Here is a 118,440-nt window from a genome sequence, read left to right as displayed (position 1 = left end):
GAGTGGTGGTGGTGTAGTGGACTAAACCACTGAACTGGTAAGTGGAAGGTTGTTGGTTCAATCCCCGCAACCTCCACCATTGTGTCCTTAAGCAAGGCACTTAACTCCAGGTTGCTCCAGGGGGATTGTCCCTGTAATAAGGGCAGTGTAAGTCACTTTGGATAAAAGTGTCTGCCAAATGCATAAATGTAAATGTAGAAGAAAAAAAGAACTATTTGCCAAAGGGGTACAAAATTAAACTGAATTCAAGATGTGCTCTCTGAAAATAGCTCTTATATTGCACACATCTCCATCTCTTGTTTTAAGCATGTTTAAGTTTATTTTACTGGAAAAAAGTCAATTATTTACAGTGAATAACTATATTGTGAAAATGCTGTAATGAAAACACAGCAAATGTAGTAGAACGTTTGTAATAAAGGAATTTCAGCAGCATTGTATTCAAATATGCTTAATCTACTAAAATTTGCAGTTTCCTAATAGATATGTCACCATTGCACCAGAAAACTGACTTGCATGTTTGATGACTGACACTAACACACCCTCAACCAGTGGACTAAAAACAGAAACACTTTGTTTCATTTTAGCCCAGCTCCATGGCATTATTGGTTGTTTATTAATGTAAGCTAGTGTTATTTATGTCAGCCCTGTGTCAGACGTGCAATTATTCGGAACGCATTTGATTGAACCGTTGATATGTGGATGTGCAATCAGCATTATTCTAAAACAGCGCCACTTCCAGTAAGGGCAGAGAGACTGAGAGCGAGTGACATGAATATGGGGGTTGGAGTTGTTTTGATGAAGAAAAGAAAGTAAAGATACTGTGACTGACTCAGTCTCTCCCCTCCCATTTTTGCTTTGTTTTTTTACTCCTATCTCAGTGTGTCTTCCTGTATCAGTATGAAGTAACAATACCTAGTCCATGCCACATTTTTATTATGCAAAGTCAGTACTTTAAAAAAACAACTCACTCAATTTGATGCTTCTACATCAATCAGTACCTTCCTTTCTATGGGTCGGCCCAGACACTTTGGACACTTTGGACACTTAGGCCACACATACAATGCATGCATTTCATTGTACTGAATTACAAAATATCAAACCAAGTGACAAAAATGATGCAAAAAAATTTTTTTTACCCCTTATTAAAAGAGTTATTAATAATAATAATAATAAAATATATAATTTCTAATATGCTAAAATGAGATCTTTCCTGAACCATGACTTATTAAAAAAAAAAAAAATAATAATAATAATCTTTTAGATGTAATTATATATATATATATATATCTTATTTATTAGATAAATTAGATAAAACCACATTTTAGTTGGTTTATAAGTATTTTTTAATAATTGTTATTTATTTTATGTATTTTTTCCTTCACCTGTGCCTCTTGTTTTTATGACTCAGTGATTGGTCAATCACTTACACTTTACAATGGTTGATCTATCAAATTTTGTACATCTTATTGAACATTTAAATGTAACAGTTTTAGCCCAAAGTGTGGACTTTTCAGATGGTCCCTAACCACACCCATGGAGTTATTGGTTGTTATTAACACAGTATTAGCACGTTTTAGCACAATGTGTGGACATTTCAGACAATCCCTTACCCACCACAGGCAAAAATTTCCAACTTACATCAATGTTAAAAATAGCGATCTGGAACGATTTCACTGTGATGCCAAATAACCAGCTTAAATACAGGACGATCCTCTATTTTATGGGACGGATGGCAACCCTAAATGTAGTTCAGCATATTAACGTTAGACATGTTCCACAAACATTTGACAACCAGAAAGTGTCAAATAGCAACATGATCACATAGGAAATCAACATGTTGCTTCATGTACTCTGAAATCGACCCATTCTGCCAAATTACTGACAAGGCCATCCTCCATCAGACATTTTTACCTCGATTCAAATGTGTTTACCTATACCTGTATATGATAGTGTGTTGCATGAGCAACCTCAGAGACACAGGTTCTAGGCCCATGTAAACCTGGAAGCAATACCATTCACATAAACCATTGAGCTTAATTCGGAGGTAGTATTTTTGCTCTAAAATTACAACTCACTTTTGGTGCCCCCCTGTGGACATTTTACCAGTGGCCAATTCATCAACAACACATCTAGTTTCGGCCTCTGGGGGCAGTGACCTCCTGTCGCCAAATTCATTTTAAACATAATATCTATTGTTTACGATTTATAAACAAAAAAACTTCTTTTTGAGTAAAATTTTGCTTGAAAGGTGTGCTTGTGCTGTCTTATCTTTAAAATAATTTTGGTCTGATATTTTGCTGTGTAATTACATTTATTGATTTTTGGGCAGCATGTCCCTGCTCAACCAGGCCTTTCTGTTCAGAGTTTGCATGTTCTCCCCATGTTCACATGGGTTTCCTCCAGGTGCTCTGGTTTCCCCCTCCAAAAACATGCAGATTTAGTGAATTGGAGACTCTAAATTGCCCTGTAGGTGTGAGTGAGAGTCCCCCAGCCACTGGGGGTTGCGTCAGGGAGGGCATCTGGTGTAAAACCTGTGCCAAATATGTCAAATATGCGGATCACGGATGGTCCACTGTGGCGACCCCTAATAGGAGCAGCCGAAAGAAGAAGAATTACATTTATTTATTTTTAAGTGAGGCTTTAGCGTCTAAATACTTTTTGTGGCCGCTTTACATCATTCAGCAATCATTTCTGTATTCCAGATATAAATTAGTAATGTTAAGCTGTATTAGACAAGTGGAAATAGTAAGCCGTCTATTGAATATGTACATATGCAAAAAGCTGGATCCGTGGGAAAGGAAACATGTAGGTATATCTTCATGAGGTATAGTATGGGAGGAAAACCACAGATCTTGAAATGCTTTCATCCTAAGAATTTTTAGTTTCTCATCATTTCCTTTGAGTGATCTTTTTATTATTATTATTATTATTGTTCCTTTTGACATTCTGTGAGGTCTAGTTTGATTATATGCTCCCATATATATATATATATATACACACTATATATGACAGAAGTCTATAATGTGTGTGTGTGTGTGTGTGTGTGTGTGTGTGTGTATGTGTGTGTGTAAATGTTGTATACATATACTGATCAGCCACAACATTAAAACACTGACAGGTGAAGTGAATAACATTTATTATCTTGTTACAATGGCACCTGTCAAGGGGTGGGATATATTAGGCAGCAAGTGAACAGTCAGTTCTTGAATTTCATGTGTTGGAAGCAGGAAAAATGGGCAAGAGTAAGGATCTGAGCGACTCTGACAAGAGCCAGATTGTGACGGCTAGACGACTGGGTCAGAGCATCTCCAAAATGTAGGTCTTTTGGGGTGTCCCCGGTATGCAGTGGTTAGTACCTACCAAAAGTGGTCCAAGGAAGGACAACCTGTGAACCGGTGACATGTGCCCCCAAGGCTCATTGATGCGTGTGGGAAGCGAAGGCTAGGCTGTCTGGTCCAATCTCACAGAAGAGCTACTGTATCACAAACTGCTGAAAAACTTAATGCTGGCCATGATAGAAAGGTGTTAGGAAACACAGTGCATCGCAGCTTGTTGCATATGGGGCTGCGTAGCCGGAGACCGGTCAGAGTGCCCATGCTGACCCCTGTCCACCGCCGAAAGCGCCTACAATTGGCACGTGAGTGTCAGAACTGGACCATGGCGCAATGGAAGAAGGTGGCCTAGTCTGATGAATCACGTTTTCTTTTAGATCATGTGGATGGCTGGGTGCGTGTGCATTGTTTACCTGGGGAAGAGATGGCTGCAGGATGCATCATGGGAAGAAGTTAAGCCTATGGAGGCAGTGTGTTGCTCTGGGCAATGTTCTGCCGGGAAACCTCGGGTATATATATATATATATATATATATATATATATATATATATATATATATATATATATATATATATATATATATATACAACAGTTAGTTCGAGTCCTCGAATCTGATTGGACAAAAGACGTTTCATGAGTACTGATGGTCTCACACCATCAGCACTCTGACGCTTCACTGTGTGTTTCACTCCACTTGTGTTCGTGCCATTCTAAACTAAAGTGTAAAAGTAGTGCAGATGTGTTAAGAGCCATCTGTCTCTTTACCTTTAATTTTGTGACATTACATATTTTAGCCAGCAGGTGGAGGCAAAAGACCATTTTTGTGTGTAATATGAGCCAGTTGGTGACGTGAAGTAAGTCACTGTCAGTCAGTGTTTATATTCAACAGCACTCCGTGATCGCTCGTATTACTACTACACTACTAAAGCTAGGAAATAGCTTTAAACGGCTTTAAACGTACAACTTTAGCATTAAGGCTCATCACAGCTGAGAGACACAACAGACTGATTAATTACACAACTCAAAGCGCTTACCTCTTACTGGAGTTTCCATATTGGAGAGAAAATACTGTTCAAAATGGCAGAGATTGAGGTTTCTATAGTGAAAGTCTCTTGCGCACCGGCTACCGTGAAATAGGGAGGAATACCCCCGCTTGGACATCTATTTTCCACTGAGAAAATAGGATGAATTTCACCAAAATGATATTATCTTCAGAAAGCTGAATCAACAGGTGATCGCACACACTCCATCTCTCTCTCTCTCACACACATACATCCTTGTTTCTCCAATAACATGTTAGAAACAGCCCAAGATGTGATACAAGTAGTTCTAAAGTGATGTTTTTGAGAGGCTTGGATGCATCATTTTGAACCAGCAACAGCAGATTCTGATCCGTCGTGTAAGAAAGTAGTTCCATGCACAAATGTGTTTTTTATGACCGTACTCAATTTTTCCAAATGATGTAGGTAATCACAGCAGTGCTGATGTAGGGCCATTTCAAATGATTACGAGTGTGATAATGCTTATATACAACAGTGCCAACCCGCATCTCAGAATAGTATTCTGAGCATTCTTTGTACAATTGTACAAAGTGGTTATCTGAGTTATCGTAGACTTCGTCAGTTTGAACCAGTCTAGCCATTCTCCATTGACCTCTCTCATCACCTCTCTGGATGTTTTTTTGGTTTTGGCCCCATTCTGAGTAAATTCTAGAGACTTTTGTGCATGAAAATCCCAGGAGATCAGCAGTTACAGAAATACTCAAACCAGCCCATCTGGCACCAACAATTATGCCACGGTCCAAATCACTGAGATCACATTTTTTCCCCATTCTGATGGTTGATGTGAACATTAACTGAAGCTCCTGACCCGTATCTGCATGATTTTATGCACTGCACTGCTGCCATATGATTGGCTGTTTAGATAATCACATGGATGATTGTTGGTGCCAGACAGGCTGGTTTGAGTATTTCTGTAACTGCTGATCTCCTGGGATTTTCACACACAAAAGTCTCTAGAATTTACTCAGAATGGGGCCAAAAACAAAAAACATCCAGTGAGCGGCAGTTCTGCAGATGGAAATGCCTTGTTGATGAGAGAGGTCAACAGAGAATGGCCAGACTGGTTCAAACTGACGAAGTCTACGATAACTCAGAAAACCACTCTGTACAATCGTAGTGAGAATAATATCATCTCAGAATACTATTCTATAAATATATATATATATACACACACACTACCGGTCAAAAGTTTTGAAACACTTACTCATTCTTCATTATAATTTTTTTTCTTCACATTTCAGAATAATAGTAAAGTCATCAAAACTATGGAATAACATAAATGGAACTATGGGAATTATGTTGTGACTAAACAAAATCCAAAATAAATCAAAACTGTGTTATATTTTAGCATCTTCAAAGTAGTCACCCTTTGCCTAGATTTTGCAGACATGTACTCTTGACATTTTCTCAACCAACTTCTTGAGGTATCACCCTGGGATGCTTTTTAAACAGTATTGAAGGAGTTCCCATCTATGTTGGGCACTTATTGGCTGCTTTTCTTTATTATTTGGTCCAAGTCATCAATTTCAAAAACTTTTTTTTTAATTATTATTATTAAATTTTAGTTTTATAATGAAATAAATGTAATATGGTGGCACAATTATATTTTTGTCTACAAAACTAATTTCAAACATTTAAGCATACGCCTTCAGATCAAAAGATTTTTAAGATCATGAGAAACATTTCAGTCAAGTGTTTCAAAACTTTTGACCAGTAGTGTATATATACTCACTGTATATTCTATATATATGCATAATATGCAGTGGCCCCAATGTGTAAAGGACACTTAAGCCTAATATCAAACAAAGTGGGAAGTGTTATTTATTTATTTATTTTTTAAGAAATATAGCATGAACACTTTTTAAGCAAAATTTTTCACAAAGAGAAGTTGGTTAGGTTAATTTGAACAAATATATATATAAACAGGGTTGGGAGGGTTACTTTAGAAATGTATTCCACTACAGATTACAGAATACATGCTGTAAAATGTCATTTGTAACATATTCTGTTAGATTACTCAAGGTCAGTAACATATTCTAAATACTTTGGATTACTTCTTCAGCACTGGTAGATTTTTTCAATTGTTTTGACTATAAAAACTCTGCCAGTACAGTAAGACAAAATACACATGTTAAAAATACATTCTCTGAAAAACCTAAATATCTTATGCAGTGTTGTTTCTAAAACAAGATCAATCTAATTGATCTTGTTTTAAGGATTTTTAGATATTTTTACAGGAAAACAATACAAAAATGATTATCAAGAATTAGATTTTTGCCCTAATATCACAAGGTCTTACTAGAAAAAAGAAATTATGATCCAACGTGAATTTTCTTGATACAAAAATATGGTCGTGCCTTGTAACATGTGCATGTAAAATGGCTAGAAATAGCATTTTATCTTAGCGTAAAGCTGACAATTTACACAAGGTTTATTTCTATTTCTTCTGCTCTAAACTTACTTCAAACTTACTTCTCTGTCTGCTCATATGAATGTAACACATCATAAGAAAGTGTTTCACCGCTGTTCAAATGCACTTTGGATCACATCATTTATATGTATAAATGTTTTCCATCTGAAAGGACTAAATATTAAATGAAACAAATGACAATAAAATGCAAAGTAATCTCTTCAGTAATCAAAATAAATTTTGAATGTAACTGTATTCTAATTACCAATTGATTTAAATTGTAACTGTAGTGGAATACAGTTACTTATATTTTGTATTTTATTTACGTAATCCCATTACATGTATTCTGTTACTCCCCAACCCTATATATATATATATAATTATTATTATTAATTATTAATATAGTTATTGTATATTTTGCTATTTTTGCTATTAGCTATTTTGTTCAGAATAAAGACAAAATAAGTATTTGGCTATTTTCTGGTTGTCAAACATTAGTGAAACTTGTCCATAGTGAATGTGAGGTACTACATTTTATACTGTACGTTCACATAAAATCACATTGAGACCGGTTGGTTAAAACTAAGTGCAAAAATTATTGAAAAGTTAAGATAATTCTGCAGATTCCAATTGGTTTGATAATAATTATTATTATTTTAATACAATGAAATTCATTCATTTATAAATGTGACTTAAGTGTCCAAATACTTTTGGGGGCCACTGTATATCTACCAGCTGGGGTTCAAAACCCACTAATACCTTTTATTCCGAATGTAATTCAAAATGTGATTTGTACAAATTTAAGTTATTCAGCTCATTACATCTTATTCCCTTCAAGTGACCATTTAGTTCCATTTAACTTAGTGGTGGGACGACAGAAATTTGTGTCAGATGAAACTTTTCACCACACATCGTTTCTCTGTTGAAATGAGTCAAAACATGAAGCGTTTTATAAATAGAATAGACAAACATTACCTGGGCATACATACTCTGTCAGCAGTTTTTGTGTGCCATTTACTGTTTTTTACATCATGGCATAGATCTTTCATTTAGAGTTTTGTCCTTATATAGCAAAAGTGATCCACCCAAGATACGCCTTAAATTAATGGCACTCCTAAACGTCATTTCTCAGTGGACTTTACAGTGCATGAGAATCTGTCATCCACAAGGTCTTCTGACTGCCTAATTTAAACCTCCATTTAGAAAGTGTGCAGAAATTGAAATGGCCTATGTGAAAATGCAGACATTAATATTCATTATTTTAGCATCACACCATCACATGTGGCTGAAACCGCTCCTAACTGCAAATTTAGTCTAGCCTCTTGTGTACTGGAAATAAAAACCACAGATTTGACATCAAAGGCAGTTAGTTTCTGAAAAGGGTTTACTCACCAGTACCAATACTTCTTTGAATAACTGCCAAGCGCTTGAAATTAATGCTTGTTTTCAGTGTTTCCACTGTACACATTTCAGTTGACGCTTCACCTGTTATTCAGCTAAATGAATCAATGTATAAAATGACAATGTTGAATTTCACTAAATGATTATCTGTAAATGGGTAATTGACATTTCAAGCTGAGATGATGACATACTATACTATACTTCATTAAAAACAGCATTTTTCTAATTCTCCTACAAATGTTATGCATGCAGCTTTTGTGACCTCATGAAGAGACTTAAGTTTTTACTTAATAATAATTTTAAATTTTAATAATTTTAAAGCCACAGGACTATTTAAGTGAACTTCAAAAAGCTAAATGATTAAAATTGTGAAAAAATGGTTACAGCAGCTAAAACATACACTTTCTTCATAATTGATGTAAAAAAAAAAAATGATTGATTGACATCAAGAATTCAAATGCTGTTCAGAGTTACTAAAACAATTTATTAGAGCAAAGAAAATCTATTTTTCTCTGATGTTTATGGTTGGAGTCCCAAAAACAGGTTGCATTCCCAAAACTTTTTAAATTGTACCCATTAAAAAATATAATGAATGCATCAATTGTCTATTTTAAAACAATTCAGACAAGTTTGTCTTGTGCAAACATGTGCAAAAACAAAGTGGAAAATTCCATCAAAGGTCAATTAAGGTTAGCTAATTTTTTCTATGACGTAAAGTTATTTTAACTTTCTTTTAACTCTATATATTTCATTGTTAGTGATGTTGAGATAGATTAATTCTGAAACTGTATTGGAAATATGTACGTCTGCACATGTACCTATAGTTGTACACAATTCACATTCATAATTGACATTGGGTTGCATTTTCCACTTGATGTGGGGAAGTCAGTCATTTCTGTGCTTCAAGTGCATGTGGGGTGACATAATTTTGCAGTAATGGGGTTATAAAAACAAAGCTAGAATAACTTTCGCAAATCAATATTAGTATTTTTAGCAACCATTCATTTGCTATCAATTTCCACAACTGAAAATCTTTAAATTCTGATCTTAGAAAACTGATTAATTGCATGTGTTAAAAGCAAAACAAGAATACAATTAGGTCCACATACTAAAGAAGAATAGAGCCAAAGAGAAATATCAACAAGGTCTATTCCCTTAGAAGCTCTGATGGATTCAAATCAAGAAAAAGCATCAAGGGATTTGTATTTTGAATATTATCCAATCTTTATTTGCATTACAATATTGAATACAAAAGACAGACATTTAGTTCTTGTAGCCTCGGCTGGCTCTGCGACCACGGGCGCGCTCGAACTTCCTGCCTTTGGAACGCACATAGGGCCTAAGGAGGTGGAAAGAGATGATTGAGTTAAACTGTAAAACAAATAACCAACATCTTTCTCCATCAGCTCAAGATGGCTTGAAATTAAAGCACATGTTGTTGTCTTACTTGGTGTGGCTGTGGGGAGTCCCAGGAGCTTTACCAAAATGCCTGTACACCTCTCTGGCCTTACGGGGTCCTGCATACAAACAGAACATGGTGATTAACAACCTTGCTTAAAAATACCTCTAAATACAAACAAATAATTTATGGACAATTTAATAACTGAAAAATAACAATGTAAAATACATGTTTAAATGTTTATTAAATGGTTGTTTTGTGACCATGAGATTGTATGAGCATGTTGCATATTTAGATTAAGCTAAACATGATCTGATAAATATTCATTTGTTTAAATTATGAAGTAATTAAATGCTTTAAAACATTTTCAGATACCTTCATGCTAACATTGCTTCCACTTCAGTACTTCATGCACACACACTTACCTGACAACAGAACAGTGCCTTGTCCTCTAGGGGCAGTGAGGGCCAGCTGGTCAAAGGTCATGATCTGACCACCAGCCTTCAAGATCCTGCGGCGAGCACCAGCAGTCACCTTCAGCGCACACACCTGCAAGAGTGAAACACTTATTCACAAAACTACACAAGTAGTTTTAAGTACACATACTGTTTCACCCATCAAGGAGTATACAAAGCCAAGGTATTTTGCAGTTCTGCACAAAACACCATTAGGCCCCATTTACACCTTGCTTTAACATGCATTTTCAGTGATTGGATCGTTATCGAATTGCACATTACCACATTAAATGTCAGGTGTACAGTTGCAATCGAAATTATTCAACCCCCCCAAGACAGTAAGGATTTACAAAGGTAAGCTTTTCTGATGACCCATAATTTTTTAACTTTGACACAAAGTCATAGTATGAATATATAACCTAATATTTCCAAATAACAGGATATTTTTTTTTTTTTTTTTTTTATAAATACAGCCATGTCTTAATTATTCAACCCCTACTGCATTTAGCTGTTTCTTAAATATGTAAGGCTACACAAGTAATTGTTTTAAAACAAAATTAAGTCATCAATCTGCAATGGCACTTATTTAAGTTTTAAAATTTAAGTTTAGCATTGTAAGCAAAAATGTATTTCTATGCAAAAAATGCAATTAAAAATAAGCTGTCTCAAAAGCTAATAGAGGAGATTATTTCATTACACAAGAAAGGTCATGGCTAAAAGTACATTTCCAAGGCACTTCAATTTCCAATAGACAAAGTTGGCAGCATTATTCATACATTTTTTAAATATGGTACAACAGCAACCTTCTTGGGGTGTGGAAGAAAGCAAAACTTCACCAAGGGAAATGTTGACTTGAATATTCAAGAAGTAATTAGGAAAGACCTGTGGAGTCCTGGAAGAAGGTTTTAGAGACGTATGGCACTAAACTGAAAATGAGTTTTAGACCCCTGAGTCAGCAGTACGTCTGGAGTAAGATGACAAGGTGATGACAAGAACGACACCATCCCCACAGTCAAGCATGGAGGTGGGTCAGTCCTGTTATGGGGGTGTTTTGCGGCTGCAGGAAACGGCTATCCTGACTATGTGACTGACACCATGGATTCTTTCAGGTATCAGGCCATTTTTGAATGAAAAATGTGATGCCTTCAGTGTCTTAATTGAAGCTCGGTGATCACTGGACTTTCCAACAAGACAATAACACCAAGGATACATCCAAGTTGTCCAAAATCTGCTTCAGGGATAGGTCGTGGAATGTTCGTAAATGGCCCTTTCAGTCCATCATTAAAATCCCATTGCAAACCTTTGTTGTGATTTCAGGAAGCCGTGGCAGCACAGAAACCAAAGAATGTCAATGAGCTGGAAGCTTTTGCTCATGAGAAATGTGTACAAATTCTAATAGAGAGGTGTCCGAAGCCTGAGAACACTTACCTGAAACATTTATTTGCTGTTATTAAGGATAAAGGATGCTCCACAAATGATTGACTTTGGGGGTTGAATATTTTTGACATGACATTTGTGGAGAGAATTAGTTATTTTTTATTTTAGAATTTGGGTAAACTGAACTCTTTGTTCTCAAATTCACTCAAATGTGTATTAAAAACTTTGTTTACTGAGGTTTTAGTGGATGTGTTTTAATTCACATCATCAGAATGTATTGTTGGTCAGGGGGGTTGAATAATTTTGATTGCAACTGTATATGCACCCAAGATGCATTGTGATTGGTTCATTAGAACCACATTCCGATGTGGTCAGGAATGGATTCTGACCACATTCAAAAGGTGAAAATTCACATGCATTTTCGTTTTCCGGGTACAACTACACAAGTAATTAATTATTTGATGAGGTTACGCTACAGTCATCCGTTGTTAAAGCACAGTGTTGTGTGTTCTTGCCTTTTTCTGTTAATTCAGCCATCGCAATGTGAAGAAAACAACAGACACTGCTGTCTTGCAATCTTGCAATCACCCGAACAATGGACAATTTTCCTTGAATTATTCCATTAGAATAAACTTGGAATATTGTCTCTCTCCTCAAATCCCTACCTACTCGCGTCTCTCCTGTTTTCTAATCATGCGCAACGCGTGAAACCAGGCTTCACTCACACATTTCAGATGAGAAGCATATCCAAAGCGCTGAACGCAAGATGAATCATTAGATTTGCTTCTGCGACATAAAATTTCGCTTTGATAGCCACCAGAAAATGAAGGAAAAACCCTGACTGCTAAAGTGATGGAAAGCATTTGAATTATCCATCAATGTTTTTAAAATTTGCTAAAAGAGTTTCAGTTACTTCAGTCTCTGATGTAATATGCAAGTAGTGTTTTACATTTTGCGCAGATAACTTTGATCGGATCTCTATCCGATCACAGTGGAGATGCGTTTGACTGCAAGGTGTAAATGCAATCCAGCTATGGAATATCCATATACTATCCGGATATGAATTGCATGTGAATGCAAGGTGTAAATGGGCCCTTAGGGAGCCCAAAAGCACTCAACATGGTTATTATAATGGTGTTTACTGTTATAAAAAAATCTACATCATAATCGCTTTAAATACATAAGAATCACATAAAGTGGAATTTCCCATTTGGTAAACAATGCAAGTTTATTTTTAAGGAACTGCCTCTCCATGACACACAGAACAACTTTAATTTGACTTATTAGCTCTACTCTTCATGCACACACATAATACAAACAATGAGAAAACAATTGGTATTTTTGATCATAAGACAACAAATCCGTGTCAAACATTTAGCTCTTGATCACAACATTTTCACACAAATAATGTCAGAATCAGATGCAAGGTGGATGCAGGCTGCAAAACTTAGATCATGTAACCACAAAACCAGTTGGAAACACCTTGACAGCTTTTCCAAATTACACACGAGCATTGAACACTTCTGAGGACTATTCTTACCTTCAGTTTAGGGACATCCTGAATCCTGATATCATCAGTAATGGTTCCCACAACAACAGCGATCTGGTTGTCACGGCCTGGAAGCTTCATCTTACGGATCTACAGAGCCAAAACAAAGGAAACTCTGCATGAGACCTCAAGAAATAGCAATAGTATAAAAAAGCAGCTTTGTGCTGCTTTCTGATTAGTTAATTACATGATATACTGATCAATCAATCACATCAATATTTACAGAGAAAACCTCCAAATGAAGAATTTTAAACATTTCAATATTGTGGAAGATGAATAGCCTAAATCAGAGGTGTCCAAACTTTTTTTTTATTGGGGGCCAAATGCAGAAAAAGTGTTGCGGCCACATAGCTTTAATTATATATATATATATATATATATATATATATATATATATATATATATATATATATATATATATATATAAATGCTACTAGACTGCCACTATTGCATCATCTTTATATTGTACACTTAATATGAGTTTTAAAATCACACTTTGTGCTCAACGGTATGCTATTTTTTCAGATAGAAACAGGGCTGCTCAGTTTGTGCAGTTGCACCAGTTTCACAGAAACTGATTAATGAAAACTTGGCGTCACTTTGTTCAATCTTTAAGTACCAAAGTTTTGTTACTTTGACTACCATCTCCTGTGCTGCTTCAACTCATCCTGTGTGATTGTGACTGGCTTCAGTAAATGGTATATCGCCCTCTTTCGGTCTCAAACGCCATCACGCCAGACTGTTCAACAGGTTAACTGAGTCTTTTGGAAAGCACACAAATAGGGCTTCTAATTTAAATGTCAGCTAATTTTAATATATTGCTGCCTCAAATATCTCAATAAAATAATGTGCCAATCAATATATCTATATTTTATGACATCCCTAGGTCATAGGACTATTTATACAATTTTTATACGAAATATTAACTCACTTTTCTTAAACTCATTCACATTTTTATCTTTTTGATGTCCAATCGTTATCACTGCAAAGCACATATAGAGTAGGAATGTGCGAGAATAGTCGACTAAACGGTTCTGATGCTGCTAGTCAAAAATGGAATTACTAGTCGGTCAATAAACCTTTCAACATTTTTACACATTTATATATGGCTTTCTATTTTTAAAAAGGCTGTGCTTAAATTACAGTCATGTTAGTGTTACATTTTAAATATAATGACAACAATATCCAGAGCAATGTATTCAAAGTTTAATTTCACCTCAGGCTGCGCTTGCTTCCCTCTCTCACTTGCGGCATGCACAGAAAAATGTTCTCTTGTTAGACGAGTAAAGAATCATGACGTTAATTTTGCTCATCAAAAATGAATGCTCCAAGTTAGTAGACAAGAGAATGACTATTTTTGTCTAGGAAAGCAAATTATTTTTACCCTGCTGATCAAGGCGGCTATTTTCAATGATGTGCCAACTGCTTAACCCCTTCTATTCTGTTTGCATGTCATGTTCAGAATAATACATTAGGTTTATTGTTTGTGAAACATGCAATTTTTTACTCTCTCAGATTTGGCTTACCTGTTAATTATTTTCAACAATGTCCTGACTGTTTTAATGTCAAGTAACTTTTGGTGAATTCCATTTAGAACAGTCTATTAAGGTTGCTCTATTGGTCCTGCAATATTCTTTCATTGTTTTCAATAAATATGCCTGTATTCACCAACATTGATTCAATGAATGAGTGCCATCCTTTATATATATTTATCCCCTTTTCTCCCAATTTGGAATGCCCAATTCCCACTACTTAGTAGGTCCTCGTGGTGGCGTGATTACTGCTGTTGCCTCCACTTCTGAAACTGTCAATCCGCGCATCTTTTCGCGTGGCTCATTGTGCATGACACTGCGGAGACTCCGCATGTTGAGGCTCATGCTACTCTCTGCGGTCCATGCACAACTTACCACGTGCCCCAGTGAGAGCGAGAACCACTAATTGCGACCACGAGGAGGTTACCCCATGTGACTCTACCCTCCCTAGTTACTGGGCCAAATTGGTTGCTTAGGAGACCTGGCTGAAGTCACTTAGCACACCCTAGATTCAAACTCGCGACTCCAGGGGTGGTAGTCAGCGTCAATACTCGCCGAGATACCCAGGTCCCTGCCATGTTTTATATTTAATGTACAATGATCGTAACGCAAGCACATTGCAGATAAATGCCCCTTTTCAGCACAATTTAGTGTTGGATTTGGCTGTTGTTGGTATACAATAAGGATTTATTATGTAGATGCACAACTGTGAATTATTTGTCATGTTTCAATGAAACATCAGAACGAACCAATTCACTACAATTAAACATCCCAAGCGTTAGAGGACATTCCAGGAGAGTGTGCTTGGCTTGCGCCTCTGTGCACACTCAAACTTGCACAACCGCAGCTCTGCTCAGTTGTATGATGTGTGGTATCAGGACATTAAGGTCTGCATGAGCAAAGTATCTGATCTGATACCAGTCCCAACAAATGCATCATTCTTTATACCGTGGCTCTTTATCCGTGGAAATCTGGAGTTTTCCACACTCCTGTTGAACTCTTCCGGTGGATGAAGCTGGAGACGACTGTGAAAAGAATGCACTAGTGGAAACGAGGCACAGTGAAATGCGGTGGTATGCGAGATCGTCATCCAGTGTTTAGAATATTAATTTGATGTAATTTCTTAATAGTGGGTCAGATTCTGTTCTATTCCTAAAACCTCTCACTGGCCGCACCAGCACAGTCGGCAGGACTTAGTTTGGACACCCCTGGTTTAAATAATAGAATAGACATTACAGAAAGTGAAATTTGAAGTAAATACATTGTTCATTTTTATATTATCGAATATAAGCTTATCACTGACCTACAGTACACAATCTATTTTGCACGTTGTCAATCTGATCAAGGCAGACTTGGGGGAAGTTCACTCAGAACTTGTTCTTGCATTCAGAGCTATTTTTAAATTATTGGTCTATGTATGCATGTAGGCATACATTGCCGATTCGTTCCAAGCAAAAAAGAGAAAAGGAAAAAAAAGCCCCAAAAATGCTGTTTGTGGGGTTAAAATACTCTAGTCCCTTTCACACAGAAATCATGGGATTTAAAGTCGTTCCAGCAACTGTTCTGCGACAGAACAATTTGTTCATTCACACTGCAAGAGCTTTCTTGTCATCTGTGCTTGCATTCACACACATCCCGGGACAATCATAAAGACCAAAGTGACATCACGATGTGACGTCTAATGTAAAGCGTCGAGTTTACTGATGGCCGCGTCTTTTCTGGTCATTTCTAGAAGGGATCCCTCTCTGGTTAAATTCTTACGCTTGCGCATTCTGCTATGATGCTTTCGCCTGTGACTGTTACGCTCGCATATCAGCGTATTAACGATGGAGAGCATTAAAAAGTTCAATAATATCAATAACATTATCACTGAGTGCCTATTTGCACTAGGTGTAAATACCTGCCACACAGTGCGGATATTTGCACTGAAATAGTCCATGCGGATGACCTGGGTTCTAACCCACCTTTTGACCCAGTTTTCCCCATCCTGTTTCATGTCTCAACTCAATATTTTTCTTTAATACTACTTATAATAATAAATAAAATTAATTTAAAGGTTGATTTCCTTGACCAGTGATTTGGTCAAGATGAAGGTCATGGAGTTGAAAGAAAGTTGTGATCCAGGTAAAATTAACCATGGTTTTACTAAAGTAATATTGTAGTAACCATGTTTGTTTGGTGGAAGCCATAGTTTTAATACAATTAACCATATTTGTTACTACAGTAATACGGTGTTAACATAGTAGCCATGTTTTAGTGGTTACTATAAATTATCATGGTGATACTATAGTTACTGTATTAAAACCATGGTTATTTTTTGTAAGAGAAGGTTAGGATTAGGATTAAGGGTAGAGGTTGGTGTAGGGTGGGACTATAAACACGCTGCAGTGATGCCCTATTAGTATTTAATTAGGGGTGCAAATAGTATCTGCCTTATTATTAATAAATCCTGTTGTCTACTTGAAATTTCATATTGCATATTCATATATATTTGTAAAGAAGTTCATGTTAAGGCACATATTACTTTAAATCTTACATTGTTATGACTTAATTATTTGACATTAATAGTCATTTATGAACTAAAAGGTGTTTGTTTCGAGAAAAATAAATAAATAGCTGCAGTTGAACTGCAAAAAAAATAATGCAAACAAATGTGTACCCACTCAAGATATATATATCCACTGAAGTGCAGATGCAATCTTTGTTAATTTAAATATAATAGCATTTGAGCGGATTAGAATCCGGGACCTTTTACACAAGGGGCGAATTAATTACCTCTAGACCACTCAGTCAGACTCATAATTACAAAGCTGATTGATGTATTTTTCCAGTGACCAACTATATCTCATGACTGAAAGTAGCAGATGTAGAGTTGAAGTTATCATATTTATTATGTGAAATAATTATTTTAGAGCTTGAATTGATCATCAAATCTGACTGTTCATCAAAACAATTTAAAATATTTTTTTACGAGCGCTCCTCGTTGCTGTTCGACTTCAAATTAATGGTGTGTAAGAATCTCGCGAGATTGACGAGAGAGGGATCCTTTTAGACATGACTGTCTTTTCTCTCGAGAAGCCCGCTCTTATTATCTTATAAACAAATAAACTGTGTACGGTACAACTAAACTGACAGTTAATTTAATCGTCTTAGTGGATGGCGAGCATCTCCCTGGTCCCTGTTTGAGATTTGCCAATTTTACTGATTTTATTTCAACAGTTAGGCCTACTCGTAAGATCATTTTTGTTTTGTTTGATGTTAATTGTTTGTGTTATTGGCTACTGTCTACCAACTGAAATGCCTCCCAAGGACAATAAAGACTGAAAGAGAAAGTGATGGGCCAACTGTCAAAAAAAGAAAAAAAAAAGAAAAAAAACAAAAAAAACAACTAACACCACAATCACAGTATGAAGGTGCACTGCAATATTATTAATATTAAATAATAGCAAAAATATATTTAAAGTTGTACATTCGATTCAGTAATCACATTTGTAATATATTTTGATTCTCATCAGGCCTACCTTCCTTGCTGACACTGACAAGGTAAAACTATACTTTTTTCTTCAGACATTAGCATTTATTACAATGATTTTTAATTTGCCATTTATTTGTTGCCGTTTTACTTTTGACTAGCACTGCCATTTTAAACTTTACAAATAAAATGTATTAGTAATATACACATTATATGCTAACTGTTGCAGTGCAATTAAGCATTGAGAAGTATCGAGGCAAATGTCATCTTTTCAATCATGATTTCTACAAGCTGTAAAATTGATTTTGGAAATTGGAAATTTTCTTGAAAAATAGCAATACATTTATTTTCTGTTTCGTAATGTTCTTGCCCTTTATAGGGTTAAGAAAATAAATGTATGAACAAACAGTTGGCCTGTTGTAAGGTTGCAAGCGCTGTGGACCGATGTTCACGGAGGTTGTGGGGGAGAGCGGGGCACAAACTAACACTTTTTGGTTTTCTTAAGTTTGTGTAAATACACTTGGGGTTCGAAGTATTTCTTTTTTCACATTATTTTTTACACATGTCTGGTACAAATATGTGGTCTTGTTTTATGAATACAGTGTGTACTTTTTCCCCGTCTGCCTGGAAAAAAGGAAAGTGAAATGTTACAACTTGCCCCACCTACGGGGCACATTGTAACATGTGCGGGACACATTGTAACATGACCATATAACAGCGTAAAATCCCCCTCTAACATGTATCTGATCCAATTAAATTATATAGAAGATAAACTAAAATATTATGTCAATAAGAGTCATTTATTTACTGTCATGTATAATATAGCAGTAATTCTGACACTTGACAATGAATACACAAAGCCACAGCTCTCCCTACTTCAGGTTTGGAGTGTTCTCTGCATGATGACAATTTTTTGTCACAATTGAGTAAACATTTTTATTTGTTTTCAAGGACTATGCTCGAGATGTCATTAAAACTAATTCTTTATTTGTTCATTTTAAATAAAAGTATTTTATTCATTCAGTTAATTTATTTTTATAAAACACCACTTATTACAAGTACAACATATCTCAATGTGTATCTTTAACTACATATTCTCACAAACTACATCTCCATCCAAGGAATTTTTGCGAAAATTTTTAGCGCATCAAAATTAAGCTGATGGAAACGCAAATTATTGCTAAAATTTCACAAGTGTCGACATAATATTTTTCCATTTAACTCTAGCACATAAACTATGTCGATACATGAAATGCCGCGACAAACTGGTTCAGAAACACTTTTTGTCGAGAAAATTGGCATTAATGCAAAAATGTAGTGTCACATGACAGAATTTACCTCAATCGTTAGCCTGTGTTAATAATGACGACAAGGTATACATCCATAAAAGCCAATTTATTGTACGTGATTATGGATTGATCTGAACGGCATAAAGATCCGATCACTGCAAACCAGACACTTCCAGGAGTGCCAACACAAATATCTCGTATCATGCACAAGGACAAGTGCACGGAGAACAAATTAATCGCCACTGTTTGTGATTAATTTAATCGTGTTAGACATCCATTTATTTATTAAAGTTGCTTTTATACACCATACAAAATAATAGACAGCAGTCACGGAATTAGCCTATAATACAAAAAAACAATTTCTGTGTGCAAAGATGTTTGAAATTAAAAAAATAAAAACAGAATACTAGAAGAAAAGCTTCAGTGTGCTTTTTTGGAACACTAACATATAGCCCAATTCTATAAAATTATTGTTTAGCTTTTGAAAAATTTTGGCAAAATTCCCTATATTAAATTACCAAATGAAAAAATGCATTAAATAAAAAAAAAAAAAATAAAAAATAAATACAAAAAATTACCAAACGAAATATATATATATATTTTTAGACCTATAAATGCCTTTTCTTCACACACATTTAAATTAGCCGTACCCTGTTCTGTAGACAAATAAAGTCAGCTGAATGACAATTTCTACACTTCAAGACAATAAACTATCAGAACTATTTGTCCAATGCTGTTGATGAATGAAGCAAGTTAACACTAACACTGAGGGTTAAATGGGTTACATCACATTTTGAGGGTTCAATGGGATACAACAAAATATTCTTGTGAAAATATTAGTTAAAATGTAAATTAATAACTTTTTAACATGCTGGGAAAAATCACTATATGCATATTTAATAGGAATGTAACGGTTCTAGGTAAAATAATTAATAAATGAACCACGGTTCAGAAGCATTGGCACTGCGGTCGGTTCACCTCAAGTTTAATGATGCATCTGAAGCACAAGTTTTGCTCAAGAAAACAAAAGCGTCAAACAGACAGGCACAGTTACAACCTCCGCTAATGCCCGTTGCACCTGAATGGATCTGTTGATGGATACGGTCCGCCTGTGTTTCACGTGGGTCAACTTGATATTACAGTTCTGCACACGTTGTGTGTAGTTGAAAATGGCAAGCGGAGAAAACGAGCCGCTGATAGAGAAGCCCCCTGCATTTCTCCTTTCTGGGAACATTTTCTTTTTGCAGTCAATTACAACAGCGATGGTCAAAAAACATTTACAAAACAGGCATTGTATGCAGACATCGCTCGGCGCGAGTGCTGTATACTGGTAATATATGTCAATAATGCATGTGAGGGTTTAAAACGCGCACGTGAGTTCTTCCTGTTTCCTCGCGTGGCTGTAATCTATCGCGAGCATCAATAATGCGCATTATAATGCCGTTATAGTAATACACTGATACATGATTAATCTTTTATGCCGACATCACCCAGGGAAAGAGACGCAGGTGAGCCGAAACTGCACACACTCCCTTCCATTTTTAAGTAGGCACTCAGTGCTAATTCAGACAGACATGAAACAATAACTTGGGGTGTTTATGTGGGATTTCCACGCATGATTAAAATACTCGCAGCATTATCACAACATCCCTTCTCATATGCATTCTAATAGCAAGGTTATTCCTATTATAGTGATGTACAGCTTCCAAATATTAAATATATGTTGAGATGAATTTGAAGTGCTCTTTATGTCAATGCATGTAGCGTATTTGTGCAGGTATTAAGTTAAAATGTTGATTTAGTAATTAGAGAAAAATCTTTTAAAGGACCATGACAAAAATTAACCATGGTTTTACTATAGTAATACTGTAGTAACCATGACTGCTGTCGCCATGGTTTTCTTAGTAGAAATCATGGTTTTGATACAATTAGCCGTGGTTTTATAACAGTAATACTGTAGTTTCTATATAGTAACCATGATTTTACTATATATTGTAACCATGACAGTAACCATGTTTATATTTTGGTTACTATGATTTTACTACAAACACCATGGTTAAAATATGGATACTGTTGAAAACAATGATTGTTATTTAAGGGCAAACCCGTTGAAGTGTTTACCAAATAGATAATTCTGTGGATTTGGCAGTAATATTTTTTATGAACAAAGCAAATACTGAAAACGTGACAAACCAAACCGTGAGAAATTTGAACAATTACACCCCTAATATTTAAGCCTCTGAACTTTGACCTTAAAAATTATTTTCCACAAATTTTTGTATTAAAAAAAAAATGTTAAAACATAACAAAAATGTTTTAACATTGATAACACCAATGCCATGAAATCAAGGGACAAACATTATTTAAATTATAATAATAACTTTTCTTTGCTTTTTTGTACACTTGTTCAGCCTTGCACTAATGCTTTTATTAAAAACAAGTACAAAATAAATACACAAATAACTTTACATGTCATAGATGTGGTGTACCAGATGAAGGGGACAAGGATTTTTTTCAGTCAAATGACAATTTCAAATATATTTTCTAAAATATTTGCAAAACAGAGTCAAGCCATTTCATATCATTAAAGGTTAGGTTATAAAATAATACCTTAAAAAAAATAAAAATAAAAATAAAAAACACTATTTGAAAGCTTTTTCATGACTAAAGTCAAGGGACACAACATATTTTGATATTGACCCAAATGTTATCAGAAATACCCTATTTTCTTAGACACAAAGCTTTCTTTACACATGGTGGCGCTAGACGGCTCACAACACTGAATCCTCCATTGATCTGCATTCAAATCTCAGAACGTTTTACATCTCATAATGTTTTCATTCTGGAGAGTAATTTTTAATTAAAACTGATAGTTGCAAGGATTCATACTTGTTAAATCCGCTACAGCAGTATCTGTAAAATATTTTTTTAAATCCTTTAGTAACAACTGATTGTGATTGGCCCATTCTGAACAGCGCTGCCAAAAGTAACAGGTGCCACGTGACAGTGCCGTCTATGCGCTGCCTGCTTCAGCAGTGGTCTAGCCGTCGTGTTTTTCAGAGAATAAATACATTTATTAAATGTTTTAAGCAACATATTTTAAAATTTTCTATAATACTTAAGCACCTCTTGGCAAAAATTTCTATTTTCAAGGGTTTTCCAAAACTTACATTTGAAAAAGCCAAATTCAAGTACTTCAAGCACCTTGTATGAACTCTGGGTTTATGACAGCCGTATGTTTTTAAACCGTGGTACACCGTGAAACTGTTGAATCTTTATTCTGCACACAAACTTTGTCCCTCGCATGATAAATATGTCATCACTAGGACACACACCATTCACGATATCGGCTCTGCTTTTGTTCACACAGACAAGTCACGGGATTGACCCCGGCAATGTTACTAGGGTCTGATCCCGGCAGTGGAGAATTCTCAGGTCCAGCAAAGCCTTCTCTGCTGGCCTAACATGCCAAATAATAAATTATTTTCATCCTTTCATTCTCAATCACCTTTTTGCCTATGTATTTTTAATCGTTTTAATTAAAATAAAGAAAAACAAAAAGTTTATCCAGTCAGAATTTTTTTCTTGATGCTTACAAGCATAGTGTGACAACTGTTTCACAAATCGCATGCCCGAAGCAGCATGTGAGTCTGAACTCCATCCCGTCAGGCCTTCAGAATCTCCACAGAATCCCTCAACAGTGCAAATGAATGAGCAACTAAAGTCAGATTGTCAGATTCATCAGCCAATCAGATTGATTTATTTGTTTTTGGTGGGTGTGATCTTTAGGATATGTTCTAGCTGGCCTTGAGTGACGCAATCACGCTTTAAGTGATGTAATTTGAAAGTGAAGAGCGCGAGATCTTGCTGACGAGATGGCTGTCGCTGCTGGTATTGCCATTGAGAAAGAGATCCTTATGTGTTTAAAAACACGAGATGTTCTGCATGACTGTGTGATTGCTTAATTTATTAAACAGGAAAGGAGGGCTGATTTTCACTTCAAGTAAATTGGTAAGTGCTTTTTGCATTGTTATAGCAACATCGGGAGTTTTCTAAGTGTAAATTAGGCTGCTTGAGCATTCAGTGTCGGATCAAGTTTCGAAAAGTAGTGCTGCATTCCATTCAACTCGCAAAGTCGGATTTTACAACTTCTGACTACGAAAAGTGTAATGGAATGCATCTTGAAGTCAGAATGACAACTTGTAGGCTTGTGCAGAAACTCTCAACTCCGATTTTGCCGAGATGCAGGGGCATTATGTCACACAAACATGTCGACACTCAGGGAGATATAGAAAGTCATAAACATTCACTTTATTAAGTGATATAGATAAATGAGTTAGTTTCCACATTACATGATATTAAAGCTTGTTTAACAAATGCCTTCAGAAACAGGTGTATAAAACATTATAATCTCTTTTGATAATCATACACCTGAAGCACAAATGCTAGTGCTGCAGTCTTGTTTAACAGTTGGGTTGCTAGGAGACATCTCTAATGAGAGTCAAACCTCTGCTAAGCTAACGGGAGCGTTGCAGTTCCGAATATCGGGGAATGGAATGCATTTATGGTCGGAGATATCAAGTAAGAATATCCCACATCCAACTTGAATGGAACGCAGCATAACCGTGTACCCTGATGAAATGAAATTTATTGCAAGCTACATTTAAATCGCAATTATTATTAGATAAATTTTTCCAGGTATTATAGTCCTCCTTGGTAGATTCATATGAAAAATTGTGATTTCTGAATGTCTGTGCAGGAGACATTTCACAAAACAGTCATGCTGCAGTTAAAATTAGGCTTGCTTGAGCATTAAGTGTCGTTTCAAGTTCTGGCTTTCGTGCATGGACGTGTTTTTAAAATGTCAGTTGGTATTATTAGTTAGCTGCGACATAATATATAATACCCAAAGGCATAGGGTGTCTTATTCATTGTGAAACTGTGTTTTCTTAATGGCATCACAATGAAGACTTAAAAATGCACGGCCTGCCACTGGATCAAATTTTCGGGCATTCTGGCACCGGCTTGCTTACACATAGCATGGCTCCCCGGCATTGATCCCGCCAATATCCCGGGATCAGAGCCCAGTGTGAGAGAGGTTTCTGTTTCCATGAGATTAGAGATTTGGGTTTCTTTACATTTTCATTAGGATAAAAGGATAAAAAATTAAGTGATTTTTCTTTTAATCAGAGAAACCATAATTTCATCCAAACAGCCTTTGTAGCAAGTAGATTCAATATTTTAAAGTCACTGAATACAAATCTATTTAAAAATAATGAAGGTATGTTTCTCCACAGTTTTTCACTAAATGAACACAAGGGAGAATTAGATTTAATAATTTGCATTGATATGCACTTTATTTATTTACAATATACGATGCATAGATTAATACAAATAAAAGCATTATTCACATTCATAAACTTTTACTAAAACATTTGTGAATGAACAAAGTGTGCAAAAACACTTTACCTCACTTATTTTTTGAAACCAGTTAAATATTGAATACAAAATTATTACTATGGGACCCAGTCAAGTTTATCAAATAAAGTAATACTGAATTATCATTATTTTGAGATTATTTTATTTACAAGTAATCTGTCCTGTTTACTTCAGTTTTACCTGGAGCTTTTATTTTCACACTGAAATTGCTGTGTGTGTGTATTTGACAGTTTACAATGTTCGGCATCTGGTAAAACACTGTCATCTCCTTTTCTGTTATACTGTGCTGTGTTTGTAGTTTCATATAATAACTTACTAATGCTTGAAATTGGGCGAATGCTTAAACCTGCAGTACTTTTTCACAATCCATGCAAACTGCTCCAAAAGCCCTAAACACAAGCCCACAAGTCCCACACGTGCACACAACAGCGCATTACCGGTTTATTCTGAAGCGAACACAGACCATGTTTATCTACTACCCATATGCATACCTAAAAAACGCACTGTTTTAGCATCTGAGAAGTGCATCCATCAAATACAGTAAATACTGTGGCAGTACGCAGTTTCAGACACTGCAAATGTTTATCCATCTTTAATCACAGCCATTTGCAGTTTAATAATCACATATGACCAGAACCCGTGCTGTGTGAATCCCTTATTACAGAATTTACATACGGGTCAGCCGCATGATTAGATACGTTTTTAATATATATATATATTTTTAATCCAATTAATTTATTAAATTCACAGCCCTACTTAACATATAAAGAAAAAGAGGAAAGCAAACCGGTCCAATATCAGCAAGAGATGTAGGCCTATGCAAAAACAATGTTGGGGTGCAGACTCACCAGACGGGACAGGGCCAGAGGGGGGCGGTTAGTCTTGCTCATAAAGAGTCTCCTCAGAATGACCTTGTTGAAGGGAGCATCAGAACGACGAGCCAGAAATCTGAACAACTACATCCACACACACAAAAACATTGCATTAATATTATACAATGAAGGTTAAGGGATGGATAGACAACACTAGATGCAGTCTGCCACAAAAGTTTAGAAGTGTTTAGTGAAACTAATCATTATGATTCTTACCTTGACCAGGAGCCTCAGGTAAATATCCTGACTTTTGGGCTCCTTCCTGTGAACCTTGCGGTCCTTGTTGTGTCTGATGTCAACTCCCTGGTAAGATCACACACACAGAAGATAATAAATCAACACACCCCTACTAAAGTATAACTACAAACCAGTGAAAGAATCAAGTGTCATTATTAGCACTTACTCCATACATTGCATTAGCAAAGAGAAAACATTAATGGGCTACACACACTCTTGGCCACGTTTACAAATATTTGAGCAGCAATGGCTAAAATACACAACGTGAATGGAAAGTATATTATTTAAAACCATTTTTATTTCTAATCTCTGATTGTAGCTCATATGGCTCAATACAGCTAGAACTAATGCAGCTGGCTTGGCCGACACTAGTCTGTGTAATACTCGTACTTCTGCCCAGACGACTACATTAAATGGCACCCTACTTTTGTATCTATATTGTGATGTTCAAAAACTAAGAAAAAGACTACATGAGGCCATTCAGCCATTCCTCCGGCTTTTTCACACATGACACACAAATGGAAGTTTCGTCCGATGTGCGTTCGCTTGCATCTACTTATCAAATACACAAAAAACCCACCACAATACACACATTTATCCACTCGTAACGCTATTTAATGTTTCTAAATATTATCCGCGGCAGAATTACAGCAGATACAATTGAGGATGGAGGTAGATTTTGCCACTGATACATTCGATAAAAACTCAAACCACCTACCATCTTGAACTCAGAGTGAAAAGGGAAATGGAAAGCTCGCGAGAGGACGTATAGCGAGATTACGGGACGCTTTGAGTCATGTGACTGTAAAGATGCGAGCTGATTAGTTGGTCTTACGAGGGTTTGGATTTCCCGTCGCTCAAAAACACTCACGTTGTAGTGTACACTGTAGTGTGCTTCTAGTGACGTGTTAGATGCTGCTACAAGATAACTATAGTTACAGCAAGAGTAGGCCTACTGAGTTTGTCATGCAGAGATTTTAAAACACACTTAAACACTTCTTTTTATTGACTGTCATCCTAACCGGATTTTTGATTCAAGCAAGTAGCCTAAATTATGAACATGTTTCACACCAAGTAAATGCAATAACCTATAAAAGAGTTTCATTACGGAGTAAATTTTTGAAAGACCTTAAAATTTGTTTTTTGAATAGGTATAATCATTGTGATATTATATTTGCTATATTAGTTAAGTGTGACTTTTTGATATAGGAAAATGTGATTACATTTGCAGGAAAGCTTAAAGGGATAGTTCACCTAAAAATTAATCTCTCATCATTTACTCACCCTCACGCCTTCCCAGATGCGTCTGATTTTCTTTCTTCTGCTGAACACAAACAAAGATTTTTGGAAATATATTTCAGCTCTGTAGGTCCATACAATGCAAGTGTGTGGTGGGGAGAACTTTGAAGGTCCACAAATCACATAAAAGTAGCACAAAAGTAATCCACATGACTCCAGTGGTTTAATCCATATCTTCTAGGGTGACCATATGTCCTCTTTTTCCCAGACATGTCCTCTTTTTCGGACCTTAAGAAAGTGTCCGGCCGGGATTACTAAATTTGACACCTTTAACCCCTCTTTGTAAGTCCCACCTTCTTGCACACCAGTTGGTCGATTATAAGAGGCTTGCAGCAACTATTGGCCAAATTCCTGCCTGTCAAATCTCTCCGCGAACGCACAAAGCACTGTTGTGTTCGCCATCAAACAGTTGCTTGACAGTAGCAGCAAATGACAGCTGAGTGGAAACAATTCCCAAACGAAAGTGCAAATTTACAGAAGATTTGCACAGAAATTCCCATGCTTTCGTCCAGGTCGAGATCCGTGGGAACAGAATGTATGACATGTAAAGCTGGCACTTATGTCTCAGTTGCTAATAAAGGTGCAAGTGATTTAGAAGCACACATTAAAAGGTGAAAGTTCATCAGGTAAATTAACGGACTACTTTTTGCGACCAGGTAAAATTGTTATTACATTGCTTCATTTTCCATGACCATTCAAAATAATAGTAATAGTAAATGAAGGTACACTCATGGCATCAAATATTTTATTTTAGTACATGCACATTCAAAAGAATGTTGGAAATTTTTATTTATTTATATATATTTATGTTATGCTAATAGAGTGTCTTTTTGCATTCATAGTAACACTGTTTTGAACCCTATTATTTATATTAAAAAAGGACTTAAGTATTGATCTGTTTCTTACCTACACCTATCATATTGCCTCAGAAGATATGGATTAAACCACTGGGGTCTTATGGATTACTTTTATGCTAATTTTCTTGCCACCATACACTTACAGTGCTGAAATATTCTTCTAAAAATCTTTGTTTGTGTTCAGCAAAAGAAAAAGTCAAACACATCTGGGATGGCATGAAATGAGAAGTAAATGAGAATTTTGAATGAGAATCCTTTAAGGGCAGCAAAGGTGATTGTAAAATGCTTAGATTTAATAGATAATGCATAAAACCCGAGTTCAGGGACAAATGTATGTTTATTGAGTGAATGTGAAAATGTGCATTTTTGAAACCATCTAAAAGATGGATTTATTTGTACTTTACTTTCTCCAAATGAATGAAGATAAAGAAAAAGATTAGTTCAAATCTCTTAGAGTAGTTTGAAATATCAGCCAGTTCTGCATATGTGTAATATTTGTACATGCATATCCATTTGTCCTTTTGCATGTTAAGAAGTTAGCAAGTCCATGTTTTGATTAACATATATGGCAGGCAGTTGTATAAAGCCTAACTCAGAGAGTTACTCCTCTGCTGCCTGAAATGACACAGGAAGACAGTCCATGCAAGAGCGACTCCTCCAACATAGACCGTACGAGCCACAGGTGGGACCAGAGAGAAATTCACAGCCTGAGAGGTAAAGAATAAAAAATGGGGATAAAATTAGAAAACATCTTAGAAACAGGTAGGCCTAATAGATGGATGGATAGACAGATGAATGGAATAATATGGCCCTACCTGCATAGTTGACCAGTACACCACTCCAGTCTAACAGAGATTGAAACAAAGACTTAATTAATTATGCATCAAAAATAATTTCAGACCTTTAATATACATGCTAAATTACACCAATAGCTGTTGTTCTTACCTTATAAGAAGTCCAGAATTTATTCCTCCAGTCTTCAAAGGGATCTTCTGCACCCTCTAATGTGCTCAGCCCTTTTTGATAAATGCTTTGTTAAAAGTTTTTGCCAATCATTCATATGTTTCACTTTTTTATCTTTTCTTAAATTATATACATTCATTAGTTATTCAACTCTGTGTGCATATTCTAAAAATATGTTAATGGCATGCTGACAAATCCTGCTGCAATCCTGATTCTCACCAATGTAGAAAGCACTTATTGTTGTGGGGGCTGCAATTAATTGGTCCAGAAACACTTTAAGTGATACTCTCTTGGTCCCTCCACCTGGAAATATCCTTTCCAAACCCCGTGGCCAATGGTAATTGAAGTTGGCATGGAAACAGAACCCAACCAGTGCCACCCGAGCAGTCTGGGCCCAGTCAATGCCGTGAAGCCGTGAAACACGTTGTACTGGAGCCAATGTTTCCTTTTCTTCAAAATCCTTTTTATTGCCTTCTGAGTCACTTATGTCTATATTATACAGTGTCAGAATATCTGTCTCTGCTTCTCCTGCCTCAGTAAATCCTTCATTAGAGGTCTTAGACGTATCCCCTCCCACCTCACCTAGCTTGTGCACAGTCCCTTTGTCCAGTGCTGTTCCCATAATGCTTTGCTGAATGAGGTCTGCTGTGGCAAACAGCGTTGTGTATCCCACTATATTGCAGATGTATGGATGGGATTTGAACATAGCCCAGACTCTGCTCATGATGACTGCTGGACTGGGATGAGAAAGCAAATAAATTCAATTTTATTAAACTGAGTTATGCACATTTGTACGGCTTGATGTTGACAAATGTCAATTAAAGTGTATATATAATATACATTATAGGCTATATATTTTCACTGATCTGTAGTTGGCTGACAAATCACAAGGTTCACTTCCTTTGGTTTCTGATTGATTCTTGAAAAAATAAACAAGGCTGATTGGTCAAACATAGACCAATCAAAGCCATTTGTTCTGTGGTACAAAGTTCCATGGAGCAAGAATGAGTGTTTATGATAGCATTTATCAGTCAATGCATGAACTTGAGAAAAGAATACATGGTTAGAACCAGAGAATATATGAGGTAATGTATAAGTTAGAGAAAAGAAAGAAAAGTGTTTGGCTAATAAAGGGTATACAAGATTATTCTGCTGTACTCCAAAATATTCAAGTTCCAAGTGAAATACAGCTTTTTGTTGAAATCAATCACAAGAAAATCAAATGAAATGCAAACATAAGAAATGTGTATTTCTGAAAGGTATACATGTAACCTCTATTATTGAAATATTGCCCTAAACATGAAGTATGAGACTCACAGATATTATACTCAAGAGAAGAACACAGAGTTGTATTTGCTACCACACACTTGAACTTACACACACATCCAATTGTATGGCGCCTTGGGCGAAACCTGCTTCAACATGCCCCCAAAGTTGTTGACCGGGGGGATGGGGGTCTGTGTGGGTGCCTCGTGCCGCCCCCCACAAGATGCTGCCCTGGGCAACTGCCCATGTCGCCCATGCCTAAATCCGCCACTGATCTTTAACTGAACACTGATTCTCTTTTCTGATTGGTATGTACCATGACATAACCCTCCTTACATCCTTGTAATTTCTGAAAATTCATGAAGGGATTTTTGATGACATACCTAATAATTCTGTGTGTGTTGACAGTTCTCATTTTGGATATATGCAGTAGCTACCAGACCCATATTTGCACTTGACTTTACCAGTTGTCATGTGAAGAAGGCCTTGCTTAAAATTACAAAGTACTAACCATATGAAGTACTGTATAGTTACTGCTGTGTTTCATATTAGGTTCTATGTAAGATCCATCCAACTTCCAAAGCATGTACCATGAGGACATGTACTTACTAATATATCTATAATTTTTTAAGTATTGGTAAGTACCGTAATGTTTCACATTAGTTAACATGCAGTGTTGGGTAGTAACGGATTACATATAATCTGTATTACGTAATCAGATTACAAAAATCAAGTACTTGCAATGGGATTAAATTGCACTTTAAAATACTTGTAATCGAACTACAGTTACTTTTTTATAGATTACATGATTACATATGAACAAGGTAACGGCAGTAATTAATAATTTATTGATCATTTTCATATCAATATCATCATATTTTTATCCGAAGCGCAATAGTCTCACAAATGAATATTTTGAGCATGTGACCTTTTACATTACAACAGTAAGAAATTCACCTCAGCTAAGGAATATGTGGTGACTATTACTAAGTAGTAAGGGTTAAAGTAAGTGTGTCAGAGTTTTGAGCTGTTAGCTGTGACCCAGCGATGTCATTGTTGTTTCAATTAAAAACAAATATTATTTCTTAATACCTCTCCAGGGGTGTGCAGCTCACACATTGAAATTAATTGCTTCAAAGGATCTAGTGGATGCCATCCCTAAGGGTCCTGCCTGCAGGGTACACAATAGTTCAACTGCAAAATATGCAGTAATATGGAACAAAGCCCATCTCTCTAGTGTATGAGTCCACTGCCAGAATCTTGACATAAAACTTGACACAATTGTTCCTTGTGTGACTCAGTGGAACTCTACTGTTTTAAAATATTCTGCTCTTTTAGATTATTCTTGCTGTTCAAAATATAATATGTACTGTATCTTGCACCTCAGCTTTGGAATACGTGATGGACAATCAGTAAGCACTAAGGATTAAAAGTGTTTCAGTGTTTTTAGATGAAAGCTTTGACCTTGGCAACTTCATTGCTGTTGATTTCATGGTCATTCATTTTTGTACAATTTATGATCATTTTAAGTTGAGTTTATGGTCATTAATGTTCGTAATGCTGTTATTGTTTTATGCACTTAAAGGTGGAGCATGCGATTCCTGAGAAAGACTGTTGATATTTGAATTCAACAGCCAAACAAACACACCCCTCCCTTCAGTGCTCCTTCAGAAGCTGCGTCCCCCAAATTCATGCACATTGCCAATGCTGTGTGATTGCAACAGTGTTGCGTGGATCGGTCCGATCCACTTTGTTTATTTTCCCATTTACAGAGCCAGGGCTGTGTACAAACACCACATTTTTTCTTAGCGCACACACAGAACAGACAGCTAGCGGACTGTGAAGAGATATTCACGTAATTGGCAAAAAGTGTATTGATTAAAATTACACACCACCTTTAAAATGAACTTGACATCTCAGTGTTTTGAATTATAAACTTTGGCCATGCACAGTCATTGCTTTTAGATTTAATGTTAATTTCATTCATGTAATGTTGAATGCACCTTTTAAAAATGGAGCTCTTTTTGTGAGGCTCATTTTGTTAGTAATAAAGAATGAGATACATTTTCTTCCTCTTTGTACATTAATGTTAAAATGATTATCCTACTCAAATGCATGTGACAAAATAAAAAAGAATTAGGTTGGAAGTAATCTGAAAGTAATCCAAAAGTCATCGGATTAGATTACCTCAAAAATGTAATCTATGTTACCGATTGCGTTTTTTTGTCTTCCACCCAGTACTGTTAACATGTATGTACACTATAAATAAGTGCTTGTTGTTACCCCACACTTGTCTGTAAGTACTACATATTTACCATGTGTGTAGCACTGAAATGTACTCTAAAGTTTCATTTTAGTTACCATGTATGTACACTTTAGATAAGTATGTATTGTTACGCCACAACTGTCTGTAGGTACAACATATTTACCATGCACCATTGGTAAGTACAGTAATGTTTCATTTAAGTTACCATTTACGAACACTTCAGGTAAGTACATCTTACCACCACACATTTGTCTGTAAGTGCAACATATTCACCATATATGTACCATGAAATGACACATACTGTAAAATAAAGTGCTACTAAAAAGCCTGCCCTGAGAAATATGCACAGAGTAAAAAGTGTGAAAGCTAGCCCCGGTCTCCCTATATATTTATACATACACCCACACATATCCACACATATGCTATACTCAATTGTAAACAGCATTTTACTAATTCTTTTATATTGTGTATTAATATTATGCATGCTGTTGTTTTTACCATATTATCTGAGATACTGCATGGAATATTGGACCATGCAGGACCATTAAAATGAACTAGTGAAGACAAAAGGGTGATTAAACGGTGGAAACTTAAGAGAAATGGTACAGTCACAGCACCTTAAATACACACTTTTCTTACTAGAACACAAACAATAAACTAAAATCTTGGTGTTGATTTGAAAAATAAATGTTAATGGACATGTTATGCATCAACTAGCCTACATATATATATATATATATATTTTATATTAAAGTCATTAACCATTTAAATTTATAGTTATATATGCTTCTTGCTCTGAATCACATTATGACTTTTCTTTCTGGACCATGTTCTATTATGTTGAACGCCCCCATATGTGAAAACAACACTTTGTCTGACGGCTGAAATGTAAAAGCAATTTGTCTGTGGCAACCAGCAGATCTCTCAGACAGGAGAATGTGTTAATGAGGATCAGAGATTAAAGAGATCAATTAAAGGCCCGTTTAGCACTTAACTGGTGCGCCTGTTTGCTACACTTAACAAGTGCTGTTTTTGACTATGCTCAAGGAGACCACACGGCCAGAACCAGTTGACTTTTTGGTAATTGCTTTTCTTTCTTGCTCTGAGGACTGCCCTTCTCTGTCCTCTTTCATGGTGCTGTCCTTTATCAAAGAGGACAAAGAATCGGTCTTCCTGTGGCATCATCATTGAATCAACGCCACCCTCACCTGACTCATTCATTCTGTCTTTCAGGTAGTGAGGGTGCATGTATATCCTTGTGTATGACGGGACACCTGTGCACAGCCCTCTGCTTCTTTCGGTGTATCTTTTTGAAGTGAACTCTTTATGAGTGGCAGAAGGTAAGTGGAGAGTACTACTGTTTTCATGTAGAAAGATGTAATGTGGTGACCATATTAGGTTAGTAGAGACCTAAATCTTTATATAAGTGTCCTGCATATACTGTTTTTTTTTTTTTTTATGTCATGTTGATGGCTGTATTGTACTGTACTGTTTCTGGTGTGATATTAGATTTTTTTTGTTTTGTTTTGTTTTTTGTTTTTATACAAAAACACATATTTTTTGCTTGGTCTTATCTTATCTTATCCCCTTAGCTATGCGTCCATCCAGTATTGTGACCTTTGAACCAGAGTTTGAGCATGGAGTGCCATGGGGCCATGATCTTTTTACCTTTGTAACCTCAGCAGCCGGTCATATGATGATGACTTTGCAAAGACCACACAAAAATAAGCCATCAAAACGTCAAGTCAATCATCGCAGGTTTCTGCACAACATGATACAGAGGTAGGTTTTTAGATATATCCCATTGTCAAATCATGTACAGTTAAGGGAAAAGCTATGAAGATTTGTAATTATTGTTTTGAATTAATAATAATTCACATACCTCTGCCTCCACACAGGAAATTTGCTGAAATAGAGGCAGCCAACCATCAGCTCGCCTCTGCTTTATTTTCAACAGAGAAAACCCAAAATCATCTGCCAGAAGAAGCATCTGAAATTGCAACAGAAGTCGTAGACAAATCACCAAATGCTTCGAAAAAAGGTAAAAAAATAAAAAAGAAAAAATAAAAAGAAAAACGGTAAAAAACTAATTACATAAAATTGATATTTCCAAAAGTGGATTTAAGTGTTATAAAATAAAAATACTAAGCATCCTGACAACAATATAAATTTACTTAATAAACAAAACTGCACAAGAAAATATGACTTGAGTTTACAAATCATATCTCATTGGCAATTTTGTTTTTCTTTTATAAACCTCACCAAAGTTTGTTGGATTTATGCTTAAAACAAGAAAATAAAAATTTTGGCCTGTCCTCTGAAAACAAGTCTTAATTTTATATGCAATTTCGGGTAGCACTTTACAATAAGGTTCCATTCATTAACATTAGTTAATGCATTAGGTATCATGAACTAACAACAATGAGCAATATATTTTTACAGCATTTACTAATCTTTGTTAATGTTAGTTAATACAAGAACTATCATTGTTAGTTCATGTTACTTAATTGTGCATTAACTAATGTTAACAAATACAACTTATGTTCTTAAAATGTTTTACTATATGTTGAGATTAACATTAACTAAGATTAATAAATGTGTAATAAGTATTGTTCATTGTTAGTTTACGTTAACTAATGTTGTTAACTAATATTAACAAATGGAACCTTATTGTAAAGTGTTACCAATTTTGTAATAAAAAAGTTAATTTATCTTGTTTAAAGGATGTTTGGATACTTGTAATGGAAAACGTGACATGCTGTTTAAAAAATAATTTATTCTATTTTATTTTTTATTTTCATTACATTCTATTATTTTTGCAGTGTTTTAATATTCTGGTCCTAAATTGAGAATAAAAATGGAGGTAGTTTGCGCACATCAAAAACAATTAAGGACAGGTGCACAATTAAAAAAGGTAACCGTTAATAGTGTAAAAGAGACCGGCACACTGCTACATATGCTCCCATACAATTTAATAGATTAGACAAAGTTTCAACCACTAAGGTCTTGGTCACATTTGTATTGGAGCCTAAATTGAGAATACCAGTGTACTGATGATTGATCTATCTTTCTGCAGTTATTGACACTTCTATAAATGCTGACAAAACTGGAGCACGTCTTGAAGAGCAAGTGAATGTGTGTGACCTCTGGACATTGGAAAGTCTTATGGAGACCCAAGTGACTGATAAAAGTTTCCTACAGTGCAAGCTACTAAATAGTAGAGACTCAAATCTGAGAACTGAAAAAGACCACAAGTCTTTGAAAAACAGGAATCAATTGGAACACAACCCCGGAGGCTCACCGAAGATTAACACTGACTTCAGCTTTGAAAGGCAACCAGCATCCACTGATTTACAGAGCTTGACACAAATGACCAGCAATTTCTTAGAGGACAGCATGTCCACCTGGTTTGGAAGCATTGAAAGAATGAGAACAAATTCAAAACCATGCAACACCAAATACTCTGACATGAAGCTTCACCAGGCAGAGGTTGAAGATCCAGACCTGTCACCCCCTTCTCCAGTGATTTCACTATTGTCTATGGATTTGTGTGATTTCGAGGTTCAGTTGCTCATAGATGCTGACCACAGCGCCCAAACACAAGACGCAGAAGGTCTGCAAATGGATATGGTGGACAGCTTTGACCTATTAGATTGCTTTGAAAATCAAGAAGATCTGAAGATCCATGTTCAAGGTGAAGAGGCTCAGAGCTGCGTACAGAATTGCAACACATTTCCAAGCTCTATTGAATCAGGATATGACATGGACAACCTGACAAGTTCTGATGGTGGGACAAGCACTAGAGAGTTTGAGAATGGCTCACTAATTGTTTCATTGCTAGGAAACTCAATGTCCAATTTTAGTCGAAAAGGTCAAGAATTTAGTGCTAATGTTCTCTTCAATCAAGAGCCACTTGGGCGTAGTTTCCATCACAAACAAATAAACTATTCTACGAGCCACAATAACATACTAGAAGAACACTTTAGTCAGCTTGAACCAAGCTTGATGACAAATGGGAAGGAGGCTTGTTATTCAGCTACAGGTTCGTCTGTGAGCAACCAAACTGTCTCGGATTGTATTGTTTCAAGCCATACCCTTGACCACCACATATTCCCAGAGCTTGAGAATCAGTTGGACTCTCAATCAAAAAGGATTCTATTTGACACATACAAAAACTATTCGCAAATTCAAGAAACAGATCGGTATCTTATGTTGCAAGAAACAGATATCAGAAATACTGACAAAAATATTGTACAAGTTGCGAATCACAACATGACTGAATCAGGTCTCCAGTGCCCAATAATGCATTGCTCTTGCTATGAAGGCTTTTGCTTTCATAAAGGAGAGTCTTGTTCTTACTCTATATTTAGTGGGAATCAGAGGAGTCACAACTTTGAGGGTGTGGCTAGATCTTTCCCTGCTACACTTCATGAGGTCCACCCCACTCCAATTCCAACTCCACCAATAGACGATGATTGGTTGTTCAGTAATATTGTGGCAGAGGAAGAGGTAAATAGCATGACTAACCCATATTTAAAGTAGGCTGCTGACAGGGGTGTAGCAACCATTATAACTGAGGGGGACGTGTCCCCCTCACTTTTAGAAACAACTAAAACTTTTTGAGAAATAATAATTACAATAATTACATAATTATTTATTTAATTTAACTGTCATACTGTGAAGAGTGGCTGATGAGATAAACAAACCCCCCCCCCCCCAGATCATTCCTATGCCCCTCTCTGCTGATAAATGGACAGCTCTGTAGTTGATAACTGCATTAATAAATGTTGTTATATTTGTTTTGTTTTTATTCTTATGCTTTCTGAAAGACCATGGTGTAATTGTTTTTTTTAAATAATTTCTGTGAAATGTTCTTGTATGTGTTGTGAAATATTTATTTTAATTAATATTTAATTCAAGTTAAATGGAGAGTCTGAGATGGAAAAAATTTTAAGAGTAAAGTTTTGTAACATCTATATCAGAATTTGAGCATTCACTGTGTTGAATTTGATCGTGTGTAGGCCTTTGCATTTTAAGCGATTAAAAATAAACCAGACTGACTTCAAAACCAATGGTACTGTATATTAAAATTCACCCCAGTCTCATTTTATCATTATAGCAAAGTAAACCAAAAGATCAAATAAACAACATGGTTAAAAATTCAAGTTCAACAGATGCAAAAAGCAAACAATCGTCTTCAGAAATACATTAAATACATACAAGTATCTCTGGGGTTTTGATTCCTTTCCATACATGCTCCTGTTATACTTGTCAAAGCTGTATTATAAAGCACAGGCTGAGTATAACAAGGCTCATTCATTAAAATGGAATTTAGAATTCTGAGAAATATGAGTGGTTTTTGAATATGAATGCCCTCCAAATGGATTCTTTGTTGATGGTTTGAACAGTTCTGCAAATGCATCTATTAAATGTACAAATCAATTACAATTAAATGTCTTTGTACATTTGGCAGTGACAAAAAAAAAAAAAGAAAGAAAAAAGAAAAGAGAAAAGAATTAGCAGCAATATTGAGTCACTTTAAAGGCAAAGAGTCAGAGAAATCAGAAAAATTATAGGCTGAAAATGTTCTAACATGGACAAATAAGTAGAATCAAAAATCTGTTTTACAAGGCTCAGGAGAGTCTTTTGGCTTCTGTGTGCAATTATTTCTAATCTGTTTGTCTTTAACAGCATCATTTCTTCCCTTTCAGTCAACATTTTACAATTGTATAACAATGTCTTAATTTAAGAGAATGGTAAATAAAAACACACCAAATTTAAAACCAAAGATTATTGGGGCAAGTCAAACAATTCAAGTATCAAAGTGCTATCTACATACGTACAGTGGAATCTGATCAAGTGATAATAAACCCTGCTTACCGATTTATGTAAAAAAAGGTGTAATAATCATGTAATAAACCTTTCAATACATCAGTGAACCAGTGAACCTTGTTATTTCACAGAGAATCAGCACAAAAAAGATTTTTCATAATGTGTTTGTGGCTAAACAAGATGTCAACAAATCCATTATTTCCTAATACATTTTGAAGATCAGTGGCTGGCAAAGCAGGCCTGAAATTTGTTCTGATTCTAGAATGGTGACACAATTATTATTCACAGTTTAACACTGTTTAATATATAAGGAAATGCAATCACGTTAAAGACTAGCCTGTAAGTCAGAGCAATATATCAAAATGATTATCACCATACAATATATATTAAATTAAATATTAGAGACAAACATACAGCGAAGGAAAACTTTCACTTGACATGGACAAGAATTTTAAAGAAAAGATTTCCGAATATATGTTGTATGTTTTTAAGCCAGACCATTACTCTCCTGTAACAACTGCTGAAACATCGAGCCTTGTTTTAGCCATTCAACAACTACTGATTTTTAAAACCATTCTGTTCAAATGCCATCTAAAATGCATTACATTATTCTCCATATGAAAACATGATCAATGAGAAGGAAGTCTTTAGGGAGACCTAAATTTGCAATATATTTATCAGATTTCAAATCTCCTAGTTATTTCATTAGGCCCTACTCACTGTAGGAACTAAAGTCCATTTTAGGTACTTTTACTCAGAACTGCTACTTTTCATTGGTTTTACACATGAGGAACTATAGTTCCTCTTAGTTATTTAGAGACTTTTTTAGCTCCTACTTTGGGGTACTTTTTGGAGAAGAGGTACTGTGGGAGGTGTTGCAACCTGTGATTGGTCAAACACGTATGACGCACAAAGCAATGAGAAACTCAAAGTGTCGGCAGCTGCCATGTGTAAACAAACTTGAAGCTGCTAGCCTGCTACTCAGAGGATTTCACTATTTTTACAATTCCATTAACAGAAATAACATAAACCAACAAAGTACCCAAAGAGTATCACCTGTTTTACATAGTATGAGTATACGAGGGGTGAGCAAAGCTGCTGCATGACTTCAACGGGAGACGCGGTTTGAGTTTTCATCACATCTGTACTGTGTGACTGTTTTTCCTGGGATAACGGACATAAATTATAAGATGTTTTAGAGTGGGTAATTGAAATATATTTTAAACTTTACCATCATGAAATCTAATTTACATTAGGAAAGTGTTGCGTTCCTGTTACTGTATGGTTAACTTGCATCAACACCTATTTCTTTCAGTTAATGGGTGAGTATTTCAGTACAGTATTTTATGTTGAGTCATAAAAGCATTTATTGTAAAAGATTGTGTTGATAAATAGCTTTATATTGCATTTTCAACATGTATTCCACTGAGTTAAGCATGTGCTGCATGATTAAAATATGCCGGGTGCCCTTTCCTCTCCTCTCACCATGGGCTTCAGGGATGCAGCACCGCACGCACGGCTCACGCGCCCAGTGAAAAAACTGTTACCTTAAGACACAGGTTGTGTAATACAGCCCTAACAAAAGTGTAGCTCCGCTCCTGGCATCCACAATCAGTGCTGTTGTTGCTATTGAATAGCGTGTGCAAACATTGTCAGATGTACTATAATGACAGGGGTTCCTTTTTGTGTGCGAATGCAAGAGAGGGAAAAGTCTCCCGTTCCTCTTAATAGTTATCATCTAGAAAGTTCAAGGGGGAAGTACCGGGACTGTATGTTGGAAATGGGCTATTGGTTTTCAATGGACTCCATTGGAATTTTTTACAGGTATGTCCTCCCTTTTCACCAGTCTAAACTACATGCACTGTTGACATGCATACAACTAAAATAATGTCCCTTTAGTCATCCATATGCCCCAGACTGTATTCAACATAAAAGCTCTGTTCCATAAATATTTACCACTTTCAAAAAAAAAAAAAAGAAAAAAAAAAAGAAAAGAAAAAAGAAGAACACAATTTCATTTGGCAGAAAACAATGTTACATTGATACAGTTGAGTTAATTAAGGAGTAAAGTAACTAGCCGCCTTCAACCCCTGTAATGTAATAAGTGTAATAAGAATGTTTACGCCATTCACACCATGACAAAGAAACTCTCTGTAATCTAAATACAGATGTCTTACTCTATACTTGTGTTTCCATTGTCTCAAAACTGTCTCTGATTTTCAGTATATGCAGCTTTTGGTGAAAATGTTTAGTTTTCTGTCCAGTGTTCTTGACTAAAACTACCCTATTAAGGTATAAACCCATCCTTACCCTTTGTTTTCCTTGAACTTAGTCCTGTTTTCATCGGAATACTATACAACAACCATAACATATCTGTGTGCAGACAAAAAAAAAAAGACAAAAAAAAAGAATACAAAACAAAATAGACTGCATACTGGAATTTTCTGATTTGATAGAAGTCAGTAGTCTGAAACTGGAGCCGATGTGTTAAGACATAAATTTAGAAATCCTAACTGCCTATATCACTACCAACAAAAGCCTTCCCTTTAGAGCTATCTAGGTAACAATCAAAGCACATTATCTAAGAATGTAAGAATACCCTGAACTTAAAAGTTCACTCAGTACTTTTTTCCTCATTTAAAAAGTTTTACTTCTAAAGAAATGAACAGTCATTTTGAAACATATGTATAAAATCATGACCACTCATGTGAGATGAAGAGGTCAGTCATATCAGTAATCTTATAAAAGCTCTTTTATTCTACATGGGGCAGGGGCGCATCATGGGGGCAGCCATGTTAGAATCACATGACCATCTGAATAATACTCGCTTAATCTCAGTAAGTGCCCTGTTATTGGACAATTTCATTCATAGATTAAATGAATCCTGGCTTACTGTACATAATGAATTTTTACAATAGCATTAGTAACTGAAAACTACTGTGTTTGAATGAACTAGGTGCCACTAGGTGTCAGTGTAAGCCAATGTAAGCCACTTCGACATCTTAAAAAAAAACTGAGTGCACCTTTAATAGGGAGTTGAACTGAATAATACTAATGTTTTAACGAGATTAGAGCAGGTCAATTGAAAATATCTAAGAATCGTTACTGCTAAGTCTACATGTAAGTGAAATATGTCAGCGTTGGCAGTTTCTCTTTACTTTCTGCAATAAATCCAGGAATCGTTGGTTTACTATTGTGTGTTTTACCTTATATTTATATTTTAGTTTCTATATCTCCATTCTTTTGTTATGACCTCTGATATCAGTTTATGGCCAAAATGTAAAAGCTAGCATGGATAGCTCAAATTTGTAGCATATTATCTAATATCTAATAGAAAATCATTTCTCTCTTTCTCACTTATGTTTTATACAATCAAAGCTTGGTGTACATTAGCATCATCTCTGCCAAATCATGTTTGATAAAAAGCAACGTTCTATTAATCAGAAGTAGTGCTATAACTTTTAAAAATTTAAAACACAGATATTTTAAAATAACAAAGAGATAATCTTGTACCTGTTCAATTCTCAATTTCTTAAAACATGATTTTAGGAGTGAGAGAGAGAAAGTTTCTCAGAGCTTTGAAGGTTCAATGGCTTGTGCTGGCACAGCTGATTAATTTTAGCCCAATCATGAAACTTTTGATATGGATCATCTGTGCAATACCTGATGACCTTTTCCATTTGATTACCATTAACATGCAAATTTCCCTTAAACAAATGGCTTATTATTGATTGATAGACAGCTTGATGTGGCCATTACAATTGTGCCACAACAAGCTTGATATACAATATACTGCACTGATATGAGGCTAGGCCAATACACAGTACTTCTATTTCTTAAAGAGTGCTGGGAAATGTAGTTTTATTCTGCCCCATTAAAAAAACAAACAAAAAAAAAAACAGTGTTTACTCATTGCTTGGTTGGTTTAAGTAGAAAGAGTACTGAATCTGATTTTCTCCATCTTGAATGCTTATTCATTTGTTCATTAAACATTGATAAATCACTAATTAGTTTCATTAACTAGTTTCATTAACTAGTTTCAAGTTCTGTTGTTGTCTGTGACTGCACGGATGCTCTGCAGCATTGTGTGTACAATTGCAAAGCTATGAGATTAAATTTGGCCATCTTTCACACTCTCCCCTTCTTATTTAGTGTCTGTAAGGCTGTAGGGGGGTGGGCGGCCCAGGGCGTTGTCTGAGGGTGTAGGGGTCCCCATCAGGCCGCTGGACGAGGTGGGAGAAGCTCTTGGATCCTCCGAATCAGAGTTCTCCTGAGAGAGATCATCCACCAGAGCCCTGCGGGCAGCACGCAAGGAAATAGGGAGTGGAGCTCGCCTAAGAATGTGACAGGGAGAGAATATATATTGATATGCAATTCTTAGACAAGATATACTGTATAAAATATACATACCCCCAGTGGGATCCCAAAGTCTAAGACCACATTTAAAAAAAAAAAATAATAATTATTATTTACTTTTTACCTGAAAAGAAAAAAAGAAAAATGTAAAACATTGAAAAGTAATGATGTAAAATAAAGATTCTGCATAAATTCTAGGTCACTTATTATGCTGGATAACATGGATCCATACCAGCTCCAGTGCATGCTGTTATTAAAGCAAAAGGGAAACATATAATTCTTTTTTTTTTTTTTTTACTCAAATTGTTATTTTGCTAGAATAAGTTATAATGAAAACATTGATTCAATTATAAATATATAATAGCATTTTCACTAGTGGTCTCAAGACTTTTGGACCCCACTGTATATATTTATGAACTGCAAGAAATAGGAAACTGAAGGAGAAAAATATGTGATTGGAGGAAGAGACAAACTGTTATTCATAACACTGTTTATAAACATGAGATGATCAAAATCCAATCTAGATTACATGAATCAGCTGCAAAGAACAAAGAAACAGTCTCTAATCTTAGAGGGCACCTCTAAACACCACCAGAATCAAGACAGGACAAGAATTGCTCAGAGAAGACCATACAACACACCATCTGAGCACTTTATATCACACAAAACACCTACTGTTCTGACTTCTGCCGTTCTGTCACGCTGAATGGGTGTAGGAGACAAACAAACAAACAAACATGGATGCACATACAAAACAGACACATTGAGTCAATGGGTGAATGAAACATGCATTTACAATACAACAAGAAATGATGTTCACATGCAAATGTATTTATGTACGAGCAATGAGATAACAGCACATATATGAAAGCGTGGCTCTAACTCACTGTGAATCCTATATACAGCATGGCAAACTGCATAAAATACAGTCATAACCAGCTCACGCTCTTTCTCTATGTATTTACCTGAGTTGTGAACGTAGAGTGTTGAGCTCACGGTTCATGATTTGCATACTGTCACTCATTTCTTCCAGTTCTCGCTGTAGTTTCCTGCGCTGAGCGTTGGAGCGGGAGTTCTCCTCCTCCACCTCTTCTAATTGTCTCTTCAGCTGATGGAGTCGGCCCATAGACTTATTCACCTACAGACAGAGAGAAGAAATGTAAAAGTTGTGGTTAATTGGTGAAATTCTGTTGAAGTACTACAGTACCCGAAATCCTCAAGTCGCTATTACCATGGAAATGGGCTCCCACTCATGGCCATCCAATCACAATGGATTATTTTCAAATATCACTAAGAAGCCAGTGTTTTTTTTTTTTCTTTTTAAATAATACACTGGCGGCCAAAAGTTTGGAATAATGTACAGATTTTGCTGTTTCAGAAGAAACTTAAATTTCACCAAAGTGTCATTCAACTGATCACAAAGTATAATCAGGACATTACTGATGTAAAAAACAGCACCATCACTATTTGAAAAAAGTCATTTTTGATCAAATCTAGACAGACCCCATTTCCAGCAGCCATCACTCCAACACCTTATTCTTGAGTAATCATGCTAAATTGCTAATTTGGTTCTAGAAAATCACTTGCCATTATATCAAACACAGTTGAAAGCTATTGAGTTTGTTAAATGAAACTTAACATTGTCTTTGTGTTTGTTTTTGAGTTGCCACAGTATGCAATAGACTGGCATGTCTTAAGGTCGGGGGGGGGGGGGGGGGGGGTGTTATGTCATGATTCACTGTTGTTTTGCCCCTGTCATCTGTTTCCCCCAGACTACACTTCCCATAATTCCCTACCCTCATCACTGCCAGCTGTTCCCTATTGTTCACTCATTAACCCCTGTGTATATAATGCCCTGATTTCTACTCAGTCATTGTCAGTTGTTATGTGTTTCTCTCCAGTTCAGTTATACCGAGTTCCAATTGTGAATGTTTGTTTGTTCCTGAGTTTTCTGTTAATTTATACCACACTTTGTTTCTTTATTAAACTTCTTAGCTGCACCTAGATCCTGCTCTTGTGTTTCTCTTCGAAACATTACAACTTCCATTGTAAGTGCCTCACTGGAACACAGAATTGTGCTTTTTTTTTTTTTTTTTTTTAAAAGAGGGATGAGTCAAAATAAATTTGTGGTAATCAACATTATGACTTCAAATCAAAATGTTGTAATGTGATTCATCTCCGAGCTGGGCTGCATTTCCCAAAAACATTGCAAGTTTAAGCTGATCGTAGAGACCATTGGCGCCAATGGTTTCTGCGGTCTACTTAGACTATGATGCTTTTGGGAAACGCAGCCCTGGTTGATTTGTTTCAAACTTTTAAACTCTTTATTGAGAAACTACATGAGTATAAATGCTTTACTGAAATACTTTTGCAGAGAATAAATGGAAAATATAGTTCCAAAACCTAGGATAATAACTGTTAAGCTCTATCGAAGGAGAAGCATTGGAGATGTTGAGGGATGAAGGATGTGGAGGAGTACCTGCTCTCGGTACTGATCTGCATGTCTCCTTTCATCATCCACCTGAATCAGAACCTCTTTCAGTTTCTTCTCTGTTTTCCTCACCAGCTTATTAGCCATGGTGTGCTCTCTGCAGAGGGACAGAGGGAAGAGTGTGAGATCAGACTCAACTTAAAGACACAAAAAAACAATCAGATGGTTTGTGGATCCTTACAGTGAAAGTAGAGCCTTAAAATCCAGTCTTAGTACAGCTCTCTAGAATACTTGACTCTTTCTGTAGTCAAACATTCTTGTATAATGTCTGCACAATTGCAATTGATCCTTGACCCAGACAACTTATTTTGATACAAAGATTTACTAGCTTCATGTCTCATCTTACTCCGCAGTCTCATTCTTCTCACAAAATAAAATAATTTAAACTCAAATCAATATTTCATGCCTATTTATTTATTTGGTTAGTAGCTGTGTATAAAAGAGGGATAATGTACAGTCAGCTGATTATTAACGCAAAACAAACCCCTACTGATAATGACCAGTTGACTTTACATTATCCCTTACATGTCATCCATCCATTTCACCTCTGTTGTTTTTCTAAGCACCCCCCACTCTCCCTGTTTCCTCACTGTCTCTCTTGCTCCAGTTGTTCCTCCATAGATTCTATCTTGGCCTCCAGGGCAGCGATGCTGAGACGATTTTTGCCCTTCACAGAGCCCTCCAGCTCACTGAGACGAGTCTTCAGCTCTTTATTCTGCCTATCGAGGATCTCGCGTGCGCTCTCACTCTTCTGTGCCAGCGTTCTCTCTCCGGACAACTGGACTGTAAGTGTCTCAACCTAACAGAGAGAGAGACAAGGTGCTCTATTGGTATATCTCTTTTATTTGTGTGTGTGTGTGTGTGTGTGTGTGTGTGTTTGCGTGTGTGTGGTGTTATGTATTACCTGTAAGGTGCTCTTCCTCTGTCTCTCAGCCAGTAGTTCAGCATTACTCTGTTCCTCCTCTAATTCTTCCTCCAGTTGAGTGATTCTGGCCTCCAGACGCCGTTTTTCCTCAAACAGAGCAGATCTGCAGGGGAAACATGGTAAAGTCAACAACATGAAATAAAAACTGACTCTAACTCTCTTCTAAAGTCTAAATGTCATCAGTGGCAGTGTGATACTGCAGATATTGTTGACCTTTGCACGACTAATTGCTTGCTATGCTCCTCATTTGTAAGCCACTTTGGATAAAAGCGTTTTGCTAAATGACAACGTAAATCAGTGCACAAATTTTGATTTCATAATTTTTCATTACAATGTAATCGTTCTCCGCCTCCAAAGTTTTTTTTTAGCCTTTTAATTATATTCTACATATATACATTGGCAGCCACAATTTGGAATAATGTACAGATTTTGCTCTTATGGAAATAAATTGGTACTTTTATTCACCAAAGTGGCATTCAGCTGATCACAATGTATAGTCAGGACATTAATAACGTGAAAAATTAAACTACTTCAAAGAGTTCTCATCAAAAAATTCTCCATGTGCAGCAATGAAAGCTTTGCAGATCCTTGGTATTCCAGCTGTCAGTTTGTCAGATACTCAGGTGACATTTCACCACACGCTTCCTGTAGCACTTGCCATAGATGTGGCTGTCTTGTTGGGCACTTCTCACACACCTTACAGTCTAGCTGATTCCACAAAAGCTCAATGGGGTTAAGATCCATAACACTCTTTACCAATTATCTGTTGTTCAATGTCTGTGTTTCTTTGCCCACTCTAACCTTTTCTTTTTGTTTTTCTGTTTCAAAAGTGGCTTTTTCTTTGCAATTCTTCCCATTAGGCCTGCACCCCTGAGTCTTCTCTTTACTGTTGTACATGAAACTGGTGTTGAGCGGGTAGAATTCAATGAAGCTGTCAGCTGAGGACATGTGAGGTGTCTATTTCTCAAACTAGAGACTCTGATGTACTTATCCTCTTGTTTAGTTGTACATCTGGCCTTCCACATCTCTTTCTGTCCTTGTTAGAGCCAGTTGTCCTGTGTCTTTGAAGACTGTAGTGTACATCTTTGTATGAAATCTTCAGTTTTTTGGCAATCTCAAGCACTGTATAGCCTTCATTCCTCAAAACAATGATTGACTGATGAGTTTCTAGAGAAAGCTGTTTCTTTTTTGCCATTTTTGACCTAATATTGACCTTAAGACATGCTAGTCTATTGCATACTGTGGCAACTCAAAAACAAACACAAAGACAATGTTAAGTTTCATTTAACGAACCAAAAAGCTTTCAGCACTGTTTGTTATAATGGCAAGTGATTTTCTAGAACCAAATTAGCAATTTAGCATGATTACTCAAGGACAAGGTGTTGGAGTGATGGCTGCTGGAAATGGGGCCTGTCTAGATTTGATCAAAAATGACTTTTTTCAAATAGTGATGGTGCTGTTTTTTACATCAGTAATGTCCTGACTATACTTTGTGATCAGTTGAATGCCATTTTGGTGAATAAAAGTACCAATTTCCTTCCGAAACAGCTAAATCTGTACATTATTCCAAACTTTTGGCTGCCAGTGTATCTTGATACTTATATATTTGCTCTGAAATGGCTAAAAGTTTTTATTATTTATATTAAATATAATAAATAAAATAAAATATATTTTTATATTTAATATTTTTTTATTTATATGCACCAATAAAGCAACCCACAGTAATGTACAGCAATATTTACCTACATTTATATTTTTACTAAAATAATTTGATACATGAAAAATGCCACATGGGCACTTCTCTGACAAATTTTTGAATCAGAGTTTTGAATAAATTCATTGAAACAGACAGTTTGAACTGATTCACGGAAATGAATCAAACTTGCCAACTCTACTGCCATTTTTTCTACTGAAGTTTAAATCAAAGATGCTATTAAAACATCATTCTGTGCAAAAACAGTATTTTTTCGTTCCAGTTCATAAGTCCTTTCCAAAAGGTTTCTGGTTAGAACAAAATAAAAGAACGGTTAATAATGTTCTTTTAAAAATGACAGTACTCTGCACTAAGGGGTGGGTGACATACCAGTTGCGGTGTTGCCAGATCTCACAAGAGAAACAAGCAACATGGTCTGGAAAAACAAGGCTAAAATAAGCCACTTGCCTCACCAAAATAAGCGAAAATAAGCAATTACTTTTTTCTGGTGTGGTTAATCTGCACAGAAATCATAACAAGCAGTTAATTAACAGTTAAGTATAATTTTATTTATAGATCTGCTTCTGATGCATCATATCTAACAATAATTCAGTGAAGACAACTGAATTATAAATAATTCAAGAACAACTGAGAAATGTACTTTTTAGCTCTAATAATGTTTCCTTGTACCATGTATATGTAATAATTATATATAGTTGTTAAAAAGGTCTTCATTCAGAGAATGTGACATCCACAACGGCCAATTAAGTAAATAAATGTGTGATGCAGCAGTTTCCTTCAGGATCAAAGCACATGTTTCATTTATTTTGGGCAACATGAAGTGTTGTAATTTCACAAATTTACTGTGATAAACCCTTTGACCTTTAGTTTCATGATAAAATTATCTGAACAAAGTTAACCGGTTATAACCGGTTACCAGCATTTAAAAATAACATTTTCATTCCGGAACAATTGAAAATCATTTTGTTCTGGTTTTCGGTTACATTCTGCTAAAAATTTTGTTCGTTTTTGGTTTTCGTTTTCGTTCCTTGAACCATTTTTAGTCCCTGTTCTAATACTCACACCTCACGAGACAAGGAGGAGTCTTGAAACTAGTGTAATGATACGATCTTTAGGAAATTTGATTTCAAAATAAAAAGCACTTTAAGCAAAGTCATTGCAAATATAGCATGAATACTCAATATATCTCCAATCCCTAATCCATGTTTCCAGCAAATTATATCCTGATGGATTTTCCACCCTCCATAATTTCCTATAGAATTTATGTTTCACTCTAAAAATACATTACATTTCGGATGTTAAATATGTTGTGAATGCTGTTTCAAGTCTTCTTTTAAGTGTATATACATAAAGACAAATCCCTTCGCTCCCTAACACAGAGTAGCTCAATAGAAACACTGATCCTCAACACAGACACACAAATACTGACTTTCCACTTGTGCTGCTGACGATTTCATCCGCCATTTCGTCTCTCTCCTGCTGAGCTTGCCTCCGTTGCCTCTCAGAAACAGCCAGTTCCTGAGAAAAGGGGTGAAAAAGAGTTAAAGAGCAAGTCACACAGTTAAAACACCTTCTGAGTAACACACACACACAGGATAACTCACCTCTGTTAGCTGTACTACTTCTGCCTCCAGAGTCTGCAGGCGCTTCTCTGTGTCCTTTGATTGAGCGACAATCTCTTCTTTAGACAGTTTGGTCTCATCCAGCTCACGAAGAAGCTCCTTCAATTGAACCTGGAGAACACAGAAGTAATAGCGGTTCCACAAACATCCTCACTGAATAGCTACATAAAATTTTTAAAGCATCACTCCTGACAAGCGACTTGTTATAACTCTCAGAAACATGCATTCTACAAATGTAGTGTAGTTTATCCTGCAATTAATTCAACTGACGAACCTGAAGACGTTTCATCTGCCTGATTGCCTCCTCTCTGCCCCGACTGGCTGCTTCCACCTGAGACGCTGCCTCCAACAGCTCTGACTCCAGCTGTTTCTTGACCGTTAGAGCTTGAGCTCTCTGAGTCCTTTCTTCTTCAAGCATTACTTCCAGCTCTCGCACCTGCATAAGACCCAACAGATAGAAGACACTGAATAAAATCATGGAAAGAACAAAATAAAAGAGAAAGCATGATAGAATCTTTTTATTTTTTCTCTGTTCTTCTAAAGACAGGTACCTGTTTGTTGAGGGCTCTCCTTTTTTCTTCTCCTTTCTCCTCCTTGGTGCTCATCTCTCTCTCAAACTGAGCTCTGAGGGCTTGAAGCGTAACCTCCAGTCTCAGACGAGCATTCTCCGTCTCTGTCAGCTCATCCTCCAGGTCCTGGGTCTGTTCTCTCAGAGACTGGGCTTCTGTTTCCAAAGCCCGTCGAGAACGCTCCAGCTCTAGAACCTGAGGAGGTGAGACAGAGAATGAAATAGAAAGTTAAAAAGACAAAGAAAATTGATTTGTTTTTAAATATATAATAACCACCACATTTGTGCATGGTACTCGTGTTGTTACATATTAATAAACACAATACAAATGTTATGACATAGTAATAAACACAAAACACATGCTACTACATATTAATAAACCCTTTATAAGCTCATTGGTACAAAAAAAGCTGTACATTTTTTCCCACGTCATCTTGGGCGTTGACAAGCTGTTCCATCTCGAGGCGGAGTAGCTTATTACTTCTCTCCAGCTCATCTCTCTGCTCTGTGGCTTCCTGCAGTGATCTAGAGAGAGACAAGAAGCGTGTCTCTTTCTCTCGACTCTCTGCTTCTGCACGGTCCCGTTCCTCCAACAGCCGAGCACTCACTGCCTTCTCCTCTGCCAAACTCTGAAGGTCAAAGATCAAAGACAAAAGTTTCAATAATTTGACTCTTCACTCTTCCAACCATCCATCTATCCATCCATCAGTTCCTCCTCCTGTCTGTTCCTCACCTGATCAAATTTTTTCTGTCTCTTCTCCAGAGCTGTACAGTTCTGTCTCTCTCTCTGCAGAGCGATGGTCATGTCTTCTATCTCTTCTCTCAGTCGTTCTTTCTGTCTCTCAATGCGTTCTTTCTCTTCTTCTTTGACTCTCTCTCTCTGTACTGCATTCTCCAGCTCTCTCTGCATCTTCCTCCTGGTCTCCTCCCCGGCCTCCACTGCTGTGTTCACTTCCTCTGTTTGCTTTTTAAAATCAGCCAGCTGCACAGACACAAGCACAGACAAAACACAACAAAAAGTTATTTTTCCCTTAGTAAATGGTTCTTACAAAATTTTTAATTTTAAATTCTAAATAAAAAAATACCTGTTGCGTCTGGTTCTGAATCTGACGTGTGAGCTCTCTGGTCTTCTCCTCCTCCTCCTCGAGTCTATCCACCAGTCCAACTTTCTCCTCCTCTAGAGCGCGAACACGTGAGCCCAACGCCAACTTCTGCCGCGTCTCTTCCTGCAGGAGCTCCTGTAACACGCACATACAAACAAACACAAATTAAGCATCCTAATATAAAGAAGCCATCTCATTCACATCTCAATGATCCGCTGTAAAACAAAACAGCAATTGGTGGTAGTGGTGAATCTCTGGAGGATTTCATTGCTGTATATCTGTCCAAGCATGCTGGACTATGTCAAAATGGTTTCTTCAATAGCTCTTAAGTTTAGCCCCATGAGACTATTGTTTTGTAGCGGAAGCTATTAGATTAAAAATACTTACACACACATGTTGGTGCAGCTACCTTATGAGGACTCTCCATAGACATAATGATTTTTATCCCCTAACACTACCCCTAAACCTAACCCTCACAAAAAACTTTCTGCATTTTTACATTTTCAATAAAACATCGTTTATTATGTTTTTTAAGCGATTTGAATTATGGGTACACTAGAAATGTCCTCATAAACCACATTTATAGCATAATACCCTTGTAATTACCACTTTGTAACCTAAAAAAAAGTCCTCAAACCACTTAAACCTGCCCCCCATCCCCCCCCCACACACACACACAGTTACCTGCACATCATGTAACTGACTCTCCAGACTGCTGACCTCCTTATTTAAACGAAGAGATTTTGAGTCAGACGAGGAGAGAGAACTGGACAAAGACTCAAGCTCTGACTGAGAGACAGAGAGAAAGAGAGAGAGAGAGAGAGAGAGAGAGAGAGAGAGAGAAATAATTGCATCATTCAGAATTGAATTGAGAGTGTCTTTTAAATTCTTGAATTTGATATAGAAAACAGGACCGCAGAATTTAAATTTAAGGAGGAACATTCATATAACTGTTTAGTTTCTAATAATAAATTTCATTTTTCAGTATGAATTAATCAGATACAAGCTATTATAAATATAACATATGAGGTGTTTCCAGAATTGATAATGTTAATAATCAATATTTGAAATGTCATCTAAAGAAATTTGTGATATTATTTAAATATTTAATCATTTAAATTACATTTTATGGTGAAAGAACATTTTTCCTAGAATGCTCTTCAAAATAAAGCCATATATCAATTAAGCCCAATTCCTCTCTCTTTTTTCATCCCTGTTTCTACCTGTAGTTTACTGAGTCGTTCCTCTCTCTCCTCTCTTTCTCTCTCAGCCTGTGAGAGCCGTGCATTGAGTTCCTGTAACTGTCCCTCTGCTCTCTTCCTGCCCCTCTCGCTCTCCATCTTCCCTCCCTGTAGCGTCTTCAGCTCAGTGTTCAGGTTCAAGCGCTCCTCCTCCAGCATGGCCTTCGCCTTCTCCAGAGACTGACGGGACTGTGGACACACAAATACACACAGATTAAAAGTAGCTATTTTTCTGCCGTACAACAATAACTTACAAATACACATGTATTTAACACACATACACACACACACACACACACACACACAGAGACTCACTCTCTTGGCATTGTCCAGCTGCTCCTGTAGAGAGTCAACAGCAGCGGTGTGTTTGATGCGCATTTCTGAAAGCTGGGCTTCATGACGACGCGTCTCCACCTCTAAACTCCTCTGAAGCTCTCCTAACTCAGACTCACGGCGAGACCTTCACACACACACGCACACACACACACACACACACGCACACACACATGTTGGTGCAGCTATCATTATGAGGACTCTCCATAGACATAATGATTTTTATACTGTACAAACTATAGATTCTATCCCCTAACCCTACCCCTAAACCTAAGCCTCACAAAAAACTTTCTGCATTTTTACATTTTCAATAAAACATCGTTTAGTATGTTTTTTTAAGCAATCTGAATTTTGGGGACACTAGAAATGTCCTCATTAACCACATTTATAGCATAATACCCTTGTAATTATCAGTTTGTAACCTAAAAAAAAGTCTTAGTAAACCACCTAAACCCACCCACACACAAACACACACAAACACACACACATTTAAACTGGTTAAAGCTGTCCAAAATGCCTGTGGTTAACGTTCTTTCTGGGTTAGAATAGAGATATTCTAGTTAGCTGCGATCATCACTTGAGTGATTCAAAATCTACTATGCCATTATATGCTACATAAAATCATGTTTTTTAACAAATTAATGAATAATGGAAATGTTCACATTGTTTCAGACTATATATCTATGAAAATTTGGCATTTTATCTGAACTATTCCTAACTGAATTGATATCGAATTAGAATCAGAATCAGATACAGAATGAAACTGTTGTCAGAATCAGGATCAGTGTCCAATCGAGGCCATATGGAACTGAATAAAGAAATCATTGCAGATGCACAGCCCCACTTTCCTCTCATTTTCCAAATTTAAAGTTGCATATACAGTATGTTTCAATAGAAATATTCAGGTTTTGGTCCTGAATTTGTTTGTTTTTTTTATAAATAAGAAAAATGATGCTTACACTCATTTTCTGAAATTGTGATCTTCATTGCCCTTCTCCTTAGTTTTAAAACTACGGTCATATTTTTTTTTAGGATTTTCCAGAAAAAAATAATCATCATTTACCAGAATCAAATTACTTTTTGGGCCATGAGTGAAATAAGATGTTCTTCTAAACATTACACACACACACACACACACACACACACACACACACACACACACCTGAGTTCTTGCTGAGCAGCTGTGGTGTCCAGTGTATCTTCGAGTTCAGTCCTCAGAGCTTCTAACTCCTCTCCCAGATCTCTCCTCTGTTTCTCAGCTCTTTCCCTCATCCCTCGTTCATTCTCCACCTCCTCCTTGAGCTCAGACACCTGAGACATTGCCTCTCGCAGAGCCCTCTGAGCTTCTGTACGGTGGGCACTCTCTTCTTCCAGGCTAGGAGAGAAACAATGAGAGAGTCATTCTGAATGTAATGTCTCAGTAAAGTGACTGCCCCATCTTGACAATAGTTTTGACTTGTGTTTGTGTGTGTGTGTACCGTGTCTGTAGTGCGGTGATCTCTTTTTCTTTCTGGCTCAGGCTTCCTCTTAGCTCTGTGACAAGTAAGCTGAGGTCAGACAGCTGCTCTTGTGCATCTACTGCTTCACTCTCTATCCGTCTCTTCCACTTCTCCTGCTCCAGACGACCCTGCTCTTCCCTTTTGAGACGATCTAATGGAGGAAAATGCAATGTATGACATTATTACCTGTTTGAGTTTTTCTCATAAAAGTGTGAGAGAGAAACAGAATCATTCCAAACCTGTATTGCGATTGGGACTGGATCTGTTAAGCTTCAAAATGCACCATACAATTATCATTAAGGTACAATGCAAGTGAATGGTGGCCAGAACTTTGAAGGTCCAAAAAGCATATAAAAGGCAGCATGAAAATAATCGTAATCCATATTCATGTAACAAGTGATAGTAAGAACAAACAGACCCAAGAGCAGAGGAAACATTTTAAGGATTTATTAACAACAAATAAGAGCTGTCACTGGGCTGTGGAATGTCGAAGGTCCCAGCACCGGCTGCAGCAGCGGGGAGAGATGACAAAGAGGTGCGCGCGCTGTGGCCCTGCCCGGGGCAATCCGTGAAGAGTGTGATAGTAGAATGAGTGTGTGCATTGTGGAAGTCAGGAATAGATTCGTGGAATCCTCAGTTGAAGCTTAGTGAGGTGCAGAACGATGCCCAGCAGGGTAGGGCGATCTAGCTCCCGACACGTGGGCAAAGACAAGGTATCCTCCTTTGAAACCCAGCTTACACGCAGCAAACTGGAAGGCAAACAAACACCTGACATGCGGGCAACCAACAGATACACGAGACAGGACCAACTAGGCAGAGAGTGTGAGGTTAGTTACTTCACACCAAACAACAATCTCAAAAACTCAGTCAACACTGAGCAACATTAAACATTCAACATCTAACTACATTTAACAATCCACTGCTGGACATGACACACAAGGGGATTAATGTAGGCATGAACAAACAAGGGGCAGGTGCCGCTCGCAGCTGAAAGTTGGCATGATCAGCGTTCCCATGGAAACAATCAGGGTTCCCATGATAGCAAAAACATTGACACACTTGGAACAAAACAAACAGGGAACGATAATGCTATGGTCTTCGTCAGACAAAAACCCAACCTGACAAGGTTACGGGACCATGACATCACCGGAGAGTACATGGCGGTAACTCGTGCATGGCGGTCACTAACAACCGGACCCGGGCGCTCACACGAAGAACGTACACGAAACACAAGGCAGAAAGGGGACGATAATGCGTGACAGTTCACTCCAGTGGTTAAATCCATTTTCAGAAGCAATATGAAAGGTGTGGGTGAGAAACAGATTAATATTTAAGTCATATTTTTCCAAAAAATCTCCACTTTCATATGTTTCTTCTTTTGATTTTAGCGATATGTATTCTTCATGCATATCGCTACCTACTGGGCAGGGAGGAGAATTTATAGCAAAAAAGGACTTTAATATAAATCTGTTTCTCATCCATATCTATCATATGGCTTCTGAAGACCATATCTATCATATGGCTTCTGAAGACATGGATTTAACAACTGGAGTCAGATGGATTACTTTTATGCAGCTTTTATATGCTTTTTGGAACTTCAAAGTTCTGGCCACCATTCACTTGCATTGTATAGTCCTACAGAGCTGAAATATTCTTCTAAAAATCTTTGTTTGTTTTCTGCAGAAGAAAGAAAGCCTTACACATCTGCGATGGCATGAGGGTGAGTAAATGAAGAGAGAATTTTCATTTTTGGGTGAACTATCACTAACGACTTCAATTTTGGTCTGGTACTCAAACAAGGATTTGGAATATGGTGCACAAGTTGTGTGGACTACATTTATGACACTTTTATTATATGGAAAAGAGTGGCCAATATATATATATATATATATATATATATATATATATATACAGGTGCATCTCAATAAATTAGAATGTCGTGGAAAAGTTCATTTATTTCAGTAATTCAACTCAAATTGTGAAACTCATGTATTAAATAAATTCAGTGCACACAGACTGAAGTAGTTTAAGTCTTTGGTTCTTTTAATTGTGATGATTTTGGCTCACAAATAACAAAAACCCACCAATTCACTATCTCAAAAAATTAGAATACATCATAAGACCAATAAAAAAAAAACATTTTTAGTGAATTGTTGGCCTTCTGGAAAGTATGTTCATTTACTGTATATGTACTCAATACTTGGTAGGGGCTCCTTTTGCTTTAATTACTGCCTCAATTCGGCATGGCATGGAGGTGATCAGTTTGTCGCACTGCTGAGGTGGTATGGAAGCCCAGGTTTCTTTGACAGTGGCCTTCAGCTCATCTGCATTTTTTGGTCTCTTGTTTCTCATTTTCCTCTTGACAATACCCCATAGATTCTCTATGGGGTTCAGGTCTGGTGAGTTTGCTGGCCAGTCAAGCACACCAACACCATGGTCATTTAACCAACTTTTGGTGCTTTTGGCAGTGTGGGCAGGTGCCAAATCCTGCTGGAAAATGAAATCAGCATCTTTAAAAAGCTGGTCAGCAGAAGGAAGCATGAAGTGCTCCAAAATTTCTTGGTAAACGGGTGCAGTGACTTTGGTTTTCAAAAAACACAATGGACCAACACCAGCAGATGACATTGCACCCCAGATCATCACAGACTGTGGAAACTTAACACTGGACTTCAAGCAACTTGGGCTATGAGCTTCTCCACCCTTCCTCCAGACTCTAGGACCTTGGTTTTCAAATGAAATACAAAACTTGCTCTCATCTGAAAGAGGACTTTGGACCACTGGGCAACAGTCCAGTTTTTCTTCTCCTTAGCCCAGGTAAGACGCCTCTGACGTTGTCTGTGGTTCAGGAGTGGCTTAACAAGAGGAATACGACAACTGTAGCCAAATTCCTTGACATGTCTGTGTGTGGTGGCTCTTGATGCCTTGACCCCAGCCTCAGTCCATTCCTTGTGAAGTTCACCCAAATTCTTGAATCGATTTTGCTTGACAATCCTCATAAGGCTGCGGTTCTCTCGGTTGGTTGTGCATCTTTTTCTTCCACACTTTTTCCTTCCACTCAACTTTCTGTTAACATGCTTGGATACAGCACTCTGTGAACAGCCAGCTTCTTTGGCAATGAATGTTTGTGGCTTACCCTCCTTGTGAAGGGTGTCAATGATTGTCTTCTGGACAACTGTCAGATCAGCAGTCTTCCCCATGATTGTGTAGCCTAGTGAACCAAACTGAGAGACCATTTTGAAGGCTCAGGAAACCTTTGCAGGTGTTTTGAGTTGATTAGCTGATTGGCATGTCACCATATTCTAATTTTTTGAGATAGTGAATTGGTGGGTTTTTGTTAAATGTGAGCCAAAATCATCACAATTAAAAGAACCAAAGACTTAAACTACTTCAGTCTGTGTGCATTGAATTTATTTAATACACGAGTTTCACAATTTGAGTTGAATTACTGAAATAAATGAACTTTTCCACGACATTCTAATTTATTGAGATGCACCTGTATATATATATATGTATATATATATCACCTTTTGTGCTCCACAAAAGAAAGAAAGTCATTTGGGTATGGAACAACATGAGGGTGAGTAAACGACAATTTTTAGGTGAACTGTTCCTTGTATTCCTAATAAAACGTCATTATAGCTCTATCAATAATTCAAGAGCAGTTACCTTCCATATCAGCAATGACAGCTTCCTGTTTGTTTTTTAGCTTATTGAGACTCTTCACTTTCTCTTCTTCCTCTGTGAGTTGATCTGTCATTTCATTCAATCTCTCTTCCAACTGTTTCTTCTCCTGAGAAAGTGAAGGAGAGCGATTCATAAACCACTATAACACTGTAATCTGGTTAGCTGAGTGTACTGTAATGGTTTATAGTATACAACCCTCTTCTCTCTAACTACCTTGCTTAATCTTTCTCTCTGCTCTCCCAGAGTCATGTTCTCGGACTCCAGACTCTTCACTTTACTTTCCAGAGTGACCTTCTCAAGCTGGAGACGCTGGCGTGTCCCCTCCTCCTCCTCGAGCTGCACTTCCAGATCCTAAGAGAAGAAATCACAGAGATGTTGACAGAAAACATTCATACTGGACATGAGACACTCCACACTGATTGAAACCAGCATCCTCCTAACCTTGACATGTTGTTGGATCTTCTTCTTCTCATTGGTCAGCTGAGCAGTCCTCTCCTCTTCCTCCTCCAATCGGCTTTCGAGCTCTCCCAACACATCTTCAAGCTCTTGTTTGCGATTGGCCAGCCGCGCTCTCATTTCTTCTGCTTCTGCAAATAACTCGGCCTCCGCCTGCAGCTGGTTGGTCAGCACCATCTTCTCCTCCATCAGCTGACACGGAGAAAGACATCGGATGAATAAGCAAATCAAACAAACTGTTTTTTCTTTGCTTTTCCTTAAGGCTGTCAATCAAGTAAAGAATGTAATCAAATTAATTACATGACAAGCTGATGCATTAATTAATTAAATTACTTGCTAATAATTCCATATTCATTGCCTTCATTTTGGGGGCTTTTTCTCATGAAATCCCCCAAATAAAGCCAATTTAAAGCCATTACATTGCCTTGGCAGATGAGTAAATCATTGAATAGACATAAAAAAGTGGCTTTACAAATAAATATATTGTTTATTTCCATATCATTGAACAGTAGCATACTATTGGTCTACAGTCCACAGTAATCCATTTTGCAAATAAGTTTGTCAATCTAACAAAAATTGAAAACTCTGCATCCCCAATATCACTGCAATGGCGTGGGATGTAACAACGGTGTGAAAGTGCAGACGACCCGGGTTCAATTCTGTCTTTTGTCACACTTTTTCCCATCCTGTTTCCTGTTTCCACTGTACTTTAATATTACATATAATAATAAATAAAATGAATATAAAGATTGATTTCCTCACAGTGATTTGGTCACGGTGAAGGTCAGAGAGTTAAGAGAAAGGTTTGATCCAGGTGAAACTAACCGTGGTTTTACTATAGTAATATTGTAGTAACCATTTGTTTTAATGCAGTTAACCATGGCTATACTACAAGAATGTGGTGTTAATATAGAAACTATACTTAATTTTGTGGTTACTATGATTTTACCACAAAATACCATGGTGATACTATGGTTACTGTAGTAAAACAATGGTACATTTTTGTAAGAGAAGGTTAGAGTTAGGTTTAGGGGTAGAGGTTGGTGTAGGGTGTCTGTGGGACTCAATAAACATTCTGCAGTAATACATGTTAGTATTTAATTAGGGGTGCAAATAGCAACTAAGACTATTTGCACTCAGTGCAAAGAAGATGCTTTTTGCTGCTATTTACACTTAGTGCATATAGCCTCTGCCTTTTTTTTATTGCATTATTTTTCAGAATTAAAATAATTGCTAAATTAATGCAACTAGTTTCACAGCATGGGCAAGGAGGAGTAGGGAACCGGCTGAACAGCAAAGTAAACTTTAACGCCAGAACATAACTCAAACATGACATAAAAGTGCTTTGCAGCAAACAAAACAAAGACGCACACACACAACACGTGCATCTCTCTCTCTCGAACTGGCATCCCGGCCCCTCCTTATCTCTCTCCTGCTGATTAGACAACTCAGCACCAGGCGTGTGTCATTGACAGCCTTAGTTTCAATAAACTGATACTAAAATAAAAGTGAGGGAAACAAGGAAATAAAAGAGATCAATGACCAGCGTACCTGTTGGTTTTTTTGGTTCAGTTCAGTAAAGTCAAGCTCCAGTTTGCTCAGCTGGTCACTGGCTTTCTGAAGCTTAGCTTCACGAACTTGAATTTCCTCATCCTGACGGGTCACCTGCAGCAACGGCTTCACCTGGAGGAGAGGTCAAAGGTCAAAATATAAATGAACACCAAATACGTGGCTGTATCCCAATTCGCATACTTCTGCTATGCGCTAAAAGTATGTACTTGCCAGGTGATGGGTAATTTAGTATTACCCTGGTTCGACCCCGCGTCCACATGCGTGGACATTGTATTTATTTTGGCTTCACTATACGCAACGCATAATTTAAATTAATTTAAACTGAATACTGTTCACAAAATTCATGACTGTCATTTAAGAGTTCAATTTCTGACGCACCGAGTCACGTGACACAACAGCATGGCGTCAATTTCCTTGATGTGCTTTTACGGGCGCAGAGCCAACAAAAGTGACTCTTGTAAACCAGTTAGGGTGTAAAGTTTCATTTGGTATGCTGCTTTAAAAAAATCATTCATTTTTCTCACGTCAGCGCGCTGATAAACATGATGTCCACATACGTGGATTTTCAGACATTATTCCCTCAAAAGTTTAAAAAACATGTTAGTTGTTTTGAATAACTTTCAACATAACATCTATGGGTCATTTCTCTTCACTTTAATATAAATGTTGTTATATTTTATTTTGTTATCACTGTATAATAGGGTTAAATTCATTAACATTAGTAAATGCATTCCTGTATTTACTGTGCATTTTCACATTGAGAATAAATGGGTTCATCCAAAAGCTGAAAAATGTTGCTTTCAGAGGCTTTATATGGAGTAAGGATGAAATTATGGTGCATTTTGAACTGTTCTGAGACCAGTGCAGACAGACAGCACACTGGAGGTTAAGTCAATCACTAAATAGGTAGCATGGGATCACAGTGCATTCACTCCTAAAATCTGACCAAAAGTTCAGTTTCAGGCTGCAGATGATGTTTGGAGCACTCAACATGTTTGGCAGACATGGGACAATGGTAATCAGTACATAGATTCAGAATTTATAATGTATAATTTAAGTTTAACATGGTTGGCAGTGATTGGACAATGCTGGCCATTACTTTGAATCAGAATTAATTATTCTAATTTCTGATGTAATGTCTGTAATGTCTCAAAAACATGAATAACCAACACTCCTGGAAACATAAACAATCTGATGAAAAAAAATCTGACTTTCTATAGCTTGGTATTATTTAAGATTCAAGGGGAAAAAAAATAATACTGTATACTGTACTTTAGTTCTGGTCCTGGGTGCTGATTGGCCAATAGCCACGATAAAGCAAGTTTTATTACATATAACTTTATTTAGTTAAAAAATTCTAAAAGTGTTGTCATGTCTCATGAGTGTGTTATGCTGTGATACCTTGGTGAAGAGTCTCCACCACCGCCAGTTTCTGAGCTTTAGGTATGCTGCACAGTTCCTCTGCATCACACGCAGAGCACTGAGCTGCTGCTGTTTCTTATGGAATGCCCTGAAAGAACACACACCAGTTAATACACACAAACATATACCTAACCACTGACCTACCACACTACACATATGCAGACGTGTACCTCCTGGCGAGGTATCCACGTGAGGCGCTCTGGAAGCGGATGATGGTGTCAGTGATCTTCAGGTCTCGTTCTTCTTCCAGGTGACCCAGAACTCCAGCCCGGAAGAACACTTTACTCTGTCCCACCTGGAAAAGATTCTTGTCCAGCTCTAAAGCACTGATCTGAGAACGGCAATGAAATATAATCATCAATTCATATTCACAGTAGGGTAACAATACATATTCTACAAACACCATTTCAGGCTCAGATACATGGCACTGATCTCCGAACAGAATTTCATTATTATTCTAGAACAGCTCTAATCAACACAATTCCGTCATCAAAAATATATTTATCAATAGCTTATGAAATGTGTATGAATTGTGAGGTGTCCATCTTCAAAAGTATTTACGGTAGTTCTCTGTATTGCTGAATCACTGCACTGTTAAACCCCTAGTTTATAGACTATATATAATGTATAAAATAGTTACTTAAAATTAATAAATGAATAATTCTTACTATAATTAATGTTTACTATAAAAATAAATTTTTTACTAATACTGTATATACAGTGCATAGCCCTATATAAGAACACAGCCCTCGAGGCTATAGGAATCCAGCTTTGGGGCCCCTGAGCGTTACAAAATGGAGTAACCCTGTGCTAGAAGATTGATCTCAGAAAAGAGCAGAAAACATTTCACAGTCAACCGATCAAAGATCTGAAAATAGATTACCAAATGCTGACCTGCTAAATTAGTTTGCGTAACAGCACTTACCATGAGCTCACATGCCTGTTTCCCATCCATAAAGGTTCGAGGAATGGCATTTGGAGTCAAGATCTCATACCTGAGATGTACAGACAGACAGAAGACAGAACATTGAGATTTATACATTTAACAGAAACTTTTATCCAAAAAGACTTACAAATGAGAATAATATAAGCAGATTCATTTAATATAAGGGAGAACACATTGTAGTGCTACATACCAACTTCTGTAAGTACAACAGTAGTACACACTAGAGTAGAAGTGTAAGTGGGTCAATGACGTGACATTTTTTTTATTATTTGTCCAGAAGTTTAAAGTTTTGTATACAAAACTGCACAAAAAGGCAGTTCATTCATAAAATGACTTAAATACACATCTTCTATGATGAAAATATTTACCATTTCTGAATTAAAGGTAATTTTAACATATTTTTGTGGGACTTACAGTCAAAATTGGCTAGGTGATGTAAAAGATTTGTACAATTAAATTAATTTTTTCATTTATTTAAGGTTAAAGGAATTTTTTTTTTTTTTTTTGTACTTTTTACTTGATGGTTACACCACTATATATTTTGTAAAAAAATAAATAAAAATGTATAAACATTTTTCAAAAATGGATGAAAAATATATGAAACATGGATACAAATATTGCATTTCTAAGAACTTGGCATGTGTGTTTTAAACTATATTTTTAAAATGTTTCTCAGACATGCTTATTTGTAATTCGACTCATGTGCAGAAAATATTTTTTATTGTTATTTTTTTATTTTTGTTTTTTAAGAGCAAAAAGTCTAGTTAGTTAGTCGAATGCTTTTGAAAGAAGTGTGTCTTCAGCTTTTTTTTAAAGACAAAGGGACAGTGAAAGAACTCACACTTATGTTATTTATAGTTACATGTACTGTAGTGTAAATGTACTATTGTAAGCACCACTGAAAGCAATGTATTGTGCCATATGCAACTTTCACATAGATATTTACACACACACACACACACACACACACACCTCTGTCTGAACTCCTGGAATGGTATACGGTTCGGGAAGCCCTGTCTGCAGATCCTGATCCCCTCTAGAACTCCATTACACTTCAACTGATCCAGAACCAAATGAGGGCTCAACTTCCCTGCCTGTGAGAAAGAGACAGAAATTCAAAGAACAGCAAAAACCCTGTAATGTCTGTTTCAAAATATTTGTCATTTACTTCTTCCTTACATACCCGTTTCTCATGGTTGGGGATGATGCAGCGCAGAAAGTTGGGGTTGGTGTTGCGGAGGGTGGCCATAAGTTTAGCGAGGGACTCTTTGTAGAGTTGCCCCACTGTTCGGAACATGCCCTTTTTTGTCTTTAGTCCAGCCCCAAAATTCACTTTGCCACTGCCCTCACCAGACGACACCTGATCCAGACCCACAATCCTCTCCACTGATGGACACACACGATTATACCCAATAATGATGTTATTACATAGTCATGACATCTATATTACATCTTTATTACATGTACTCTAGTATAAGAGCTGTTACAATCATAAAACAACCATTAAAAAGGGAGATTCTACAGGATTTGTTTCTGTTTGGGTAGAAGTCAATATCAATATACATATTTATATTTTGCTGAATGCAAATGTTATGACTCAGTATTAGTATGAATGTGTATTCTTCCTTTTTACACTATCCAAACAGAAACAAATTCAGCTTATAGTATGCAGTGATAACATTAGTACAAATCCAAGCACACTAAGAAAGATACTTTAGAAAGTATAAACTACAAACAAGCAATCACTTCATCCACTGTTAAAAGAGCTAATATGTGATCTATACAGATCTGCACAAGGCAAACTACATGTACTACTAAACTACTGCACAAAACTACAACCCACACATCACATCAGACACAATGAAAGAGAAAAAGAGAAGAACTGTAAGACATGCATGAGGGGCAACTGTGAGTTTTCAATGGACACACAGTTGTTATACTTTGACAGTTCAGGTGAGTCAGAGAGAATGACAAAAATGGATGGAGAAGTTAAAAGCAAAGGAGTGTAATTTGTGCATGATGGAAGGGTAGAAAAACCTACTGCTGTCAGTGCCATTGGTTTGCAGTGTGGCATAGGAGTCAAAGAAGTACACACGAGGAAGAGTTTGAATATCTGAGAGGAGAGGAGAGGACGAGAGGAGAGGTCCCAGGTAGGGTACCAGAACAGATCCAAAGACAAGACAGACAGACAGACAGACAGACAGATAGATAGATAGATAGATGGATAGATGGATAGATGGATAGATAGATAGATAGATAGATAGATAGATAGATAGATAGATAGATAGATAGAGCATAAAGCAAATTGTTAGTTCATAGTAGCACTGAATATTATTAACAGAATTAGAAATAATTATTAATATTAAATAATTATTTATAACAAATATGAACATAATAGCTTATACGTATATCACCTTATTTCTCTAACATTTAATTGACCTGCTTAATTAAACCTATTTAAAACCAAAAACATATATTAAATCTGATTACAATGAGATCAAGTATTCTTTATTTATTAATTTTTTTGTTGTCCCACTTCTTAACATTAAGATAAATAATTATAGCATAGCATGAAATAAGCACCTCCCAGAGCAAAAACCCGAATAACACACACAAACACTGAATGACCACACACACACACACACACACACACAAACACTGCTTCTTACCCTCTCTCCAGAGCTCAGAGATGAAAGGATCAGATGACTGATGAAGGAGAGATGCAATATTATCATTCAAAGGATCCATGTTCTTCACCAGCCACTCATCTGCCTTATAATCAACCTAATGGAGAAAGAGATAGGAGGATCTATTTCTACTTACATTTACATTTGACATTTATGCATTTGGTAGACATTTTTATCCAAAAGGACTTACAGTGCATTCAAGGTATAAATTGTATCAGTTTGTTTGTTCCCTGGGAATCAAACCCATGATCTTAACGTTGCTAGCACCATGCTCTTCCTATTGAGCTACAGGAACTAAGCTCTAATTTTATGTCATACATTTTTTACTTGAATAAATCCAGTTACTAGGGCTGCACAAAATGTGAGGAAAAATGTGATATGAGATAAGTAGTTGGATAATGCAATATTCGATAAGCGATGCAATAATCCTATGATGATCCAAGCACGCAGAACATTGGAACCCCCACCACCCAAATTTACTGAAGTTTATTGGGAGGTAAAATGGACTTACTGTATATCCCAGAGACCACAGTCATAACTGTCTTTTGTTATACAAATTGCGTTTAGACATATAGACAACTTACTAAAATGTGTCAACTCTCTTGTAATCGCCCAATCTGTTAATGTTGAAATTACATATAGAAAATGAACGGGGAATATTTTGTGCTCTGGATCTGCACCTGTGCACACTGCACGCACACACACCAAGTGACAAACTTGCGCCCAGTCTATTCTTGGCAATCTGCATCACCATAAAGGTTACTAGGGATGCACCGATACCACTTTTTCTCTTCTGATTCTGATATCGGAAATCTCAGTATCGGCCGATACCGATCCCAAGCTGATACTAGTGTTATTTTTTTCAATAATCAGTTTAGAATATCTTTACATTATTGTGTGGAACTAATTGGGAGTACTCTTTAATATGTAAAGAAACACACCTCTAACTACACATTATTTCAATATAAATGTATTGCTTATTAAGAAACACTTTATTGTTAACTAGTATACTGGATAATGTAGCAGCAAATTTAACAGTACTTCCAGTCTTCAGTAGAAAAGAAGCCGTTTTTTTTTTTTTTTTTGCAAATTTTTTCAACTTGTATCTGGACTTTAAAGGATTCAGATCTTTTTTTTGTTCAATTTAGTTGTAAGACATCAGTCCACTTTTCATTCACAGTTATGCAATATGTATATATATATATATATATATATATATATATATATATATATATATATATATATATATATATATGATATTTCGATAAATGCGATACATCATGTAGCTCTACCTAACACGTGAAGCACATTTATTAGGTATTTGACAAAATGTTCTTTTACAGTGTGATGTTTGGACAGCTGGGTTTAACGTCAGCATGAAATTGTTTTTGCATCCCATTTTCAATAAAGACGCTCGTTCACACGTTCATGTGTTCACTTACCTGCAAAAACCTGTTTTTGCTTTCAAGGTTTTTTGAGGTTTAAATGCAAGCCATGACTAACTGCTTCTCTCATGCACATATAAACGTGCAAAAAAGGGCTAGGGCAGAAAAAGGAGGTGAAACAGATGAGTTTATCTCTGACCTTGCCAGCGTAGTGTATGATGGAGAAGTCAGCCCCTTCTTTGATCTGTCGTGGCCGCATGAACTTCGGGTGTGAACCCTGCTCAGCTGACAGCTTGTCCACAAATGAGCGATCTGTTGCCCTCGGAAACCAACACTCCTCATCCAATAATGCAAGCAAGCCAGGAGGATTGGTCTGTGGAACCAACCAATCAGGAACACAATGTAGATACTACAGAACCCTTCTACATGATTTGAATCAAGATCTAAAGCTACACACACACACACACTGACCGGTTTCTCAATAAGGTCGATACAGGGCTGAAGATCCAGACCGAAGTCGATGAAGCTCCACTCAATGCCCTCACGCTGGTACTCTTCTTGCTCCATAACAAACATGGTGTGATTGAACAGTTGCTGCAGCTTCTCGTTAGTGTAATTAATACACAACTGCTCAAACGAGTTCAGCTACAACAAAGAGAGAGAGAGAGAGAGAGAGAGAGAGAGAGCTATTAATATTTGTGATCTGAATAATGAGTCATTAAGACTAAAAAGTCACCTCTCCTACCTGGAAGATTTCAAATCCAGCGATGTCCAGGATCCCAATGAATGAGGCTCCCTGTCTCTGTCTGCGGTCCAGGGCTCTGTTGAGCCGGTGGACCAGCCAATGGAAGAGACGCTCATATGTGGCCTTTGCCAAAGCCTCTATCGCAAAATCAGCCTGAACACGTCCCCCAAAAACAACACACAAAAATAAAGAGTGCTTCTGTCATGATTTGTCAAGTTTTGAGAGTTGAGGGTAAATGGCTGACCAAAGTGACAACATTAAAGCCAATGTAAAGTTTTGAATAAACAGTTTAATATACAGATATGTGAAACCAAAAGTTGGACCAATGAGATTTCCCTGTAACTGGGGCTAGCAAGAACAACACATCAAAAATAGAGACCAAGCAACCGTCAAAATGCTTTGATGTGCGACACTGTTTACGATCACATCTGGTTAGGACAAAAACGTTTTGACAGGATTAATGGAAGAGGTTATTACTTGGTGTTTTTTTCATATCGTGCCAAGGTAGAACATGGACCTACAATGCACCCATACTAAAACACACACCTGCTGCTTGGTCTGGGCCTTCTGGACATATTCGCGGCCCACTTTGATGCGGGGAGTGAGAATGGCTCGGCTGAAATCCAACACACTGATGCCCAGCAGGTGGCAGAGTTTCTGAGCTGCTGTGTCATCCGGCATAGAGGCCTGATCTGTGTTCTTCTCTTTGTTAAATGTGATGTTCCCAAATTGCATCACTGCAGAGATCACCTTTAACATAGCTGAAAAGAGAGAGAGCGATCAGGAAGGACCAAAGGTTAGAAAAGACAGTAAAAGAGTCGATATATTGTTTGAGATACTCCAGCATTTCTAACTTTTTTCTTAACAACACAAGAGAGTTAGCCATTTCCAGGATGTCCCAGTGGTCAAGTACATATTATTGAAATATTAAGGGTGTTTTCACAGTTCTAGATCTATTTGAAACCCTCCTCTTTCTTACAGGTGGATTCCTCCTGGGTGAAGCCCATGATGGCAAAAGAGTCCATTGTTTGAGTGAAGTTTTCTGAGTCACTCTGACCCGGGACAGGAAGTGATCCCCCACAGAGAAAGCGGTATTGTTCTGTACTGCCAAGCAGAAGCTCCTCTACAGAAAGGGCACAAATAAACAAGCATAAATAAGTTTCCATTTAAGAGAATAAAATTAAACCTATAATAGAGAAAGATGATGTGTCTATAGGTATTTTAATATGTGTGACAGAGTATGTGATTTTTTTTTTAATGTTGAATATGTATGTGAAAATCTATTAGGTGTGTGTTTTGTGCTTATATGTATGTGTTTGTTAGAGTCTACTGACTTCTCATGGTCTCTGAAGCTCCAGAAAGGAGCTGGTAGAAGATGTGGAAGGTCCTCTCATCTTTTGCCTGGCGAATGGCTCGAGACTTTTCCAGCAGATCTGATTTAGACTCAGGTTAAAGAAAAATGCACCAACACACACATGCAAGACACACCTCCACCTTGTTATGTGATCTTCTGTTGTAATATGCTGTGTATAATACTGTGGATTTTTGCTGAGGTCACAGCTGCGCATTTACTTGATTCACCATTTGTTCAAGGATACAGGTCTCAATGTTAGCACCAACAATATATCCAGCAACATCAAAATTTATCCTGATGAATTTGCCCTAAAACAAACCAAAGACAATGTCAAACCATGTTAAGAGATTACATGTGGCTCCTCATGATGACATTGGCATTTACAAATGTTGTAGTGCTTACAAATCTGGAAGAGTTGTCGTTTTTGACTGTCTTTGCATTGCCGAAGGCCTCTAGAATGGGGTTAGCCTGCAGTAACTGTTTCTCCAGCTCCCCCTGGACAGAAAGAATAGAACATCAGTGCAGGACTATTACCTGCACAACAGCCAAAAGCCCACAGGAAACCTCTGCAATCAGAGACACCAGCACCAGCATTAGCATTTGAAATGATACAGAAAGAAGAAAGTGGTGCAGCCAAAAATCTCTCACACTCTCTTTCACAAAAACACACGTTTTTACTTTGCTATCTGAATGTGGACTTACCACTGACTTCCATTGTATTCCAATAAAGCTAATTACTATTACTAACCATAAGCCAAACGCTAGCCCTATACCCCTAACAGAAAATATTATTTGCATCCCAGTGTTAATACCATTTGGGTTTTGCCTATTAGCATACACAATTATAAAATAACATGTAATAAAACAACATAAAGAGCAGGCTACATTATTTTATTATATACATTATACTTTATTATATAGCACAATAAAATACTATTTGCATTTTATCTTGTAAAATATACTAATATATAATATAATAACATGTATAGTACATTATATACAGTATCATGACATAAAGCCTACTACTTATAATAGTTTAATAATAATATATACTGCGATGTTTGCCCTTTTTATTAATAGACACAGTGAGAGTTGAGACAGAAAATGATGGGGAGAGTGGTATTGGAAAATGTCACCCACACAAAATTTAAAAACAAATGCAATACATATGTCTACACCACACCAGGATGCAAATAGTCACTCCAAAACATTATTTTGTTTATTATGAACAACGTCTCCCTTTGAGGTTTTGTCAGATTTAGCTAACATCTTGCAACATTTACTTTGTCCCCAGAGTATAGCTACTGTAGGTCAGAAACACACACACACAGTCAAAAGAACAAACCCATACAAATGCAGCTTAGCAAAAGCCTTTAGCTAAAAAAAAATTCCATGAACAGGCTAGACAACCTCCGTCTAAGCACTGAGGTTTTGCACTCACCCATATAGACCTACATGGTCTATATAGGTCAACGCATTCCATAGCAAAGCTTTATGCATACAGCGCCCACTACAGGCCCACATTAGAAGAATTAAAGCACTACCATCTCCAAACTCATTTGCAGGCCATACTCACATACTGCACAATCTGTTAGAGTCCACAAAAAGAGAGAGATGAGGTGGGCGAACAAGTACACAGGATACACAGGGGATAAAAAAAAAAAACATGTAGATGAGTGGAAACATAAAAACATGTCAAAAACATAGGTTCAACACAAATACATCTACACACGTTTATTAGACATACTGTATAATATATCACACATTATGAGGTTAACATGGCAAGACATGGATTAGAATCACTGTGAACTCCTTGGTGTGAGGCGGATGTGTCATTTAAAAAACCCCACTCACCCTGTTCACAGCACTACTGCCACGACCTAGAGAGCGAGTACCGTCCATCTTCAGCAGAGAAGAGGCCAGAGAGTAAGAGGACATAAACAAAGAAGAGAATGAACCAGCAGGACCCAGAAAAGAGAGAAGACAGGGAGAACAGAGTGAGCAAGTATAGAGAAGATAGAAATATTAGAGACCAAGATATAAACGAAAGGTCATCCAGTACAATGCAGAGAATTTTTGAAGCTTTAAGTTATTAGAGCAAGAGTGACAGCTGTGAGAAAAACTGAATAGAATAGTAAGCATGGGTTGTATCAGAAAAGAAGAAATTATTGCTTTGGTTACACTTTACAATAAGGTTGCATGTAGGCATTATGACTAAAACTGAACAAGTGCTTTGAAATTTGCAGACAAATCAGAAGTGTTCCATTTTGATCATTTAAAATTTTGATCACAAAATTTTACTGTTACATGTGACATGATTTGGAGCTACCTTATTTACAATGAGATATATAATGTCAAATCAGAACCCTTTTTGGCTCAAGTTTTTTTGTTGTGATTTTTCAGCAGTTTCTTAGGCTGAGAGTCTCAGAATTTACCATAATCTATAACAGTGTTTCCCCTATATGAATTTTGCAGCGGTGCTGCGCCACTGCTGAATTATGAGTGCCGCTGTTGGGATTATACATGGTTAATTTAATATTCTTAGGCAACATAACGCTTGCCAGCCCCAGTCAGCTGTGCACTCACACACACACACACAAATACACACACTTACTCACAGTTATGTCGCCGCATAACACGTGTCAAACTCGCTTCCTTTCAAGTGGCCTGCAAGCTCATTTCTGAAACGTAGGATGGCAGGGGATCGCAAAGTTTCAATGAACAATCAGTTAGCGCATTCCTCATGAATATAAATGAGCCTTCCCCTGTCATCTGTATGTTTTGGAGTGCATTTTGCTCACTTCAAAAGCAGAATGAAACAGCACTACATGGGTCAATTATCAACACAGCTTAATCATAGCAGCACGAGGGCAGAGCAGGTGCGGTACTTCGCAGACTGGTCTCAACCACACAGACTATTTTAAATGTGCCTGTGAACCAGTGAGATTCACAGTGGGGATTGCGAAACCCGTTTGAATGCAGTACAGAATTGTCTGTTGCAAAACTTGTATGTCTCGATGATGAAACTAGTTTAAAACAAACAGCCCCCACATTGTAAATGGCACTGACAAAGAAAACAGGAGAAAACATAAATTAGAAGGCTTTTCAATTCTCAGATCACAACGTACACGCTTACAAAACTTTACCATGGATTTACTGTAGTAACACTAACTGAACTGTATTACCTATGATAGTTGTGGCAGAAAAATTTCTAAATGTATTTAGACTGCTGTTTTTTCATTACAAAAATGCCATAGTTCTTTATACAGAAACCATAGTTACTAATCATGGGAGTGAGTAGCCATGCATGGTTTTACCTACAGTTACCATGAACTATTACGTATACTGTATCATTGTTAAAAATATGGAAACTATGGTGCATTTTCATTACCTCTGTATAAAATCTGTACTCTTGTAATGCTCTCTGATTATAGGAAAATGTAAATTGTTTTGTTTGCCTTCAGAAATTCCAAGAGATGACTTTAGTTTAATCAGTAGGAGCCTGATGAACGGCCCTCTGAGGGCACAAATAAACTGTGATGTGGCCCAGGCTGAAATTGAGTTTTAATCTATTCTTTGACCAACACGCGTTAATACAGGTCCGGCGTTGTGGGCTTGTGGACGTGCTCACTGCTGCACCACTGCTGAAAAAATCCTAGGGGAAACACTGTATATCATAAAACAATTTGGAAAGTGTGATAGGGAGGAGGGAGGAGGGCGGGGCCGGGATGTGATGCTGCACACCCGGCCCCTAATCAGGTTAATCAAGCCCTCGAGAGGGATAAAGGCGACCGGAGGCGGCAGTTCGAGAGAGAGGGAGTTACGGGCAGCTGCCCTGCATGTGTTTATGTTTGTGTTTTTTTGTTTTATTAAAAGATTATTTATATTGTCAAGCCGGTTCTCGCCTCCTCCTTTCCACTGAACTTTGTTACAGAAAGTTTTCTTTAAAATGATAATCAATTGACCCTCCTTGTTTTTTTTGTTTTGTTTTTTTGTTGAGTTATAAGCCTTTAATTGGAACTTTTGATTTAAAAAATATAAGTATATGTTGAAATTAACATTAACTAAGATTAATAAATGCTGTAAAACAATTGTTCATGGTTAGTTCATGTTAACAAATGTTGTTAACTAATGTATGGAACCTTATTGTAAAGTGTTACCATTGTTTTGTTTTGTTTTTTTATATGCTTAGCATTGTGTAGTAAGCAGGAGTGAAGCATTAGTGTTAGTTCAGCCAAAAATTTAAATTCTGTCATCATTTACTTATTCTCATGTCATTCCAAACCATTTTATTTATTTTTTTATTTATATTGGGTTTTGGGTGAACTATCCCTTTAAGTTCAGGCAGTTTTAGCGTTGTGGAAATGTGTCTGTCCACAATGAAATGGAAATTGTGTAATATCTTATGTTACATTTTCGGTCCTCTGTCCTCACCTGCATTGCATCTTTGGGCCGACCCAGATTGCCAGACTTGTGTGAAGATGCCACATGTGCAAGATACTGAATCACTTTCTTAGTGTTCTCTGTCTTTCCTGCACCAGACTCCCCTCTGAACACACACACATACACACAAATAGAACAAATAAACCATGTTCTGCTGTAAAAATACTGTAGGTTCAGACTACAAGGTGTTTAAACAAATACTGGCAGGAGATTAAATGACTTAGCTGTAATAACTTCTCTTAAACAGGAAAACACAAACACTACACACATATGCTGGAACAAAATTAGCAACACATGCAGGTAAAGAGGCAAAAAAATAACATTTTTTTTTAAATGAGGATCTGTACAAAACACCAATTTACACTAGCTGAATGTATATTAGCAGGGCTCAACAATAAGGATGGCTCAATGGACAAGGGCCAGTGTGAGAGAGTTTTGTGCCAATTGATGAAACCACTGTTTGCCCTATCAAGCCAGTGCTGTGTTGTCACTACATTTTATATTTGTTGCATACTTAAATTTGTTACAGACATGCGTGGTTATCTGTGATGTAATGCACACTGTTGTTATGAATTGAGCTGATTTAATTATGGCAATAAGATTGTTTAGCTGACTAACAAAGATGGGGTTTAGTCAAAAGTGCGAAAATGATTTGTGATAATCTTAAGCAATCACCATACACATGCCAAATGTGTGTTTACGGCTTTATAGCTGTTATGGAGTTACATTATAGCTGTATAATTTTCAGCTATTATTGAAAATTAAAAACCTTATAAATATTTATTGTAACTTTTCATGCAAAAAAAAAAAAAGAAGTCAAGTTTAATGAAATGTATAGAATAAATATGTTTCTTTCTGACACATATTAAATTGTGTGGAAAAAAAAATTTAAAAATTATTGTGGGGCCAGTGAAAATTTTGCCCGTGAATATAAGGCAAGTACAAATCTGAAATAATCCTCATTGCTGAGCTTCGATCAGTTTTGAGGGAATAAACAAGCATGAAATTCAGCTGTATTGTATACAACTTTTTATGGCCTTCTGATAAGACTTGCAGTATAGCCAAGTATATTACCCACAGCTCAATCTCACACAGCTGTGGTCCATATTTTTCCACACGCTGCAGACTTTGTTACTTCTACACATTAAATGTTCACTGATTTTCATAAACTCTAGAGTTTTTTGATGCTCTGAAAGAGCTAAAGATCTAATATTTCTCTAAATTGCTTTGAAGTTTAAAGAGGTCATTTTACAATGTATTTATTTCTTTTCCATTCGGTCCACTTTTAATGCAAGTCATTAAAAAGTGATAATGCATTCAGCTTTTTTTTTTTTTTTTATGTCAGAAAGACGTTGAGAAGATGTTTTTTGCAGCTTACATTTTTTTTCCTCTCCCCTTTTCTCCCCAATTTGGATGCCCAATTCCCAATGCGCTCTAAGTCCTCGTGGTGATGTAGTGACTCGCCTCAATCCAGATGGCAGAGGACGAATCTCAGTTGCCTCCGCGTCTAAGACCGTCAATCTGCGCATCTTATCATGTGGCTTGTTGAGCGCGTTACCGCGGAGACGTAGCACGTGTGGAGGCCCACGCTATTCTCCGCAGCATCCACACACAACTCACCACACGCCCCACTGAAAGCGGGAACCAAACATTATAGCAACCACAAGGAGGTTACCCCATGTGACTCTACCCTCCCTAGCAACCGGGCCAATTTGGTTGCTTAGGGGACCTGGCTGGAGTCACTCAGCACGCCCTGGATTCAAACTCACGACTCCTGGGGTTGTAGTCAGCATCTTTACTTGTTGAGCTCCCCAGGCCACCTTGCAGCAATAAATGGTCTGTTTAGACTATCTTGAGGAAGTTTTAAGTTCTAAAAGTTACAGTATGGTTACATAGTACATCAAATTCTTTATTCTCAAAAGATATAAGAAAATGAAATTTGCTCAAGATATGACTCCTTTAATCTTGTTTTTATTCCACAAATACACAATCAAACACAAACATGCACTCACACACAGACTAATGCACAGCATGAAACTCACGTGCATAGGATGGACTGATCTTCTCTGTCTGTGGGAGGAACAAAAACACATGAAGAGAGACATTGGCGTAACTGATGAACTATTACAGTCTCAATGATTTTGCCAGTATAGTACACCCATTAAGGCCACGTCCACACTAATACATTTCTGTTTGAAAACACATCTTTTTTTCTACATTTTGGCCTTCCGTCCACACTGATTTAGACAGCGAAAATTGAGCTTTTCGGAAATGCTCTCCCAAGTGGATACATTTGAAAATGCTGTCTTCGTGTTGTAGTGTGGACAGGGGAAATGGAGATATCTGAAAATGATGACGTATTTGTTGTCATGTGATGCAAACATGTGATCCATTCAACCCAAAACAATCAAGATGGCGGCCCATGTTGTAGCAGCCTTGTTGTGCCCGATATTCACTTTGTTAGCATAGTTACATTGTACAACCTTCACAATGCATTCCTTCAAAGGCGACGGGAAGTTTACTAGGAATTGCTGTCCAGTGACAGAACATGAGGACAATTGCGTACAATCAGACCATACACCAGAACTGTAATTTTTTGCATGCACACTAAGGGGATTTAAGAGTTTTGAGTTTTCAGTGTGGACGAGAAACTTTTGAAAACGGCAGTGTGAACAACAGAGAGTGTTACTAAAACGCCATTTTCAAATGTATATGGATTAATGTGGACGTAGCCTAAGTGAGAGAAAAAGTATCAACATATTTAATAAACTTTCTTAGGGAATTACAAAATAACATCTTATTGTGTATGTACAACATTCAATCAAATAAATCCGTTCATAATTTTTTTTGTGCTGAAATACTGTGCGCTGAAGTGGCGCAACTACTGTATTTACCGAATTCGCCATTAAGTCGGGTTAGTAAGTGTTTAAATAAGACTTGAAAGAGCAGGACAGTGAATCACCTATCAGACAAAATTATAAATGTTAAGTCATTAATTAGAAATAAACAAATACCAGTGACATAATTGGTGTGGAACAATTATGTCCTTTCCTTGAATTCCCCCACACACACACTGGTTAGGCCAGTTTATTAACCACTGACACACCCTGAAGAGCAGGATAGAGGGTGAAATTGCTAAATCTCAGTCATGCCTGGGGTTGCACACTCTTACTTAGCGTGTGAAAGACCTGATCCATCTTCATGCACAAACATGAAACTGGCTCTTTTTCAAAATTTCAATGCAGTGAAATGAATAAATTCACAAAAACTTAAGCAGCCTACAGTGGGTTAGTTGGTTGCCATGGTACCTTGCAGCATGCTCCTGTAGGCGGCCTCCGATATGGCATAGACATGTGGCGGCATCTCATGACGTTTTTTCCCACGATACATCTCTATGATGGATTCTGTATACATGGACAGGTTCTTATAGGGATTTATCACCACACAAAACAGGCCAGAGTACGTCTGTGGGACATCACAAACAAACACAAGAATTCACACAGATAGAAATAACGTTTCAGCTTCAGATGCACTCCCACAGTCTTTTCACTGACCGTCTGATACATATTGTACACTAAACTTGCAAGCACTTGTCAAAATCCCAAATTTCGATTTGATTGGCTGCATTTACACAACTTCTGCGAGTTGGGTGTACATATTTTTATCCGTTCGTTTTGAAAAAACAAAGCATCCCTTTACCTTTTGAAACAAAGGTACTGGGCAGCTATAATGAGCTCATTTAAGGAAGAACTTATCGCTGGATTTGCCAAAGATATTCAAAGTTTTGTTTGAGGCATTAAGAAGCAAGTAAACTAGATATTTACAATATTTACAAGAGTTATGTCTGTGAAATAATTGGTGTTTATTACTTTTGGACAGACAAATCACAAAGCTTACAAATATTTCTGCGTTTTCTGAACCGCCATCCATAGGCTACCATGCCATTATTTGATTGAGTTTATTTTCACAGCGGCCTATTGAGGTGACTTTGATTTCAGATTTATCTGCCCCTTAACGGCAAATTAAAAAATAAAATTAAAAAAACAGTTGGTCCCTTTCAGTGTTGGGTGTAATCCAATTACTAAGTAATTAGTTACTGTAATCTAATTACTTTTTAGTTTTTAAAAAAAGTAATGTAATGCATTACATTTTAAATTCTTGTACTCAGATAACAGTTCTATATTATTTGTATAGAATACATGAATTATGAACCCGTATCGAGTCATTGTGAAGGAGAAATGTGAGGTGCTGAGTGTATCTTGTGTGTAACAATGAACAAGAAAGAAATATAGACATTCTTTTGAATTTGTTAAGAAGAAAAATGTTTTAGAAAGTAACTTAAAAGTAAAGTAATTAGTAATGTGATTCTTTTTCAATGAAGTAATTAGTAAAGTAATCTGATTACAATTCTAGGGAAATAATTTGTCATTTGTAGTGGATTACTATTTTTAAGTAACTTACCCAACACTGGTCCGTTTACATGTCAATTAGGCAGTTCTTCCTGTCTAAGTGGCTGGTTCTTACCCAGAATAAGCTGCAAAGCGGGCCAGACTTTATGCCAATTGTCAAAAGTCTGGCTTCGCAAAACTAGAGCTGTCCAGAACAATGGTTCCTGATCCCATATTTTAAATTTAACTTCAAGTGGTGACCTAAAACAATACCAAACCTGTATCCATATTAAATGTAGCTTGGGTTGCATTTCCTTTCACCTTGCTTAGTTTTGTTCATGGTTTTTGAGGATAAAGGCATTTCACATAACTTCCTCGTGTTGGCATCTGCCTAATTTGTCTAGCCAACATGGGCTGCCAAGTGTCTACCAATTGACAGATGAATTTGCGTCAAATTACTATAAACTTCGATTGGACACACAGCCTTTGATTTCAACAAAAAAAGATATGGGAAGTGTAGTCTTTAAAAGGTGATAAGGCTATTTATTTTGCTATTGTGGTGGGGTGAGCGAAGGTGAAGGTTGGGGAGTGTTTAGAGGTTTTGGTCCAGTTAACGGGCGGGGTGCGGCAGCCTCATGCGCCTCCCTCCTTACAACAGGGGAGTTGTTCGTTCCCTTACTATAAACTATACAGTATATGTATAGTATCTTAACTATACATGACTATAATTGCATTTTATTATTTGCATTTAGTGTTGTTTTTTCCATCCTGTTGCAACCATATCAGAACACATTTTTGGGTCACAACCCACCACTGTTGGTTCTGAAAATTCTACACAAATTCACAAAAACTGAAAATCATGTAACATATACAGTGCATACACATGATCGTATGCACTCATTCAAACTTGATCACTTAATATAGTAAACACTGGGCTTAAGACACTCAGACTGTTGACACCTGACAGATGCGTTATGAATAATGGCCCTTGATCTAGTGTGTGTGTGAGTTTGTGTGTATGATTGAAACTATGCATGTGTATTTGTAATTGCTTGGCTTCTTTATGCATGAAACCTGAGGAGAAACTTGAACCGGGAGTCTGTGATGAACAAACACATTTGCGTGTGTGTGTGTAACACTACCCTTCTCACTTACCCACACACACATGCCCACACACACACACACACTCATGTGATGGCAGGGCTGACTGATCTCTTAAAGGAATACAGGTAGATCAGGCAAAAAATAAAGTTCTGCCATTTTTTTTTTTTACTCACCTTCATGTCGTTCAAAACCCAGGTGACTTTCTTTCTTCCATGGAACACAAAAGGTGAGTTTCTGAAAATTATCATGGCCAGTGTTTTCCATATAAAAGCCACGTTTCCACTATCGGGCCAAATGAGGGTGTGCTAGTGCATGCCAGGCCAGTTGCATTCCCACTTCTGGGGCTTCAACGTGCCTCCTCTGGGCTTTCTCTGAGCCAACGGCCAACGGCCTTTGGCAAGCTGATTACCCTTGGGCTAAACAAGGCCAACTGGGGATTGAGGCAGGGTCAATGTCAAAGGTGGAGTTTTGCCAAACTTGGCAGGTTGTGTATCCAGCTCACAATGGCACATGTCTGGGAAAAATTAAAAGATTGTGGGTACAGTACAAATCTGTTGAAAAGCACAATGGACAAAGCGGTGCCCAAAGAAAGAACTTTCCATGGTTTGAGATCATGGACGGTGTGCTGGGACAACCATGGCAGTTACAGTCGGTGAGTAGTCAAAGTGAACTTATCCTGCTAGCTAGCTAATGTTTACAAATGATATAAATTTGATATTCTAGATAACTAAATAACATGACACCTCAGCTTGAGCTTCCTTCTTGCTTGTGAAATAGGTGGGGTGTGTGACATTGGCACTAGGGTGAGTTTTAGGGCAACAACGTGTTCAGATTCATGAAGAATCATTCAGTCTGGTTCGTGAACTAGATAAATCGATTCATGTCAGACGTCAAGATTTTCAATGAATAACGACTAATATTTTGGTCTGCTCCTTACACAAAATATATGGCTTCAGAAGACTTGGAATAAAGAGCATGAGTCGTATGTACCTCTTTTATGATACTTTTATGGTACTTTTTTGTTATTTTGGAGATTGACAGACCCAGTCCTCATTCACTTTCATTATATGGAAAATGGTGGCCAAGATATTCTTCAAAAATTCACCTTTCGTGTTCTATTGAAGAAAGTAATTCATTCAGGTTTAGCATGACTTGAGAGTGAGTAAATAATGACAAAATGTTCATTTTTGGATAAACTATTCCTTTAAAACATGTAGGGAAAACACACATACTCACATATATGAGTCCTGAATAGTATCTCTCTCGCAGATTGTGTAAAACAGAGGCCTCATTGAGGCATGTAAGATCAGCCATGTCTTCAACTTTACTAAAACGGGGCGGGTTCATCCGCTGGAGTTCCTCCCTCGAAAGTGTCAGTTTCCGCCCACTGTCCATAAGCTCCACCTCCACCTCGTCACCCCGCTCCTCACGCACACTTGCAGACTGTCGGCAGGACAGACAGAGAGAAACATGAAAGATGCAGAGAGACAGAATGAATGTACTCATTGTCTAGTACTCATTGTAACTCCACGTTTGCAGCCAATGTGCTGATTTTGCTACTGGTCTGACCAGTAATCAGTTTTTACAGTCATATTCACTGTAGTCTGATGTCAGTATGAAAAAATTAAATGAAGCCATATTTATTCAAGCCATATTGAAAGATAACCACACACAGTTTCTGTGTTATCTCAGAGATCGATGTTTAAAGACCCCATGAAATAGCTTGATGAGCGCAGTTTTCTTTCCTGTGTTGATGTATTTCCTATTGAAACAGGAAGTTTTGTGCAGGATATACTGAAGGGCTTGTCCCTTTTTTAAATAGCCAATAGGCAATAATTACATTACAGCATCATTTGCACATCATTTTCTACTTGCTATTGCTAATCAGATACATTCGCATTCTAGAGAGCTTTCTATTGGACATAAAATGTGTGAGTGCAAGATGAGTCATCAATATTTTCGGTCAATTTACCTGGAAGTGAAAGACTGTAAATTTTTGCAAAAAGTTACATTTTTTAGCTTTTAGGAGTAAACTATAGATGGATTTAACGCTAATGGGGCGATTAAAATGCTGGAGGGCGTCAAGTGCTTTTGGTTTCGAGGTTGGCATTTCTACTTGGTCACTGTCTGCCCTTCCATTGGTAGTTGCTGCATTTTGTCACTACTCATTTGAATAAAGTTGAACTCTGCTCAAGTCTGTAACATCGCCAACGGTTGCTGTCGCTCATGTAGCTGGTAATCGCCAACTCTCATTGAAAATAATTTACTTCTAGTTGCTTTGATGCTGCAAGCTGCATTTTGTGTGAATGTCCCTTTAACAGATTTTATTGGGGTCTTTAATATTCTTCTACAGAGCACTGACTCTCTCTCTCTCTCTCTCTCTCTCTCTCTCTCATTCACACACACACACACACACACACACACACACATATATTTGCTTTGTAGGAAACAAAGAATACATTCATGTTTGATGGAGACAGACCATCTGAGGGAGTGTGTCAGGGGCTGAGAAACAGAAATAGATATATTGAGACATTGAGAAAGAGAGAGAGAGAGAAAGATGACCTCTAACAGGAAGTGCTGAAATCTCTCTCTCTATGCCAGTCACATTCTCAATCTCAACATGGGACACATTATGACGAGGCAATTTGCATTGCAATATCGCTTAGCATTTATCAACCACTGCCGCAACAAGTGTATTTTTCTATTCATAGTGTGTCATATCAAAGTACTCAAGGCCTGATTTAGACACGTGTTGAGTGGCTGGTGTGCACATTACTTAATGATGTTGTTTTGTAAGTATTCTAGGGTACTCTTGGTGGTTGCCAGGGCATCACTATGTGGTTGCTAGGGTGTTCTGGGTGGTTGCCAGGGCAGAACTAAACGTGCAGGATGGGTTCCACACCAAGTTTAATAGTTAGGGGTTTGTTCAAACCTTGAGAAAGACACAGGTGGACAAATACTCCAATTACACAGAATATTCCCTTTTACTAACTTGACCATCTTACCTCAAACCCATGTTTCTCTGAAGGCACCCAGACGAGCCTCTTAGCCGCCCAATCAGCTTGGCTGGAGGCGGAGAGTGCAGAGGTCGGTGTCCCAGGCCCCGTTCCCGTGGAGAGGAAGTGGGTGACATCATTAGCACCGCCCCCTGCTGGCCTGGACATCGTTGCAGCACTGTGTAGGAGAAAGAGAGAGAGAAGTTGTAGCTGGCACATTCACCCAACACCCCTACCAATTCAAAATAGTGATTTTTGGCCCACCTCTGAGATTTTGACATTTTCAAGTGTACAATTACAATTTAAATCATATAAAAATGTCAGAATTTAGACATAAACTCTTTCTTTGACATTTAATTCAGTGTAGTAAAAACATATTTTTCATTATTAACTAATATTATTTACCTAAAACAAAATTTAGTTGTGTCCCACAATTTAAGCGCAACCCTGTTACTGCATGAAATACTTCAAATTGGGACACCCAAGAAATAACAAACATGGACCCTTTTCACAGCATGACGGGAAGACATGTTCATAATCCAAAAATCAAATTGTGTTGACTGCATTTGTCACACTCAAACTTCAACCCTGTTACTTAAGTTTATGTAAGAAAAAAAATTTCCTTTAAATAATATGAAATACAAGTTTATCAATAACTACAATTCAACATTTGGTGGCAAACTAGCCAGCATCTACTGTGTGACAGCTTAATTTGTGATAAATTTGCAACCCTGTTACTTGCTTATTAAATTTTTTTTATGTAATTTAGCTTTTTATATAGGCCAACATTTTGTCTATTTAACTAATTGTTAGAAAATTCTCACACAAATTTTGGTAACAAGTTTGCATAAACTGCAAACCTCATAGAAAATTAATAGAAAATAAAACAGTCCAGATCATATCTAGTTTGATCTCCTGGGGTTAAGGGATAATTCTGTCATCATTTGTTTATCCTCATTTAATTTTAAACCCATACGGCTTCTTTTCTTTTGTGTTATACAAGAGGAGGAATTTTGAAATGCTGACTTTTATCCATACAAAGAAAGTGAACGGGGACTGAGGATGTAAGCCCCACAGCTTTGGAACAACATGAAAGTGAGTCAACGATGACAGAATTTTCATTTTCGGGTGAATATCCCAGGAATTAACTAAGGAATAGTACACCTAAAAATAATAATTCTCTCATCATTTACTCACCTTTATGCTGTCTCAAACTCGAATGACGTTCTTTCTTCTGCAGAACACAAAGACATTTTAATGAAGATATGAGGTGTTTTTGTCCACACAATGCAAGTCAATGGGGTCCAACACTTTCAAGCTCCAAAAAAGGCAGCATAAAAGTAATCCATAAAACTTGAATGGTGTAACACATGGCTTCTGAAGTGATATGTTCGGTTTTGGGTCTGAAACAGACCAAAATGTAATTCCTTTTCACTAAGTAATATAAGTCAATAGGGTGAGTAAATGATGAGAGAATTATTATTTTTGGGTGAACTATTCCTTTAAGCACATCCTTTAACTGATTATTTGTTAAAAATGAAAAACATAAATCATTTCTGGAGAGTTTCAGGCTCTATTTTGTATCCTATTTGTGGAAATGTCCAATTATTCATGGAGAAAACACTGCAGAGAGACAGATCATCTCCCTTAACATAATCATAACCATTATCATAATGTTCTAAATAATATCAGAATAATATCACGCGACTGGGGCAATCAGCCAGTCCATCAATCACAGAGGAGCAATAGGGAAATAAAGAGTGATTGTGAGAGACAAATGGACAGACAGAGAGCATAAGAGAGAGAACTAGGGAGAGGATTACAGTAGTGTGATATTTAATACTGCAGTTATACTGAAGGACGGCCAAATTGAGCAAGTCAACCCTAGCAAACAGTATGTAGGTGAGAGCGAGAGTGCATTTGTGCATAAGCTGTTTAAGTCTGACTGTGTGAATGCATAGACTAAAGTATGTGTATATGGCGTTTTGGTTAAGTATATATATATATATATATATATATATATATATATATATATATATATATATATGGTATATCTGTGTTTGATGCATGTGTGTTTCTCTGTTTGTGTGAATGAGCTTGAGTGCATGCATGTACTGTATGTCTAGGGAGGATGGAGGGACAATGTGCATGTTCTGAATTTGATACACCAGTGAAGTGACATCCAGGCCAGAATGCAAAGAGTGGAAACGAGGTCTACACATATAACCTCACATGGAAAAACATGCCATTCTGCTTTTTGCCTCAGACTAAATCGGTTTATCCAAACCCCAATACATAATGTCAAACAGGCAATTCTGGATTATTGCATTGAACACTAAACCACTACACTGCTGAAATTAAATAAACTTTTATTTTAAACACAATATCCGCATAAGCCTTTTTTATTGATTTCATTCTGATCTACAGTATTTCTGGCTACTCACATTAACAGGCTCCCTGTGATTAAAGCAGGATAGTTATCCACAAAATAAATCCATATACAGATCGATTAGCCTACACGATAATGCATACTGCTGTAGTGGGAGATCCAGGAGTTTGAGAAAACTCGGACTGACTGTGGGCAATACAGCTTGCATGACTGGAGGCAGGGGCAGATGCCTCACCCATTTCAGGATGAAAGCAGGAACATCAACACATAAAAGTCGAGGGATATCTTGCAAGTTTTTTTAAAGATTGTGTAACACACATGGAATGTGTATAAACTTGCCGTTCTATTGTTGTCATCTGCTCTTTGTCCCTGTCCTCAAAATTCCCACAGGGCTTCAGAGCTCGACCATAATGCGAGCTGGCTTACTCTATGCATGTCAATCACTCGGGTGTGGTTTTTCATGTATGTGTAGCATCTGCTGCATGACAATTGCATGTATGAACCAATTTGATGACGATTTACTGACTTTGATCCAAGGGATCTACAGTGGAACAACATGATGGTGAACAATCCCTTTAATGTGTACGGTACATGGTCATAACCACCATATGATTCAGATTCAGTTGACCAATATGTTTTTGTCAATGGCTAATTCTATTAAGCTTTGCATATCATATTTGATACATGGTTTCTAAAGACACCACATTATCAACATTATGGATATTTTGTTGAAAAACCTATTGTATGTAATGTACCAGATGTCTACTGCCTCCTTGTGAAAGTTTCTGTGCTTTTCTGGAAGTAAAAGACCTTGTAATATCATTTCCAAAATGGGCCTTTGAACTGTGATGCACTTGATTTTGATCAAGTAAAAGTGATGTTAACATTTATATAGTTACTCATAACTGAATTGAAGCAACTTGTGCTTGTTTAAAATTCCATACATCATTTTGTAGAAAAATCACATTGAAATGCATGTATCAAATATGATACAACAGGCTTTTGAGGTATATCTCTCAATCATCATTACATAACATTCATTCCCACCACAAAAAAACAAAACAAACAAACACAGAGCTGACATATAATTTATATAAGATATATTTAAAGTGGGAACAGATATGTATATCTGTATTTTATATTTGCAGTCTGCTCTGTCATTATAAAGATCTCAGATTGCATTATAAAGATTTAAGATTACATTCATAGATGGTGTCATCTAGCAATAACATCCTGAGACCTTTTATTCAGAAACTTAAAAAACAAAAGTCCTATACAAAGATTAATTGCTGGGTCTCAGGAGGACAATGACATTTAAAGCCTGATGTATCAAATATGATTTAAAAAAAATCACATTTTCACTTTATACTGTTAAACATTTTTGTTAGATAACGTAAAGATGAGTCTCATGTGGTAACATCAGTGGTGTTGGACCGTGGGTAATAGTGGACCTAAGTAAGAGGGGGGCCCTAACTGCAGGGGGTCCCACAGAAAAGTTACTTTGATATTCCATGATATTATCATAAAAACATTATATATAGTAATGACATGCTATTGGTAGGAATAAAATGTCATAAGACTCCATTTTCCATCCGTAAAAATGGGGAATTCCCTTAATCTGCCTTGTCTCCTCCCATGTTAGTGACACCCCTCCGCACCCTCAATGAAAACCTGGAGATCTCCAAACGGGGGCGGAAACTCCAAAAGAGGGTGGGAAAACTTCAGAAGATAGCTGGGTTACTCAAGAAGGGGGTTGAGCGTGCTCAAAAAGGGGGCGGCACTTCCACCCACGGTTAGGGTTAGGTTAAGGGTTGGGTTAGGACTCTGTATGTCTTTGCTGGTGGTTAGGAGCTTCTGTCCCTTTTTGAAGCTTGGCCTGCAGCTATATCGTCTCAATGAAAACTAAAGTGGTCTGGTCCACAAGTTCAGCCAGCACGCGATGCAAACTGAGAAAAGTCAAGTACATTACTTAGTCCATTAATGTATCTACAGAAATGAAACCGAAATCAGACGTTCAAAATTGAAAAGGGGCGGAGAAAGAGCGAGAGGTGGCAGACAAGTTATGAGTTTCTAGCAAAAGAAAAGTCAGCCGTAGGTGTCAACATAGCTACTGAAGCTGGCTCTACACTAGCTCATTTTTCCAATGATTTTCAGGTGTTAGCCTCATTAACATAATCACTGGCCAGGACGAGGGAGACAGAGCGCCCATTAGTACTTCTCAGCAGAAGGTGTTAATCACCTGACAGTCGAGACTCACTGCTGAGTTAATGGCTTCAAGCACTGAATAGACACAAATATTTTATTTGAAAAAATAATTCTGTCACTGAGAAGAACTCACAAGATGACAAGCTGATCGGAACTTTTTTTATAACACTCAGCTGCATATCATCACAAATGCTGATTAAAATCCATAGTAATTCTGTCATTCTGCAGAAATAATGTGAAAGCATCTAATGAAGGATCAAAATAACCTTGAGGAACATTTTACAGTTTTGGTGCATTTTAAAATATACCCTTGTGAAAGCCAACTGAACCATGTAACTATTTTAGCCCCTGTTTCGGAACAATCAAGCAAGCTCCAGGACTGAAAACACCCCAAATCACTCAAAAAAAAAAAAAAAAAAAAATTATTTTGTCAGAAAGAGATAGTTGCGGTCACCCCTCCACCATTTTTAATCGGCAAGTGTGTCATACCTCTGACTGAAGAGAGCGAGATCTCAGCAAAACAGTCTGCCATTGTGACACCCTCGGCCAAAACAAGTTGTTTTAAGTCTGCTAGTGTAGAGCCAGCTTTAGGTAAATATTTGTTAGATATCATTGTAAACAGGGTCCAAAATTAACACTAGACACACACCAAATGCGAGACAAATTTGACTTTATCATGTTTTATTCACCAGATGGATGGTAACATTATTAGCAACTGCATCATAACATGATTTACAATAAAAAGTGAGAAGAACAATCTGACCCTTGTTAAATAAAGTGACATTCACAATTCCTTTGTTAAAGGAATATTTCGGGTTCAGTACAAGTTAAGCTCAATCGACAGCATTTGTGGCATGATATTGATTACAACAAAAAATATTTTGATTTGTCACTCATTTTCTTTAAAAAAAGCAAAAAACTGGATAACATTGAGGCACTTACAATGGAAGTAAATGGGGCCAATTTGTGGAGGGTTTAAAGGCAGAAATGTGAAGCTTATAATTTTATAAAAGCACTTACATTAATTCTTCTGTTAAAACTCATGTATTATTTGAGCTGTAAAGTTGTTTAAATCATAATTTTTACAGACATTTTAGGGTTTGTTGACATCGTCATGGCAACGAAGGTATAAAACTGGCAATAACTTTACACAGAAAAGGTTAATAAGTAATTTTATCACACTAAAATCATGTTAACACGCATATTGTTTATGTCTTGTGGCTGCACTTTTGAAAAAGTAAGTATTTTAACTTTTTGGGGAAACATCTTACCTCTCTAAAGTTTTTTTCTCTCCAGAATTCAATGAGATTTATGTGGAATAGTCCTCATTTTAAGCCAACAGAAGAATATGTACAACAGTAATGATGATGTATTTAATTTTTTCTGATAGGTGCAGTAACACAATAGGCACAATGAATAATCTGTATTGTTTGTCACTGATATTCAAGGAAAAGACAGCTAAATAATTGAACTGAACAAAAAAGAAAAAATGCAAAACTCAATTTCATGGCTAGCTGTTTTATAAATATTTTTATAATAGATAAATTATAAATATTACAATGAGTTTAATAATATTTAAGTACATTTTCGACCCTGTGTAAATGTCAGTGAGCAAGTTAAGACTTGTTAAAACTATCTGAGAACAGTAATGCTTCAGGTAAAACTGAACAACCTGGCACTCCTCTTGTTTCAGACATCTTTTTTTCTTTTTCTTTCTTTTTTTCTTTTTTTAATATTTTATTGATTGATCCAAAGAATACATGTTTGAAAATAAAAAGTTGCAAACTACTTATAAATAATACAGCACTGTAAAAAATCAATCAAAAAGTTTCTATACTACCCACCACCACAAACACAAATAGTTTAGGCAGCCCTAAATTAGTTCTGTGCCCGGGACTCAAGATTTGGTGCTACACCGCTGGCTAACATCTAAATTAACTGGTTTAATTCAAGTCAAAAATGTTATTTGATCTAATCAACCTGACAAAGTAGGTTACATTTACGGAAGTCATGTTTATGGGTTACAAGTAGAAATAGATTGTTGAGGTAACAACTGCATTAACTCTTTTTTTCAGTGTAGTGTATATGTAATGATGATGATGTGTGATGCATGTGTGTGTTTGTTATGCTGGAACGCCAGGGGACAAGGGTGGCACACCTTACCCTTTAGCACCTTCCCTATCACAGTGATTACGAGATGCGCACTCAGTGACTCAACTGCCTTAGAAGAGGTGAACCTGTGTGTGCCTGTGTGTGCCTGTGTGTGCCTGTGTGTGTAATATGATTGGAATGAGGGTGTATTCTCTTTCTTTCTCTCTCAGACCAAATGAAAAGGAATTAACTACTCCTTTGACTACTCCACAACTCCCACAGCCCCTAATTAGGGGTCGTTCACACCCACGCGTCCTTCTGTGCTGTTTTTCAATCGTTTTCCTATGTAAACACGCGCTAGACGGACGTCTTTGAGAGACACCTGCGGTCTGTTCCATTCGTTGCGTCTAGCTTTTTTTTTTTCTTTTTTTTTTTTTATTGTTTTTTTTTTTAATTGTTTTCTTTCTTTTTTTTTTTTTTTTTTTTTTTTTTTGGCGAAAAAACAAAACAAAAACACGCTTCCTTCTTTTTTCCCAAGGTAACATTATTAATATCACCGCTAACGTTCCTGATTCCCATGGTAACATAATTCCAATATTTTAGCAGCTTCCAAGCTGACTCAGTGAGAACGCGCCCACGATGACTCAAAATGCTGTCTAGGTAGACAGTTCACTAGGTTTTGGGACACAGCTTGTGTCATCGTGCCGGTCTCTGTCTGTATCTGCTCTGCGAATGTCTACAGTTGTCCCTTTAAACGTGGAGGTTTTAAAGCTGATCTGTTTCCATAATAGGAGACCTACAATACAGAGGGTCAACCACACCTCAAGTAAAAGGAAATAGAGCAGCACCTGTGATGTGAGCAGTTTAATACAGTATGAAATAGGTTAAAAGTATAGACCGCATGCACCGTTCATACTTTCTTAAAATGGCTCTGGGAAACACCCTTTAACGGGAATTAATATATTTCCATTTACAGATGAGACGTCCAAATGCTTGTTAACAATGACCAATTCAATAAAGGTATTTAAGAGTGCTTTTAAGAAACACTTAATACATAACTGATAAATCGTTGTATTATATCAAATGCTTGTCCATAATGTGCCAGCATGTAACTGTTTTCTATAATGAACCTCCTATACAGGCTCTTGCGGGGGACTGTCCCTCTCCGGTGTCATTTTCGGCTTTATTTCGAGGCCCAATAACCCATTGAAACACAATCTCGCGCACGGCGCAGAATAAGGAGAAATGGACAAAATAAAAGACAACGCGTGTCTTACCTTAAATGTGTTAATCCACACTCTGGATATGACTAGAGCGGTGAGATGAAAGGAAGGGTGCCCTCTTGTTTTTCTTTTCAATGTGTGAGTATGAATAGTGCAAATGCGGCTTTTCACATTACAGCGCTGCCTTGAAGCCGCAAACTCATTCACACTGGGAATAATTAGGAGAGTATAGCAAGTGAGGGCAAGCGGAGGACTTCACCGCAAAGCCGACGCTTCCTCACTATTGACCAATGGCGGTTGGGACTTACGCGCAAAGTCCCGCGTTACAGAAAATGGAAGCCAATCAAAGCCCGCAAAACTCCTTTAAACCCGCCCAGTGAAAGAGCAGAGAAGACACGCCTTTGTACTGGCGGCTTCTCACTCGACAGCCAATCATATGCGCGATAAGAAGATCGACAGGACTGAATGGCCAATGAAGCGAGTGGAATGGGTGAGGCTTAGCCAAATTGACGTGGCTTGAGGCCAATCGAAGAAAAGTTACAGGTGCCGCTACAGGACTGTCGCGCGGTGGGGTAGAGAGATTTGGGCACTCTTTGTTGACAGCAGCTCAGTGTGTTTGACGCGAGAATGGTACCTGAAGCTGGACGCCCCAGATTCCTCATTAATGCCGTGAAATCTGAAGACTGGCGTCTGGATGGCCGCACCTAACAAATGACAGAAGCCAGAAGTGGGACAGGATCCGAGATCATTAACTTTCTTGGCTTAATGACAGTAAAATACATTAAAAAAAAGAGCACAGGTAATGATAACAATAACAATCATAATAATTATTATTAAAATTATTATTATTATTGTAATTCTGGAAGAATTTTTGAATAGTAATTGTGAAGTAATTACTGTTTAATAATAATAATAATTATTATAATTATTTTAATTATTAAATTATTAAAATGAAAACTATTATTATGATTTTTTATTAAACAGTAATTACTTCACAATTAGTAAAAATTCTACTTGAATTATCTTTGCTGATTAAAATCTTATTAAAATAAAAGAAAAAAAATGCAATGCAATAGAAATGGAGACAAGTCAAGAAAACACTTTTATTCATTCTACAAATGTTTATGAAGCACGTTCTTTTTACACAGTAATGTGAGTGGTATCAAAGGAACAGCACAGAGGCCTGGACACTGATTGACCAATAACTTCATTGCATTTATAAAAGAAAACAAAAATACAACATGAGCCACTGGATGCCATGGTGATCTCAGGCATCTTATAATTAGTCTGGGTAATGTTTTTTCTTAATTGTTTAAAAAATAGAATTGAGGTCAAAGTGCAAGAGACTGAGGTGGAGTTATGGCAGAGATGCCAAACTGGGGTAACCAGAAAAACACACAAATACACACACGCACACACACACACACACACACACACACACACACACACACACACACACACACACACGTTGGTGCGGCTATCATTATGAGGACTCTCCATAGACATAATGATTTTTATACTGTACGAACGATAGATTCTATCCCCTAACCCTACCCCTAAACCTAACCCTCACAAAAAAACCTTCTGCATTTTTACATTTTCAATAAAACATAGTTTAGTATGTTTTTTTAAGCGATCTGAATTTTGGGGACACTAGAAATGTCCTCATAAACCACATTTATAGCATAATACCCTTGTAATTACCAGTTTGTAACCTAAATGTTTTTTCTCGTAAACCACCCAAACACACACACATGCACGCACGCACGCACGCACGCACGCACGCACACACACACACAAAGACACATTAATAAAATAGATGTCAACAGCAAATTAGTCTAAGTGGATCAATTAAAACAATAACTATTTATTCAAATAAAGCTCAGGGCTACATATCTAAGATTTTCCTATTATAGTAACAACTATACAGTATGTAGCCTTAAATTTATACTGCAATATTTGAATAGGGTTCAATCCAGTGCATCGTTATTTTAGTCCACACCAAGATAGGAAAGTTTTATACAATCTTTAACTGTTACAGAACATGATTTATCTTCTGCCCATTCAGAATATGCATATTAATTTGGTTATATATCCACCACTGAGCTAAAAAATGCTAATGCCATGCAAATATTGAAACATAACTGCAGTACATTACAGGTGTTCTTCTGTCAAAATAAACACAGAATCAGGAGCCTACATGTCATCAGTTTTCACTACCTTAAAGGGACAGTTCACCTGAAAATAATAACAATTCTGTCATAATTTACTCAACTTAATGTTGTTCAAAACCCGTATGACTTTCTTTAATACATGGAACTCAAAAGAAAATGTTAGACGGAATGAACGCTTCAGACACCAATTCATTGTATGGAGAGCAAAAAAAGATCCAATTAAAGTGAATGGTGACTGAGGCTGTCATGCTGCATAACATCTTTTGTGTTCCATGGAATAAAGAAAGTCATATGGGTTTTGAACAACATTAAGTTGAGTAAATGATGACAGAATTTTAATTTTAGGGTGAACTATTCCTTTAACATCAGTATCATGTCACCATCCTAAATTTCCCCATTACACCCAAAAACCTCAAAACAAGCAGGCTCACTTTCAAAGGCACACAAAAAAACCTGTCCAGCAACATGTTGTAGGTTGGGATGTTTGTGTGGTTGTGAAGGAAAGACATAAAAACAGATGCCCCAGTCAAGGGTGTACACTACAGTGTAAATAAATCAGTTACCATAGATCCTACTACAAGCTTTTAACACAGTGATGAAACACTGAAGGAAAACAAAACATGAAAGTCTAAAATCCCAATAGTGCTGATGACAGATCCTGGCAGATATGCTGCCCAATGAGTCAAATCAGCCAGAACAGACAGTACTTTCTCTTACTTTCAAGCCACACCCTTAAAAAAAAAAAAAGAAAAAAAAAAAAAGAAGAAGAAATGTATTCTTAATACAATGTAGTTTTCCATACATACAACTAAAAACAAAGTAATACATTTTTGGTCTGTGCAATTGTGGCAAATGTGGTATGTTACATTGTTACAAGTTACATTAAAAGTGCTTTACACAATCTGTGGCCACCTGACTTTGTACTGTGTGTACCATGATACAAAACAGTGGTCTGACTTGAATAAATAGATCATTTAAAAAAATACAGTACATGAGAGAAACAACTTGAAAATGCTGCAGCTTTTCAGTAGTTTCTTGTTTTGCAGTGACTCTAGCAGGTACACCAGCATTCAATTCAAGACACAAACATTCTTGCAACAAGTAATCCGATTTTGTCAGAGAGGAGATTCATGATCACTGATGACAATTATTATTTGTGCATGATATTGCTATTGGATGTTATGTTTAATAGTTGTTTCTTTCTACATTCTCTAAATTCTTAAGTCTGAAAATGCTCATACTTGTTACAGCCACTAGGGGCCACTGTTGTGTCTCTGTCAGGTACATGCTGGAGCGACTGCAGATCAGTGATGATTCAAAAAGATTGCCAGGTCCAATCAGCCCACTGGATTGGTGTTGCAGCCCTCCTTTTGCAAAATGACCTTTTCTCTCAATCCCTCTGTTCGATTCTCTCCCCAATGTCTAATTCAGTCTGCACTCTGACTCAAACTTCAACAACTCAAATGTTTGCTTCCTAAGAGTTTCTTTACCTCCTGTTTGCCCTCATCTACACAGGTCCTTCTCCACAAAAGTTTCTTTTTAAGAATGAATTGTGTTCGCTGAGACAAGCCCTGTCTGTGTTGTTTTAGAACCCGATTCGCTAAAGGAATTTTGCAAATCAGTTAACGGCGCAGATATGGCCAAAAAAATAGCGCCTTAAGCTATTTGCATGATGCAATTCACCTGCTTGCAGGCCGGTTCTTGGTGCTAAGTTGTCGATGATGCAGCAAACTACAGAAGACCTGGTTAAGCTGTATAACTGGTGGTTAGTGCATAAGTTAGTGACTGTGCCAAAATACCGCATACACAAGTGGCCCAACTGTTTCGTGAATTTGCCCCTCTGTCTCACTGTCTTGCTTTTTGGTTCTCTGTGATTCTCCCTTGCCAATTCTCCATCTTTTGTGCTTTCTGTCTTTTCTCAGTATACTGTATTTTAAGCATGACCTGTTATCATAAATCACCCCAATGTCTTTCAATTGCCCCTTTATGGTCCTCTTTACCCTAGTCCCTTGTCCAAGTCTGTCTTTTCAGCTCTTTGTCTATTCCCTCCTTCTTTCTCTCTCCCTACCCCCAGTACTAACTCCTACCTCTATCCTGACCCCTTTCCATTCTGTTTTCTCTATCTCTTTCTTTGATCACTGTGCTACCCATGCCCTTTCATGCCAGCTGCATGGCACAGTGTATATGCGGGTGCTAACTACAGGACTCCCATCGGGGCGGAGGTGTGGGGCATACAAAAGAGGGTGAGGGAGAGGGGCAAGAAGAGGGGGATGGAGAGAATTGGTCAGGGCAGGGAGGGACAGAGGAGGAGAGCTGCAGAGCCACCTCATTCTCATAACAAAATGAGGAACGGGACCCCTGGATGTACTTTTTCTCTGCTAACTCCTTAGCACTGCAAGTGGGTGTGTCCGTGACCTCATATGTTCTGTTGAAGTAGGAGTAGTCCACCTAGAGGTGGGGAGAACACATGACAGATACAAAGCATTACTAGATTTACATGTTTGGAAGGAAATGGAGTAAAAGAACATAGTTAAAGGTGATCAAAATTCAGCAGACATTACATTACAACCACCTCATTTCCACTCAATAGTTCTATTTTCCCTTCCCTTACTCCATTTTTACTTCTCTGGGCCCTATTTTAAGAGTGCTAGTGCTGAGCGCAAAGTCAATGGGCATGGCCATTAAAGTTTTGGTATTTGTGTGCAAGCATGCGCTAAGTTTTGGCACAAGTGCATTTGGCGAAATCGTGCGCAACGCGCTAATGGGCTGGGTCAAGTGCAATTTAATTCTGAGGTTCTTCTCCGGTTATTGAACCATCTGCGTCCTATTATAAATTTAATTTCCTGTCAAGCACCAGCGATAAAACCAAAGACAGCACATTCATAAGAAGTTAGTAGTGTAAATGGACTGTCTGCAATAAATTAGAAGAATAGTAAATGATGTTCTTTTCTATGACAGTGACACGCTCCTTTTATTTGCATGGAAAATTTGGTTCTCGTCAGAATTTGGAGGTAAGTTCCGCTAAATTATAGAGAATGTAAGAATTATTAATCATTTTCATCTACAGTACTGACACACAAATTATGGCAAGCCTAGTATTAACAGTGACCGTACCAGCACTCACTTCACTTCACTGGTCAGTTTTGATTTTGAAAAATACAATTAATTTATTGAAACACAAAAAAATTAAACCAAACATTTTTCTAAATTCAAATTACACTTCAAACAAAATGAAAATATAATCAAAATAATGGAGTGATAAAAAAAAATCATACCAAATCCAAACATTTTACCCTCTTCAACTTCCAGTTGAATTGTTGTTTCACTATTTTTCAAAGTTTGGACATTAATTTTATTACCACCTTCTGGAGGAATCTCCAAACTGCAAATGTAGGAACTGAATTTAGATGTTGTGCTGAAAATAGATGTGGTAATAGAGCAATGACATATTTCTCAGGAAAATAGCAAATTGTGCTTTGCGCCACTTCATTTACATACAATAAACCCCCAGTTTGCACGCAAACACCTACAGATAGCGCAAACACTCACACCCCTGGCCACTTGCGCTGGCATGAAAATTTCGCTTAAAATTTGCACTCTCAAGAAAATTGAATAAGACGTAGCACACGGTCGTTATGCGTAGCGCTGCACTTTGAGCACTCACGAAAATAGAGCCCTCTGTCTCTCACCTGGTAGCAATTCTTCCTTTCAAAGAGCACAGGCTCAAATCGGTGACCCCAGACGATCTCAGAGGTCAGGTATGAAGAACGGCATTGGGTTGTCATGGCAGTAGCCTCCACCATGCCCTCCAGAATCACCACCACCTCCAGCTCTTTGTCTCTCTCTAGTGTGCATCTGTCCATCTCGAAGAACGGACTCTCCTCATCGATCTCGTGCACAATGGTCACAGGTGACACCAAGAAGATACGATCTGTTCCTGTGTCAAAGCCGACATTGATGTCCACGTTGTCCAGTGGCAGGAACTCCCCCTCAGGGGTCACCCGTGGCTGCAGGAAAAGTCAAAGGTTAATGTTTTTATTGCAGTTTCAGATAGAAGCGTTTTTGATGACTATGTCCTAGACAGACATGACGTGACAAACAGGGGCATGTCCAGATGTCCAGATTTTATTTGCTTGTTTTAGCTCTTACGGTGTGTTGTGGAGTCAAAATGTGAAAGAAATAAAAGGAAGACAACCACAAACATCAGTGGAAGACAGCAAATTTGTTTTATTCAACCAGGCTGCTACGCCTTGTTGGTTTAAATCGGAGCAGAAAGCAGTGTCAGGAAATGATATTTATTCAAGTGGAATACACTGTGTACAGTCATCCGAAATGAAATATGGCTTTATTGGCTTGAACGTGCACTGTAGATCGCGCTGCATGTCACATGATCCTCGAGATTGTGACACTGAAGTGCAACCGTGAAGAGGTCTTGAGGAAATCCAGTGAGGGACCATTTCACTATAAACAATGGTAACATTCACTGCAATCACTGTACAAAGTGACAAAAAGCACTATGATCATCCGTCCCGATAGAGGTCTGTGCGGGACTGTTTTTTCCTTCCCGCAAGATTCTATCCCACACATGATCTCTCCCGCTAATTTTTACTCCATGTTCAGCCGCTCTCATCCCGCAGTGATTTTCTTCCTGACCGCTCCCGTTCCCTCAACCCCGCATTTGTTTTCCACAGAGGGTGAAAGCCATACAAATAGACATGTGTACACATGTAAAAACTTTTTATTTTTCTGTTATTGCAATTATCAGAAGATGTGTGACATGATGTCCATTTGACTTGCCTGAGGTTGACCAAAACACTAACTGACCATTAACCTGTCCAAGTTACACATCCTTTGATGACACAGTGTGCCCACACTTTGCTCTGCCATTCTTCTAAAGCCCCGTTGACTACCTGCCTGCTCTAAATATTGTATAATTTGATGCACGTACTGTGTGCACATTTATTTTACCTAGTAAAAAAATTAACAATTATTATTATTTTTTTCTTGTATTCATTAATTAATCAAATCCACATCTGATTTTTCAGGATATTTTCTGACTGCCTGCTCCCGTCCACATCTCATGGACCTTCTTCAACTTGGAAATTTAATCCCGCACCGCAAGAAACAACCTACAGGATTTCCACGGGAATGCACCACTACGCGTCCCATCACCTGTGCTTGAAGTGGACAAGCCAGTACTCTTTTATATCCTAACTAGACAAAAACTGTAATGCTTTAATCTTCTGCATATTTCATCATCTTATTCTAGCCAAGAACCGTTCATTAATTCAGATATGAAATGTCTGACTGCTGTCCCACATGATGTTTTGGGGTGTGTATAACATTGATGTGTGCATCATAAATATGTTTTTTAAACATGCAGGATATCTCGTTTACTTAAAATATCTGCCTCAAACAAAGTTTTTAAAAATCTTAAAAAGATCCGATGCCACATTGACGCAAACCTTGTAAACTTTGGCAGGTTCTTTATCATAATCATGTGTAGGAGTTAAAATTAAATTAATACACCTACACTATCAATTTTTTAATTAGCAGAAAGATGGGTAGCTCAGTGGTAAAAGACACTGGCTACCACCCCTGGAGTTCATTAGTTCGCTAGTTTGAATCCCAGGGTGTGCTGAGTGACTCCAGCCAGGTCTCCTAAGCAACCAAATTGGCCTGGTTGCTAGGGAGGGTAGAGTCACATGGGGTAACCTCCTCGTGATCACTATAATGTGGTTCGTTCTCGGTGGGGCGCGTGGTGAGTTGTGCATGGATGCCGCGGTGGGTGGCGTGAAGCCTCCACACGAGCTATGTCTCTGTGGCAACGCGCTCAACAAGCCATGTGATAAGATGCGCGGATTGACGGTCTCAGACACGGAGGCAACTGGGATTCGTCCTCCGCCACCCGGATTGAGGCAAATCACCGCGCCACCACGAGGACTTAAAAGCACGTTGGGAATTGGGCATTCCAAATTGGGAGAAAAAGTTAGCAGAAAATTGAGTCCTCATATAGCCTATATTTATTTCCTTTTATAATGTAATGCATTCAGTCTTAATTCATAGTACGTCTCTTAAGAAAAGATGCAAAATTAAATATTTTTTGGAGATCAGGAAAACAGTTTTAATATCAGATTAAGCAAGTTGTTTTTAAAGCACTGTTTAATGAATCAAATTACCTTTGGCAGTCCCAATATATGGCTTAATTGAGTACCCTACACAAAAATCTATGCACATTCTTTATATGTAGACCTATGATAAGATTAAGAAATATCTACAATATCTTTATTGTCTCAAAATACAACAATAGCTTACTTGATAGTATTACGTCACGGTAGCATCATCTCTCCAACTCCAACTCAACAAAATTGCACAGAACTACTGTGTTCATATTAGCAGTGTCCATAACATTTATGCAGTTTCAAGAGACACTATATACATTAAAAAATTATACTGAAAAAATACAAAATGGAAAAAATAAATGCTATTTGGAGTCATCTGTGTTTTGCAGTATTAACATTTAAAAAGAGTTAATCAATTATTTAGCTTAGTAACATCTATTAAAAATTCCTGAAAATGTACATATCTTATTATTAATAATATCAGGGATGTTGAGTTACGCTTCATGCCACCCTTGAATGAGTCTGTGCCCCACATGGGCCACTCCAGTCAAAAAATTCTGGACATGCCACTGGCAACAAAGCGCCTTATGATAAAATGTCTTCTATTTAATTCTTACTTTATGTCCTAAATAGCCAAAGTTAGTTAGGACATAGTCATGACATAAGTGATGAAAGAAAAACTGTTTGTCTGTTTGTTTAGTTTGTGAACGAATCTGTCTTTTTTAACTAATCTTTTAAGTGAACGAATCATTGTTGTTCACCTCTGTGCACTGACTCATATTTTTCGTTCACTGACGTCTCTCCCTTTCGAAGCCAATGAGCTCTAGTTTGAAGCACGAGACTGCTTTGGTGTCTTTTTTTTTTTGCCTGGAAAGACTGATTATAACGTGAGCCAATAGCATTCGAGTGCAGGCTTTGAAGCAGCATATCGCTGGTTTGATTGGCTGAATGAATACGCCACGTCACTGAACCAGTCGAGTCGGTTGTTTATGTCTGACCAAGACGTCTCGTTCATGAACAAACTGAATGTACTGGTTCATGCACATACTAGATGAAAACTGAGAGTCGATGTCTCTCTAAAAAAAGGTAATGGGCTCTTTTAACTGGAAGGTGGGACTGCCATTCCTACAGCCGTCATATTCAGTGTTACAATTTCTCCATTCAAATGTATACCAGTGACCCATCTAATCAGATATTCACCATCTTTTGCATAACCCACACAGTTAGAACATAAGCTCTCACTTGAGGACGAATTTATGGATGTTCAAGAAGGGGAAAGACCTTACAGCACAGTACGCATCCTCAGTCACAGAAATTGTCAAACCATGGACACAATTTGTAAAATTGCACTCCAAATTGGCATTCACATACATTTGCAAATGCATTTTCTCTGCAATGTCACAAATCAAGTGACCTGTCTGTGCACATCTCAAAGATTTTAACTTGCAGTCGCAACTTCATTGTGCTGTCAATCACTTCGATCCAAACGACAATGACTACTATTTTTTGGTCTCCACAATGTAGGCAAATCCTGACAACACACACACACACTCATCATAAATATGCTTGCATGAATTCTTACACAATGCTCATGTCATAGCCAAATCAAGACCAGAATCAGAGACTTTCAAGCACATACATACTGACACACATACAGCTCATTCATCCACATTTAAGACAAAAAGATTTCAGTCACTGTTAAATAAAAACATAGTGACACAAATACATTTAATCAGGCCCTTAAATTAAGTCATATAAATACACACGCACAATGAAGATCAGAAAGACAATGGTTTGCTCTGGTAATATTAATCTTCTCTGCGAATCTTATAAACCCTCGATACAAAGCAGAACACAACAAGCCCTCATTAACCAAACCCACTATCCAGATGTCCATCTCTCTCGTACTCTCTCTCTCTCTCTCTCTCTCACTCTTTCTTTCTCTCCCATCTTGTTATGTATTCTACGTTTTATGCCTAGTATTTATTTCCATGGTACTTTTTTGGACATGGCAAGTCTATGGTATTCTTTGAAGTACCTGGGAGTACCATGTGCATTAATTATTCAATACCACAGTAAATATCAAAATACTGTAGTATTACCATCTGGTGCCATTACTGTACAATGGTACTGTCCTTTTTTAAAGACTTCTCTGTCCCTGTTCTAATTTTTCTGATTATTCTCTCTGATCTCTTTCCAATAATTCTGATCTAAATTAACAGCCATTATAACATTTGCCTTAGAATTGTGGCAAGTTATTGTAAACATGTTACTAAAAGAAACTGCTAACTCTTTTATATCAATTATAGAAACCCTCTCTTGCCCATTACATCTAGAAAATACCTAAAATAAAAGTGCACACAGTAAATATGTATAAAAAATATGTATACTCAGAAAAATTTGTACAGTATAAAAGCATGTACCCTCACACAAGGATCCAGTCATATCAATAGCTTATAAAAGCTAATTATTTTACATGGACATGTAAAGATCACGACCAGACAAATACTACTACTCACTTTGGGCCCTACTTTAAGACCATGTTTTAAGCACAGTGCTATGCAATACACCATGCGTGCAAAGTCAGTGGGCATAGAATTATTATTTTTTTTTTGTATTTTCATCCAAGCATGCACTAAGTCTAGGCACAAGTGGTTTGGAGAAATCGTGCGCACAAAGTGTAAGTGATATAAATTAATAGAGCCCATACATAAGACTTTGGTAGCTAGTGCCAAATGGGGTGTATGCAATACATTAGATGACAATAGAAATATAGACCATTTGCATCTTACAAATTTTATTTTGCAAAGTGTCATTTTTTAATGTCAGGTATACCTCTATGACACACTCTTTCTATATGCATGGAAAAGGTGTTGCTCATCAGGATTAATGGGATGTAGGCTCCATTAAAGAGTTCACCAAAAATGAAAGTTTTCTCATCATTTACTCACCCTCATGCTATCCTAGGTGTGTATGACTTTCTTTTTTTTCTGCTGAACACAAACAAACATTTTTAGAAGAATATCTCAGCTCTGTAGGTACATACAGTTCAAGTGAACGGTGACCAAAACTTTGAAGCTCCAAAAAGCAGATAAATTCAGCATAAATATAATCCATAAGACTCCAGTGGTTAAATCAATGTTTTCTAAAGCGATCCAGTTGCTTTTGGGTGAGAAAAGACCAACATGTAACTCCTTTTTCACTGTACATCTTCACATCAGCAGTCTTCTTCAGCGATCATGATTCCAAGCTCAATTACACTTCCTATAGCGTCATCTAGCGCTCTGCTCATGCATCAAGCACTAGGAAGTGCAGTTAAGCTTGAAATCAGGATCATACCTAGACACTGCAGTTGCAAGATTTACAGTGAAAAAGGAGTTACATATAGGTCTTTTCTCACACAAAACCAACTGGATTGCTTCAGAAAACATTGATTTAACCACTGGAGTCTTATGATTACTTTTATGCTGACTTTATGTGCTTTTTGGAGCTTCTGGAGTTCTGGTCACCATTCACTTGCATTGTGAGGACCTACAGAGCTAAAATATTCTCCTAAAAATCTTCGTTTGTGTTCTGCAGAAGAAAAAAGTAATACAAAGTTTGGGATGGCATGAGGGTGAGTAAATGATGAGAGAATTTTTGGGTGAACTAACCCTTTAATGAGTTCACTGTATTTGAACATATCATTGCACTATTACTGGACTTGAGAAATACATTAATTATGGCTGACCGGACATAGTACATTTCTACAGTCGCATTGGTAAGTAAAAACATTTGCTTTGTCGTGATGCTGCATCCACAACGCGTCAGTATAAGTCCATATCAGCCAGCACAACATAAACAAGACACAAACAAGTACACTCTCAATATTGCTTACCTTCAGTAGCTGTGCTCGTACATGGGCCTCCACCAGGTGGCTCTTGCGCAGGTTTCCCACTCGCCACATCATGCAGAGTTTCCCGTCCCTCATGGCCACTACGGCCACATCGGAGAACACCAGTGTCTCATTGCGCTTCTTGGGCTTGGCGATCTTAGCCATTACCGCCCCGATGATGAAAGCGTCGATGATGCAGCCCACAATGCACTGCAAGACGACAGCCAACACCGCCAGGGGGCAGGCTTCGGTAACGCTCCGGAAGCCATAGCCTATAGACGTCTGCGTTTCCAGAGAGAAGAGGAAGGCTGCCATGAAGCTGTTCACCTGCTGAAAGCAGCGTTCCTCTGTCTCCACTACAGTCTGCACTGAGCCAAAATCCTCTGCAGGTTCGATAGGAGCCAGAGAAGAAGGATTAGATAAAGGGGAAGAGGATGATGGTAGGAGAGCCAGATCCCCATGAGCAGCGGCGATGAGCCAGAAAGTGAAGCCAAAGAGAAGCCAGGAGAGCAAGAAGGAGAGGGTGAAGACCACGAGCATCCAGCGCCAGCGGATGTCCACACAGGTGGTGAAGAGGTCGGTGAGGTAGCGCTGGCCCCTGTCGCTCATGTTGACAAAGGTGATGTTGCAGCGCCCATCCTTGCCTACAAAGCGCCGTCGGGGCCGGCAGCACTGGCCGCGGTGATCACGGGGTGGCAAGGGTGAGAGCGGAGGTGAGGATGATCTCTTGTTCCTCTCCCACCTCTCTTCTTCCCCAGCCTCACCCCTGAGCATTGAGCCACGCCCTCCTCCTCCTCCACCCCTTCTTCCTCCCCTTTCTTCATCATCCTCATCATCTTCCTCATCCCTCCCTCCACTCCTTCCTCCATTGCTATGGTGTAGGTTAAGCACTTTGCCATTAGAGTTGGGGGAGGGAAGCGCACCTGAGAGGGAGGAAGTAACGTCATCACTTTGGGCCAGCCTCATGACTTCCTCCTCATCCAGGGGGTGTCCACGACTGCACTGAAGCGTCGCTTTACCCGAGCAGCGCCCATAACTGCTGGTGTGTTTGGCAACTAAGCAGCTGTGTGATGCTAAAATTGTCTAAAAAGGTGAGTTGCGTTTAAGTGTTTGGAAAAAATGCAAACACTTCTTAGAGTTGTTGTCAAAAAGAGCTCAGTTCAAGATTTTGCTGATAAATCCAGTGTAGAAATGATACAAAATCTGTATTATGAAAATATGCTTTTGTGAGAATGCTCACAGTGATATATGCAAAATATGAGTCGTAACTTCTGTTCCGCAGCAAGCCTTATGGCCTGATATAGTCCTGTTTGTCATTTAAATCCCGACAGCCAATCATTGCCCAGAGACGGAACACAGTCGCATTAGAGATCATCTCTGACATCATCTGTTGAGTAGCAATGATGATTACGGTCCCTCTTTTGAAGATTCAAGTAGTGTCTCTACTTGATAGATAACTATCAAAATCTCAATAAGATTAACCAGTTGTTACTAAACGTAAAGTTCTGGAATTGTTAGATGCATTAAACGAAGAAAAAAAGAATGATCATCATCAGTGTCAATGCAGTTTCTCAGCTTTACCAACAGTTTTGATAAGGTCAGAATGATGTAGTGGTGTCAGATTTACAAAAAAAAAAAAAAACAAACAAACAAAAACGGAAGGTGCTGTTTTATGCCTATGTGTAACATACATCAAATAATTAAGAAAGTAAGCACAAACAAAAGGCACAAATAAACAAGGCAAAGCTTAGGCAGAGCAGGGAGTCAAGAATGCAGGGGTAGAGTTGAGCTGAAGACTAAAAGGAAATATACAACATAAAGGAAAAACATAAACAAGCTTAGTCTAAAGCTTTAGAACATGTAGGGAAAGTCAAAGTAACTGACAAGAGCAAATGATTGACATGCAAAATAGTCTATTACATATAGAAAAACTATAGCAAATTTTGAAACAAATTAAAATAACAGCATGCATATACAGACCAATTTTGCCCTCTAGGACCTCTTCACATTTCCTTATTTAAATGGAGGGATGTTTAAAAGACAAGAGAGACATGCAGTTAATATGAAAACCTTTCATATGTGTCAACATTTTAGAATCTCCACAATTTTTACTGTGAATTTTGAGGTATGGATTTGGCTTCATTATAGAGCAAATAAAACCCTAAAACACAAGACAGGTCAATTTCCGATAATCATATGATCCATTAACACGCTTAGAAAACAATTCAAGCAGTCTCAAGTGACATTTGGTCACAGAGTTGTTTTAATATCCAATGGTTTACTGTCCTCGTTCACGTAGTTTCAACAAATTTCCCAGTCTCACAGAATGGGCCCAGCTCTCCAAAAAAATGGTCACTTAACTTTAGAAAGCACTTCTGATTGAAGTGCTGATTGTACAATGTCTGTTATAACCAAATTACTGCCACATTATTAATGAAGAAAGAAAGTGCATACTTTACTGTTGGAAGAGGTTTAGAGTGAGGTTGAATTATGACCTTTAGATGAGCCTTGATCTTAAGAAAACAGAACCATGGTGATGCTTTTCATTGGCTGTCTCGATGACATTCAAGATTTTCCTCAAATCCAAGTTCAGTTTGGATGTCAAAAAATAAAAATAAATAAATAAAAAAAATCTGAAATATCCCTAAAAGTGAATATTAGGCCAGAGACAAATGTAAGCAAATCATTAACTTTACAGATTTATAAACAGCATTTTTAAACAGTATTTATATTCTCTACTGTACTCAAGAAGAACTTTATGCGATATTAAACTTTTCATGTATGCATTTGATAGGATTATATCAGGATTAAAATACAGTAATTGGATAGAGGAAACTACAGCTCAGTCCATATATATGGTGTTACCTTTTCATATATCTCCTTTGGGAAACCTGCAGTTCAAATCTTACTGAATGTTTAAACAAAAGAAAATCTTTAGAAATGGTCTCTTGCCACAGCACAAGTGGTTTGTACTGGGAAAAGCCCACTTTCAAATGAACAGATGCAAAGGATGGAAAGAGAGAAAATAACTCTCAAAAGGGAATCAACAGATGAAAGTGAGGAAAGAGGTCCTTTCTAAAGTTAGAGTTGACATAAGGGTTCATCTTTAAATGTCTGGTGCCCTCACACTGACATTGGTGGTAGAATATATCCACAGCAAATATAATTCAAGAAAAGTTTTGAAGGCCCCTGTCACGTTCCTTATTACTTCTGCAGTCTGCAGTTTTGCATTGAGAACTTCACAGAGTCTCTTTTAACTCCTAGAGAGAAGATATAATATGAAAGTTAATATCACATTTTAAAGCAAGCAAGATAAAACAAATAATAAATGTCAATATGCAACATTAAAGATACATGGTATTAAACATGCTGGTTATTCTGTCTGATTATTCTCCACAAAGTAAACTTCACAGTTCCACTAACACAGATTCCTTTGTTTCATCGGTTTATATGTAGACATTTGGGTAATTACCAATGCTGGCAGTTAAGGAAAGGCACAGGTCTTCTGTCTTTGCCCTTTCAGTCAGCAGAAATCTGCTACAAAATAGATGAATAAAAGTTCAGTCAGGATCACATTTTCAACGGACAATCCAAGCATTATGGTTCTGCTCTGGGCAAACTCACCGCCCATCCATGCACCCATGCATGGACAGAGCGAGGAGAGCAGTGAATCAAATCCCCCAGGGATAACAGAACCGATTCCGCAGAAATATTATTACAACATGGTACAAATTGTTTCATTTGGATAACGTTCTTTATTTGGACAATTGATATGATTCCAAATATTTAACAAGATTGTAAATTGAGAACAATGAATCTATCTACAACACACTGAAGACAGATTTACAATAGACTGTGAGTTGAACTGCAAAAACAGATTGACAACTGAACTACATAAAAATTTTACTTACAATCTGTGGTAACACTTTATTTTAGGGATCAGAAATTAGACAATGACTAATAATTGGACTTGTAAGGGACTAGTTAGGACAGGGAAACGAATTAGTGGAAGATATACGACACCTTACAGGGAACCGCCACATGCGGAGCACCTACACCAGTACAGGGCTCTTAGTTAGCACTTTTACTGGGCTGGCAGCGAGTCTCTCCGAAAACTCGACTGCCACAGGGCTCAGAGGAAGTCAACCAGGGAACACAGTTTGTGAACACTACTGGGAATTAATGCCACACGTCTTCAGCTCAGAGGAGGTGAAAGGCGCTATGTGCAAGCGATACACCCGGCCGGCTATCCCGGGCCTATCCGCTTGTATTGCGTGCCACTACCCGGGATGAAACCGGTTCCACCCGGAGGTGTTGCCCAGCCCACTGCTCTGCAAATGTCTGTTAGAGAGGCACCCCTGGCCAGGGCCCAGGAGGCCGCTACGCCTCTGGTAGAATGTTTTAAGGTCAAATTTGATTCATAGATGTACAAAAAAAACTATTAAAAGCTCTATAACATCCAGAAAGTCCGAAGATATAAGGTTACAACTGGTTCTTCCCATTGACAAGACAATGGAACACTGAAAAAATATGTGTATATATATATATATATAGTGTGTGTGTGTGTGTGTAGCATTTTTGCATCACGCTTTTTTAATAAATTCAACTGATGGTCTTTTTATGTCATAATTTTCTTTATTTATCACACATTATACATTTGCACATATATGGTGAAATTCTTCTTTTTCACATATCCCAGCTAGGCTGGGGTCAGAGTGCAGGGTCAGCCATGATACAGCGCCCCTGGAGCAGATAGGGTTAAGGGCCTTGCTCAAGGGCCCAACAGTGGCATCTTGGCGGTGCTGGGGCTTGAACCCCCGACCTTCTGATCAGTAACCCAGAGCCTTAACTGCTGAGCTACCACTGCCCTGCTCAGCTCAGCATAACTAGAAAGCCTTTGTTGGATATACACAAATGTATCAGTTCATTAAATTTTATTTACTAAGGCATGTCACACGAATAAGATTTAACAACTAATAACACATTGTTTTAAATTAACTTTAATATTATTGTAATTTAATTGTCTCAAAATAAAATAATGACTGCGGTCAGTCATTAAACAATTGATTCACAAAGAAGTGCAGATAAATTCACAAGCGCAAGGAAAAATTACACAGATTGAACATTATTATCACATGGCTTGTTGAGCATGTTGCCATGGAGACATAGTGCGTGTGAAGGCTTCACGCCATCCACCACAGAATCCATGCTCAACTCACCACGCACCCCACTGAGAACAAACCACATTATAGTGACCACGAGGAGGTTACCCCATGTGACTCTACCCCTCCTAGCAACCGGGCCAATTTGGTTGCTTAGGAGACCTTGCTGGAGTCACTCAGCACACCCTGGGATTTGAACTAGTGTACTAGCGAACTCCAGGGGTGGTAGTCAGCGTCTTTTACCACTGAGCTACTCAGGCCCCCCTAAGTTCCTTATAATGAATATTTTGTGTAGTACACATTAATGCAAATTAAGTAAAGCAACATTTTTTATAAATATGTACATTTCTGAGTATAAGCTATTTATTTTCTTACGTTATGCTTGTTGAGCAAACAAATAATTTTTTTCAGTGATGGAACAATTTGTTTAAATTAAAGTTTTTTTCCCTAAAACAATTATATACAAAAATACATTTTATTTTTTATTTTGTTTGGTTTGTTGATCTTGACAAATGTTTGGTTCCAGTACCAAAATCTGTGCTGTATTTATAAAGTACTCTTTACCTGTCCCGGGTCAAAAAGTACCCTAAGACAATAGGAGGGTAAAAAATAATTACGGTTAGAAATGTATGGAAGCATAATGGTAAAATGTTGCCAAATGTAAAACTATTAAAATAATCAAAGACATTTCAAGCAACACATTCCAAGTTAACATGACCAAGCAACACATTTTCCAAAACTGAGAAAGACTCATAGCAAGAACCTCTGAAAATCTCTTGACCCCAGTATTTTGTTTATTCATTTTCTATTGGGAAACCTGCACTGGCTTTTGCCTTGAACATTTGTAAAGTTAAATAAATAAAGTGAAATACACATCATCCTCACTAAACCAAATGTTAAAAGCTTTTCAGAAGCTTTTCTAGCTAAATGAAGTGTTCCTTACTAAGTGGTCTAGATACCATGTTTTATGTGTGTCATACTTAATTTCACCACCAGCCTGTGTCCTCTGACTTTACCCTTTACACGCAACTATACAGCTAACCAAGGGATGTATGTGTGAATATTCTGTTTCTGCCTGATCTCATTAGAGCACCGACCTTATTGATTAACACATAAACCAACACTGCTGTAAATACACCACGGACTGGGAGCCATTCAGCTGACTGACAACATTCATGTTTCCCTCATTTCTCTTGTTCCCTGTGTTGTGTGCTCTTTGTTGTTTTTTGAAACATGCAGCTGTCATGATTCTACATTTATTTTGTTTAGTTATCACCATTTCATATTTCTTGTAATAAAAGAACTCCATAAATCAGACCCCAATTAATGAAAAAAAGATGAAAAGTTGTTCACTCCTAATGATAAGCAGAGACAATTACTGTATAAGTAATTTGCAGATTTAACCGACCAATGGAAGCCAGAGGGAGTGCTCAGGAAACTTGTTTGAAAAACATTTTGAAAAATCTGTTTGGTGACGCTAGTGATGCAGAAACTACATACTGCAGCGGGACTGTCTGTTTGTATAACCAGTGGAAGACGGGGAAAGTTTCCTGGAATCTCCGTTTAGTGGCGCAGAAATGACACGCATTAGCTTTAATCCGATGTAATGAAAATTTAAGTTTTAGCCTAAATTGTTTATCCTGCAAAAATAAGTTAATGTCCATGTTATTTGTCAACCACTCATAAACCTTCCTCCCTAAACATTGTTGAAGTTATCAGCAGTTACCCCCTCCCTCCTTATCTCTTTCTTGTCTTCATGTTAGAGGTGTCTGGTGAACGCATCCATTATGAGAAATGAGTGTGGCTTAAACACCCCTGATCGTCTCCAGTGTGTGGAGCTTTCAGAGGTGTGAGATACGAGAACGCCGCAGGTCCAAGGTCAGCGTGATATGGGGACGCTCTAGAATAATTGTTGGCAACGGGCCAGAGCAGCAGTGCCAGGCTTATTTAAGGGTATACCGCTCACAAATTGCAATTAATAGAAAACTATCGAAGACCACCAAATCAGGTCAAAGGTTACACAACAAGACAAAACCAAAATCAACGTTGTTAATCTACATATCAGGGTTAAAAACTAATATAACCTTTTGATCTCTTCTCCTCACACATGCTCTGCATTTCACCTTTTCAGAAATCTTTTCAGAGATAATCTTATCTAGAATGTCTCAAAGTACTCTGCTAATACATCACAGCATCCAAGGCTGATTTCAAGTGTTAAAGTAGGCCAAAATTCAGGTTTGCTTTCCCCGTCTACCATTGGTTATTAGAAAGTACACATGGTGTACAGAAGTTCTATTATACCATTTTTAATTCAACATCAATTCAAATTCAGAAACTGAATTGGAATTTAAAAGGCATTTTCAATTCAATTCTGAATGGTTCACAACCTTGGTAAGTGTGACAACGTTTTACTTTGCACAGAACTATAAAATAATTTTCTGTGCCTATTGTCAAAAAACAGACAATTTACTATTAATAAACATTCATTAGTAAAATTACAACATGTAGGTTTTTTTATCTTTTCTTTGCAGTATTTACGCTTAAAATGATTTGTACTTACATTTTTAATGTAAGATTATAGAATAAATAATTTAATAAATAAAAAACATCAGCAACCTTTCTCCTGACCATCATACCCAATAAAAGGCAAAAAGTCCATTAAAAAAATTATGGTAACACTTTACAATATGTTTCCTTTTGTTAACATTAGTTAACATGAACTTACAATTAATACTTTTACAGCATTTATTCATCTTGTTTCATGTTAATTTCAACATAGTAATACATTTTTTTAATCAAAAGTTGTATTAGTTAACATTAGTTAATGCACTATGAACTAACATGAACTAACAATGAACAATTGTATTTTTATTAACTAACAATAACAAAGATTAAAGGATTAGTTCACCCAAAAATGAAAATTCAATATTTGTTTACTCACCCGTGTTGTTAAACTATATAGATTTTCTTTCATTTTCTTAACACAAAGGGAGAAATTGGGGAAAACATTGAGCTCAGTGATGTCAAAGAATGGCAGTTTATGGTGACCACTTCTTCAAGCTTCAAAAGGACACAAAAGTATAATTCAGAAGTCTAATAAATTATTCCATGAGACTCATGATTGTTATGAAAGTATATGATAAAGTTTGGTGAGAAATAAAAATGAAATCTAATGTATTATTTAGTGGAAAGTTTTACTGACCCTTGATCTCCTGTGCGTGTTCATGATAGGGTAGGAGAGCAACAGTTCAAGTGAAAACTCATTTTGTTAATCAAAAACAGGTCCTCCACAATGATAGCGACAAAAGAACACAACACAGCTGCACACAAAACAGAGAACAGAACTTCCTAAACATGTCTGAAGAGTTTGTAGTCAGAATTCATGCATTTCTATGCCCAGCCTTATTTTGTTGAGTACTCAGAAATCAAAAAGAAACACAGACTACAGACAGCCACAGTCACACCGTATCCTAACCTGATGGCAAACAACATGCGATAAAAGGTATTTGTTCTACGGTAATCAGAGTTTTTCTCCGAACCAGCCATGAAGAGTGACGATACATTCTATTGATCGTTTGTTTTCTATTTTCGGCATTGTGCAATTTATGCCATCCACTGAACTGGCACCGGTCCAAAAACTTGGTTGGGCATAGAAATGCATCAATTCATCGACTACAAACTAATTTTCATTCAGACACGTTTTGTACGTTTTGTTCTCTATTTTGTGTGCAGCTTTGTTATGTTATGTTGTCACTATCGCTGTGGCGGACCTGTTTTTAGATAAACAAAATGAGTTTTTGCTTGAACTCTCCAGTTTTGTGAGGGTGCTGCGTGAATTGTTGCTCTCGTGCCCTATCATGAATGCGCACAAGAGAATAACGGTCAGTGAACATTTTCACTAAGTAATATATTAGATTTCGGTTTGTTTCTCACCAAACCTTTTTGTTTACTTTCATTCTGAATTATACTTTTACGTTCTTTTGAAGCCTGAAGAGTTGGTCACCAAAAACTGCCATTGTATGACATCACTGAGCTCAATATTTTTTCACAATTTCTCCCTTTGTGTTAAGAAAAAAAAATGTAAGTCATCTGTGGTTATAACAACACAGGGGTGAGTAAACAATTATTTAATTACAATTTTTGGGTGAACTATCCCTTTAATAAATGCTTTAAAAAATATTGTTCATTGTTAGTTCATGATCCCTAATGCATTAATTAATGTTAATGAATGGAGACTTATTGTCTGCTTTATGCTCTATTGTATGTACAGTATGTGGTGGAAGTGCATGCTATGCCACCAGCAAAAGAATACAGGCAATAATACAACAGCCCACATACTGCACAACCAATCCATAGTGTCATCGATTCCCCTATGCCACAAAATGGGGCCACAAAATGTGCCTTCATGTCAGTGCATTCACATGGCCAAGCTCTGTCGCTCACCATTGTCTCACAACACATCAAACCTTGAGGCTGATGGACTACAACAGCAGAAGACCACATTGGGCACTTTATTAGGACCATAGTGTTCCTAATAAAGTACTCAGTGATTGTAGGTCTTCCTCTAAAGCATGTTTTATAATAGCCTGCATCAAACTGTGTCCCTCTGACTCACAAATGTTGTATGACGGTCAGTCTGTGACACTCCAAGCAGACGATCTGAGCTGTGTAAACTGAAAGCTGTCAGGAGATTGCTGCTCTCACTGGATCCGCACTAGTGCTAAAGAGAGCAACTTCAAATTAAAAGAGCTTCATGTGCACCAGGGGCAAACTACAGGGAGGGCAGGATGGGCATCCGCCCTAGGGCCTGGTGTGAGAGGGGGCCTGCAACAGTTTAACAAAAGGAATCATAAAAATGACTGCAGGTGCCCGATGGGTGACGATAAACAACCCAGGCTCCCCAAGGAGTGAACCTGACAGGTTCTTTGCACTGGGGCCCGTAAGATCCAAGTTACGCCACTGATGTGCACTATAAGTAGATGTCATATTCACTGTGCACTTCATGCCCAATTAGTTTGATTTGGTCTTTTGTGAGAAAATGCTATTGTTAATGTGCACATACCATCCATGGTTGCTGGACTACTGTGTGACTTATTTTCTTCTTCCTAATGTATTAAAATTTAGTCAATGTACAAACAATGACTAAAACTGGTTGACTAAACAGAAACCAGAGGAAACTGTTACCTACCATTTAAATTTTTTTATAGGTTTGTGTGAAATTTTGAGTAAATATAGTGATAAATATAAGTAAATTATTATTATTTTTTTTTAGCAATATTATGTATATGTTATTTGCTATATTAAATTGTGTGATATATTGGCATTATATTGGCAACCCTGCTCTCTGGACATCGGCATTGGCCATTAAGAATTCCATATGGGTAGACCACAAGTCTATTCAAACAAACAGAGACACATGCTTTGTTCGGAATAGCATACAACCAAAGCCTTTCTAGGCCATCTTTGAAACGCTCTCAGGAAGCTATTTCCAGTCATTAAAGTACAGCTCCTGTCTACTTGAATGGGGAAAGACCAAAATCTCAAAAATGATTTGTCAAGATTATGATCAAATAGCATATTTCAAATCAACAGTAAAATCTAAAAACACTGGAATCATAAAATGTGCTTCTTTAATTCAGATTACACTAAAATTGTAAAAACGCAATTTTCCCGACTTGTTTAGCTAATGCACATGTGCATTTAAAGTTGATTGACAGGCAATGTCTGTATCTTAAAGGTGATTGGCTCTTTTACCTGTAAGGCAAGACTTCCTTTCTATATCCGATGACCGTTCCAATTTTTCCCATTTATTTTAATAGAAGTGGTCCATCTTTGCTAAATAGTCTGTGATACTACTATACTAATCTTACTATTTCTGCCATATACAGAGTTTACTGAACAACTATACTGTTGTATACATTTTTCGGGGGAATCAACCTACGAATGGCTTACTTACAGTTTCTGCATATTAAACAAAAGTAGGAGAAAGAGTTTAAAAAAATACACACTTCAGCTTTAAGGGAAGTTGGTCTGGTAACCTTCTTTTATCTAATCCAAATGCCTGTTATTCTTCAGATTGTGACATGTGCCTCCTGCAAATAATATTACGCTCCACCCCATACTTTTCTGTCTCCCTGTTTTATATGCTGCAGTCTGTCACTACTGAGACAGCAACACTTCAACCCTTGGAGCTAATAAACTAAGTGAGATATACATGGGAGTGCTATATTTGTTTGAAACTACCTGTTGTTGCAGTACTATTAATGAGTAAGCATTTACTGAATTAAATGTATTTTAGTACTTCTATTTACCATGATCCTATCCATTTCTATAGGGCACTATGACTATTTAACCCTTTTTGGGTTATAAGCTCAATACTGGTGGGTAGTTGTCCATGGTGAAGTCCACTCCAGTGTGGGCTTCACAAAAGGGCATATTGAGAGTGTACCACGACCGCAAAGGAGGTGCATGCTTCTGAATCATGAAATGACAAATGAGACACCTTGCAGTCTCATGAAGTCCACAAAACCACCACAAGTCCACAATAAACACATCATTTGGGACAGAGTCAGGGTGGTTGCCAACAAGATCATAAGCATCTGTCTGTGGTATCCCTTACTTGTCTTTTAATGACTGGCACACAAGACCTCTCTCTGCCATTGAGAATGTATAACAAACAGGCAAGTACAAACAGCTATTTATAAAGGAATTTTCAAAATGTTATTGAAAATAGTTTAAGATTACAGTACACTGAAAAAGTGGTAACCTGCCATTACCACATGAAACACATTTTTAAGTTAAATTTTTTTTTTCTTTTTCTTTCTTTTTTTTCCAGTAAAGCAGGTCACAACACAGGAAATCAACTTTTACACAGTATTTCATGTCATCTACCCTCTAGTATTTAAATTTTTTTATTGATGTTTGGAGTGGATAATATCTCTCCATCGTCCAGACATCTGAGATACTTTGCTGAGTCTCCTCATGCATGTTTTAATAGAAATATCTCTTTTCCAATATCCATTATCTCTGACTCAATTTTTTCTATACCTCCTCCAGCACTGCCTCTCTCTCTCTTTCTTGGAGATTACTAGACTGGAATAATGCATAAATCTTTTCATCTCATTGTTATTCCTCCCTTTTCTCTCCCTCTGTCTTTCTCCCTCTCAACCTCTGCACTTAAGGAAAGTAAATAAAAAATGCAGTTTATCAGAGACATATCAAAGGCTCGCTTTCAAATGATGCATCCAAAGTTAAACTGGTACATAATAACTATACAGTATAATATAATTATTTTGAAAAATGTAAACCCTTCAGATTACAGTAAATGGGATATAAGGAGTAAGCATCTCTCTCTCTCATGCTGTTGCTTTGAGACTCTCTCTCTCTCTCTCTCTCTCTCTCTCCAATCCATCAGGTGGAGGAGGATGAAAGATGAAAAGGTAATCCTTCTGTTTGAGATTAAGTGTTCATTTTCACAAAACTGCATTCACTTCAAAACAGATATTCCAAATAAAAATGATTAGTATAATGTTGCTAAAGTGTCATTACAGAAATCACTGCATTTAAATAACCTGTTTACTCTCCCCTTGTGAAAACTTGAGAATTTATTCTTAGAACTAATGACCTTGAGTTTAATCTCACTCCACTACAAACTAATAATACTGTAAACAGCATCAGACGAAGGAAGGACAAATGAAATGAAAATCCTCTTTGCAGTGACTCAAAAGGAGAACAGTTATATTATATTGATCTTAACACACAATAAAGTGACATTTTGCATCTCCTTATGGTTTTCTAAAAAGTTAAGGCAGCTGTTTACCTGCTTTGGGCTGTTTATTTACTATAGGATTAACACCACTGAAAACAATTGAAATGTCTGTACTGCAACATAATGCAATACACTCAAAATGTTAACCTGCAATTGTTACATTAAGGAACTACATTTACCTGATCTAACCCTTAAATGCATTTTGTATTCAGGTTGATTCTGAGATGTAAAATCATATTTTTTGGCTTGAATCAAACCAGTTAATTTAGATGTTAATACATGAAGCACATTTTTTATTTTTAGTGTACTATGAGATTATGACATTAATGCTGGATAATTCAAATACTACATTTAACTAAAAATCTGCACTAATCTTCTCTCTTCAGCTATTCACAAATACAAATTAGCCATTGTTGTATGTATATACCTTGGGTAACACATTTCAATAACTATGAGTTATATAATCCACAAACATTATTACACTGTATAGCCCTAATGTTAAATAGGTTATTGAAAATACATTCAAATAGAACTGACCGTTTGAGTCATACATTTTCATATTGACATTTGAATAATGTTTGTTCATGAAACATTTTCAGCACCTGCTGCTAAACTATCACAAATATTTTGTATAATGTTTGTTGATCCCTTACGACATTATAGTTATTTGACTAAGTGTTATCAAGCCTCTGACGTCAGCTGCTGTGCATGAGGCCTGATAGAAATGCCCTGTGTCACCTTGACCTGGACACAGGTCAGCTTGGTAACAGCGGATTTTTAACCAGTTGTATCGAAAGTTACAAAAATCTTTGTGAAGACCACAAAAGGAATCTAAACAAAAGAGTCGATATTAATTTTATATCTAATAAACTACACCAGATATTCAGTACTTTAGGCCATACGGCAAAGGTATGTGCTCCAATTGTTTTTTATTTTTTCTTGTAATACATGAAAAGCACTTACATTAAACCGTTTGAAGTCAATTTGTAAGTTTCAAGAACCAAAAACAAAACACTCACCGGCTTGTGCACAACTGTCATCACATTATAATCCAGCTGAGAGTGGTTTCTGTTCCATGTCAAGTTTATTTTATTAAATTACTAAATCTCAATTAATATTTTTTAAAACAGAAGTTCGATTTAAAAAGGCTGTTTGATCCTGCGTCGCATTAAAAAGCTTTGTGAAAGTGGACTTTCGTAGGTGCTTTCCGCGTGCTCTGCTCCACTCGTGCTGCTCACCAGCAGGCAGGAAGAAGAAGTTCAGTGAGAGCGGCGTGATGCGCGAGAGCAGCATCCTCTCCCTGTGTGTGCTTAACCCGGGTTCATGTCATCATTAGACCACTCAAACATACATTTAAACAGAAACCATATAATGAAGCATTTAAATAAAAGACTATACAATATTATGGATGGATGGATTTACAAGTGTAAATGTGTAAATGAAAGGAATACAAAATATTTTCACTTCGCTTGAAATGAGATGTAAGATGCCTATTACCCTTTATCTTGCGGGGGGGGGATTAGATTGATCAATGGAAAATGCTCTCCAGGCACGGAAACAGAATGAGAGAGAGAGAGAGAGAGAGAGAGAGAGAGAGAGAGAGAGAGAGAGAGAGAGAGAAAGAGAGAGAGAAAGAAAGAAAGAGAGAGAGAGAAAGAGCAAGAGAGAGCGAGAGAGAAAGAGAGAAAGAAAGAAAGAGAGAGAGAGAAAGAGCAAGAGAGAGCGAGAGAGAAAGAGAGAAAGAAAGAGAGAGCAAGAGAGAAAGAGAAAAGAGAGAGAGAGAGAGAGAGAAAGAAAGAGAGAAAGAGAGAAAGAAAGAGAGAGAGCAAGAGAGAAAGAGAAAAAGAGAGAGAGAGAGAGAGAGAGAGAGAAAGAGAGAGAGAAAGAGAGAGAGCAAGAGAGAAAGAGAAAAAGAGAGAGAGAGAAAGAAAGAGAGAAAGAGCAAGAGAGAGCGAGAGAGAAAGAGAGAGAGCGAGAAAGAAAGAGAGAAAGAAAGAGAGAAAGAGAGATTTTTTTAAAACACCTTTATTACAATACACAAACCCTACAATCAACATTTGAATCAAACATCAATCAATGAAAGACCACCAAACCTTGTTTTAAATAAGAAAAAATTCACACAATACCCCTTTACAACACCAAATTAATTCAAACGTTAAAAGGTCATTCATTACTTTATAATAATTAAAATCTATTAAGATTTCACAGAATTACCAAACACCGCTTCTAAACTGTTACATACACCTTGATCAACTGTCTCCTTTCTTCTCCACTGCAAGTCCCCAGTTCTCTCAGGGGCCGTTTACACGACAACGTTTTCAACTAAAAACGGAAAACTTTTTATGCGTTTTGGCTGTTCGTTTACACGACAACGGCGTTTTGGGGCCTGAAAACGCAAACTTTTGAAAACGGATTTCAAAGTGCACGTTTTTGAAAACGATGCCGTCATGCGCACGCGTATTACGTGTTATATAAAGAATGATGGATTGATAGGCATCAATTTGAGATGTATAATTATCAATATGAATACTGGTGTCTGTGCAAATAACAATAATCAGCTGGAGTGTGAACATTGTACAGTAGGCAGAACCTGCCATTTGAAAATCTTGAAATTAATGTATGGATTCAGATGTGAAAAATGTATTTGTATTTTAAATGTTATTTATTAATTTACTTAATTTTATTTGATGTACCTTTACCCTGCAATTTATTCACCCACCGTTTATGTATATAGCCTATAGACAGAGATGTGATGCCATGTACAGTATTCATTGATATGCTTAGAATATGGAAACATGAGGCAGTGAAAATGCATGTTAGATCCAGTGTACACAAGACCTCTCTCTCCGTCAGAAGATATCCATATATCAGAGTTCTGTCTGATATCCAAAACCAGTCAACATCAACAGCTTGTTATGTTAACTCACTCTCCTACCAGCCCAAGAGTCCGCAGGGGGAATACAGAAGAAGGCAGGAGACAAAGTGATGGTAAAAATGAGCTTATTGAATAATCTTGAGAGTTCAGTCTATAGGCATGTGCGCGTGTACTTCAAAACAATGCACGAGACATTCAAAACTACAATGACGGACTACAGGACTGTGTTTGTGCTGCTCAAGATTTTGAGTTTATTGACGCTTCTCCAGCAAAGTAATTGTAGTAATTATGCAACCTCATCTTCCGTCCAGACAAATTTCGCCATCTTCTTTGTTTGTATTCACCGCTCTGTGGAAGAATGCTGATGTGCGCAGGCGCGTAGTGTTTCTTTAGAAAGTGACATCACCAACTACTGGCCTGGCATGCATAATACAGTGTTTTTATTCGTTTTCGCGGATCCGTGTGAATGGGGATCGTTTTGACATCGTTGTCGTCTGTACGCAAAACTTTTCAAAAACGCAAAGGAAAAACGTTTCCGTTTTTAGTACATTGTTGTCATGTAAACGTACCCTTAGACAATGGTGACTTATACAATACTCTCCACTCAGGTTTTTCAATTAATTGAAGAACCTTACGCCATGGTGAGTCAATTTGTTTATCCAAAGCCTTCTTATTCAAAATTTTAACACAAATTTTATAACACTCCTTTCCAGATGCAAAATCCATGCCTATTACAATCAATTCTTTGACTTCTAAAAAAGTGCCTTCACCATCACCTATAAAGGGAGTTAGATACAAATTAGGAAAAGGATCACTACGATCCAGGTTAATAGACCCCAAAGAATAATCTGTTAATTTCAATTCATTTTCAGAAAGAGCTGACCTCCATTTGTCAAGTATTCTGGCAACCAGACGGGTAGATCTCATCCCCAGCTGTTCAGTCATTGAATTCACATCTTTAAAGTTAGATCCTGCTATCCGTTGTACATGTCCAATAGTTGAAATTCCGGAGTTCAGAAGATTCTCTTCTATCATAGAGTAACCCAGTTCATTGGACAGATCCAACTGTGTGCCAAAAATGTATGGCTCTTGCAGCAACCAATACAAGGAATTTACACTCCTTCTCTTTTGTACTTTAAACAAAGCCCAGACTTATAAAAAGATTTCGATAAAAAAACAGGAAGCTTAGAGAGTTTTAACTTTTGAGGATCC

The 118,440-nt window shown here is 37.3% G+C and overlaps 4 protein-coding genes across 4 annotated transcripts; all 4 read right to left on the bottom strand.

Annotated features, from left to right (window-relative positions):
* Positions 1 to 9,403: 9,403 nt before the first annotated feature.
* On the bottom strand, positions 9,404 to 26,670 carry LOC127453743 (60S ribosomal protein L18). The gene is made up of 7 exons (XM_051720396.1): positions 26,544 to 26,670; positions 25,805 to 25,891; positions 25,565 to 25,672; positions 12,976 to 13,074; positions 10,029 to 10,152; positions 9,652 to 9,721; positions 9,404 to 9,543 (listed from the first exon to the last, which is right to left on the bottom strand). Exons 1-7 carry the CDS (start codon positions 26,544 to 26,546, stop codon positions 9,468 to 9,470), a joined length of 567 nt encoding a protein of 188 aa, XP_051576356.1. The 5' UTR covers positions 26,547 to 26,670; the 3' UTR covers positions 9,404 to 9,467.
* A 1,898-nt stretch (positions 26,671 to 28,568) lies between these two features.
* Positions 28,569 to 29,668, bottom strand: LOC127453742 (mpv17-like protein). Its single transcript, XM_051720394.1, has 4 exons — positions 29,164 to 29,668; positions 28,927 to 28,997; positions 28,797 to 28,826; positions 28,569 to 28,688 (listed from the first exon to the last, which is right to left on the bottom strand). The coding sequence occupies exons 1-4, from the start codon at positions 29,666 to 29,668 to the stop codon at positions 28,569 to 28,571; spliced, it is 726 nt and encodes a 241-aa protein (XP_051576354.1).
* A 7,877-nt stretch (positions 29,669 to 37,545) lies between these two features.
* LOC127453738 (myosin-10-like) lies at positions 37,546 to 89,498 on the bottom strand. Its single transcript, XM_051720388.1, has 43 exons — positions 89,308 to 89,498; positions 81,355 to 81,523; positions 79,583 to 79,789; positions 76,163 to 76,319; positions 74,897 to 74,924; positions 72,846 to 72,960; positions 69,988 to 69,999; positions 68,814 to 68,906; positions 68,656 to 68,719; positions 68,392 to 68,490; positions 68,037 to 68,180; positions 67,604 to 67,818; positions 67,058 to 67,210; positions 66,784 to 66,957; positions 66,512 to 66,685; positions 64,910 to 65,024; positions 63,424 to 63,626; positions 63,213 to 63,334; positions 62,220 to 62,289; positions 61,465 to 61,625; positions 61,274 to 61,382; positions 59,852 to 59,983; positions 58,286 to 58,492; positions 58,058 to 58,195; positions 57,827 to 57,950; positions 54,140 to 54,311; positions 53,824 to 54,036; positions 52,644 to 52,788; positions 52,311 to 52,517; positions 51,772 to 51,876; positions 51,070 to 51,222; positions 50,718 to 50,966; positions 50,401 to 50,613; positions 49,968 to 50,180; positions 49,691 to 49,852; positions 49,399 to 49,527; positions 49,224 to 49,312; positions 46,060 to 46,183; positions 45,746 to 45,954; positions 45,144 to 45,252; positions 43,630 to 43,802; positions 43,340 to 43,366; positions 37,546 to 42,642 (listed from the first exon to the last, which is right to left on the bottom strand). Exons 2-43 carry the CDS (start codon positions 81,511 to 81,513, stop codon positions 42,453 to 42,455), a joined length of 6,057 nt encoding a protein of 2,018 aa, XP_051576348.1. The 5' UTR covers positions 81,514 to 81,523; positions 89,308 to 89,498; the 3' UTR covers positions 37,546 to 42,452.
* Positions 89,499 to 90,332: 834 nt separating this feature from the next.
* Positions 90,333 to 115,561, bottom strand: LOC127454528 (inward rectifier potassium channel 2-like). Its single transcript, XM_051721823.1, is given in 6 exon segments — positions 90,333 to 93,875; positions 95,117 to 95,434; positions 101,427 to 102,412; positions 102,415 to 104,683; positions 104,896 to 104,960; positions 115,373 to 115,561. Coding segments are annotated over 4 exon segments (1,602 nt in total). The 5' UTR covers positions 102,458 to 104,683; positions 104,896 to 104,960; positions 115,373 to 115,561; the 3' UTR covers positions 90,333 to 93,620.
* Positions 115,562 to 118,440: the final 2,879 nt, after the last annotated feature.

The sequence above is a fragment of the Myxocyprinus asiaticus genome, chromosome 16 (genome assembly GCF_019703515.2).
Source record: "Myxocyprinus asiaticus isolate MX2 ecotype Aquarium Trade chromosome 16, UBuf_Myxa_2, whole genome shotgun sequence".
Taxonomy (NCBI): domain Eukaryota; kingdom Metazoa; phylum Chordata; class Actinopteri; order Cypriniformes; family Catostomidae; genus Myxocyprinus; species Myxocyprinus asiaticus.
This window is presented reverse-complemented; position numbering and strand designations above follow the sequence as displayed.

Coding starts and splice junctions, on each gene's coding strand:
- LOC127453743 (XM_051720396.1), bottom strand. Junction 10,153..12,975: donor AGGATGTCCCTAAACTGAAG/GTAAGAATAGTC, acceptor TCACTCTTGCAG/GTGTGTGCGCTGAAGGTGAC. Junction 9,722..10,028: donor AGGCACTGTTCTGTTGTCAG/GTAAGTGTGTGT, acceptor GTTTGTATGCAG/GACCCCGTAAGGCCAGAGAG.
- LOC127453738 (XM_051720388.1), bottom strand. CDS start 81,513: ATGTCCAGGCCAGCAGGGGGCGGTGCTAATGATGTCACCCACTTCCTC. Junction 67,819..68,036: donor CACCCAGGAGGAATCCACCT/GTAAGAAAGAGG, acceptor CTCTCTTTTCAG/CTATGTTAAAGGTGATCTCT. Junction 45,955..46,059: donor AGAGGAAGAGCACCTTACAG/GTAATACATAAC, acceptor TCTCTCTGTTAG/GTTGAGACACTTACAGTCCA.
- LOC127453742 (XM_051720394.1), bottom strand. CDS start 29,668: ATGAGCAGAGTCTGGGCTATGTTCAAATCCCATCCATACATCTGCAAT. Junction 28,827..28,926: donor AATTCTGGACTTCTTATAAG/GTAAGAACAACA, acceptor AATCTCTGTTAG/ACTGGAGTGGTGTACTGGTC. Junction 28,689..28,796: donor TGTACTGGTCAACTATGCAG/GTAGGGCCATAT, acceptor TTTACCTCTCAG/GCTGTGAATTTCTCTCTGGT.